Genomic DNA, 144,179 nt, shown 5'->3' on the forward strand with positions numbered 1-144,179 from the left:
GCGGCACTGCGAGGGGAAACAGGTAGGAGCCAAAATGTGACTTCTGGTGGGGTGGGGGAAAGTGTTCGCTTGAAGGGCACGGAGGAGTCGCTCCAGCTCTCTCGGGAGTGAGTGAAAGAACGAAGACATCCCATTGTTGTTAGGAGATGTGTGCTTGGTGTACCCTTCGTGACACCCATGATGTAAAGTTGGCTTTCGTGGAGTGCGTTTTCGCTCAACATCGCCATCAGTGAAGCATAGAAAGATCCGATTTAAAAGAGTCTCTCGCAGCAGAGCACGCGCGCAGCGAGCTACTGCACTGCACTGCACGGCACTGCACTGCAACAATCTTCACCGAGTGCATGGGCGGGTTTCCTCGTCTTATGTAATATTGTTACAGCGAAGCTGTAGATGGCTAACTCTGTCCGGCCCCCTTCCCGTTTTCATTCAGGTGCAGACGCTTTACTCTGCACTGCTACGCTACTCCTTCTGGCTATACATAAGGAGACGGGCATAGACGTGCAATGTGCCCCAGGGGGTGGCAACTGAAACGAGCGTCTTCGGTTTGTACTCGTATACTTTGACCGGTTCCATATAATACCGTACTATTCTAGCTCGAGTCGCACCTCCGAATATCAATATGGCGCGGTCGGGTTTACCAATCTTCTGGACTTTCAGAATGACGGCCTGCTCACAGCGAAGCCAGCTGAATATCTTCACGGGCGAGTCATTACGACCAATATGTATTACACCCCTGATTGTTTTTAGATTCACCTCCATGCGGTCAATGAAGATCTCTGTGGTGCGTTGCCTGTCCTCTTGCCCGAACGCAAGGCTACCGGTCTTAACCATTTTGAAACGTGAGTCTCATCGGAGAGCCTTAAGCGGGAATTGTTCGCAGCGTCGTATCAAACGACAGATGCCGTTTCGGGGAGCTCCGCGCTGAGAAAGATAAGTCCAGTAATATTAGCTGCTGTTGCCTGTTTACGGACCGTTCTTATGTGGATTTATGTCAGAGGCCGCTGTGGGACGGACACGTGTCGTTCGCTCGGAGGAAGAAGAGCGGGAACTGAAGGAGGTTTGGCGAGCACACAAGTGCGAATGGGCGCAAAAAACATCTGAAAACCTTAGGTGCAGAACGTACAGCCGCGCTGCCACCTAAAGTTGCACCTCGTCGAGTAGCTCCGAATATCTCCCAGGTGAATTTTAGCTTGCCCGCTGGTAACGCCAACGTGAGCATATTACTCTTGTTCCGCTCGAAGGGCTTTCAGGCCGACATTTTGCCCGGTGGCTTTCACGCCTCAGCATGCGCACATCACCGGTTGCCAGTTTAAGCGTGCACGGGTAGGGGCGAAGGGAGTGGGCGGCGAATGCACGCGCCGTTGGGCTTCATGGCCTCAACATTGTGCTGGTGGGAGAAGTCGTCTCACGGTCTAACTGGGGGAACCTGACTGCTGTCCCCTGTGGTCGAGCAGTTTGAGAAGGTGTGTCACATAGACAGTAAAGTACTTACGGCACGGTAGAGAAACAGACAGCCATAAAATTTGTCCATTGGAATAAACGCAAGTCCTACGTTTCATTCAGCTGATTGGCTAGCAAGTATGCTCAATAGCAACTACAAACAAACCTATTTTGTTTTGTGCACTCCGTGGTACTGGGACCAGCTTCGCTGATCCCCCTTCTTCACAGAGTGTAAGGGCACATAATTTTGGTGATTTGCTTAAAGATTTTGCTGTAAAAAAGTCTGAGTTTTTACACCAAAAAATATTGCCACAGGCAAAGTTAGCGGTAAAGAGAACGACCAGATGATGTCAGTTTTATTAAAACGTCAGCATAGAGTATTCACGGAGCCACTTGCACAGAAATATGTACAGGAAAATGACGTGCGAATAATAACACAACCGCACAGAAGATGCACATTAACACAATGGGCACACGAGACGGCGCAGTTTAGGTTGGCAAATGCATCGGCTTGCAACACATTAACAACAAAGTTCTGCAGACCTGGACAAACCGCTTAGGGGTTACGTTGTCTGCAACTATTCTCAAAGAGTTGCAGCATAAAAGAGGTACAAGCACCCGGCCTCCTCCGGAACTGCCGGTTGTTTTCCTAGCTTCATGTGCAGGCAGTTAGCACGTTTAAAGCACCATTCATTCATGCAAGTGACACCAACACTGTGCGAATTCATCCCCAGAAATCAATCAAGAGTATGCAGCTTGAAAAGAAAACGAAATCAGTAGTCGTCTTGTCTACTCCATGACGATTACTTTATGGCTCTTCCTGTCGCCCTATACAGAACCTTCATGCAATAAATTAATATGCCTCACATTTTGTGCGTCCTATCTGCCCATTGAGTTGAACAATAAAGAATAGTTTGGAGCAAGGGCAGTTTGTACGACGCATATATAATTTATACGTTGCCCTAAATGCCCAGTCTGCAAGGTCATTTCAACAAGGGGATGATATGCAAAAAGTTGCAGTTACTCATCTCTTGTTTTGTGTGACAATTTAGTAAGGCATATTGTTCGCGAGCGAATGTAACGGGGAAGTGGTTAACGTTACCGTGTAATACGCAATAATACTTATCATAGTTGCCAGCATACTATGACCTATGTGTGAAAAAAGTGCTTACAAGGTGACGAGGTGAATGACAAAAATGTAACATAATGAATGTACCATCGCCGACAAAGTTTTGGCGCCTGGAAATGAAAATCACTTGCAGAGTTCCTTAAAATTCACTGAATAAAACAACAATGCAGTGACTTAGAGTTCATAGCGTCGGTTCAAATTAGAGTGGAGCTTTGAAAAATGATGTCGAAACAAAGAAAGGGCTGATGAAAATGTAATGAGTACAGCTAAACATAATCGAGTTCTTGAATAGTAACAACTAATCTTGTGTAATAAAAAAATCATTTGTAAACCTTTCCAGCCGATAGAAATAATTAAGCTCAGATCCCCTGGCTTACGATGCATATAATCCTAAGATTTGGTCTCGACCGATGGCGATCGAGGCTTTGTTATGAGATTTGTATGCGGTTTAAGTATTAGGCCACAAGCTATTTACGATCCCATACGAGAAAAGAACACAAGTAACTGAATGTGCCAACCATAACCAAAATATCTTGTCTTCTTCAACTGTACTTATTTCGCTATAATGACGGTCAAAGATAAAAATGAGCATTCTTGTCAGATTTTGTTAATTGAGTGATGGTGCAGCGAGTAGGCATGAACATATAAGTTAGTTCTCGCATGAGAAAAACAGTACAAAAATTGGCAACATTTTTACAGAATACTGACGAAGATTACCAGCACAAGTCAGCATGAACGTTTCAATAAACTAGATTTGTACAGAAATTGCATCCACACCAGTTTCTGAAACTGCACAGTCGACAACATGCTATTTGACGTCTCTAGCCATTCTACGCAGCCGTTTCTAGGTTAAACTTCGCTTTCCACTTTGCAAATCACTTGCAACAAAAAAAAAATGTATTATCGTCAAATTTATAGACACCGCATGATGAATACAAAACAGCATCGTGTTTTATGGAAGCCTATCATGGGGGGTTTCTTGTTGTCACATGTCAGGTAACTTTTGTGTCTGGAGAAACAATGATAGCCTGTTTGTGAATCACGTACAAATGCACACGAACACTCGACATGTGCGAATATGAATATTATGGTAAAGAACACCTTTTTTTTTTTAATTTGGCGCATTTTCCAAACAATATTGATATCAGTTCCCGTAGATGTGTCAGTGCCAGTAAAAATTGTAGGATCACTTTGAATGCAGCCAACACTAATTCAGAACTGTGACACTGCGCATACATCCTTGCCAATTTATTTGAAGATGTGTTGAGTCCCGCTATACAATTGGCTATACCGGGAGACCCGCGTATTTTACCTACTTCAAACTCAACGTGCTAGTAGTAGAGAACAATAGCTCTTTTACGTTTAATAACGAATATCCAAAGCGAATAAATCTGGGAGTATGTATTGTTCTCGGAAATGCCCTCAAGTACAGCGGGCATGGCCATACTTATAGTAAACAGACAATTAAGGATGGAATAAGAACACGCCCAGCAGCATGGCCAATAGGTCCACTTTAAGAATGCACAAGATTTAGTGGTCCATCTAAGCACATTTCTAAATAATTGTTTTGCCCAGAAGTGTAGCTGCGCTCATCCCTACCACTAAAAGGTGGGAGATTTTCCTATCGTGAGTCGCACAATTTTCTCTGGTTTCGTGTACAACAACAAAAACACATTCACTAAATGCACACTTTAAAAAGAAATAGGGGTCACTTATCCCGATGAAGAGTTGGCTTTGTAGACTGCGAGGAAGACCTTTTCCATCTTAACGCGCGTAAATCATTACACTACAGAAAATCAACAAAAACACTTCTTTCGTAACGGAGCCTTTGCTAAACCTTCATTAGTGAAGTCACCTTTCCGCTTGCAGTTATAACGTATGCTATTTTACAGGTTCTGCATGGCAGTACATGTCTTCGCTCAAAAAAAGCCTCCTTTCCGCTCCCTGTGGCCTTCAAGCAAAACACAACACTGTTAGAGAGAAACAAGAAGCACCTAAAATCACTGTACAGGAGGCGCACAGCACAGTCTTTGTCCGACACACTGCGTTGCACCGTTTCCTGTTTATACGGTCGAGCCAGCACGTCGACGTGAGCGGTGTCTCACTAAAAGTCTTTGGCAACTTGGTGCCCGGCCTGCACTGCAGTCACTACAGCATGGCTGCTAGGGAGCGGCGGTGGTCACCTCCGGCGCTTGGCAGCATTGTGCAAGTGGTTGTGAAGGAGGCTTTGGTGGCTCCACGCCGCCTTCACTATGTCAGCGCCTTTCTCGCCGATCATGATTGACGGAGCGTTGGTGTTGCCTGACACGATGGTCGGCATGATGGAGGCGTCGATGACCCGAAGCCGTGACACGCCTTTCACCCTGCGACAGGAGAGAAGAAATGAAATAATTAGGCACTATTCTACATTTTTTACTCATTATTGTTGCCACGCAGCATATGAAAGGATGTTTAAAGAAGGGGAGAGGGAAGAAAGTAGAAAAGGAAGAGGAAGAGGGGGTACGATAATCGCAGATAGCGAGGACAGCGACAAGAGAGGTTGAGTCTGTAGGAAGGCATGTGGTCCAGTTTCGGGCTGAAAACTCGTTTATCACGCTCATCGTAATGTTTTGGCCGCGTATAGGCATTTCCTAGTCAGCACAGCCAAGCGACGCATGGCGCCATCTAGGGGCATGTTTGAAGCTATGTCCACGTGCTTGTGGCCCTCAATTTAACCGCTCAGAACCGCTTGCTCTCGTAGTGCAGTGGTTCCGCTCCTGCGAGGCAAACGTCCTAACCCGGGTTCAAAACCCATTACCGCTTCTTCTTTTTCGTTTTCAAGGGTTTGTCACATTTGAATATTAACATTTGTTATCACACATATAATTTATTTATGATATGTTTATACATTATAAATAGGATTTCGGGTATTTTCGTTGCCTTTTGGTCAGTTTCAGCTACTGCTTCTTGTACGTTTTTGTGGGTTTGCCCCTTTTAGGTCGGTTTCGCCTATTTCTGGTGACTATTTTTCAACACCGTGGTTTTTAACCATTGTAAGTCCGTTTTTCCTCTTATTTATTTCTGTTATGGTGATTTTGCATGCTTTAGGTATGTTTATGCTGTGATACAACCCCCATAGCAAGCTCGGGTGACGGCTGCCTGTACTGACTAGGCAACTCATACACGCGTTGTGGCCACCTGTGGGCATTAAGCGTATGCGCTTGGGGGTCTGGGAATGTCGATGAGCAAGCAGCAGCGTAACGGCCTAGTGCTTATGATAAAATTGACAAACTGGCTCGGTGTGCGCGAACGTCAGCACGAAAATGCCCTAATGGTGGCCCGCTAACGGACAATAAGCTACCAGCCATAGCAGACCATGTTGTGGCTCATGAGATGTGCAGATCAGACGGCCAAGAAAGCACTGCGCGCCATCAGAGAAGCAAAATTAACAGCAAAAGAGAACAGAACTTCATGGGAGCCACTCGTAAATATCTACCCCTACTAAGAAAACGAACAGTGAAAAAAAGTTCAACATACAAAGGAAGTCTCGGTGACCCATATACATTGTTACCGCTGCTTTAGCCCTTACTATTTGCGGTTATAGACGTTATTATGAACCTAGAAAAGGCGACAACATTTTAGAGCGCAGATCTGAAGCGCCGGCTCCTGTAGTTTCACGGCGTCCCCCGCCGTCAGCCTAGTAACCGCGAGAACTAGCGTCACTAAATAAAGGCTTTTAGAGTATCGGCACTCTTTTCCCTCATTGTTATGTGCCGCCAAGATTTTCATTGGCCGGTCGGCACCACGTGATATTTGTTTACATATGGGCGCAGCCTATTTGTTTCTGGGCCCCTCTCCTCTCTCTCTCTCTCTCTCTCTCTGCTGCGCGGACGCCAGAGCGGCCGGTCGCACTCTGCCCGTCACAACCGGTGGCGGTTTCATTGGGAGAGATGGCAACACTGCAGGCCAGAAACAAAATGGCCCCCAGACGATTCCGGGTGCACGAAGTGGCGGTAATCTGTGACGCTAGCGAGAACGAGGAAGAAAGCGGAGGAGGAGAGTATAGCGGAAGCATAAGAGGGAGGGTGGTATGCCGAGGGTGCCGCGCGACACCTTCTCCGTGGCGGTGACGCCGTACGAGACAACGCCAAAGTAGTCGGCGCAGTCATGCGTTCGCTAATGGCGCCATCACTTCTTCAGACGAAGAAAGGGCTGCAAGAGCGGAGAAACAGCGCCGCCAACGGCAGTAGCTAGAGGTGCGCGGCACCGAATCAGCAGCTATGCGCCGTCACCGAGAAAACTGTTTAGTTCGCGCTGCGCTCAAATTTTGTAGCGTAAGCTACACTGGCCGAGGTTGAGCAGTTTCGCCTGGACCTTGAAGGACCGTGATCCGCAAGCGCGAGGAGCATTGGAATTGATTGGATTGGATAGGATTAAATTGGATTGGATAGAATTGATTCAATCCAATTGGAGTACGGGTGTGCAGAGAATTGGGTCTGCACGTTCGCTGGTCTGCGCATTCCAGGGGAGTGACGTCATAGCCGTGGCAGACGCACTGGCTCTGGCGAGTGCCCAGCTGTGCGCCTCCGTTGCGCAGTAGCCAAATCTAACGCCGCACCGGAGCCGCTTGATAGCAGTTTCGCGTGGCCCCTGGAGAGTCGTGCTGCGCATGCGCGAGGAGCATTAACTGGACTGTACTGGATTGGATTGGATAGGATTCGATTGGATTGGAAATCGTTTTAGCAGCAGTAAGCATGATAATCAGCTAATCCTAGACAACAAGCAAACCTAAGAATAACCAGCTGAACGTTAGCTCACGCTACGTATTTTCTGGCTTAGCCGAGCTAAGCCACTGCTATTTTTTTTTTGGATTGTGGAGTATCGTAATCGTCAGCCAATTTTTGTTCCCCTCTCGTATCCCATTTTGGATTGACGGTATGTCAGTCAGTAAACGTTTTCCGCCTTGTTTCAAGTTCTGCCCTTTTGATCTCGATATTAATGATTACTTTCTTGCGTGTTTTAAAGAATAACTACCTTCTACGTGGAATGCGAATTTAACCCGATACAAAAAATCGCTTGTAGCACGCGTAAGGCGTGCTTCAGCTCAGACTAACCTGAGTTTAGGGTCGACCACGGTCGTCGGGTCCCAAACTGGTCCCATCTTGGCGGTCCCGACTGGATGGTAAATGGTGTTGGTAAACGAGCGGGCCACGCAGGCCAGGTACTCATCTCCCAAGTGCTTGTAGTGCTCGCATCCAGGGAAGGGCGTGTCCATCATGCGGATGCCGTACTTCTTGAAAGCTGGCGCCTGAGCGACGGCGATGCAGAACCGCATCGCTGCATTCAAATGAGAAAAAAAAAACTGTAGTTCATTCCTCTGTCATAAGAATTGGTACAACACGAAAGTGAAATGTGCAGCGAAATTTGCAGCTGAGCATGATTGGCGGGCCGGCGGCTGTCTTGTGGGTGTGCTTGGCGAGCGACGTCCTGCTGGCGGGTCGCTTCGGCAAAGGTGTACTGGCGTCATTCCGTGACGGATATGACGTCAGCGAAATCTTGGTGTACCCAGGCCTAAAACAATTTCGTGTTAAAATATAAGACCCGAAAACGAACAACCCTAAGTATAACGTACTCTTTCGCACTAAAGGTTCTTCCCCGTAAGAAGACTGTGTGTGCAGGGGAGCACCCTTTACAGGCTGCTTGCTTCATTTAATGGCGTCATTTCTGTGGCGGATATGACGTAAGTGAAGTCTTCCTGAATCTTGGAATACAACACTTTCGTGTAAAAAGGTAAGTTAGCACAACTTTGCTGGTAACGTGTGTATCCGATGTGACATTAGTCCTATTTAGACGACGTTTTTCGTCTCCGTGTAGAAAACGATTAAAGACGCAAACGAACAACATAGAATGCACTTATAAGGCACCAAATATACTACAAAACTCGAAAGGTTGAGGAGTATGGACGCCCAAACATCCCATTACATACACCTTCAGGTCGTGAACAAAAACAGAGACTTTTTGGCGGAATATGCGGTTTAGTGAATAATTTAAGTACTGTTTTTATATAAACAACATCTTTCGAGATGGGCATAAAAATAGCCGCGTATCTGCTCCTTTCGTTGCAAATGTCGACAAAAGACGAGAGTCTTTGTCGAAATTTGCCAAGTAAATGCGTCCCTTCGCTTTCCCGCTCACCTCTCATGTTGGGCGTCTTGTGTCGCGCTCCTCCCAAGGTAAACATGCTAAAGGTTTGCTGAAGTCGATTTAAATTTAGCGCGTTCCACTCTTCCAGGCCCGGTGCATCGATGCCAGCGCTGCTGTACGGAGGAGGCGCGCGTGAATCGAGGCACCCTACTTCAACGTTTGTAGAACCGCGTTGCCCTGCTCCGCGTCGTTCCAAACAGAACGTGGAACCTATCTAGTGGCACCTTTAGTAACTGTTGCCGCTTGATTTTTTAAAATGCCGCCAGAAGCTATAGTGGCGCGGGCGACAGGCGGTGACAGTGTGATTTTTTTCCGCAGTGGATGTAGTATTTCATTTCGCAAAGATCAAGCATCTATGAATTGTTTTATAATGGAACACTGTAAATATCCCTTGTGTATTAATTTTCTATCTTATATTTGCGTAATGTCTTGTTCTTGTTCAACAATATTGACAAGTACGAACATATAAACCGGACTTGGACGTTTAGATTTGGCTGTGAGTATGTAAGACTATTGCACAGACTTTGTTCCACTTTGGCCTGGTGGCTGCATTGAGTCACAGACAGACAGACATGCAGAGAGACAAAAATTTCTGGGTTTAAGTAGCCCAAGAAAGACTATCGTCTTTAAAAAGACTGGGCATCGTGAAGGTAATAAGGCTAGTAAGATGGAGTATATTGTGTAATAAGACGCGCTAACGCTCACCTTGTGGCCTGGCGATCGCGTATGCCCTCTGGGCCTCCCCAGTCCTGTTCCCTGAATCAGTGGTCGAAATAAAGTTTCCTCCGTCTCTCTCTCTCTCTCTCTCTACAAACATTTCTGTCAATACTTCTTGCTGTCTTTAAAGTGCATTTTGGCAACGTTTGAAATATTCACAGTGACTGCCAGTAGCATAATTACTACCACGCTGCGGTTGCTTTACAGTGGCGATTGGGGCATTGTTGGCAACAAAATATACGCTTCATGCAAAACACACAGCGACACTGTGTAACCTGTTTTATGCGTTTTTCAATTGCCTTTCGCGTGTTTGTTGCTTGCGTACCATCGACAAGCGTCATGATGTCTTCGGGGTGGCTCAGGTACATAGGGTCCAGGATAGGTGGGTCATGGATATTCCGGGAGCGAAGCTTGATGTAACCTCTGGACTTTGGCCTCAGCAGCACAGGATACACGGACATGCTGTCTTGGAACACGTGTTCGGCGTAGACTTTTTCCCAGAGCTGCAAGAAAGTGCGAAATCAAAGGTGTCGTGGCACTGGCGTGAACGCCGCTTGGAAGAGCGGCAACCGATGGGGGGCAATAGGTAGAAACCTCGGTCGAGGATAGGTTGTTCTGCATTCTGTTTAAGGGCTGGGCTTTGGCAAACATTCTCAATTAAACAGTCCCTTTTTGGTGATTTCGAAGCAGTTCCAGCGAGGGCGTGATGGCTCACAGCCGTTTTAGATTGAGAGGCAGCGTCCACTTCCTTTTAGGGGAAGTGGAGTGGTGCAGCAATTGCTCTGCTCCATTATTCAAACCTGATACAAACCTTAAATTATTTATATATAGACAGATGATCGGGCTCGTACCCATTCGGACAGAAACTGCATTTGGCTGATGAAAATTAAAGAACTTTAGAGCGATAACGGGGCATCTCTTACTGATTGTAACAAGCGAATGTGGAATGGAATTCAAGCCATCTCGCACACAGAATTTCGCTAGTTTTGACTCTCACGTAGGAATTGTGCATTGTTGATATCACAGCTTGCGCAATCGCCGAAGAATGGGGCCCATTTCCGGCCCCCATAAAAAATTTCTTGTTTGTAATGTTTTTTCAGCGAATTCAAGCTAAAAAAAAGAAAGGCTCTATTACGGAGTGGCTTTGCGTATTTCAGCGTATGGTGTCACCTATCGACGTTTCTTGAAATCAGTTTATATCAATTATTTAATGACCCAAACATAAATGAGTAAATATGAATGACTGATCTGACTGCTATTTTATCAATGAATGACCAGCTGCCTCCGTAAGCGCGTGACACTCTGGTACATTTTCCTCGCAAACTTGAACGGTGCCAAACATCACCAACAAAAACTCTCAACAGAAAAGCTCGTAAAAGGGTAGTAACGGCTGTACTTACTAACTCCTTACGAACTTTACTACCCCCCAGAGCGGTACGTAGGTCCTGCCACTAAGTGTGGAACCATAACTATATTGTAGACCATGCACTCACTTAGCAACTGCTGCTTGTTTGATACTAACACACTGACAGTAACAATATTCTATCAATTATTGAACGTAATAACTACAGCACTTTTCCCACTCCAAATCACGATCAAAAAGTTTTTGCAAATCCGCATGCTGACTTGTATATGCTCACATTAAAATGCATATTCATAAAATTATCACTAAAATATTTGATTTTTGAGGCAAGAAAACTAACTCGATCAAATGACTTTCCGCTGCTGGCTATAAAAGCAAGAAAAACAGATGTATTTTTGAGGTAACTATAGTTATACTCGCTCTCCTTGTGCATCCCGTTGGTTTTCTTGCTGAATTTATTTGTTGGTTGTCTAAGTGTGGTATGTGCGTGTTGAATGTGTTCATGTCGATGTGTCTCAGCCGATCCACATTGTCACGCGTAGATTTTTACTAGGTTATGCATGGCCAGTTAGTAAAATCCACTAAGTACCTAGTTTATACTGGGACAAGTAACTGGCTATTGTCTGTTAGTAAGTGCACCGACGTGGGAATGGTGCACCATTCCCAGCATGTGAGAACTCACATTTATAGTAACTAGCAAACGCATCAAAAGCGATACTCTCTAAAACAACCATACTACGGCTCGGCACCGCCGAAAAATTTTAATCCGATTAATCGACAGACATTAATCGATTATTTTATTGGTTAATCAGTCACAAACGTCATCAGGTCAACAGCAGGTCATCAACACGGAGGAGTCGAACTCAAGTGATACATTCTCACAGTTTAAGGCAATATCGTGTGTGTCCAGCTGGGCTGTCCAGACTCCACGTAGACTAAACAGATCAGAACAGATAACTGTGAAATAAACAGACCTTCGCGTGGTACTGACGTGGCGTGAATGCACGTTTAAGGGACGTTATTTCTTGAAGGAGCAAGACCGGCGCGTCTCGTCTTCGTTGCCACTACATCCGGTTGTGGCTCTAGCTTTGGAGTTGCCATGTAAGGCGACACCCTCAAAAAGGCTTACCCACGTTTTTTTTTTTTTGGGGGGGGGGGGTTGGTATATGATCTACTCGCCTCACTTGAGTTGAACCGATTACCTTGTTAAAACTTTAATCGCAAACACTGCATCAATTGACTAATCAGCATATTAATTGATAAATTGGCCACTCTTGCTCTGAACTAGCGGTATACGTACCTCGTCACTGATGCCCTGAGTGCGTCTGAATACTTGTCCTCCATCAGAAATAGGGGACCCAGACAGGTAGTGTATTTCGATGTCCGGCCAGTCCATGCTTTTGTTGGCATACTTGGTGTTGATGAAAGCCAGACCCTCCACACCGCCGAGTACGGTCAATGGGCCTGGAATAAACGGCTCGTGAATACTCGTTCCTGTGCACGTTTACGGCATTGTCGAACCCCGCACTTACAGGGAACCAACATGACCACATTAAAACTGCATGAAAATATTTCAATGTTTCTTAGCTAGCGTTCTATCGCGATACACTGGAATACGAACGATGGACTACGTGGTTTTCAGTGCATGCCGCGCATTCTGGCGACGAGCCGCGTATGCGCAGCTGCCATAAGTTACGAGAGTTCGTGACTAACCTTGATATAGAAGGAACATCGTCTTTACATCACAGAGTTTCATACTATACACACTAGAGAGGAATCTGGCGCTAGCATCTATGCGGCTCATATCAAGACCGTCTGTGTCGTCATGGGCCGTCATTATATCATGCGCTCGCCTTCGTTTCATCATTGGCTGGGATCGAAATGCCTTAGTTGCCGTATATTCGAACACAGTGCCACAAAAAACGCGAAGAATGGGCTGTTATTATATAAGCGGAAAATAGAACAGAATGTTTTAAAGTTAAGAAAAAAAGGAAGTAAAGCGTATTTTTGCCGAAACAGTTGTGCCTACTATTCTGCAGGCCAAGCTGGTACTTAACAACAATGTTAATATTTTGGGAGAAACTCATTAGTGACTTTAATTCTATTAATTTTACAATATTTCAAATATTAAGTTGTTTGAAAAGCTTAGAGATGTTTTTGAGCGTGCCTATGAAAACATCGCTTTCTTGGTGTACCGGTGCACCGACCGCCAGCTAGAGTTTAACAAAACTTGTTGCTGAGCGAGTTGGCTCATACTTTAAGAAAAAGGAAAATGTGGCGTTAAACAGTCATTATCGAAGAGAAGATATGGGCGGCCGCAGGCGCCCGTGTCTGTCGTATCTGGTCTTCGTCGAAGTACATTTGGTTTCTTTTTTTTTTCGTAAACTACAACTTTCCTCAGTTATACGTTCCTTCGACTCCGGCATGAACAACGCTAGGTACGATAACTCACTGCCTGCTCTTTCACCATGCACGCCGTTGCACGGCTCACGGCTTCCACAGAACAGGGAGCATTTCGGCTACCTCGTAGCTCGTGGATGTGTTAATGCATAGTAAAGAAAGCAAATCCGAAAAACCGCTGAATAATCCAGTCGTCATGCCAAGCCCAAGCCAGAAAGGGGGGTCTTACCATAGCCCCCCATGACGACGTGGATTCCCACGTGCAGTTTCCTTTCTAGTATACTAAGAAACTCTATGCTTTACATGGTATGTTGGGCGCTCAAAAAGAAATAAAAAATAAAAGTATATAACTGCGTGCGCCGTTTTCCCTCAACGCAGCGACAAAGTTAGACAACGCTCATGTGAGCGGGTGCCGAACGAGTCGGGAAGACAAACGAAAATGCGCACACGTCGAACGACGGTGTTTCCATACCAAGGTTGAACACGAACTCTTGCAACTCCTTCCTACCGCACGTTAGGGGCCCTTCGCCAGGATGCGTGGCAAGTACGGAAAGCCACAGGCCGCCCCGCTGTTTGTATTTTAACGTTTCACCAGAAGCATTGAAGGACTCTGGTATCACAATAGTACATAGAATGCAATGCGAGAGGTTTTTTGATTGATTGATTGATTGTAGTGTTTAACGCGCCGACGCAACGCAGGCGATGAGGCGCGCCGTAGTGGTGGGCTCCGGAATAATTTTGACCACCTGAGGATCTTTAACGTGCGCCAAAATCTCGTACACACGAGCGTTTTTTGCTTTTCGCCTCCATCAGAAAAGCGGGCGCCGCGGCCGGGACCTCGTGCTCAGCAGCGCAACGCCTGAGCCACTGAGCCACCGCGGCGGGTGAGACCTTTTTCGGGGCTCACTTACATCTGAGCTATTCGATTTCCATGTGATATAGCTCTATACGTATGTCCACTGATGCCAAAAGGAGATGTCAGAGCAACGTTGTTTCGGGGCAGTACTGTGTAGATAATAACAGCAGTGCAGACCATTTTTACCACTCTTCTAGACGTTAAAGATCCCAATGTGGAAAAAATTATTCCGGAGCCCTCCACTATGGCGTGCCTCATCGCCTGCGTTGTATCGACGCGTTAAACCTTACTATAAATCAATCAATCAATCAATCAATCAATCAATCAATCAATCAATCAATCAATCAATCAATCAATCAATCAATCAATCAATCAATCAATCAATCAATCAATCAATCAATCAATCACTTCCTGTGTTAGATTACAATAAACATTGACAATCAGGCAATACTTTGATGTACGCTATATGTAAATCACACTTATCACCCCTGAAAATTTCGCACATTTTCTCATGTCTTCTTCTTGTGAAGCTTTGTTTTTTAAACCCATTACTGAAGCTCCTCAACTTCACATTTTGCTTGGCATGTCAAGTACATAGTGGTAAGATTGTTACAAGCCAGGAAGTACTTCTTGAATACATGCGTAGTTTAGCTTCAGTACCTCACCTTTTCCAATGGTGAGGTAGCGGATGATGTTTTTGAGGTTGAACACCCGAGGTTGTATCATAGACACCGGCTCATCGACCAAGAAGTTCATGCCCCCTGGGTAAATGTGGTCTTGCAAGTTGTAACCCACAGGCAAATCTGCAAGACATGGAATCTGGAACGAAAGAAATACGATTGGTAAGGAACGCACCGCGCCTCAACCGCGTCACACGCAGTGTGCGCATAAAAAAATTCAGAGAGTAATATTTACTTCGAACAATTGAATTTTCAGGACTCCGAACGAGACCTGTCTTGCAGCGTCCAAAGCGGCTAAAAATGGTAAAGTAATTTATTTCTGTTTTGTTTTGTTTTCTTTGAAAGCTCGGTAACACTAAGCAAGGAAGCTCAGAAGCTTCTATGAAGAAAATATCGCTACTTCCTAGGGTGAAACAGCTAATTTGTGCAAATAAATGTCCATAAATATTTCACGTAACGCAATTGAGTGAATTCGAACTGCTTGAAACAATAAAAAAATCTACTCAAACTCTGGTAAATCCCAGTTCTGTTCACTAAAGTATCCTGTTGCGGAAATGGCAAACATTTAGTTGCACTCGTGGTAATGAGGTTAAAAGAGAATTTTCTGAAGTTCTTTGTGATCAGCATATAAGAATGTGACGGATTGTGTGAAATGGCCATACAGCGTTTATTTCGCAATAGCAGTCATGATGCGTGGCGCACCGTTTCGCTGTTACGGTTGGTCTAATGAGTTCATCATAATAGCACCCCAACCGAACGCAATGAATAAGGCGCAATAGAGGAGTGGACGAGTCACGGTATTTGTTATTGTTGGGCTAATGGCCTTGACATTGGCTATTTTAACTTAAATTTAATAATAACTTATGGTACATTTTGTTGCCGGGCGAGTAAGTCAACAAAACAATCTTTGGCGCCCAGCTGGGTGTGTCTTTTCCTTGAACCAATATTCTTTCTGCGCTTACGCATCAGAATAGTTCACGCCCGAAGTCCTGCAAAACACATTCATCTCCAAGTGAACAAGAGCAGTTCCGAAGTCTTACGCCCAGTTTCTGGAGGTCATGCTTGGGTCCGATGCCGGAAAGCAGCAGCAGTTGGGTGCTGCCGATGGAGCCCGCCGACAGGATGATCTCTCGCCGGGCAAACACCATGTGCGGCACCTTAAAGCGTTCGAACTGCACAGCTCGGGCGTTGTTCCATTCGTCGAAGTGAATCTACGCGCGCCCATGAACAGGGAGAAGATGTTTTTAGTGATACTACCAGTGCGTGCCCATCAGAACGCTTCACGTGATAACCAGCCCAGAAATAGAATCTAGAGAGCGATGTCACTGACTATTATAACTACCCACGGAACAAAAGTAGTGGTTTGTGTCATCTTAAGGCATAGCGTAATTTCAGTTGAAGCCATTTGAAGATCTAATCGCATGCAAACTTCACCTCACTGTCATTCCTGAATTATTGAGGCACTGTGACCGGACCGGATAAATTGCGGGACACGTTTACATTGCTTAGTTTACATACGACATATACTAGTGTACAATCACATGACATTAAACATGTAGTGACACATTTAGCACTGTGAGTCCTTTGAGAAAAAACTAACACCAAATACACTTTCACTCCTCACAAACGTGAGCTTGTGCATGGAGACCTGCAAGGAACACTGGCATTCTTAACAGTTGCTTACCTTAGAGGCTATGGAGTACAGCGTTATGTGCAGGTTCTTTCGATGTCGAATGGGCTTCACGAACGCTTTGCTGGTGCTACACCGGGCGCTCCTCCGGATAGTACCTTGTGGAATGGCAAATCCTAGAAGAATTGTTGAAATAACAGAACGCTCCCGTTATTTCTATTTATTTCAATAAAAAGCGAGTGCTGTGAGAAATCTTGAGGTGTGTCATTATACAATTACTGCAATTATGCTTCATTAACTCGCTTAGTCAAGCTGCGAGTGCAAACGTAGGAAGCTGGAAATGGCGGCAACCTCTTGCAGTGTTTACTCGGCAGCGGAACTGTCCGCACTACCCGGTGAAACAGCCAGGATTTGCATGTTTAGTTCCCACCTGTGCACATTTCTGGACGTGTACCACCTTTACCGGATTGAGGTACTGTCACTGAGATGGATGAGACTGCCAGAGGTACTTCCGTGCTGTTTAGAGACGTTATACCACTGAATTTGTCTCAACGCAGCGCTGACGAAATCATACCTTTTTCGACTTGGTGTCACCACAAACCCTTACTGCGAAAACTGCGGGTCGCGGGAAACCGTGAAGCATTTGCTGGTGGAATGCTCCGCATACAAACATGCAAGGTGCAGTCTTATGGAGAAACTAGAGCGCCTCAACCCAGGACCAGTGACCTTAAAAGTACTTCTTGGTCCATGGCCATCTCCACCAGCTGAACGCAAAGTGCTGGAGGCGTTGTTCGACTATCTGGACATGATTGTCGTGATTTCAGTGATTTAGAGTTTAGAAGACAGACTTTTGAATCCCACTACTCGCAAACTGAACGTCATTGTTATTTATTTTTCTGTCTTATTTTATTTCTTCTCTTCCTTCTTCTTTCTTCTGCCCTGTAAATCTATGGGCTCTTTTCTTTCCCCCTCACTCTTTCCCCGCCGAGTAGCATGCCGGTGTTGCAATTCCGGCAATCATCTCGGCTTTCTCTTCTAATAAAGCGCCTTCTCTCTCTCTCTCTTTCTCTCTCTCTCTCTCTCTCTCTGAGGAGTGGCGCACGCCCGGTACTACCACTTGGAGTTTTAGTCCAACTTTTCCGCCATGCTGCCTTGAGCAATGCACGCTGACACACAGTGCATGCTCTCATTCGGGATGGCGATGGGGAGCGCCTCACTTTCGAGGGCCTCGGAGTGGATTGTCCTGCAGTTTACATAGGCTGATGATGTTGATGGCTATGAAGACGGCCAATTTTATTTTACTGGCGCTCTTTAGTTCACTCTTTCAAGCCTTCTTAAGGAATTGACTTCCAATGAAATGTTATGAGATAGCAACTTTTGCTCCCCACGTGGTGTTTTTTCAAGGGAAGTTATACTGCAGATATAGATTTTCTATGGCCTGGAATAAACATTGGCACGTTCTCACAAACCCTGCCTTAACTCTTTTCAGTTTTGCACAGCCGTTCTGCGGAGATTCATGCACGGGCCTGCTAATGTTTTCTGAACAGCATTCTATAGGCGGGCGAACGATTTCTAGTACTTCCTTCGTTCACTTTTGTAGGGTAAAAAAAGGCGGTTCGTGATCTGAACAGTTCTTTCACCCCTTCACGATGACGCAACTTTATTTCACGTTATAATAAATTTATCAGGGCCCTTTAAAGAAACGAATGGGCAAGTCACAGTGGGTTTGCAGCCAATGCCCATGTGTGGCTGCGGTGTTTTAACATATCTCCTGCTATCTTAACAGTCATACACAGTCACAGGTGAGTGCAATATACATGGAAATCCTCTTAACCTACACACATTCCTTTTCACATTCACAGGTTTTGGCATTAGGAAAATTTACTAAGCAATTTAATCATTTAAAAAAGCGAAGCACATGTCATCAGACCATGCTTTCACATGCGACACATCTATCGTACACTTTTCAAGATCAGGAACTCTGCCGTTATGGTGCGGGTCGAAGTGGGTTGTGGTTGAAATTTCCCTTTTATAAAGCTTTCTAACTTCATAGTGGCCACTGCAAAGGTGAGAGGCATGTGTCACCTGTTTGCTGAGGTCCATTTAGGTCAACATTGGGATAGCCAAGTTGGAGGCCAGCTTGAATGAATGCATGGGCAAGAAGCGTTGAGTAGGCAGGCGTGGAGACTGTCAGGTAGCCGCCATGGTTGTGGTAGCCTGTGTAGGGAAAACGCTCAGCTGATGAATGAGTGATAGAAACGCTTTAAAATTTTATTTCCAAGAAATATGCCACCTTGTTTCAGAAATGTGAGGAAATAAAGTAGGCCTAATAAAAAATAACTTTAAAGAAAAGTCAGCATTCCTTGCGGGTTTTGGGTATGCAAGCATTAATGTCGGATTGAACGGCGCATGGGGGTTCCATCTAGTTCTGCTCTGCGAGTAAGTGAGTAATTGCGGACGGCACTTGCTTGACACGGCACGTTGCTGTCACCGACTGCACTCTCTGCTTTCAACGTGACTTTGCAGTGCTCTAGTCATTGAATAGCGGTGCGATCTTTTAATCGTGGTTTTAATACTGTGTAGCTCGTACAATAAGCATGCTTCTCAGTCGCGTAGAAGCCGTTTCTTGCCATTTGACGCTGACGGTTTTTCGCTATACGAGCCATATGATGTTTTTGCATTAAAAGAACAGCATCGTTTCTTGCCATTTGACGCCGACGTCGGTTTTTCGCTATACGAGCCATATGATGTTTTCCCATTAAAAGAGCAGCAGCAGAAACAATCTGGTTTCCAAGCATTAGAAATTTGTTGCAAAAGTGAGTGAAAGTCTGTGTCACGTTATGTCTTCTGTAGCCGTATAAAAAGAAATTTCGAACAAATTCAGACTGAGATGTTTCGCTAACCGCTCTGCAGCACTTCGTGAATCAAAGAAAATATGGCGGCCGTTAGGTCTTGTTGAATTTAAGTCAGCGTAACTTATCATGATCAACGCAAAGTATAAAACCGAAGCTGTAGCGATTCAAAATAGTCCGAATAAAGGGCTATCTTAATTAACAGTGCACGTTCTGATGAAGAGTAGTTGTGAAGTTTCAATTTTATTTGAAGTTTTTCTGTGTTTCTTACACCGGTGGCTTCTTACCGGAATGTGTTTTGTAGTGTTTCTTTTGTAGTTTCTGCGTCGGTGTCACATATATGTAAGCATTTCTGGAGGAAATAGCTTATTTGTAAGTCAGCGCTCTCGTAGTCCTTCCTGCTGTCCTCATCTCGGTTGTTAGCGCTGTGGTTCGATATGCATTTTAACGTTCACACATTTTTACAATGTTAGCAGTTGAGTCATCGCGCACGTTTTTGCCTTACAGTTTGGCCATTAAATGTATTTAATGAAGAGCCATAACTTGTCGAAATGCTCGATGTGAGGCAACTACTGCCTTACAAACCAATCCTACAGAAATCACGTGGGTAGTATGCACTAAAATGCCGGTTATATATATCTCTGGTTAGAAGGTGAAGTTTTTCCCACAGTAAATATAGGTACGACACTCACCGCACCTGTATTAACCCTATATTCCGGCGGCTTCTGTTCGCTTCCAGCTCCCTGGAGCGGTTTTTGGTGGCTGATTAAGGTGCGCGGGGTTAGTTTGCAGACAATTGGGCTGGTGATAGTTAGCGATCATTTCAAGACCCATACCATTCTCCAGAATGGATGGATCTCGGTTATCTTCGGACTTTAGGAAATAGGGGAACACTTCTTTCCATGACCACCCCTCGCAGCCCTGCTCAGCCCAGTGGTCGTAATCGTGAGCGTTGCCACGGATGTAGATCATGTAGTTGATGACGCTCGATCCGCCCAGAGCCTTGCCTCGCGGCCAAGGACTCCTCTGCAGAAGAAAGGAAAGAGAAAAGGCTGTAACGCTTGTCATTGCGAAAAAATCGCCATAAGCACAGATTTTTCTCTGGTGCTTTAAACATACTTAAACATACATATATACTTCGGCCTACATACACGTAAGCATACATACATACATACATACATACATACATACATACATACATACATACATACATACATACATACATACATACATACGTACATACATACACCGAATCAGAATACGAAATGAGGGGCTCATTAAAATAAGACAGAAATAAGGGTTTGCAGTCAAGAAAACGTCGGAAAGCTAAGGGGAGGATCTGGTAGGTCATTGAGACCGATAAAGCATTTGGAAAGAAAGAAAGAAATTGGCGAAAAAATGTCCGCCCGGCGGGCATTTTTTCGTCACTATCTTTTTTTCTTTCCAAATTCTTTATCTGTTTCAATGACCTATCACATCCTCCCCTTTGCTATCCTTATTTCTGTGTTACATACATACATACATACATACATACATACATACATACATACGTACATACATACATACATACATACATGCATACATGCATGCATACATACATACGCACATACATACATACATACACACATACGCAGAGCATACCGTCAATAAATGGAAAAACACTTTTGTAGGCCGGCTATCTTTAGAGCGTCTTGAGCCCAGCAATTATAATCAATATCTGCTTGCATTTTGGTTCTCACAGTACCTTTTCCTTTGTAGCATTTTGCTGGATGTCTTGTGCCATTTTGTCACTGTTCCGTTACATTGTTGTGCCTCATTTTTTTTGCCTTTTGTTTAAAGTGATCGATGTTTTGGCTTATCATGTATATTTTACTGCATGTACGCAAGATGTTTTTGTAACAACTGTGCCCCTCCTACTCGGGCCCGCAGTATTTCTTAAATAAAGAAATAAACAGCCTTTACAAAGACGGAATAAGTGGTGGTAATTTATGGTTGAGTTCTACTCATGCTAGATTGAATACGACTTCTCAGTTCTTGGAATATCGAAGAAAAAGTTGGAAGGACCATGGGGATGACATGAAACTAATGTATTCCATGAGGTAAGCGTAAATCGCCTAAAACATTTGAAGTATTATATTCCTGCGTAAGCAATGAAAACCATACAACTATCCATGTCAGGCACTGAAAAGCTTTTACGTTCCGTGTCTCAAATTGTATTTGTAGTATGTGTCTCTAATCGTATATATGCCCTTTTGCATGATAGAAATGTATGCACTGACTACAAAATGGCTTGTCGCATGACATGTTCCTGTAGTAATTCAAGAGTGCTGTGTCGTACGAGATATTTTGGAGTGTGCATGATTGACAGTTTGTTGTGCGAAGGAAATTTGTGTTTTGCGAGAGAAATTTTCGTAGAGCCTACAGAGTGATGTTTCTCAACGCAAATTTCTCTTGTACAACAAACACGTCTGTCGTGCGACAGGCATTCTGTAGATGTACAGGATAGACTTCTGTCACACAACAAGCCATCCTGTAGTCCCAACAGAGATCCCTGTCGTACGACAAAAATTTCTGCCGGGCGACAGAAATTTCTGTTGTGCTTTTCCACTGGGTGTTTGTCACTTTCTTTTCAAAAAGGTACATTCGGCTATTTTCACAGTTTTCCACCGATTTTAAACAATGTTACTAACTTTCATTCGCGTTGCCATTCGGCTCCTGAATGGCCAGTTTCCTGAGCAGCCTGTGCAGAATCAGCATAGTTAATTGGCCTGGCAGGTCTCGTGCCGCAGGAATAAATCCACACGTTTTGCATTGCTACACTGGGCCCCAGCTATTTGAGAGCATACAACGTTGGCCCAATCGTGTGTTATGGACTGTGCCTTTTTTTTGCTGGCCAACTTCTTTACGCCCATTTGCTAAGCTTTGAAAAGAGAAGGTGGGTGGGGCGAGATGTTCGGAGAGGGATTAAAAGCACGATTTTATTTTTTTCAACGAACCAATCAACAACTAGCTGTTGTGTTGACATCGCACTCAGTTTTAGGCGTGTCTTGTGAAAATACCGTTTCCCACACAGCTCTGAACTGATGCATACATGTCAACACACACACACAGACGCCTACATACTTGTACTTAGACATAAGGGTGTACAACCATGCCAGCACACATATGTGAATAGTAACATGCATGGTCGGTCGGCAACAAAACATGAACAGCGGAGCACGAGGATTTTTGTTTAACTAACGGCCTCATCCCCCACACTAAATTGATCGATTGGTTATGCGGTTTAAAGCTGCGATGCTACAGAGGCGATGAGGTGCGCCGTAGTGGAGGGCTCCAGATCAATTTTGACCACCAGGGCACCCGCCATACTTCATCAATAGTCTGTGGGAACGCCGGCAGATATGGTATTATCGGGCGCATAACCTAAGTTTGGTGCGTGGTGGCGTTACTTGAAAAAAATTCTCGCGGTCACCTGTTCCCTTTCATTGCTGGCTGGCTGACTGCACGCACGCACACACGCACACGTGCACGCACACACACACGCACGCACGCATGCGCACACGCACAAACACACATACGCACACACATTTATGTAATGCAAGCACCCATGCAAGCATACATACATATACGCATGCATGCATGCATATTGAAATGCATACGTGCATGCATATACACAAGCATGCATGCACGCATACATACATACATACATACATACATACATGCATACATACACACACACATACATACACACATACATACATACATGCATACATACATACACACATACATACATACATACATACATACATACATACATACATACATACATACATACATACATGCATACATACATACATACATACGTGCCAACATATGTACATAAATGCATACATACATGATTCGTTGGAATGATGCTTAATATTTCGCCGCCACACGCTTTTTACTTTTAATCATGCCTTGTGGGTCATATTATACTCTTTATCGGTCCCACGCACTCGCATAGCTCTCGGGAACACACAGAACTCTATCAGGTTTACGCACCCTTCCTTCAAGGCCGAAGCAGGACGTCTTCTGCGGCTCCGTTCGGTACGCCCAGTCGAGCGGCGACATCTGCATGGTTGCGGCGACGACTGGTATGTCCGAAACCTCGTTCTCTATCCCTCCGGCCTCTATTAGTAACACTGTGGCGCTGATGTCCTCCGACAGTCGGTTGGCCAGCACCGCACCCGCCGATCCGCCGCCCACTGCGTGCGACAAGGAGAGAAATACACACAGCTTGGGGTCAGTGGAAAAGAGCCGCCGCAAATCGGTTCGACGAAAAAAAAAGACAACAATTGCATGGAGGACGTGCGCAATCGTCCACAAATGTAAGCTTCACCTCTGTATGACCGAAGGGACAAAAAAAAACACGTCGTGTTTTGAACAAGCAACAAGCGCACAGCAAATTAGTATGCAGCCGTTTTTAGATGGAAAACGCCCCCACGACGCAGTCTTTGCAAATTACCACTCAAGTCTTTAAACAACCATGGCCGCAAAATACAAGTTTGGTTTATTCGACCCATTATCGCGTCAGAGCAACAATCACACGAAATTTCTGGTAACCTCTAATTATTAGGCTAGATCGGAAGGAAAAAAGAATAAGAACCGGTGACCACCAAGTCAATTCGTTCGTGGCCGTTGGGAGGTCACCAGCGTTAGCAGCAGCCGGTAAGTCATTTCTAGTAAACACGACGTGTCAAATGTATTATAATGTGTCTCACCTTACCTTTCACGGCACCGGTTAAACAGCAGCATAAGTGAGCTGGTTTCTCGGCTCTGGTTCCCCGTTTATGACACCTCTGCTTGATTTGCGTTGATAAAAAATTTAAAACTCGTCATTTCCGGAAACGACGCCATTAGAGGCTAGAATAAAGTATACGGAGTTATGAAAGGCTATGGAGTTATTCCATATTTCCATAACTATTAAGTTATGAAATTATGAAAATTAGTTCACGCTACGTTGTGCGTAGTTTCAGCGCAACATTAGACCACTGGAAGGAGCCATGAAGAGAAAATACAACTTGGTTTAATTTGAAAGAACTAGAATTCAGTATCTCACTCAGCGTCATTACAGCCACAAAAGGTGTTTTTTTAACGAAAAAAAAGCAAGGAGTATTTAAAAACTTTCAAATTTTGCGCCACAGTGACGTGTTATGAGCAAGAATGACGTCATACGGGCCAACATTAAAACAATTTTCAGTGCGTTAACTGCACGTTAGCATTCAAGTTATGCGGTCAAATGGAACTAGAGGCACCATTACAGACGTCCAGTCATATGTCGTCGCGACAGGTCAGTTAGGCGGCCGCCAATCGCACAAATAAGGTTCTGTGACGTCATAGAAAAGTTGCGGGAAATTGGGTAGGGGGTCGCGACTGCTTCACACGTTTTCTTTAATATCACCGTTATTTGTTGGAAGATTGCGATGATATTGGTATCATTGTTATCGGGACTAAGCAGTATTTCTAATAAACCCAACTTGTATTTTGTCTTCATGGCCTGCGAGCACGAGGTCGCGGGTTCGATTCCCGGCCGCGGCGGCTGCTTTTCTGATGGAGGCGAAAAGCAAAAACGCCCGTGTGTACGAGATTTCGGCGCACGTTAAATATCCTCAGGTGGTCAAAATTAATCCGGAGCCCTCCACTACGGCGCGCCTCATCGCCTGCGTTGCGTGGGCGCGTTAAACCCCTATAATCAATCAATCTTCATGGCTCCTTTAAGGATCTCTCTTACATCACTGGTATACAAGCAGGGGCATTTCATTATCGGATATTATGTGTGCATACCCTGAAATAAAAATATTCTTGGTACGTCTATACGTGTGTACGTACATACGTCACAGCACATCTTCGTCGCTATCACACGGCCTGCTCCACTCAACTGTCGGATAACGTAGTGTCCACTTACGTAAGAGGGATCAACATTTACTTCACATTATTATACCAGGGATCAAGTGCCCCTCCTAAGAAGAAGCAAAACTTCCCTCCATAACTCCCAAACATGAAAGAAATGGGCCGAGGACGTGTCATCATTCCCCTGATGACGAGCAGTGAGCGATGAGCAAAAGGCAACAAACACCATCCACCCCACTGAAGATCGGGATTTTAACACCTCCCTTGTGTCTATGCGCTTAAGTTTGAAATCAATACCTCTGCCATTTGTTCTGCGTTCTAACCAACTTGCACGGAGTTGTAAGATGTTGCAGTTTTTCTGGAATCTTGCATGTTGTAAAGATCCCGTAGATGTCGTTGAGCATCAACGGAATGCGATGCATGTGATTTTTTCTGTATCTCGGAAATAGAGTGCACTAGGTAGAACTGGCGATGTAGTGAGGCGAGCCGACAACCGCTGGACAAATAGGATAACAGAGTGGATACCAAGAAAAGAGTCTAGAAAAAGGGGAAGGCTAATAACACGATGGAGGGATGGAATAAGGAACCTCGATGGCCAACAGTGGAGTGGAATGATGAAGACAGCAGCGGTTTGAAGTCCGTGCGACACTGCTTCACCCTGTCGTTGGCCTGAGAAAGCTGTGGATGATGATGGTGGTTTTTGGGGATAGTTGAACTATGGCAGTATTTCGCTTGCAAAAGATAGAGAGCTACCGCACTCAACAGTAAGGCGGCGTCATTGAATACTGTCAGTGCACCATGACGTCCACCAGGCCAAAAGCATTTTTTAAGCAAGGTTACGCAGTTAATCTAGGGGATATTAAAAAAACTCCCAAGCATTTCCCCGAGGGTGAACATGGTTAAGTGCGAATGCACGGGGTGATGCTATGAGGGGGAGTAAAGTTAAAATCCGTTGGCATTCGCCCGTGAGCGCGCGCGAGCCGACCCACGGAGGTCTGGCAGCTTATCGCTGCATATATAGGGGGGTACGCCGCGCCGAGCGCGCCGAGCCAGGTGGCTGAGAGAGGAGGCGAGCGCAAGGGGAGAGGGACAGCGGCGCACGGCAGCTGCAGCCGAGCGAGGGGGAGATGAGAGAGTGTGACGTCACGGTGGAGAGAGAGGTGCGCGGCAGCTGCTGGGGAGAGGAGGCGCGCTGTGACGTCATACCATGACGTCACGGCGCGAGGAGCGGTGCGGGGAGCGGCGCGCACCCGCGCAGCCACGGCGAGGAGGCGGAGTGAGCGCGGTCACGTGGTGAAGTGACGTCACTGCGCCGTTGCTACCGACGCTCCTCTCCGTTCCACGCCGTTGCTAGGGAGAGGAGGACTGCGGACGCCGCCGCCGCCGCCGGCGGTGGAAGGTTTGGGGTCGCTTATAAAGTGCATTCGCACTTAAAAGCGCACAACGGTGCGTGAATGTCACTTGACGTGCACTGCGTTCTCAAGACAATATTGCAGCTTGCTCTGTAATGTAATTTCATCTCGAGAAATAGTACAGCTTTAAGCATGATGGTTCAGTATATAGGCGCGAAGCTTATGACAATGTTTGACGAGAGTAATAGGGTACCCTTTTTTTCTGGTGAGCGCTGCGGCCACCTATCACATGTTACATGGTGAAAAAGAACTTCAGCGCCCAACCAACATATATGCGTGGTAGTTATCAAGGCCAGTCGTTCGCAGGATTTAGCGCTGAACTACCTCAAACATGTACGCCCTTCATTAAAATTTTCTAGGCCAATCCTAAGCCTTCTCAACCAGAAATAATTCAAAGAATAAGCTTTACCTAGAAATGTGACAAACTTATTTTATTACAGTAAGAAAAAAAGGTGTTTCCTCTAGATTACCGGGATAAAACGCTTCAACCTCGCTCGGGACGTAAGCTTGTACACTAAATTTTTGGCGGCCTGCGCACTTTCTGCTTTGCATAGAAAATTTTGACAAAGACTGTGCTACCACAAGCTACCAAAAAAAAATAACTACCTCAAAGATGTAGGCCGACCGGGAGAACTGCGCATGTGGGGGGCTCGAAAAAAACCCGTTACTTCAGGAAAGCCAGGTGATGACCACGAACTCCGGGTATGACCGTAAACACGCTGACAGAACTGACTGTTATGTAGACCCCTCAATTTCAGGTGCAGCTGCGTATGTGAAGGGGCCAGGAGCTACGTTTCGGCGCGTAGGCCAGGAGGGAATCGACGATGGATTTCGGCCGTACCCTCAATGCGGCGCGCCCGATAACGGCTGCGGGAGCCGACCCCGAAAATGCCGCTGAATATTGCGGGCCGCTAAAGCGCGCGTTTCTCACGTGGCGCGGCTTCGGCACTCGGTGGAAGCCGAGTCGTCGGGATTCGCCTTAGCTCGAGGCGGCAGCGGCGCACGCCTCTTTTTAACCGGTCCTGCCGGGAGTGCCGAGTGCTGGAGAAGGCAGGTGCATAGCGGCAGATGCACTGCCTTTGGTTGCCCATTTATACGTGCACGTCTTTGTTGTTTTTATCAAAGGTTCTTATCTTTTCTCGGTCGCCTTTCCGCTCATCCCTCCCCTGGCCATCTCTCTTCTCTTAGGAGGCCACGCGGGCTATTTTGCTGCCTTAGGTGGCCGTTGTTATTTCCCTTGTTGTGGAGCGTGGTATCATTTGTACTTACTATGCGTGCATGCTTCCCACTCCTTGTGGAGGGGCTTTTTTGTCTGTCTGCTAGTCCGCGTATTCTATTTTTTTTTCTTTCGCCCGCAATATTTTTCCGCACCGACTTGCAGATGCTCCACATCTGGGTGGCTAGTACGTGCATTGGGCATGAGCGTTTGTAACGCCCAGTGAGGCTGCCTTCGAAAGGCGAAATTCCACAAAGCCGTCGAATTAGGCTGAGACGGTGATGACGCTTAAGTGGGCCGCAATGGATGGCGGATGGGGAGAGAGAGAGAGATGAAGGTTTAATGTTTAAGATCGCCCTATCAGGCTTTTTAAAGCAAATATTTTTACCTCTACATGTCAAGGGTTCTTTCGCGACCGTTGGTGTCAACAGAAAACTCCCGCGAATAAATAAAGAAGTCACTGTCACCGCCAGGAATCGAACCTTGAACGAATAGAGTAATGGAGCAAGAGTTCATTGTCTTATCGATTGAGCTACGTGCCTACGCGAAAACGGGGAAGACAGGCAATAAGCTCACCAAGCACATCTGCTGGCTTACCCCCTGCGTTCGCGCTGAATGCCACGTGATAGCGTCACGCGACTTCTCGCGCCGCTGTGCGCTCCACCCTCGAAACGTGTAGTGGCCGTGTGCGCACCTTGCGCATGCGCTAAGAGTTACAAAAATTAAAAGAAGCTCACACCAATGCATGGCTCACTTCACCTCCGTCTCTATACCGCTAATCTCGTCGCCTTTGTCGGCAGCGGCCGAGACGGAGAAGTGAGATCGTCTAACACCTGGTTTGAGCTGTCTTTAATTTTATAAAAAAATGTGTTTCCGCTCATGCGCTTCACCAATACGACTCAACCAACCACCGTTCATGAGTCATGCATTCAATTAATCTCAGCAAAGAATATCTCTTTGAAGCAATAAAGGGTGCGGTTAAGTGCATTTCGCTTGTATCTGGTTTCACTATTTGTAGAGCCACGTGAGTGACTTTAAGTGACGTCGCCTGGGTAATATAGTGGTGGGTGTCGTTTAGAGCTGTGATGATGATGGTATCGGTTGAATGGCGCAAGGCCAACAAGGTCAAAGAGCGCCAAAGACAAAGTTATTTGATGCTGATACAGATGTACAACTAAGTACTAAATTATCTCAGTAAAAAACAAAAATGAAGCGACTCAACATCTCTAAAGAAGGCTGGTGTATAGGGCCAGGATGACTATGCACGATATTAAAGAAACTAAGAACTTGACATCTGATAAAAACTGAAAAACACGCCTAATAGAAAACATTGGGTTGTCGGTCAAGAAGTGTGATGGGTGCAGCGGGATGTATTGTTTGTATAGTTCGGGAAAATGTTTGTGTCATATGATGTCGAGTGCCTTGCATTGAATGAATATGTGAACTAGGGGCAGGGCCTCTCCGCAGCTGCTGCATTGGGGTCTAGAAGATCCTGTGAGCAGATACGAGTGAGTTGCGTGGGCGTAGCCTAGCCAAGGCGACTTCTGAGTATCTGTCGCGTTTGTCGGAGGGGTATGGTCCCAGGAGTGGTTTTATTATGTGTAATTTGTTGTCTGTCTGTTCACTCTACTCCTTTTGCTATGTCTCGCGAAGGTGTTGTCTTATGTGTGACTTTCAGTGTAGGGTACTGTTAAGTGTACTGTATTCAGGAGTGTAGCAGCAGCGGCCATTTGATCAGCGGTTTCATTTCCGGCAATCCCAGAATGGCCTGAAACCCAGCAGAAAGTTATTTCCAGGTTTTATGCATATGGAGGCAGAACAGCCTTTAAAAGAAGATTGATGAGGCAGTTTTTAGAATGCTACCCACATGCAAGCACGCGTACAACGCTAACGAAGTTCGTGTACACGATGGACTTTAATAAAATTCGAACTTTCGAACTTTAATAAAATTCGAACTTTCGAAAATTCGAATATTCGAAAATTCGAATATACTGTTACAAAGGTTCATTGTTTTACTGACATGGAAGTTTGGTCCATGCGCATCACAAGACACAGCAGTTGCAGTCGTGGATGCATCCCTGTAAAACTCAGCCCACCCGTACTTGTCCTGGATTAAAACAAATGCGCGCCAATCCACGCTGTGAGTGGGGTTGGAAAGCAAAGCTCTAAGCAATTCAGACATCCACAAAACACTAATCATGGATTTTATTCCACCATGGCATCTCCCCCTTATGTCGTGTGACCTGTCTCTCCCCCAACAGGACACAAACAGGACACCAAGAATTGAGATTCTGCAGCATTTCTTTTTACTCAAGGACAAGTGCGGGTGTGCTGGTATAATTAGTGCCTTGTGGATGTCTGAATCGTTTAGATCTTTGCTTTCCCACCACATTCACAGCGCGGATTGGCGGGCATTTTTTTTGTGGAGAACTGATTTAAAAAAAATTATTATTGTTGCTGTTAAGGGCTGGGCTTGCATCGTGCCAGCAGTTGCCACGCCTTAGTCCGTTAACACAGCGGCAGGTGGCGCACGTTCATTTAGAGAGAGAGAGAGAGAGAGAGAGAGAGAGAGAGAGAGAGAGAGAGAGAGAGAGAGAGAGAGAGAGAGAGAGAGAGAGATAGATAGATAGATAGATAGATAGATAGATAGATAGATAGAGAGAGAGAGAGAGAGAGAGAGAGAGAAACATCTTTAATTGGCTAGTGAGGCCAGCCAGGCTACGCGCCCGACTTGCTACACCAAATGGGGGTGAAGGTGGGATGAAAGTGTGTGAAAAGAACTCTCACTTAAACATGAGTGCTCAAACACAGAGACGCACCCGAAAAGCGCACACACAACCAGGTGATCGCTACCACGGCTACTGCGGCCACCTTGCGTTTGCATCTTTTAACCTGTGACCCAGTGCTTAGAGGTTAGAGGCATGCAGCGTAAGGCACGAGAAATGTCAGCGTTCAGAAAATTGTAGATTACGCAGTGATCATAGTCTGCTGCACGTTCTTAGCCGAAAGCTTTCCTGAAAACAATTCCTGTAGCAAAGCTGTCAGCTATAAAATAACAGGCACCCTGATGAACGACTGCTAGAGTGACGGCGCATAATAATTAATGTGTTACCCGACAGTCAACACGTGTTCAGTATTTGCCTATGAACATCTTCCCGTGAAGAACCGTCCTAAACACGCATTGACGCCTGCCGCGATGAGGCGTTGAATAAGATCACGGTAGCTGCTGATACAGCACCAATACAGGGGTCGGCAAACCATAAATCGGCACAGTTTGAGTGAAAAATATGCCACAAAAAAGCGCCTGCATGGCATTTATTATTTGCTACAATTAGTACTACCATACCCTAACGACTACTTTATTTCAGGTGTTGCATTGATTTTTGCTTCTTGTGCTGCTGCAAACGTCTGTCCCTACTGAATGAAAAAATTGAATGAGCAAGCAAAGGTTTAAATAAGGCTTGCTGATAAATAAACGGAATCCAGATTCGGATGGAACTCGATGACGCTTGTCATCGTAAGTAATCCTTAAAATCATTGTGACTCCGTCTTAAATAATTGGGGCGTCAAGGCGGTTACGAGAACTTTCAAAGCTATCTCCCTTTCGATGATCATGTGATGCTTACAACACTTCGTTGTGGAACCATGCAGAACTTCAGAAAGGCCAAAACAAAAACACGCCCTGGTTAACACCCTTTCTCATCTATATGCGTGAAAACTTGTCCTCTGTGTGGAGTAACGAAGGCGGCAGAGACTACAGCGTTCTGCGCCATGCCCACACAGACAATTTCAGCGAAGGCACACACACAGTGGATATGGCAACAGAATTTGCCACTACCAGAAGATTAGGTCACTACGAATAATAACAGTTCCGAGCGTGTTCCTGTCGCCCTCCATACAATTCCGACGTAGTAGTACCAACCCTTGATTACGAGGGTTGTACTTATCCCAACTCTCACCCCACACTATTGCACCCAGCCTCAATTTACCGGCACCACTGCGCAGAGCGCATTGTTATTCTGTTGTTGCCGGGTCACTTCGTAAATAGAGCGACAAAGTCGACAAACGATATGATTTTCACTGATTTCAACATTGGCCATTGTTTATCTTTATGCGCATTGACCTATTGCACCGTGTTTTTGTATTATGTATCAGTGCTGAGCATAATGTGCTTTCGTTTATGTCGGTGCTGTTAGGAATCGACTGTGGTGTGTGTGTGTGTGTTGGCCTGGCACCAATTTTTAACAGCACTCAATGGGACTGGCCGTCGGACTTTTCTGCGGAGGCTCAGTGATCTCCGGCGAAGGCCCCTTGCCGAAGTAACCCTGCAGGTCAGTACATGCCCCGCCGTGCAGTCTAGATTGCGGCGTGATTCAAGAACCTTTTTAAGCGAAGCTTTAATGTTCTCACTGATGGCATCTGTAACTCGAAAACGCATAAGTGAAAGCAAAAAATGCTCCCCGTGGCCGAAATCGAACCTGGCTACCTCGCATTATGATCCCGGCGTCTATCCGACTGCTCCATTTCGACATAGTTAAAGTGGTTTGGAAAACTTAGACGACAACCAAATAATTTGTCACGAGAAATCTTCGCGTTTAACCATCATCATCGTTTGACGGAAGGGTGCATGGTTTCTGCGCGCATGCCCGGGTTGTCGCGGCGTCTGTTCGCGGTGTCTCACTTTTCGCCTGTCTGACACGGAAAGATTGCTTTTGATTGTGTACGCTCGGCTCTTTTCTCCGTGTTGAAACTTGTCGAAGCTTGCTTGATTATTGGAGGGAGGGATATAAAAAGCTGGCCCACCGACAATCCGGGCAGCTGTGTTTGGGAGATAGCTTGAAGGCGCTACCCTGCCAATTTGAGTTGTGTTTTGGCACGCCAATGTGCTACGGTACCGTCGTTTTTTTTTTCTATAGCACTGTATTAAACAGTAAGGTTAAACAGTTTGAGTCCGCCTTTGGCTCTACGTCGTCTGAACGGAGGCAACTCTCTTGCAAGCTGCTTGCCAGCCTCGTTACCTCCACGGAACGTTCACACTTGAACGTGTTGTGCCGTAAGATTGCTTATCCGAGATGTTCGTGCGTGTGCATCTTGCACATTTATTTCATATGTGTATTCATCAACTCCGTTTGCCCTCTATATGAAGTCGCAAGCGCTGCTGTTAGCAGTCTGTTATAGTCAATTTTATTCGAAGCTTTCCTTGCTTTATCAGGTTTGTGTATGCCTTGTAAGATTTTAGAGTTCCCTCAAACCATCGGTTACAGAATGATTGATTGATTGATTGGTTGATTGATTGATTGAGTGTAGGGTTTAACGCGCCGAGGAAACGCAGGCGATGCGTGCCGTAGTGGAGGGCTCCGAATTGATTTTGACCACAAACCAACGGTTACAATTATTTGGTAGGTGCACAAACATGTCGTTTATCGCGGGAAATAAACCAGTGACCTGTAGCAAATATCAAAGCCTGTTCCAAATAAGTTTCCTTATGTATTCTTTGCGCGTACTAGTCGTCTGCATTACAGCTTCTTTACACAAGCTCGATTGCCCTATTTGAACTAATTAGAAAGTTTAAACAAGAAGTGCCGACAGTGGCATAAGGGGTCGATACCATTTTCGCACGTCTATCACCTGGTCCAGTGTGCGACACAGTTGTCTGTAGTTGTTGGGTATTGTTAATCCGGCTATGTCTTAAAAACTGTGCCATGGACTCCTCACGCGAATGTGGGACCGAAGCAGTTTGTTTCAACTCCGGGATTGCGCAACGGTGTTCTCAAAATATTGCCACGAGAAGTGAACACTGTCGCGTAGCGCTGTGCTCACACATCAGCTAGAAAGAAGACGCTTTGTGCGAGGGCGCAGCCACACAAATAATCATCATCATCATCATCATCATCGCCAGCCTACTCATGCCCACTGCAGGAGGAAGGCCTCTGCCCTTTGACCTCCAACCGCGCCTGTCCTGCGCTGCTCAAGTTTACACTTTACCCCTGAAGTTCTGTATTTCATCCCTCCATCATGTTATTGGCCTTTCCATTCTTCTAGACCCATTTCTTGGTATCCACTCGGTTACCTTTAATTGTCCACCTGTTGTCGGTTCGTGTCACCACATGTACATCCAATCCCATTTCTTTTTCTTTATTTGAACTATGATATCGTCCACTCTAGTTTGTTCTCTTATCAAGGTAGCTCTTTTCCGGTCCCTGAGTGTTACTCCTAACATTGTTCGTTCCGTGGCCCGTTCAGTCGACCTCAGTTTGCTCTCTTTAGTAAGGCGCCAAGCTTCAGCACCGTATGTCATCACGAACAGTATGCACTGGTGATGGCATAAAGGTAATCGGCAACCAGTGCATACAGCCAGCCGCACAAAGGTCGCTTGTAAATCGATCGTCTCACCCTGTAAATACATCGCTTCACCCTTAACCATGGTTCGTCTCATCTGTTCTGCCGCCACGTGACAACAGAGATTTAGAGCAGTGCGGAGAAACGGTTCCGGTACGGTACCCGGTAGCCGACCGGAGCCACTGCGCATGCGCAGAGGCGACAAACTGGTTATGCGCAGGCGCAGGAGTACCGGGTACCATACCAGGACCGGTTCTCCGCTCTCCTATAACTCTCTAATATCTTTAGGCGAAGACCGTAAAAGAGCAGATTTGAAAGAAGCCGTGTTGTATAAAACAGTTTTCTGCAGTGTACTTGAAGTGAGACTCCGAGTGGGGCCTACTTGTACGCAAGTTTGTGTTCCGATACTGACCGAGCTGAGAACCATGCAGGCTCTATGGTGCAGTTCACGAAAAAAACTTGGAATGATAATAATAGAAGATACTTGCAAATACTACGGCACAGCAGTCAACTGTTTCCTGATCGTATTTTTCGTCTGACTCTGTTGGCCGTTTGCTGAACCATCCATGACCGAGATGATGAGACCTAAGGATACGTTAATGGAGTATTTAATTCAGTTTGTCATGGATGGTACGTATGTGCAAGAAGCAGTAAATACACTCTTAGGGAAGGTTAGGATAGGTTGCGAGATATTTTAGTCGAGCTGGTCTTTGATCAGCCACTTTCTGTGCTATCTTACCTGCGTCTGTTGCAGCCCTTTCCTACGAGTTTCTTCTGGCTAATCTGTTTCTTTCCTCTGATTTTGGTTTTGTGGCACAAAAGGTAAACAAATTTTCGCCTATCATCTCCAATCTCAAAACCGCAGGAATATACGAAGCCATGAGCCCGGGCCTAACACTAATGCTGCGCAAGATGGTAAAAATCGTTCAAAGACATGCATCGTCACTAGGTTTCTGCCCTTAAAATTACTGCCTGAATGTTAATCGTATTTAGTGTGGTTGTGTAATACTCAAATGGCCAAATTGCTGCCTGGTGAAAGAAAGTGACAGCGTCGGCTTTCTTTAGTTCTAAAGGCGCTCTTTCTCATTTGCCTACTGGGTATTGAGCTAAGACGTCTAAAGCATGTCATACAGCTTGACGGATAGCGTCAGCGAGAGAAAATCGCGAACGAAAACGACACGCCGGCATCAGTAAGGAAGCTCGAGAAGCAGAAAGCGAACACAAACGCCACACCCGTGACGCGATCTCCTCTCTGTTTTGAAGGTTCTCTGCGGACTGTGCGGCTCTAATGGAGGGTCGTAACGCTCCAGTGAACAGTGGCGGACGACGGAGACGACGACTGGTTTCGCGTTTTTCCCACAGGAACTTTCTCGGCTCGCAGAGTTTTGGCGTCTTCTTTCGAGCGTACATTTTTTTCCTGTTTTTGTTCTCCTTCAGAATGTCCCTTGGAAGGAAGACCTAACAAGTTTAATTTAGTCATGTTGCCAAAGAGAACTCAGCAGCAACGTTCATCGGTTCTATACGCCATTTCAGGTTTCCCGCCATGAAAGCAGCCGTGTTATGATTGAACGGTGCAAACAACATAATGGGCCCCCGCGGTCATCAGCCCCAGTACTTCCTCGGACTATTCAGGACTGGTAAACCGACGAACACACAATGATTAGGGCAGCCAGGCTCATCTGGCTGCGGATATGCAACGCACTACAGAATGTTCCCGGATGTTATCAAAAGGAAATAATGCTGTTTACAGCCGATTCATGTGCGAATGTAGTTGTGGCCGGGAATTCATTGTCGTTAAATTGAGGAAAAAATTAGGAACTCGTACTATACGGCATAGATGGGATTACTTACACGCATAAACAAGAATCTGCGGGACAGTTTAGAAAGCTCCACAAGTTAACCTACAAGGCTCTTCCACTGGGCTTACGGATGTGAACGGTAGTCTTCCAGAGTAAAGCGAGAAAGAGAAAAGTGAAGGAGGGCAGGCTCTTCCTGTTGGGGAAATTGCGTTAAATGATATTAATTGATGGGGGTACGATGGATTGAGAGCTCTTGACTATAGGGAAAGTGTTGGACTTGTCTTGGGCCCTCAGGCACAAGACTTCGTGTGGAGATTGCGATAGGCAGAGGGTAGGAGACCCGTCATTCTAAACTGTTCGCGCAAGGCTGCTTGCGAGTTTGAGTAGGCCAATTCCGAAATATCTAAGTGTTATATGCGTGACACAGCAAGCGTGAAGCGGGCCACCCGAACACAAGAAAACTTCTGTTCTCATACATTTCAGTTAAGGCAACAAAAACGTTTTTCTCCTTTGTATTAAGCATGCTGTTACAGCGCAGCGTTTAAATTTTTTCTGCTGTAAAACCTTGCTATGTTTTGTGCAAAACTAGCATGTCGTATAAAAACACATGGTGTAACGAAGAACTTTGAAGGGCTTAATAGTTGTTTCCATTGTGAAACTTCAACAGCTGGAGTGTGTGTACAGAAGTTTTTTGTAAGTCCAAGCTAACTGATTTTGTTTTACAATAAAATAAGCTCTAAACACAGAGGGTCAGAGAAAAAATAAAACACCAGACCCTACTATAGTTAGCCCTCTTTTGTTCTGAACAGTTTTGAAGTATCAGATTTTGTCATGCCATTATTTCTTTAAAAATGCGAAAAAGTATGTGAGGTGATAAGAAGGCGCATATAGTACGAAATGTTATGTCACGTTCGTTTTATTTTCCTTCAGTTCTGTTTTTTGATGCTCTTCTCCAAAAATATTAAAATTTTAATCTCGTATTTTTGTTTAACGTTAGCACGTCGTAGTTACTCTGTTTTTTTTTCTGGCTTTTCTTAGCTTATATGCGTGTAATCAATGAATTTCTAAGCGTCACTTAAGCGCAATTTTGTCATTATTTTGGGCTATGACCACTACGATCATGAAGAACAAGCATAAGACGCCTATCCGCTGCTCCAGTTAAAAAGATAAACTGTCTCTTCGACATCAAGCGCAGTCTCGTGTACCAGTTTTCCTCGAAACAAGGTAAAACATGGTTAGAGGAAGTGCTACTATCTCGTTGTAAACAGGGTTACTGTATGTCTAACGTAACTCTTTGAACGACGTTAGCCTTAAAGCACTTCCGTAGCCGTATTACAGCGGTGGTTTTGGGCCATCGCAACGCGAAGCCTACCGCCCATGTAACCTCTTTGGCATGTGACCTCGCATTGGGGGCAAAGCAGAGTCGAACAAGTGTGTCACTCGAGTAAGTTGCAAACCGCAGAACCCGCTGATTTCGGGCAACCAAAGCCGTCGATTTCTTGCGAGCAACGGCACAAATGCACCGATCGGCACTCTCATGTTGTGTATTACTTTTTCGGTTCCTAACTGCACACACACGTTGCATGGTTGGTTGAGCATGCACGACAGCACATGCAGCTTTATCAAGTGATTCAGCCGTACGAATACACTGTGTGCTTCCATGAGATTTTTATCGTGAGAACAGGCCCATGCGCGAATAAAGAAAAGCATCACGGACCTCCGTCTCGGAAGAAAAAGATTCGGGTCGTTCACTCTCCAAAGGTAACTGACTTGTGGCGCGTGGTACGGGACCTTTTCTGATATTGCAGAAGGTAACAAAAAGACAATAAATACACAAAAGCTATAGGGCAGGGCTTCTTTTAGCTTTTCAAGATTGGTTCGTGCATCTTTTTTATTTTTTGTTTGCACTGAAAATCGCATATACGATCTTCAAATGTGCTTGATGCAAAAAAAAAAAACAATAAATACGCAAAAGCTCTAGTGCAGGGCTTCTTTTAGTTTTTCAAGATTGGTTCGTGCATCTTTTGTATTTGTTGTTCGCACGGGGGAATCGCATATGCAATCTGCGAACGTGCTTGATAAAAATCACTCATTACTTGCGATGTTTTGCGCCTTCCTGGAAACGTTCTCTTACTTCACATGCAAGACATATACAGACGGGTCGAGGACATAGGTGAACTCTCTTCTGGTCCTGGTGGAGATTGCAGATTACGACGACACAAACTAAAACAAATGAAATAAATGAAGTCAGCAGGTCGGCTCCTAAAAACTGATAAGATGGCAGGCAGGTAAGAGACGTGGTACGTGTCTGAAGTCACACTCTGAAGCCGTCACCGATAATGGCGCTCGAACCAAGCTGTCAGACGAAGCGCGAATACATTCTTACTTTTGTAACGCGTGTTTTTATATATCGGGCTGATGAATTTGGGCTGTAATGGGCATGTGGAGCTGTTGTATTTTTAACTTTTTTGGCATCCGTTTTGTTGTCGCCAAACGGTGCTTGCGACCGAAGCATGAATAGCCGAAAACAAATCAAGGTTGGAAATCAACACGTGGCAGAAGTTATTCTGACACCAGCCCGTCAAAGTGATCAGTATTATAGACATTTTTGGGAATGCCTGTCAAAATCTTCAAAGGTGACCTCATTTTTCCAACTTTATTCAATCCCTTCGCCATCATGTCGCCTCACAGACTCACCTGGACGTCCCGAGCTCAAAATTTTTGTTTGTCATTTTTGCTGCGCCTGTCTCTCAGTTTCTGTCTCATCAGTTACAACGCGTGCAACGGGACATCCAGAATTACTAGTCGAAATGCATCACTGCTTCGGCAAGCTGCCCGTCTGATTACGGCAACCTCCATTTCTAGGTGAAGACGAAGCAAACTCGGTCAACCTTTAACACGTTCCGAGTCGCCAAAGGCCGTCAGAAATAACAACAGCTGTAACGAAGCGATGTCGCTGACGATCAGTTGTGCAAGCGTGAAGGCGACTCACGCAGTCAGCTCTTTTGCGGTCTTCGCACCACAGAGCCGTTGTCGAAAGTGAGGTTACGAGCGACAGACAACGTTACGCATAGAAAATAATCACAAAAGTGCCACGTTGAGGGGACAAGCGCCTGATGATCGAAAGCGTCTGGTGAGCGCGCCTGTCCTACATATTTTACATTCGATTGACACGCTCCCTGACAGCTCCGGTGCCCTTCAAAATCAGCTGCGATGAACGCGTGGCCTTTTGAGGTCACCGCGGCGTCCCTTCTTAGACTTTCATGTCCGCTCGGTTTCGCGCAGGAGGTTTCGAAAAAATCAGGTCTCGGACACGTTGTCGGCTTCTGTGCACAACGCCGCGCACAATTTGAGCGGCTAAACTGCACACTACTGTCATAGGTGTGCAGTCGCCGTGGACGGGCCGTGTCCTTCTGGAATTCCGTCGCCTGCCAGAGGCGGGTGCAAGGTCTAGCAGTGGACAGCGTCAACCGAGCAAAACATACATCGCTGAGCGATGGTAGACGGGTCGGTACACTCGGCCGCCTCGCAGAAAATGGGATTGGTTCCAGAGGCCGCTTCTACGCGTGGTCAAAGCGAGGATTCCGGATTCGTTATGCCGGGGCTAGGTGCGTCGCCCGGGTGTGCTACCATGACGAACTAACCTCGCAAGGCGGCTGTCCCCACAGGGGTTGCGAGGTCGGTCTGCGGACGTCTCCCCGTGAACGTACAGGGAGGCCGTCCAAGGCTGTAGATCTCGTGGTACAGAAAAACACGCTGATAAATGTAGGAAGTCCAAAGTGGTAATTGTCAGATAGTGTTCAAGCATTTATAGTGTTCATGCAAAATATTGCAGATGATAGTCTGCAAACCTACACGCCTGCGCAAATTTGGTTAATGGCATCGCCCAGATTGTCGAAGTCTTTCTAGCACATCGTGCCACGCTTTGAAGACGGGCGGAGGGATTGGTGAGTGGAGTCACCATGAAATGGTTAGAGGTTTAAAAAGGCGCCCCCTCAAAGAACGCCTCGCAGACTATGTATGTTGAAATGAACTTTCCGAACATACTGGTAATGGAGTCTGCTCTTGAAATATGCTTTCTATTTTACCCGCACCATTGCAGTTCTTATAAAACTGCTTTTTTAGGAACATTTCGCGTCTCCCTGGTATTGGCAAACATGATGGCACTTTCGTTGGGGCTGTTCACAACAGCGCTGTATAAAGACGTTAATTAGCTGAATGCTCAAACTTCACGGACGTATTTGCTTTATGTTACTTAGATACTTTCCTACAAACTTACGGCACTGTCAAAATCGATACCAATGTAAAACTGGTGCCGTCTGTATTGTAGGGAAGACGTTGAGGATAGGTATTGCGACACGTGAGAAAGGACAAGTGAAACAGCATCATCAATTAGATGACAAAATCCCCCAAAGAATGATGTGGGTATTGGGACGGTAGCTCTATCCGAACTCTTCTCAACATTTCACTACTTCTATTTCCCGGATCTTTTATTGCGTGTTCGGGCTGCCTAATTCATTTAAATATTATCAGAGTTTCTCACAATAATCGAGCGCGTGGCGCATACTTTTGTAAATGCATGGTGGGTCTGTTATCAGATACCCTATCAACCTGGAAGAAAATATTTTATCAGCTCTGCTCACACATTTACTGTGTTCCTTTGAATACATTTTTATGCTAACCCATTGTGTCACAACTCCACGTTGTGACATCAGCTATCACAACTCCACGTACACGCTAAGAACATGGACGTTGAAAAGCGCCAATGGCCGGATTGCACAAATTTCTCTTTGCGTTGTCAGAATATAGAAGGGCTCAGAGTCAAAGTGACAGCAGTCTAGATGGTATGAATGACCCGAAACAAAATTAGGACCCGGGGTTACTTGTGCTGAAAAGAAAAATCAGGGGCAGCTTTGCCTCAAAATAGTTACAGCGACCACCGCATCCAATGCTTACTGGGCTACGATGAAAACGCACAAAATGAAAAAAGACATCCCCGAATCCTGTGCTTAACATTCAGCAATGTCACCATGTTTGTACGCGATCTAGTAGTGACCAACTTCCCAGGAAAAATCTGAATACGCCCCCCTGTTGGAGTCGAAGTTCGCTGCTGTGCGATCCCACGGCCTCCCAGCCGTCGATATACGAAGAAGGGAACAGACGAAAGAAACGCGACGCTAAAATCCGGTTTCGGGCCGCCAAATTCCGCAATATTGAATATCAGTTGTCATTGGCCTGATAGCTACACAGGTTTTGTCTCGATGGAGTTTATTAAGTAACTTTATTTTTATTAACTGATTAGCGCAGTGATCTCTTCCACGATGCCTTTCTACACTGCGTACCAATAGTTAAAGTTTTGCACTTCATCCAAAAAGCTTGCAAGTGGGCTCGCGCCACTTCAGGGGCTCGCAAAAAACAACAACCACAAAACAAAAACACTAAGGAAGCTGACACTGACGCGTAAGACTTGAAGATAGCGAAGCTGTACGCAACCTTCACGACCATGACGGGCAAGTCCACGATTGCAGCCTATTTGCTTCTTCTTCGCTGCGGCGACAATCTTTACTTTTAAATGCAGAGCATTTCTTAGCCTCGCCTGTTCCTGCGTCGGACGGTGTCAACAGTTCCGCGTCCGCAGCAGGTGCGCCTCTCCTTCCCTCCTCTCTCTCAACAGCAGCTGGCGCGCGCATGCGTCGTAGTCAGCCCGTTCGCTCCGTCGCGCTCTCGGCGTAACAGGTACGTGATAGCAGCGCGGTGGGGCCTGGAAGGGCGCGCGCTGCTCGCGCGCTGCTCGCGCGCGCGCAAGCAGCGCGCTTACTTTTACTTTTCCATATTACTTCCATATTACTTTTAACATAGTGGGATGCTCACGTGGAATATGTTACTAATAACGCTAACAGAATGCTGGGCTACTTGCGTAGGAACTTCCATAACGCACCATCTTCATTAAAACTACTACTGTATAAAACATTAGTGCACTCTAAATTAGAATATGCTTCATCAGTATGGGACCCCAGTCACGATAAACTAACCTACCGTCTTGAAATGGTCCAGAATAACTCTGCACGCTTCATTCTTTCTAATTATAACCGTACAGCCAGCATAACTACTATGAAGTCCAGTCTTGACCTGCCGTTACTACAGACTCGTCGTAAAATTTCTCGCCTCAGCTTATTTCACAAACTATACCATCATAATGAGCTACGCCATAAATTAATTGCCTCTCCGTAAAACCTTTCCAATCGCATTGATCACGCTCACAAAGTAGGTCTCAATTCATGTCTTACGAGAACGTTCGCGCAATCATTTATACCCCGTACATCACGAGACTGAAACCGCCTTCCTGCAGAAGTTGTATCGATTACTGATAACCATTTTTTTCACGATGCCCTTCCTTGCATTGTATAATAAGGTGAATTAATCTTTACATAACAAACTGATTGCTTTATTTGCGTTTGTATTATATCTGACTGATTTTGTTATTTACCTGAATTGCTTATTTACTTGAACTGAATGTATATTTATATAACAAACTGATTGCTTTATTTGCGTTTGTATTGTAACTGACTGCTTTTTTTATTGTTTTTGTATTGTAGATTGTAACCACTCCCCTCTGTAATGCCTTCCGGCCCTGAGGGTAAATAAATAAATAAATACATAAAATAAAATAAATCATTGTTGTTGTAAGTGAGAGCTTCCTTCGTGTTTTCGGATGTGATGATTATTGGACATGACCTCGCAAAGGCGTACGCTATGATGGGCCCTTCTCGTTCCGAGCAGGTGTTGCCGCGATTACGGCTAACGCTGGAGCTTGTTTTTTTGTTTGTGGCCAATCTTGGCTAATCTTCCTAAGCGGGTATGCTCGGCTTACAAACGTGTGCCGGAGACGCTGGGTGGTTGCCACGAGGCACCCATACACGGGTGCTCGGCATGTTATTTGTTATTGCAAAGGTGCACTGGCACGAATATTTTATGTTGCACTTTTATTGCTCTTATCGATGCTTAATGGTCCAGCGAACCTGAAACAGCACCTCAAATACTTCAGCGCGCGATAGTTAATTGCATTGAACGGCCAGAAAATCGTTTGTTTCAAATTCCCGTGCTTTCATCCTGAACGGCGCATATGACAGAATCCCGGCCTCACCTCACCGCTTTGTGCGGACGTCACCGGCGCCCGCTTGAGAGGGTGTTGCGCCCGCTCGCCGCTCGTGGGGCCACGCGCATGAAGTGACGTCACGAGTTTTTGATGAGCGCTGTGTCGTCACTTCTTTTGGCTTCACGGGGTGATGTCACGCTGATGTCCATTTGCTGAGTGCCGCTCCGCGCGCTGCTCCGTCGGCGCGATATATGAGATCTGATTGAACTATGTTTTTCGCGTCGCAGGCCGCTCATATTTCAGCCAGGGTATTCTGTTGAGTGAAGGAAGCGAACTGTGCAATAATATTAACGCCGAAAATTGGTGTCAGTGCTTTTTTAACTGGCAGTCGGTCGCTGCAATTTTACTCAATCTCCCAAAGAGGCGGGACAAACATGCGCAGGGGACGCTGGGCGGTCGTCGCGGGGCACGCACAATCGAGTGCTGGGCAACTTTTTGGTATTTTTATCTGCGGACACGAAAAATTACGATTTGCTAAACAGCTTCGTTGTTAAATACCTTGTAAAAATACCGAGCGTACGTGAGTGTACGCCCTGTGAGGAGCGGCCAGCGTCGGCCAGCTCAATCTTCCAGAACACTCTGCCCAGCGTTCATGGCGAGATCTCTCGCTTGCTGTTTTTCTCGCCAGTTCACGTGCGTTCGCGCCCGAAGTGGGGAGCTGCTGACGCCGAGTTCGCGAAGCTGGTTTCCGCAAGTTATAGCACGTGCTAACGCGGTCCACTTTGGGAGAGATGTGAAAGCGTGCGGTCGAAACAATCCGGGCGTGCCAGTCATGCACAACTTTCAACGGCAAGTTCGGAAATCCGTGTGAAGTGCAACAGCCGGGTCTCCGGAAAAAGGGAGAAGGTTCGCAGCTGTGCTGTTTCTCCAGCCTTGCACCCCTAGTGCAAGCGGCGCCAATTTCTTTTCTCCCCTAGTAGGCATTCAAGCGGGCCTCGAAATTCAAACAAAGAAACAGCAATTACAATCATTATCAGCGATATTTCCCGGGTTACTGGTTTATATTTTAGGTTCAGAAGCAAAGTCCTTTTGGTTTTATCTCGTGAGCACTTGAACTGACGAATGAGTTTTCTTTTGGTATTTGTGCGTGGTTGTGTTTGCGCGGCGGTATGGGTGGCGCACGCACGGCGACACACCATACATACCTATTCGTACGCAGGGCGACGTACGTACATAAAAAAATGAAGGAGGCTCACACTAACGCGTAAGACTTGAATGTAGCGAAGCTGTACGCAACCTTCACGACTATCACGAAGGTCTAAGTCCAGGATTGTAGCGGATTTGCATCTTCTTCGCTGCCGCAGCTACCTTTACTCCATCATTGTACCTTTAAGTGTGACCTCCTTACTTTGCTCCTTACTTTTTTTTGGAAGTGATAATAATTCGAAATCCCCTTGGAGGGGCGTACGCAATGACGTGTCTTTCTCGTTCCGAGTAAGGGTTTCCACGAATATGGCGAATGCTGCAGACTTTTTAGATGCGACCGCATCTCATTCACTCGCCTTGTCCCTCCATACGGCGTTGTCGCTGTCCGTCCACACCCCTCCCCCACTCTCCTCGCCGCGCGAGCTGCGCTCTCCGCCGCTCACCCCCTCTCCTCTCCGATAGCGAACACTCTCTCGCGAGGGACATTGGATTGGATTCGATTGGATTGGCTTGGCTTGGCTTGGCTTGCATTGGATTGGATTAAAGTGGATTGTGTTGCGTCATAGCCGCGCCACGTTGCGTCATAGCCGCGGCAGGGGGTTCACGGCACGTTTCACGCGATGGGAGAATCAACCTAACGGAAACAACAACGGAACCCCTTATGCGTCGCATCTACACAGGGGTTCCCGCGAGGGGAGGTGGGAGTAATTTTTGTTTTTTGTTTTTGACCAATCTTGGCCAATCTCCCTGAGTGGGTATCCTTGGCTTGATAAACGTGCGTCGGGGTCGCTGGGTGGTCGTCGCGAGGCACGCACACAAGAGCGCTCGGAATTTTTTTGGTTTTCTTAATTGCCGGGCGGTCGCCGCGAGGCCCATGCTGTCATGCGCGCACACGGCATTTTCTTGGTATTTTTGACTGCGGACGCGAAAAATTACGATTTACTAAACAGCTTCGCCGTTAAACATTGCAGATTGAGTTACGTGTACGCTCCGCAAATGCTTGATGAGTAGCCTTGCAATCTTTTCTGGATTCAGGGGCGCTTCCGCGGTATTCACGGCACGTCTAAATTTAGTTCAAATCGGCTTGAGTAGTTGCTAATACCGCCCTTCGCATTTTTCACCAGCCATGGAGTCCCTAACGGACACGATGCATCATATTCTCACATCCATTGTTACCATAACGTGACTGTTCCCCCATGAGGCCGTACATCCAGCAGTGCCGTTCTTATTCACTCAAGGCGCTAAGTACATCGGCGTTGCGTGTGGCTGGAGCATTACGTAACACGGCCTGTCCGGCACGCCGCACGCCTCAAATAACGAGAGGAGGAGAGACGCATGTCTTCGCGTGCCATTGGCGTCTGGCGCGGACGCGCTTCCTTCCCGGATTGTAAGCCGGCCACCGTGCGTATCTCGAACGGCAAGAACCGCTGCGGACGAAATAAAAGAGGGCGGACACCCTCTCTCCCCTGACCGCGCCGCACCACTCCCGGGCTACAGTTTCCTTCTAGCTGTTGGCCCTATGGACCGGCCGAGACCTACTATCTACCAAGGGCCGGCGGATGGGCCGAAAGGAAGACACAAGATGGCACCCGACAGAACGGGGCGCCTTCGGCGTTCATTTATGGGCCAGCTTCGCAGGTAGCCAAAGCTGCTCGCGCCTAAATAAACAAGGATCACAGTAGGATGCGCATGCCCCGACTGTCGGTGCAACTCAATTGGGCAATTCCGGGAAGAGGCCGGGGAGCGGGAAAAACTACGCGTAATTCAAAAACCATTGCAACCGGGTTGTTGAAAAAAATGTTGTTTATTTGTGCGAAAAAAGGAAATGGCGATGGCACATAATACACTAAGCCGATTCGGAAATAATTGTACGTTTTTGTAGAGTCCAGAGGGGTGCCTGCTCTGAGGACATGCTGGGAGAAACCTTTGCCATGCTGTGGACATAAATGTGCTGATGAATAAAATGAAATGAATCAGTGAAATGAAATGTTTTGTAGTGCATCTATGGGCATGATCAGTGTGTGGGGAATCCACTCTTCTGATGTACTCAACTAAATTCCCGGGTGGGGCCACCATGTTACTCGTAGAGTCTTATAAAGAAAAAAAAAAGACCACGAATCAAATTTCGCCTCCCCCATTCCTATCATGCGCCTTTTAGTACGGCCTCATTATAGCTCATCGTCTGAGCTGTAAAGCACTCTTCGAAATGATGAGCGATACTTATATAAATACGGAAAGCAGAAATATACAAAAACTGGGAAAATTCAAGGGCCCTTCATTTACTTCCAAATCAAACAAACAAAAAAAAACGACGAAAAGACACTCCGGGATCAAAAAGTGCAGCTTGTCTCCAAGGTTGAAACACATCCCCGCCATCATATGCCAGCATTACGTCCTTGAAGCGGGAAAATATTTTCCCGTTATGCCGTTCAATAGCAGCGGCATATAGGGGTCACAGACCGCTCACAAAAGGAGGCCCCTTCGCGATGCCGGGCATACGGCATCTTTCACTTTATAGCGCGGCATCTTATTTTTCCCGCTTAGCAGTAGTAAAAAGGTACGTTGACTCTCTCGGTGAAAGTGTGTTTAAGTGGAAAGTATGAAATCCCGCGCAGTATTACTCGGCTCGCGTAACCCATTTCGCTAATGGTTGCGCGCCCGACGTCCAGACTGGGCCTCTCACGCTGGGCGGCATTTCTACCAGCACACAGTCTAGCCCAAACACACTATAAAGCAACGCAGGCACACAGCCAAGGTGCACAAATATATAGAGTAGAAGCGTGAGGACCGGCTTGGGTCCTATGGCTTTACGAAGGAACGCGCGTGCAGGTGCCTCGCACGAGAAAACGGGAGCGTATACGTATGGCCCGTTTGGAGCTTCTCCGTGGCTGCAGTCTGCCGCGGCCGGCGTGGTTGATGTTGCTTTTGCATAGGGCCCGCACTGTGTAACGCGGAGCTTTCTTCAGTTATAAAGGGGATGTGTTGCCATAGGCAGCGTCCGTCTGCGTGCATTACTCGGAGAGCGGCGCGTCCTGTTGGTCTATGCTTTTTTCCTAGTTCCTATGTGTTATCATTTCCCATTGACGATGCTATGCCACTTCCTTTGTCCCATTCTATTCCGCGTTCAAAACAATTGGGAACGAAATGGGGAATCGGTGGGAAGTGGTACTTAGACCTAGTCCGACTACCCTGGGTTTGTTGGTGTCCACTGTAAATTATTGATGGGGTCTTTCATCGGTGCATTTGGCACTATCAGCGAGGGAGAAGCCTTGCAACAGGTACGGCACCGAACTCACAATTTGTTCGTTGCCGCGGTTTTGTTATGACGATCAATAGATGCTCCCTCTCTTCTAAAGTTTCAATTGAGTGCCCTCTACTAGTATTCACCGCTACGTGTCCTTTCCGGTGTGGGTTCCGTAAGTTCCGTAGCCACCACTATGTCATTTTTCTGCACCGAGTTGTTACCCAATATATCACGAAGGATTGCAGCACTGAAAAAAAAAAAAACTTGAGAAAGGGGTAAACGAACTGTTTCTATATGGTGAACTGAACAGATTTCGAAACAGCGTACTCCGCTGATTGCAAATTTTTCTTGACTATGGTTGAGAGCATAAACACTGCTCGACTATTTAGCGGGACTTTACACCTCGTTATTTTAATTTGTAGGCTGACTGCTTAAGTTGCTATGGTCAGGTCTATGCATTTTTGAGAGTCTTTACTGCAACAGTTTATTACCAGAAAGTGTTGAACAGAGACGAAGTTGCATAATTAATTCTGACTTGCATCTGCACAAGCGGCCCACTGCCCAATAATGCCTTTTGTGGGTGTCGCCTTTCCTTGCGTACACCGCTCTCATTGAAAATATGTAACATTTTTAAGGACAACGTCCTATACACGCACTTTCTCCAAGAGGTGCTGTCTGTGAAATTACCGTGTAATTGCTTGATGTTTGTCTTTTTTCCGCAGATTGTAATAATGTACAACTCTCAGCCGGATTTAATTTTGACTACACAAAGATGAAACGCCGCGCAAGACTATAGCATACAAATAAGAGACACGAGAATGGTAGTCATTTAAGAAACTGTTTCTCTCCGGTGTGCATCGCCGCGGTTACAGTTCTCTGGCGACAGCATACATCAAAGCAAGGGCCGCCAATTATAGAACACCATTTTTTCTTATTACGGCACGTGATCTAGCTGCGTATCTATATCACATTGGTTGGAAGCTGTCACCTGGCTTTATTTTGCACAGCTAGTACATGAAGTAACTACGGCCATATGAGCCGGGAAAAACTACGGCTGCCATTAGACAATCAGGCTTCCTGGAATACAGCCAGTTCTGTTGGCTGCGCGGTTGCCAGAAATGTTTTCCGTGTCAATAGTATTTCTCGCCATAAACATGAATTCCGCATCCCCCTTTTTTCTTAATCCCTATGAAACCGTCGTGCTGTTTTCCGGAAGAAAGTGTGTGGTTACCCGTAGTAAGCAACGTAGTAAAGTATGCACTCCGAGTTACGGTTCTTCGCATTTTGTCTGAAAGGGTTGTTTGTACAATCGGAGGAACTTAGTGTTATCTCTATCGAGGAGCGCATGAAGCCATTGGCCTCGGTGAGAGGACATTGGTAGTGCTGCGTCGCTTCAGCGACGATGACCGGGGGAGCAACAGTCTCTGAACCATGAATGCGGTAATAGAACAATCGCGCAATTGTAGTGGCGGCTTGCGACATCCCGGAAAGTTATGGCTGCAAAGAGGCCGCGGCTCTCAAGAGATGACCAGCACAGGTGAACGACCTCCCGGTGACTCACGGGTGTGTCCCCGTAATAACCGCACTTCACGCGTCCTTCCAGGGGTGCAGGAATGTATTTTTTGCATTGTGGCAAAGCTGTGAAGTCCAACACATTGTGCATCGAAGTGTATTTTAAGGGGACTAATCAAGGAGATCTTTTCATAATTGAAAACTTTAAGTTGCATTAAGGATCAGAAGTCTTGTTTCACTAAATAGTCAAACGTATCAAATTTAAAACTGGTCGTTGGGCTAGTTGGGAACACATGACCTCTACACAAGCAACGTGGAAGCTAGGCTCAAAGTAGTGAGGAACACGAGTGCTCTGTTTGTCGAGGAAAAATGACAAGCACGTAAGTATTGTAAACTCCTATTAAGGAGAACTCGAAGGAATGACGAACCTTTTTTCGTATGAGAAATTCGCCTGAAGTGGGCGTTTTTGCCTTGTGCGCGTCCCAAGAGATCGAAAGTGTTGTTCGCCGTAACCACAAAAATTCGGCATAACCGACTTCGTCTTAATACAATCTACTGTGTAATGCAGTCTACTCTACAATCCTCGTGCTCTTCTCAAAACCGGCTAATCATCCTCCACAAAGGTATTTTCACCAAAGCATACATTACAAGCAAGTTTCTGAGATTTTAAACCTTACGGAGCAAGATTCGCGCCTTGTACTGTTGCCTTCGATTGACGGCAAGTTTCAAGGCGGGAAAAATCGTACGCATTGATTGGCGCAGTTATTCACCAGGAGCTGATAATACTATTTGGGACCTAACAGGACCTGCAGCTGCTGTGCAAACGTACATTTACAGCACACAAAATAGTTATTCGCCCACAGGAACACGACAAAAACACAATAACGAGTAAACCACACACACACACACAGAGAGGGAGAGAGAACGCTCTTTATTGAAAAGCAGAGGTATGCAGGCGTTTACAATCGCCTCACATGCTTCTCTGCTTAGGTTTGTGGATGGGGGAAGGAAAGGCTAAAAAAAAAAAAGCTGAAAACAAAAAAAAAGAAAGAAAAAAGAACTGGTGTGATTTTTGCGCGCGATGCCGGGCTTACGCGCATTTTTTGTTGTTTCGAGCTGGGGCCACATTATTTGCAATTGTGAAATAAGGTCGATTTTATCAACATAACAGAGTATTAAGAACTTGTAACTTCTGCGAGGGATCCGTCACCGGTCCTAAAATAATCTTAAGAGTTATTAGTTCTTGTTTTGGGTGTTTGATGACTTCGAGGAAGGGTGGTGATCTCGATGCCGTGTAGGCCTCACAATCTAACAAAATTCGTTCAACTGTTTCAACAAAACGACAATTATCACACCAACATGGCCATGAACAAGCTGCTCTACTTTAAACAGGGGCGTGTACACCTCTCCTTTACTTCGGGGTCAATCTACAAATTTGAGCGAACGTAAAGTTGGCGCCCAACGTGGTACCCTTTCGTCTCCCCAGGCACTGTGCCGAGGCCGGGCGGCCGTGAACTTCCCTCGCTATCAAGGCGCCGCTCCCACCCAAAGGCAAACACTTGCCATTTCGAAAGAGGGTCACGACCGGGCCACTAACCGCACGCGTTCCGCGGGGCCGACTCTGTACTTAGCCATGCGCAAACACCGTGTCTCCGCCCATATTTTTTTTCATGCGAGTTCCAAGTGCGCTGGCGGGAAACACTGCGCGTGTGCTTTAATAAAAGGCTTGAGTCTACTCCCACGACCGTTATGCCTTGTTGGCACTGCGGTCGCCGAATCCGCATATCTGGCCAAGAGTTGTTAAAGGCAAGGTTTTTCGTAAATGGCAATGGCCCGCGTCGACAATCGACATTGCAATCATTCATAGCCCGACGCAATAATGCAGGCCTGAAACAAAAGTCGCCATATGTCTTTTATGTTGTACCTTTGTTTTCTTGCTGTTACCATGCAATTAAATATACAATTAGCAAATATTCATGCTCTATAATGTTCATATTTTAGGGAGACCATGAAGCACACATTCCTTTCTGCAATCATTGCTTTACTATTTCAAACATAACAAGTATACCTTGCTTCAGGAATTTTCTCCTTGGAGCAGCTAGTCAGAACCCTTACTTTGGGTTCATCATTCAACTACGGTCTTTTCCGTTGCGTGTAAAGCAGCCGCACCAGCGGACGTTGTTCCGCCATTCTTTTTCGCTTTAAAAACGTGAGCCTGTTTACGCCATGGCTTTTAAGTTGACATTAGGCCAGGGTATAATCACTTGCTGCCACATTTTACAATCCTTTTTCATGTAAGTACTCGATCACAATGCGAATATGAAGTGTTTTGGGAATTTTCCCTAATAAATGGAGCAATCGAGACATCATCGGCTACTTTTATTCCGTAGGGGTTTTCAGGGCCTGCGATTTCCCGCAGTTTGAAGAAATAAGAAATACGACTTTAAGAGTTTGCCGCACAATTTTCTTTAGAAACGTTACACAAGATGAAATGCCAGAATTTGGGTTCGCCGCGCTTGCGCAATTCACAATACTCGGATATTCGTGCTATATAAGCACCACAATGGCTCTGGCAATTGCTACCGTGCCCCCACAGGCTGAAAGGACGGCCGACTTTCTTCACGGAGACACGCTGTTGAAAGCATCCCTTGGAGTACGCCGCCCACAACTCTCATAAAACTAGATACGATGCGTGCACGCATGTCTTCCCAAAATCGTCGTTTTTGGATGGACGCCACAGAGCAGAGTTCTTGTACTTCAAATGAAAGAGGGTGTTGCCCGCTCCGAGATGCAGTTTTGTTTAGAACAGACTTTAGGGGCTATCTTGTTCCAGTTGATACACGCACTGGGCATCGAGCGCAGTGCGAAGACCAAACGAGCAGTTGTCAACCAAGAATGGGAACAGCATTTCCAGCCTGCCACACCCCCCTAACAACACGAGGCGTGTAGTGTCACTCAGCTTTCACCGCCGTCTTGGACAAAAACCGTCGTTCGCACTTACACTGCACCCCCTTGTTAGCGAAAACAGATCGGCTAAACGAGCGACTTTCGCGTACACGTCGCCGACTCGTTTTCTGGCTCGCACAGCCGTGTCAACGACGCGAGCGCCACCCCAGGCTTCCTGGGTTGCCCGGCGGTCTCGAAAAGGCGTTGACGCGCGGACAAAAGACGCCCCGACGTTGCCTGAAACGCTTCACTGAGCACACCTCGTAGACGTGTAGCGGCTGGTGTGTAACAGCAGACGCGGCTTCGCTGAGAGTGTATCGTCTGCCACAGACGAGCACCGAAGAATGTCGCCGCTATTTATGTTTTTAGTTTCTTGTGCCACTTTTTTTACGAGTGTACCGCGCTGCTCTTGGGCTGGCGGTGGAAGAAGCGAGGAAAATGTTTGAAACCATCATAAAGCCGTTTGTTTACAAAAGCGCTTTTTCACGGTCATTTCGTCGAAAGCGGCAGCTGAAAATCGGGGTCTTCGAATTCGGAACAGACAGAATCGAGGCCGGTGGGCCACTTTACTGCCATCGCAAATACATCGCTGGAACGAGGAGGCGTGTTACTTTTATTCTTTTTGCAATAATAATGTCGAACGCAGTCTTCAAACTGCTGCACTTCCCCCTTAAGGTGACTTTGGGTTGCTTAAAATGCACGCGTTATCAGGAAGCAATTGCCTAATTGGTTGCCATTATTTGCGCTGGTCACATGCACATGCTGTTTCATTGTCTTTCGCTCGAACCTTAAAAGTATTATGCGTGTAGAAAAAATACAAACACAATCCTCCAAAGGTAACGCAAGCAATTACCACCAGCTAGACTCCTAACTGATCATTTTCTTTTTAAATCAGTTGGAGGTGCAATATCGTGAAACATTCAAATGACTAAGGCCCCTATGATTCTTGTTTTATTTTTAAATTCCTCAACGGCGCAATGTCGCAAAACTATTTAAATGAACCGTGCAAGACTGTCGATAAACGCTTTCACGTTCTCTTCCTGCCCGGAAGCTCTGCGAAAGCTGTTCCTATCGCGGCAGAGATCAGCACAGGTGCATTCACTTGCGCAGCAGATACGCGTTAAAGTTTCTGCTTTATTTTTGTTGCAGCTTAATTTCAAGATTAATTGTTGTACTTTTTAAGGGTGGCGCTAATTCTAGAAAATCTGACTGAAATTGCCAGGCTTAAAGGGGCACTGACACAAAATTTTGAAGGCGAGATAACTTCGGAGATAGATTGGTGGGAACACATATACATCATCTGCAAAATATCAGCGGTGAATACAGCCTAGAACATATTTAAAATCAATTTTGAAGTGTGCGAAACGCAACCGAGCGGCCAGCAGAGGACCACGCGCAAGTGTAAATAAACAACATCCAAACACGTCACGAGTTTGTGTTTGCCGCTTCCGCACTGCCGGCTCACCGCTCCAATCGGAGGGCCGGAGGGCGGAGCTTCTGCTCTCGAGAACGAACGACCCGATCGTTGGCGGCGGAGGCGCCGTGATTTCATCAGCTCATCGGGCAGCTGGCCGCGACCAAAGTTCTACAGCGATTCCAGGCACTCTGTTTCTATTACTGTTTATTACCATTGGTTGCGGAAACGCGCCGGAGGCACGAAAAGCCCACTGAGCAAGCCGCACGGTCGTTGTGCAGGCGGCGGCCACGGCCGCGATAGTGGCCCACGCCGGCGCAGGTAGCTCGATTGATAGCTGATAGCTTGTTACCGCTGCACGAAATTGTCCCCAAGTCCCGACCATGGTGGCTTACATGAGAAAGGAGTTAATGATGCCATGGCGGGTTGCATTAAAAATTGTCATCTGCACCGCTTACGAGAGCGGCACTCGAATATCCGCCGCAGTGCTAAGCCGAACACATCTGTAGGCGGACCTGTAGGCAGACCGGCCGGCTGCTCCCAGCGCGCGTCTTGCCATCCACCGTCTCGATCGTCGCGCGTCGTTCGTTAGCCGCGAGCGGTAGCATTTGCACTCGCAGCGCCTGCGCCACATCCACGGTCGCTTTTTAATTACGCGCCTCACGAGATCAGTACGGGGGGGGGGGGCATTCGCAGAAACTGCCGTCGATGCGGATTCGACAGTGCTACGGCGGCTCTGCTCTGTAACTGTGATATCCCTCCGACGGTCACGTGGTCAGCTTTGTTCACACAAAATCCACAAAATCCATCGTTTCGCGGCACTCGCTGAAACCGAAACTGCGACTGGCCGCATTGAAAATGCCTCTAATTAAACAACCGTCGCACGCTGAAGCAAATGAGGTTTCTACAGGTTATAAGTAGGTCACTAGCTACTTATCGCAACAAAAAAAACAAGATGCAAAATTTTTGTGTCAGTGCCCCTTTAAGGCATCTCCGGACTAGTGGAGCAGCCCCGGGCATGATGCTTTGGAGTGGCGATGTCGATTAAAAGACGAAACGGAATCAGTAGTGTAACACAAGCCAGGATTTTTCAATAGTTGTTACAGTAAATTCAATAGGTCAGAAATGAAAAGAAACAGCACTCCGAGTTCGAAAACACTACTAAAATATTGGAAAGAAGGCAAACAAAGTTGAAGGGAGAAATTCTTCCAAAGTTTCTCCACGAACTGGAATACTCAGAGGCCATGAAGACAAAATACGTTTCGTTCATTAAAAACGGAATTGTCCTAATATCAGTGATACCAATTTTATCGCAAACGTAAAGCGAGTAATGTAGATTTCAAGGAAACAGATGAAGCCATGGTGACTACCCAGTCGCTTTCTGGGAATTTCTCTGAAGTCCCAGAATCTTGTTCGTGCGAGTGGTGACTGTCGACCTAGGCCACCGCCAAAAAACACGACTACGCGATTGTAATGGCCCACTAGTTCTGTTAGGGTATGTCTATTGAATGCCAACATGCAGTTAACGTATTCATAGCAGTGGTTTCAATGAGCCTCCTCGATTTACTACCAGTCCTGGATAGTCCACGGGAAGTCCGAGGACTGCTTAAGTTCGGACCAGAAATACCGTACAAATACACTGGAAAAGCGAGCGCCGGGTCATGACCCTGGCGGTCCGCAGACAATCCGGGACGGATAATCGCGGAGTCCTAATGTTGTTTCTTCTGGCGACGCTTTGACGTCGAGTAGCGCGAAACTTGAAAGCTCTTGAGTACTTCTTGTTTTGTTTAGTTAAAAGGAAACTCCTTTCGTGGCTGGAACAAAGCTGATTTCGTTGCCCTAAACTAGTTATTTCAATTCGAACTAAGTAATGTTTTGTGTTCATGGCCCCTTTAAAAAGAATTATGCATTAATTTACTATTAAAAGGACAGGCAGCCGCTTTTTGAGGAGTGCGTGTTCTCTAGCTCATATGAAAGACAGCGTTTTATATAGACAGTGCGGCAACAAAATAATTGTAAATTAATTTGTGGAAACAATTTTAATTGGCCACTAAAACTTCTGAAATGAAAAGTTGGCGCCATGTAGCGTCTAAACACGACAATACCGTTCTTTCACAAACAGATAACTTTTGCTTCAACGCGTGATTAGAAAACAGCATGAATAATAAAAAAATACTGCACTTTATTATTGTTTTAGCTAGAAACAAGCCTTTAAATATATCTTTATCTCACGTACAGTTCAAAGTATGTTGCCGCGAGGCTGCCTGTGATGATGTGTCATGTCATTCGTTTTGGTAGAATGCTCAAGGGTAGTAAACGTAAAAATTTCTCTCTCAACCGTTCTAGGGCCCTATCAGGGAAGAAGATTCGGTTTAAGACGTTTTGATGCCCTTTTATTTAGAATAGAGAGCATGTACTGCACAAAAATCACTCGACTCTTTAAAAAAAAAAAAAAACTCATTTGATCCATTTGTATATAATTCAGGATTTAAATCATCCTATTTTTGTTCTGGGTTATTTTTAAGGATGCAGGGCACGTGAAAAAGCATTACACAACGTCCATAAGTTTAAAGGGATCCTGAAACACTTCTTTCAACGTCTTTTGAAATCCTAAATGTTTGCAGAACGTTTGCGACACACCCAGTACTTGTATTGGGGGTCGCAAAGTACCTTAGCGAAATTTTGCTGATCTATAGCCATCAGATAACTTGAAAACTCGTTCAACAGATTTTTCTCTTTTTCCCGGTCTTGACGTTCTTCGACAGCCCGAATTACATCACTAAGGCCATGTAGAGGTTGTTGGCCGGTTTTCCTTCAGTCACAGGAATGAACGCTTTTCGATAGCAACTTTAAAAATAAAGCCTCAAAAACAAAACAGAAACGGAAGGCGTATCTGGTTCGACGAGCAAATCACGCAGTGCCGCTCCGTGCTGGCGATAACTCTAGCTTTCACAGTGCTTCCAGACGCGAAGAGTAAAGCGTTCATCGAAAGTGTTGAAGGGTCCCTTTAAAAAAGCAGCTCTGTAGAGAAGTCCATGCTGTGAATTTCCTTTCCACAATTGACGAATGTTTGGCCTCCAAAGTCAGCCGAAAGGGGTATTCACCGTCGCGACTGGTTCGAGGTTCTTGACCCGCCGTAACATCACGGACAAGCGTGATCCGCTCTCTTTTGAGAGCGAAGCAACATAGTTTTCCATTTGGCTTCCCGCGGGCGTTTCATGGGCGTTTGCCCGTGAACAATAGATCGTTCCAAAAGGATTTTCTCGCTCGTTCTACTCCCCTCCTTCGACGCGTACGTCGAGTGAACTCGCCGCGAAGAAAGTAACAGACTGAAAACTCGGAGTGGGTAATAAAAGTGGAGATGGTGGTTTGCCATGAGTCACTGCGCTGGAGAAGGCAAATCAGTGTGCTGGAGTCTGCAGCGACTTTTCCGCCCAGAAGACGACGGGTCGCTTTACGTGAACCCAATACCTTTGCGGACCCGTTTTAAGACAAGTGCTTTGCTCTTTAAATCACTTCACTGCACTTTCGGGCAATATACTAAAGTGATAAAGAGCGTGTTTACACCAACGCTCATGGTGCTCCTATCGACACAAAAGAGAGCAATATCATCCGCATACGCCAAAACACGCGCTTCTAGCTCATGGCTCTAGTTTAAAACCATTGAATCTTTGACTTAATAATACTCAAACAAAAGGCTTCAATGTAGACACCAAAAAGCAACGGGGATAGCGGGCAACCCTTGCGCACAGACCGTTGAAACGGGATAGGCTTGATGTTTTGTTGACAATGACCTTAGTCATATACCCGGCGTACGCCATGCGCACATCGTCAAGAATAACATACACTACATTTAATTGTTCTAACATGTTTAAAAGAAGTTTGTGCGATACCTGATTAAAGGCCTTTGCCTGGTCAATCTGGAGCATAGCTAAATTACTCTAAACGCTTTCGCAGCATTCCAAAACACTCCACGCGGTGTGAACATTTGTTACAATCGACCTTCATTTCATTTCAAATGTTTGGTGCAGTGCAACAATGTCTTTGATCCCAGTCCGCAGGCGGGAAGCCAACACTCGTTTAAACCTTGTAGTCGACATTCGTCTGGCTACAGGGGCGACACCATGGGATGTCTCAGAGTTAAGCATTTTCCTCAGATTTTGGCATAACAATGTTATGTGACTCTACAAGTGAAGGCGGAAGCACACTATTCTGATATGACACCAAATACACTCTACATAACTCAGTACTAACAGTCTTTAAACTTTTTATAAAGGGCTGCGGATAAACCATCGGGGCCTAACGTCTTTACGGGGTTCAGCTCGGATGCCGAATTTTTACAACTTTTCAGCTGTTGCATGTACTTTCTTTTTCAGCTATTCGGGAATACACAATATCTTTTTTAGTAAACCCAATTATAGACCAAAACTTTCTTGTATCCGCACATTTTTCTATTCGCGTTCGGAGCACTAGGCAAGCATCCAATGCCTACTTCAACTTGCCAATCTGTCATAACATCTATGGCGAAAGGCTTATTGAATTCTACGGTGCCAAAATGTGGAACGATGTACCTATTCAAGTAAAAACTGCGAGAAACTTCAAATTGTCTTGGAAGATGTTTTACTTGTATAAACAGAATGTAGTTTAATGATGCGATTGTAATTATAGTGGATGCTCATGCTGATTTATGTGTTTTATTTTTGTTTCCTTTGCCTTTTTTCTGTTCCTTTTCATTATTTTCGACCCTTGGTGGATACCTGCTACTCATTTGTATGTGTATTTTTGTGTTGGACCGGAAACTAACCTCCTAGCTATCCGTCCAAATAGTCTGTAAACATTTTTCCTGTCTTCTGATAATAAAGCTCTTGGTTGATTGATTGATTGATTGATTGACCGATTGACTGATTGATTGATTGATTGATTAATTGATTGATTGATTGATTGATTGATTGATTGATTGATTGATTGATTGATTGATTGATTGATTGATTGATTGATTGATTGATTGATTGATTGATTGATTGATTGATTGAAAAGTGGGACTCTTTTAGCAGTCGCTAGGCCAATAGAACAACTGTTTGAAGTGAACCAGTAGGTGTCACTGGGCGCGCTCAGAAAGTGACGGGCTTGTACCGTCAAGGAAACGGAATCTCGCAGAACGGGAGATGGGGGTATAAAACTAGTCGCTCTGCACCTTACAAAAAGTCTTGTCGTCACTGCCGACGTCTGTCGTGCCGGGTAACCTTAAAGGACGTGTGCAACCTGGCTTTAACGCTGAGTTTCAAAAACTCATTCCTGCGTTCTGTTTAACGTTGTTAATCTGTACATGTTATTCCCAATGGCTTCGATGTCTGTCCACCCCTGTTCGACAGGATGGTTTCTCACTTTCGTCAGAGAAGACAAAGATGTGTGCGCCATCAATCAGCTCAGCATTAATTTTGTAGCGCGAACTGTCTTCGGATCAGACGGCTGTCTATCCGATGTTGAGACAGGAAAAAAAAAACAGCAAAAAAGAGGCGACGACTGTTTGCCTCAAACAGGCCGAGCGGAGTCCCGCTGGCCGAGCAGCCTCAGCGAATACAGGGGCGGGCGCGATAGCGATCGAACTGGGGCAGGAATGATCGGCGGTGCAGCCGCTATCAGGCTAAATGGATCTAATTCAGGGCGGGAGGAGGCCGCCTCCGGGCGCCGATAACCGAAGTCACCTAGACGGCAAGTGGCGGCTCGCGACCGGACCAGTTTGTGTATACACACACACACACGTACGTCGGAACGGGCGAGCCGCATTCTTTGCGGACGGATGTCTGCCCCCTGCGTAGACCCAGAAAAACGTAGCCACTTGCACGCACAGGCACCGTCCTGTTTTGCAAGGTTGTTACGGCCAAGGGTTCGAGCGTACCGGTGTGAATGAAATGCCCGAAGCACCAGTGGAGAGGGGTCGAGGTGGTAATCGATGAGAGCTGGATACGCTCGTGTGTGTTTGTGTGTGTCAGCGGCACGCCTTTTACCTTAGTAGGACAGGCATGCATGCTACATATGAGAGTGGCAAACAACAGGAAAATAAGACTGTCCTGCTCGGGTACGATACATTTGTGGTGCAGGCGGGAAGTCTTTTTCCCTCTCATACTGTCCTACTCGGGTGACACGTCTTGTGTAATAGGCAGAAGTCTCGTTCCATGGGCAAGCAGAGGTCTCGTTCTGTGCTTGTGTTTGTATGCTTGCATTGTATGTGCGACTGAGTGTCTATTAATTGATCAGGTAGCCAACCTATTCCTCTTGTGTCTGTAGAGGTTAGGGAATCGTAAGAACTGCAACATTAACCTCAGCTATAGAACGGACGAGTGTTAACGTGGGTGAACGAACTTTTTGCTTGGCCGAGCCGGCCAAGCAAAATGAAGGCTATACGCCTTCAAAAATACTATAGCAAGAAAAATGTTTAACCTCAGTGAGAATAACGTAAGGAACACAACCTCTATGATGCGTTGACTGTCCTTTCTGTGACAAAAACGAATTTACGAGAGCGCTCCCAGCCATTTCGTCCCGAACGTTTTTTGGGACAAAACATGACAAAACAACAAAATATCAGTTACTGAGTGCGCATCAATACGGGCTTATCTCCGGTGGGGCACGCAGGTGCTACTTGAAAAGTTGTCTGATACCCTCAATAACAGCATAGGTTAGAACGAGGTTTCGTTTTGATATTTCTTGATGCTAAGAAAGCGTTTAATACAGGGAACCATGATATACTCTGTAATAAATTATACCGTTATGGCTACCGCGGACCATTTCTACCTCTGCTTCAAAGTTACCTTCGGGATCATTGTGAAGTGGTGTCACTTTGATTAGAACTGAGTGATAGCATCAGCCTTATAAGAGAAGGGTCCCACAAGGGTCCATCTTGTCGCCTCTTCTTTTGAATTTGTATATTAATGATTTAGCTAATGTTTCTAAAACTTCAAAATTTTATCAATACGCTAATAACACACTGCGGGTATCTGGCAGCTCAGATTATTCACTCGTTCTTTGAAATCTTCAGGCTGATGCTAGAAATGTTGCGGATTTGTTAGAGGCAAATTTAATAACAATCGATCCTGTAAAAAGTCGCTTAGTTTGTTTCGAAAATCTACAAGAAATAGGGCCAATGACAGCATCCAATTTTGCAGCTTGTTCTTGCACCCGTATTTTCTGTGTCGACTCTCTTAAATACCTAGGTGTATATTTTCACGGGGATCTTTCGTGGAACACACACATCACTCACATATGTAAAAAGCTGTACTGCCTGTATTTATTTATAACTTAAAGGTATTTCTGCCCGTCTTTGTTCGATAAATACCTGTTGAAACTTTGGGTTATAGTATTCTTCGTTATGACATGTGCTGTTTTCTCAACTCATCCACTACCTGCAAAAAAAGTGTTAACAGTATTTTAAAAAAAACATAGCCAAGAGTGTTTTTTATAAATCCCACGTGCCGGATTTGGACAGTGTATTTAAGGCAAGCAGTTTGCCGTCAGTTGACACTTTTTTTAAGCAATGGTCATGCTAAAATATTTCTGGTGCACGGATCACCGAACTCTCCATGTTAAGCATATACCTCTGCGGCACATATCTCACTATATGACGCCAAAGGTCCGTACATATTGCGCAATTGCTGCAAAGTCGCATTTATACCGGCAATTTTCGATCAATGGCCTGACGAAACGTTCTCTTCAACTATGCGGAAACATTTGCGTGCTGCCATTCTAGAAAAATAATGTTGCTAAAATATGTATGCGTGCGCGGTGACCGATTGGCTAGTTTTTTTTATCTCAGTTGCTTCCTGGTGATGAGAAAAATGCTAACAGTGTAGTTATAGCCAATGTTGATTTATTGTATTTTTGTTTGTGTCTGTTTGCCTTCATTTTTTTCTGTTTGTCTTTTCTTGATTGTCCTTCCTTCTCCTTTTTTTCTGTGCTTTTAGCTTTTTCTCTGTAGTTAGTAATCGCTATCTATGAGTACTTTTTTTTTCAGAAGTGATGGCCGCTGCAGCCGGGTGATGCCGCACAAGGCTTTGGCGGGCCCATTTTGCCTCTGTATGTGCTCCTTGGTAATAAACAAATTATTATTATTGTTGTATCTCATTTCGGAACAACTTTTTCGATGAACACTTCTATGTTATGTATGTCGCCCTATAGGGCTTCGGTATTCAAGTCACTTGATGGATTAGGTGAAGCCGCCTGATGTATGCTTTTGATGACCTTTTAATAAATGGTATTGTATTGTATTACTTTTGTCTTCTTCTGTCATTTTGTGACAATCTATTGCTGCTATTGATTCAATAAATAAGAATGTTTTTTTTTATGCTATCGAAATCTGCCGCATACATTTTCGAATCTTAGAATGGGACATACCCGGTCCCAAACACAATTATGTCCGTACGCTCATCATCGTCGTCGTCATCATCATCTCAATCGTCATCACCATCGTGATTATCCCAATTACCGTCACCCCGACCTCCTCCTGAGGAGCAAAATGATGAGTGGGATCACTGTCCTTAACTACCAATTTACAATTCACGCATGCACACACAAGCAGGCAGGCAGTGAACAATCTTGCACTAGTCCTCCAATAATGTTCTCCGCTTTAAAGGGACAGACAACCTATTTTGGCCGTGTATATTTTTTTATGCCGAATGAAGGGGCAGCACTTAAAAAAGTTTAGCCTGAAACAGTTTTGCTGATAGCGCCCTACAGCTTTTGAAATCGGAATTCTTAGATCTACCAGCCATACGAACCTCGCGAAGAGGAATGCTGACAACCGTAACAGTGGCCGTGCGGCAACATACTTTTGACTGAACGTGAGATTCAACGAGGTATTTAAAAACTTGTCCCAGACTAAAACAACAATAATGCGCAACTTTTCCTATCCCTTCATGCGGTTTTTGACTCACGCGTTCAAATCGACGGAGTTTTTTGGACACGTAACCTTAGTGTCACGTTTAAACACTACGTGTCGCCACCTTCCAGACTTCAGAAATTTTAGTACAGAACTAAAAATATTTCCGCTTGTTCATTTAAATATTTCTTGCGTTCACCCCAGTGGATAAAACGCCGGCTTAGATGAATTGCACCCTACAGAAATTGGTTGCTGTCCCTTTAAAACACCCAGCAACACCTTCTGAGCTGCACCCAATCCTGTAAAAAAAAAGAATAAGTTATTTTCCTTCGCTCCTTCCTGCTCTCTTCCTTCGCTCTCGAGACCTTTCCTTAGTGTGCAGGTACATTGAAAACTGATTAATGCGGAATTTTGGCCTAGTTGGTACTGCATGATGGACAAGTAAAGCGCGAAAATTACACGAAGGACGAAGGGAGACAACAGATACAAGCGCTACTTCCAACTGACATCTGTACATGAGCTGCGATCACGCGAGAAATGGTTACACGCGCTGCACACTATTTCGTGCTGATATGTGCGCACGTTTGGTGTATATATGTGGGTGCGGAATTATAGTCAGTTGGAAGTAGCACTTGTATCTGTTGTCTCCCTTCGTCCTCTGTGTAATTTTCGCGCTTTGCTCGTCAGACAATAAAAACGCCGCTTTTCTTACTGCGAACAGAGTGGTCTTCGATAGCACGCGGCAGACTCGTTGCATCGAGACTGAATTCCGCCATTTTGTTTTGGTATTTATTAGTTGTTTTCCGGCCTCTGTTTTTGTCCGGTAGCGACGATTTCGATCTGAACTTCAACCGAAGACGGGTTCTGGTGGTTGCGCAAGCCGAACGCGCCGCCCAGACGCGTTCGGCTTCCGCGAGGGTTTCGAATGGCCGCGCCTTAGAATACTGGCCCAGAATCCTGGCCGCCGGGCGTGCCGTTGCCCTAAAAAAAGATGGGAAGACAACCGGCCTGATGATGCTCGCCTCTCTGTTGGTGCTTCGGGCTACTTATTCCCACAAAAAAAAAAGAAAAGAAAAACAACCTACAGTAAGGAAGCAGAGGTGAGGAAAACAGAAGAAAAGAAAACGTGAGCACAGATAACAATGTTACAAGCCACCGTCCTGAATAATCGGTCCTGGCGGCTGGCCGCATCCATCACAGTTAATTCGAGCGGCGCTTGCGGTTGGCCATCACTTTGGGAACTCGATTGGAAGCCATGTCTGGCTAATTTGTTAGGATGGTTTTGTGCTTACGAATTCTCGTTAACGGTTGATATATGTTTATTAAATCATAGCAGTAAGAAGCCGTGAATAACGATACTTTCACAAAATCGGAAGTCCGGCATAATCGGGTTTAAGCAATTATTACAAGGTTACCCGCGCTGGTAACAACCGGCTTATTTTGCCTTTAATGGCCGCATGTCTCCTTGGCTTGCTTGTCTTCCATCCTTTGTTTCAGCGTTTGAAGCAGTTGTTCCCCCGCAGTTCAAAGCTATGAACGAAGTGACACCGTGCTGAGCTATAAGTAGCGCGTTAGTGGTGCTTAATAATACACTAAAGAGAGTTGTGAAAGAGGAAGTGGAGGAGAAAGCGTAAGTGTCTTTTGGAACAAATTTAGCAATTTTCAGGGACCATGAAGAGGGGGGCTCATTTAAGTCCAAAAGTTCTTCTTGGTCACTGCCTGGCGGATTCTAAAAAAAATTGAATAATTTATCAGAATAAGTTATTTCTGCATATTTCAGACATGTTTTCCAGGTGAAACGCAGTTTCACCAGGAAGAAGTTTCCTTCGCTGTTGATACCGCTACGACTACGGCAATACACTATAATATGTCTGCAGGGTCTAATTTAGCGGATTAGCGGATTGGGGGCGTTTTAAACTTGTAGGGGGGGGGGGGGGAACGAAGTGGATTAAACATGGTTAAATTTAAAATTTTCATGACTGGGATAGCATAAAACGACGTTAGAAACTAGTGTTACGTAATTTTTGACGTTCTTAAAATGGCCGCAGTAGGCGCCTGCTGTCATCGCTTCTCCTTGGTTCCCGATGAACAAATGTACAAAAATACAACTTCAAGGTTCAATTTGAGAGATGGTCAAGCATAGTTGCGTTAAATGGAATTTTATATTACTCGATATTAAAGGAATTTAACTGAAGGCTTTGTCACGTGACAGAATTTTGATCGCGCCGTTTATACTCTTTGCTCTCGTTTTGAGCACGGAACTCCCACTAATTGAACGACACCGACCACGGACAAGCCGCATCCTATCCTTCATACATCCTATCCTTGACACACCAACACCTTCCGATGAGCTGCATGTCATATTTGCAGCTGCCACGAAACCCCGAAATACAGTAGCCGACCGCTTATCCGACTTAAAAAAAATTCGGACTTGCTGCATATTCCCGACTTACCCGTGGAACCACCAGTTGTCCCATAGAAAAATGCACATGAACATAGGATATTTTGGGAAAAATAGAGCCAAATGTTCCAGTTTTCGGACAAAATTTTCCGCGACAGAGCCACGGTGCGACTCCAAGACGACGCCATTTTGAATCCTAACCACTTGGCTAGCTTCGGATCGGATGGGGATTGGCTTGAATCCCGCCGGGGGTAACCAACATTGATCTTTCCGACATTTCGAGAGTTTGCTGAAGAGGGGACAGCAGCTGTCTCTCTGAAGGATGAGGACATCGTTCTCAAAGTGACCACGCTACCGCAAGGCGACACTGACTCCGTCGAAGATACTCCAGACCCCCCGTAACCGTCAACGCAAGACATCGCCAACGTTTTGGCGTTGTTTCCCAACGTTTACGAAGAAAACGTGACGCTTGCATAGATGCAAGCAGACGTTCTCGTACCCAGGGGGAATTTAAGGCAAGGAACTGTGCTCAACGTTTCCAGTCCTGATTAAATGAAATAAAATTCGTTTTTGTGACTCGCGGATTTTTCGGACTGCTCTTTTATTCGGGCTATTTTAGGTGCGAAGCACCTTAGGACCTCGCAATGTGCATCCGTTGGCGTCCATGCGCACATCGGTATAAACCGAGTATGTGTATGTCAAACCACCGCTTAAAAGGTTGCAAAACGCGGCAAAAAAGCGAAATCCATAACTATCAATGCTAATTCTCGGAAAAAAAGGTTAGAGAGAGAGAGAGAGGGAGGGAGAGAGAGAGAGACGCACACCACCGTGTAAATCGAAACATCTGTGAACAAAAGGTTCACAAAAGGTTAGCAAGAACAAAATAAAAGGTTCACAAATGGTGAGAGAGAGAGATTCACAAAAGGTTAGAAAGAGAGAGAAAGAGGGAGAGAGAGAGGTTGAGCAGTTTCACGTGGCTCCTGGAGAGCCGTGCTGCGCGTGCGCGAGGAGCATTGGATTAGATTGGATTAAATAAGAGTTGGATTGGACTGGATTGGAGTGAAATCGAATAGATTAGATTGAAATGAATTGAATTGGATTAAATGGAACTGTGTCAGATTGGAATGGATTGGAAGTGTATATGCTGTACACACGCGTTGTCACTCATTTACATGCGTGGGTGGGCAGTGCCTGCAAGGGTTAAGGCTTGGGCGAGTTGGTGCATGATTATAAAAGGGGAACAGCGCAAACTCAGACAAGACACAAGAAGAAGGAGGTGACAAACACGAGCGCTGACTTACAACTCAGCGCTCAGGGTTGTAAGTCAGTGTTGTACTCAGGGTTGTAAGTCAGCGCTCGTGTTTGTCACCTCCTTCTTCTTGTGTCTTGTCTGAGTTTGCGCTGTTCCCCTTTTATAATGGGCAGTGCCACGGGTGATTTACGGTAAGAACGATCCTCAGTGCTTCGCCCACTCGTCATGATTCAATTCGTAGAGATGCGTGAATTTTTTTCGTTCCCCTCCAGGTCAGAAAAATATGTCCGCTACGTATACAGTTACGAAGCTATCACCGGCCCTCGCACTCACCAACCGCACTCACTCCACTTTCCCCTATTACGCCTTCGATTACTGCAGTTACCCTCCTCGTCTTCAATACCGGAGCAAGCACACGACTATCATCCGTTGTCCAGTCCACTCGTCCCACCACTGACTGCGTGGGCACGCGCGCCCCGCTACTACGACAGCGGGATGGCCCAGATACGGTACTCGAGCCGCCGCCGTCACGAATAGCAGCAAGAGTAATGCGACCGGCGTGATGGTGTCGAGGGCAATTAGAGGCTCCAGAAGACCGTTCGTTATGCAAACGCCCTCGCCTCATCTCGGCCTGGGCACTTTACCGAGCGCGTGCCGTGGCCACCTTAGGGCTTCATGCTGCACCGGTGTTGTAACACGCCCAGGCAGGAGGGCCCCATTAAGGAATAAGGGGGCGGCTGTTATTGGGGGACAGAGCGATACGATCTGGAGGCAGTCGCGGACGAAGGAAGACGCTACGGGGAGATTGCGATCGCTTTGGAAAGCCTGTGTAGCAGCCGTAGCTGGGCCGTGGACACCGCCTATAGACAAGGCCTTAACGCTACGCCATCGACAAGATTCAACGCATGCACTTGGGCGAACAGATGACATTCCAGCATATGCTGTGTGGCTAATAGCTAGAAGGGGATGACATGGCAGAGGAGGAAAGTGCTGAGGCCATGTGCTTTCCCCGGTGGCTTTGAAATTGGAGGGACGGACGTGCAGTTGAACAGGGTCGGTGGTGCTCGTGAAAGAACTCTGCTTCTCGGAAGGGCAAAATTAGGTCACCGCCGCCATCGGCACTCGTAATGCTTGCGAGGCACTGTGTTGGTTTTTCCGGCTCGAAGACAGGCGATTATGGCTATCCGCGTACCAATTAAAGCTGTGCCTCTCCCCCTACGCGCTGGAGAGTTGGTCGTAATAGATGGGGGCATGATCTGTGAACCTGTGGGCATAGAGTGGCCGTAAAAGAGGAGGCGGGGAAGACATTGTACCTGTGTTTGGTTACGTAATGCTCGTGACTGGCGTATAATGCAAGAAGGGCATCTCACTGCGTCCGTATGCCCGCATGCATACTTGCAGTGAGCGTGAAATAGAACATCGTCACGACTGGATTGAGTTGTCTGCGGGACTCGATGGAGAAATGTGGCAGGGTGTGACTGTGAGTGATGGTCATTCGTGTATCCCGCAGGTAAATGTGTGCGCAGATTACAGTTGGCTGGGCTTGCGGGAAGTTCGACGCCATACGGAGAAGGGTAACAGGGGGACTACGAAACACTACATTACGTGAAATGTCCCAAGTAGTGTTACTACGGACCACTGAATGTGAAAATACATGACGCTTTTGCTGCATCTTGAATAACAAACTTCCATGCAAACGCAAGTAAGCCAGAGTGGATAAAGTGTGGTTTGTATAAAAGACGGTTTTGATAAAAATGTTTGGCAAAATGGTTTGCATATCTGTGCCACTTCAGTAACTGAAGACTACACGCCAAGGATGAAGCGGATCGCCTTTTTTTGTGCAAACGGATGTATTAAAGTTGCTCTTGGCTGGTTAGTAACTCCTTCATGGTCGTGTTACGAGCCCTTCATTAGTTTTTGAGATAAGAGCAATCAGTTTAACTTGTTGCGCTCCACTACACTAACTGTTCGGTTTTGAGTAAATTTATCAGCAACCGCATGTAGACACAAGACAATGCGAATACCGCAGGAATGCTTAAAACGCACTTGATACCGCCTCGTAAATTATAAAGCAGCTGAATCGAAATCACTACTTAACCATATTTATTAACACGAATTTTGATTGATTGATTGATTGATTGATTGATTGATTGATTGATTGATTGATTGATTGATTGATTGATTGATTGATTGTAGGGTTTAACGCGCCGACACAACGCAGGCGATGAGACGCGCCGTAGTGGAGGGCTCCGGATTAATTTTGACCACCTGGGGATCTTTAACGTGCGGCGAAATATCGTCCACACGGGCGTTTTTGCTTTTCGCCTCCATCACAAAAGCGGCCGCCGCGGCATGGAATCGAACCCGCGACCTCGTGCTCAGCAGCGCAACACCCTAGTCACTGAGCCACCGCGGCGGGTTAACACGAATTTTAGAATGTAATAATAAATAAAAGGAATTATGAAAACTATATAATAATAAGGGAATGCGCTATTGTGTTTCTTTAGTTCAGCAGACTAATCTGCTATTTTGAAATATTGCGTTGTGCTGGTAAAGACTATATAATTAAATTTGCCCGAAATGCTATGTATTTGTCTTTACACTCCTGCTTGGGCCTAATTCTGCCCTGCAGTATTGTCTAAATAAATAAAAAAATAATGAAGAATTGTCACTGCTGATTTTCAACAAATGGGCTAAAGCTGTATGGGTTAGGTGCGTACAGATACAACACAACGCGCAAGGGTGTTTTGTCAGTGGGTCAAGAAGCGCATTTGAGTTGCGCTTGATTACTATCTTTGACACAACAGCTTTGTGTGGGACTTGAAGTGAGGGCTGTTTTGACACCTTGGTCAGGTCTCAGTCAGGCTGCACGTGGAATCAAAGCTCTCTTGGAGTTCCTTGAAAGCACAGAACTGGACAGAGTTTTGTGATTGAAAATTTTGGGCGCATCAAAAGGCACCTTTTTATTTTATAATTTTTTTGCTTCACGCTTTCTCTTTTTTTGTTTATTTTTATTTTTTATTTTTTTTCCTATCATCTAGCGTAGCAAGCAAGCGCGACGGCTCGACTAACCTCGTTGGTCTTCAATAAAGTTTGTTTCTCTCTCTCGCTCTCTTGAAATGCCTTCATATACGCATGCATATACAAAACTCGTCGTCTTCCAAGTCCTCATCTTGATGTGCTAAGCGATGTTATCTTACTTGGAAATAAAAGCTTGCATTCTTTTTAACTTCCAAGGCTGCTTTCACTAAAATGTCGGTAAGACTGCAGGTCTTACTGCAGGTCTCCATATTTATCGTCGCTAGTTGCATTGTCTGCTGTGCGGGTGAAGGGAACCGTGTTAAGTCGCCCCCTTCGACCATTAGAAAGCTTTGAAAATGCTTTAAAACTCATTACGCACTGCCCCGACCAGCCATGAGTACTGGTACAATGAATTATCTGCTGCTGTGGCTATTCCGTGAATGTAAGTGATATTTAATTTTGAAGTCCTGAAAGAAGCTGCACTTAACCATGAAAGTCATCACAGGACTGGGCATTTTGCATGCACAAGCAGTGTTTTATTTCAGATAGAAGTTTATTTTTATCGTTACTGCTAGATAAAAACAAATTGGAGTGGAAACAGCCAGACCATGACAAATCAATGTCAATATTTTCCCTTTTTTTGCAGCATTTTGGAGTTCACTTTGCTCCACTAGATCCTTAATCCTACGTTTCAACCGAGATGCTTGGTAGCTTTGTAGTAGCATATGCACCACCATGATCTGCTTAGTGCTCCTGATTGCTCATCGAAGAGAAAGACCCGTTCTTCTTGCCACGGTGAGACCTCTGTTTATTTTTTTTATCGTAAAGGGGCCTTCTGGAGCAAAAAAGTCGTAGTCATATCTTACGGGGCCCCAACGTCAACCTCGCAATTGATTGAGCGCTCGTCACTAAAGCCGGCAGAAGGCCCTGTGCAGTGACGGCGAACAAAATTGGGCCGCAGTTATGCATGAAAACGTTCCACGAAAAAAAATTCTGCTTGCCAAAACTGCCCAAGGTACAAGGTCGCGGGAAGCTCCTCTCTCCGAGTTCGTTCTGTTCCGATGCCCACTATGCAGCATTTGGATTGCAAATTCCGGCAGTCGTTGCGGTTCGTTGTGCATACGGGCGCGAAGCCGCGTGCACACATGGAGATGGACGTGTCATTTGCATTCCTTCGACGATGCTTCAGGAGGAGCTCTTACGCAAGCTCACTTAGGCGTACAAGCATCCTGGCCGGAGACCGCGAGTGCCATCTGCGAAGGACCTTGACCTAGATGATATCAACGTTGCTCGGCGTGCTCTGTGGTTCCGTTTTTGACATTTTCTATTCGTTTCTCTTGTCTTACATCGATACAAAGACATCCATTTGTAAGAGCAGCTTATCTAGATGGCGAGCTATTTTGAAATACCTGAGAAAACAGGCGCAAATTAAGCACAAAATTTGTTGCCGTTCGTTCGCTATCATGCAGACTAAGAGGTTTTTTGGTTGTTTACTATACTATTGATCTACTGATTACGGACTGGCATTCCAATACATACATACAAGCCTGGTTGCACCCTGCACTCCAATCAGTGCATACCGCTTATTAAAAGAATTTAAAAAGTAAAACACTGCTGACTCCACAGGGCTTGTCTGCGCTGTGACTGTTGGCCTGCGTTTGTTTCAGTTTATTCCGAATGCTTTCAGACACAAATAGCCTTATTATGCTGTTTCCTCATGAATCGCCCAGTTGTAGGCTGTGTTGTAGAATTACAAGCCATGCCATCAAACAAATAACAATCCGGTGGCACTATGCATACTCTAATAAAAAAAAAGCTCATGCCGATGTCTTGTGTCACAATTTCGGCTAGAAGAACTTTACACTTCATTATTTAAGTGCACCCTCGAATTCAAAAGATCATTTACCATATCTTAATGCGAACAACGGCACAGTACCGTGGCTACGCCGCTTTGCACTCCATTTTAAAGCGAAAGGTTTCTTAGGTCTACCAATGACGTCCGGAAAAAGCTAATGCATTACTCCATACACCGGTTGGTTGACCGAAAAGCTCTGAAGATATCTGGATACACGGGGCGTGCCTGCAACCGGTCTTCCATTGTTTCAAAACGTTTACTTGAAAATTGCGGAAAGGGAACCGTTTTAGATCAGATAATGCCCACATCCATCATGAAGGACTTCAATAGTCTACCTTTACCTCATAAACCACGTATCGGTAAACATTTAGATCGTTCGTCGATGCGTTTACTCACAGCGCAAAAAATATTCGCATGGGTTCGTTCTTCGTATGTGATTTGGGTCGTTGAAAGTTTGCTGATTTATTGTACGCACTTTCAGCGAAGGTTGAGCGCACCTTTAGCTTTGACGTTTCTCTCAACTTTTTTTAGGAAGGGGTGGCAAATTTTGTGCAGGGGTTCTCAGTATTTTTTTCCTTGCTGCGCTCTCAGGGAGTAAGGCTCCGCTCATCATAAACCTCCGTGCAGCTTTTGCCGGCTGTGGTGCTTGCAGACGACATTTGCTATGAACTGACACATATCAACAGGACAGCACATCTAACGCACATGGGTACACTGAACGGCTTAGCTCGTGCGAGCCCGCAGAAACCACACTACAGTATGGCCGGCCTCACACACATTTATGAAAATACATCCAGCACACAACAAAATATTTCTTGGGAACCCAGTCAATTCCAAAACAAATAAAACAATAGGGGAAAACAAACGTTTAAAGCTGCAAAGGAAGAGCGTGAGCCATTCGAAACCCCGTGAAGCAACGTTACAAAACTCATAACGCGACAATGTGAGCCAGATGAGCGCAAGGGTAATGCGAAAGAGCAGAGCAGCAGAAGGTGCAGATAAACGAGGCATCAGAGCACTGCAGTCGACGCCTGCGGCATGTCCCCATTTTTACCGTCGCGTCGGCAGCTACAGCAAGAGGAGGTTACAGGTAGTCCGGTAGGACTGGCCGCCGCTTTCCGACCAGAGCTCTTCCTTGACTATCCTCTTCTCAGTACCCTTCTTTCTCTCGGAACACCTCCTCGCCATCTTCATCCATCCTTCTCAGTGAAGGAGGGGGTGACGGAGACAGGGTGAGAGAGGTGTTGTCTCTTTCACCGTAAAGGGCATTCCCCGTGAGAGCTGCACCCTCTGCTACGTTCACCTCCCAGATGCACGCAGCCAAAACCGGGCCGGGCGAGAGGTGCGGTACCGCTCTTGCCGTCGGCGTGAAGTCACGTACGCACGCTCAAACCGGTGGATACCGTGTTTCTACGCGTAGGGCTCGGCCTCGCCCATAAGCGGACATTAAACTTGAGACGCGTGCTTCGCGAGCTGTAAGGCTGACATATATTCAGAGGAGAACATGTTCGTTCCAGTTGCAAAATTACGCGGACGCGTTTGGCGGCGTTGGAAACCTTGGGGTTGCCGCCTTAGGGAAGATGGAGAAGGCGCCTTGGTCTTCTTACCAGAGGCTTCCAGGTGGAAATAACTGCATCATGCACACAGGTTTTATCCGCGCCGCACAGGCTGACCATACATGGTAGTGCTTGATACACATGGCAATACTTGACATGCACTGATAGTGAGTGATTGTAGGTTGATCGATTGTAGGGTTTAACGAGCCGACGCAACGCAGGCGATGAGGCGCGCCGTAGTGGAGGGCTCCGGATTAACTTTGACCACCTGGGGATCTTTAACGTGCACCGAAATCTCGTACACACGCGTTTTTGCTTTTCGCCTCCATCAGAAAAGCGGCCGCCGCGGCCCGGAATGGAACCCGCGTCCTCGTGCTCAGCAGCAGAACGCCTTAGCCGCTGAACCACCGCGGCGGGTCAGTGCTGCTGGTAGTACTTGACATGCTTTAAATGCCATACATGGCAGCAGTGGACATCAAATATACTCTCATTTACCCTCAATAAGGCAAAAATACATTTTTTGTTTTCTGTAAATAATTTATTCTTTGAACACAATGATTTAACATGTACCCCACCAGACGGGTTTCCTTCATTCCCTCGACTTCATGGTTGATATTATCACGTGTGTAACTGCGACCCTCCAGAGCATAATGTCCGCAAAGACCATGGGGCATGCTGCCCTCTGTGTGGGTACGTGGTATATGCGGCACAAAATACGACGATGAAGCTCGTTGGCTTGCGGCTCGTGGTTTGGATTATACGCCACCTTGCCAGCCACCACTGTCGTGTCTCGCCCGAGCTCTCATCTTCAGTTAGGAACATGGTTTAATAAATGACGCTCTTCCTGCTTGCAGCTAACCTGCGTCTGGCGCGACAATATTGTCTTAACTGCGGTTGTTGTGGCGATAACTCTTTCTCAATTTTTGGCGCTTTTTTTTTTGTAAAACTGGCTCCGTAAAGAACCGCTTTGCGGAATCCGCACAGGAGGCTCAGTTCCAAAAAAAAAAAAAAGCTATGAGGCGTCGTGAGTGACCATTTCATATAGAATTGCTAGAGAAGGATTGTAACAACGGAGGAGCCCCATCTCGTACTTCATAGCGGTAAATGCTTTAATTCTGTACATAAGAAGCCATCGCATTTTAAATACCTCGGACGTAGCGTTCTGACTAGTTTTTGTTCATTCAAAATAAAACCCGTCTTTCGCTTGGGTGCAGTTATCAACTACACATATTATCGCTTTCATGGCAGCGCGTCACCTCAAACCGCACGCATCGGGTACATACTAACTAACTAGCTTGCTAACTAACTAAAAAAAATCACCATCGAAACAAGTGCTCAGGCACTTTGCCGCACCTTGTGATCGGGCTTTGAGTTTTACAGGTGAAAACTCGCTGCCATGCCATTTCACTTGTCTTCAGCGGCATCCGCAGGAGGTGGTGTAAATGAATGGAAGATGTTTCATCATTTCAAAGATATGAAGTTTTTTATGCATGAGCAACTGCAATAAATTAGGGAGAGCGGTGCGCCACATATAATTACCCTTTAGGGGGCGAAGCCACTTAGGGGCTCGGGCTGTTGGCGTCTCCTGTCGTCGTCGTTTCATGTAGTCACGGTACTAAAACATCGGAACACTCGTTTTGATTGCTCGCTTCTGCGCTCCTGACACTTGACGCCAAATGCTAAGGTGGCAGTCTCACTTGTCCGCGCGCGCAGCCAGTTTTGGACGATTTCTGGGTAGTCGCTGTTTATAAGTTTGTACAACACACGTGAATAATGTAGCATTGCAAATAACTTGACCACTTTTTAGAGATTTACACAATTTTTCCAATTGTGTGGTGCATGTGCATCAAAACTCTGAAGTTTCAGCATGATAAGTTGAATTTTGATTGTCTTAGAATAGAATAGAATAGAATAGAATAGAATAGAATAGAATAGAATAGAATTTTATTTCATGTTATTTATAAGACATGACGGGGCGAGAGAAAAAGATGCTGTGGCCAGCTTGACGAGCTCTCGCCCCACCTGCATTTGCGAAGAATGTCATAAAAATATTTGATGTAAATAGATCAAGATGCTACTACTTACAAGGCATCTCTGTAGGCTGCGTGATGAAAATTTTTTGTTGTATTCTAGTAGATTCCTTCATCACCAAAGAAAGGCAAAAAAAGAAAAAAGAAATATTCTATGGGCAGTAACATGTATGGTTAAACGCAGAGGAATAACGCATTTGCGTTGATAGTGACGTAGTTGGCTGGGTTTTGCGAGATAGTTTTTAGTTACTATAGTCTAAATAAGGCAGTAAACACACGTGCATAGGAACGAGTTAAACTTTAATATGTGACCCCATGTGCGTGTGTATCTTGCCGTATTTAGGCACCGAAATACAAGAAGTTTGCAAAGAAGTGTACGGAGGTTTTTAATGGCATAGGGGGCTTTGACGAAGAAAGGTATTTGTTTGGAACCAATGTACTTGAGTCATGCTACGAAAAATCATGCCTTCTAAGCGCTCGGCAAACCTCATCGATTTGCATTTAAGAGTTCTTGCATCTTTTTAATTAAAACGGTTTTATCTAATATATTTCCGTCTATTTTAACCTTTGCTTTTCGGTTGAGCGTTTTTCTGCACTCTTTTATCACCACCACTTCGTAATAAGAAGCGCTGACACAGCTGCAGCGATATGCGATTTTTGATGTTCAATGTTCCGAAATTTTTTGGGATGGTACAAACACCCGCCGCGGTGGCTCAGTGGCTAAGGCGTTGCGCTGCTGAGCACGAGGTCGCGGGTTCGATTCCCGGCCGCGGCGGCCGCTTTTCTGATGGAGGCGAAAAGCAAAAACGCCCGTGTGTACGAGATTTCGGTGCACGTTAAAGATCCCCAGGTGGTCAAAATTAATCCGGAGCCCTCCACTACGGCGCGCCTCATCGCCTGCGTTGCGTCGGCGCGTTAAACCCTACAATCAGGGATGGTACAAACTACAAAAAAGCGTTTTATCTCCCTCAAAGCTACATGAACGTTACTTTGTAATAATAGACTAGCCACGCATATAAGGCACACAGACGCCAACGGCACCCCACCCGCGCGAAAAAGGGCAACAACCACTCCGATATGCGTGGAGGCGTGTGTCTATCCACACTTCTTTCCAAGTGCGTTGCCACGAGAAGAATACCCGGACTACCTCGCAAGCCCCACTGTGTTTAAGCTATTACACGGGTGCAGCACGTGCGTTGGCAAACAAGCAACGCCGTTATGCTGCCTCTCTAAAGGGCCCCAGCACGTTCGCGGCACGAACGTGACTCGCCTTGTTTGCCGCCGTGCAGACAAAGCCCGTAGCTTCATCGCCCCTCACAACGCGGGTCTCCCACGCGATGCCTGTATATCCTACTTTCGCACGAAGAACGACCGCGGCACTTTTGCATTCTCTTCCTCTCTCTCTCCCCCCTCTCTCTCTCTCTCTCTCTCTCTCTCTCTGTGTATTTGGTATCTCCTCTTTTCCTAGTATCCTCGTTTACAGTTAAGCTTTTTATGGCTATGATGGCAGGATCGCTTTTGCCAATCACCCCGGGCACCTAACCCGACTTTTGAAATAAAGAAAGATACTTAACTTGCATCCCTCTTCTTCCACGGGCCTGAAAAGTGCTTCTCAACAAGCTCATCGCCTATGCACCCTTCACACTGCACATTATCCGAAAATGGCGCTCACCCAATCTTCTTCTTAAAGGTTCGTTGTGCAATACACTCACAAATGCGGACATCAAGCACATCCTTTGGGATTGCTCCTTCTTCTCATAACGTTGCTCCGTCACCATAGGTGACCGGTAAAAAGCGCAAAGCCTCATGGGTACATTATCTGCTCCCACGGAGCCCCACCACTTCCGGTTCGAGAGCTCTCCTAGCCTCCCATACGCCGCCGGCTTTCACGCGCGTGTTTGCGTGTTTTTTATCGGTTTCCACCGAAAAAAAAACGCTCATGCATTGCGCATTCAATGAATAACAACGATCAATCATCCTAGGGGCTTCTCTGAAAGGTAGGCGCTCTGTGACAAATAAACGACACGTACACACGCGCGTGAAAGCCGCCGGCGTACGGGAGGCCAGGTGAGATCTCGAACCGGAAGTGGCGGTAGCAGACGAAGTACCCATGAGCCTTTGCGCTTTTTACCGGTCACCTATTACGCCTTCTCATGCACCCACAAGCACTCCAGTAGGTTATCATTTTATGGAGAAATCTATACTGCGTGTGATAGGGCTATTTTTTATCAAAAGTCGCCTCTCACCGGCAATATGGGGTCTACTCTGGTCCCTGCAAAGCTGCCACGTCCCCTTAAAAGACGCTGCATTCCGCTCCCGCACTCCCCTTTCCCTTCCCCAAACTGGAATTTGGCCTCCCTAACCAATAAAAATACTACTACTACTACTACTACTACTACTCTCTCTCTCTCTCTCTCTCTCTCTCTTATCCGCGAACCATCTGTATTCGAGTGACGCTGTGAACCCACGTGCATGGGGTGCTCTATTATTGTTCTATTGACGTTATGGGAAGGCAACCCATATATTAGGACTCCCGAAGAGTTGCGTGCCTCCGAAGAGTAACGGAAGGAACACAGAATGAAATGTGACCGACAGGATACTGCGCACAACGCGACCAGAAAATCGAGCAGCACTTGAGTACAGTACGGGTGTTTACAAGCCAAACAGTGGCTAATACAATTTGCCTTGAAAGAGTTTGGCCTGCAGTAATGTATTGATTCAGCTCAACCACCCACTTTGCATAGGTAATGTATAGACACAACTTTCGTAAAAATTATAGCTCTTTAAAATTGTAATCTCATTGTCTCCTAATTAGACAAGAGCCGGTTCTTCCAGTTGATGTTGGAAGCGTTTAGAAGGCATTACTGTATTTGTCCACACCAACCGACCACTGTACGTTGGTCGTGTAGACTCGCATTTCCACAAAAATCACACACCATTTACTCTCAAGGGGGCAATGATGCCAACTGCGGGGTTGTCTGTGCTGTACAAACAAAACACAGAATTGTGGTTTTCCCTCTCTGTAAACCTTCAGGCCCACCCAAGTGCGATATCGAGAAGTTCATGACTGCGCACGTTACATGGTTTAGCCGTGATGACAATAAACCTGTAATCATGGTTGGAGACTTAAATGTGGACATTTCAAAACCGACCAACAAATGGTTCACTTGGTCTGCTCAAGAGGTGACGTGTTTTTGTGATGTGCTTCACCGGTCCAAATTCCTCAACTACTCAACAGCGGTTGTGTGTAAGTTTGTATAGGTTGTGCATAACTTTGGCCAAGAATCTGTCCAAGGATGCAACCGAAGCAATAAGTGTATATAGCCGCAATCACAAAGCTGTCGTCACGAAAATTACCAAATTAGGAAACTATATAGATGTACGCTTGCCTAAAAATACGTGATGTGCTTCAGCTTCACTGCACATCCACCTCCACAGAGTGGAATGGCTCCTGATTTTCCAACATAAACCGTACGGAAAACTTCTTTACTTGTTTGAAGACTTTCCCATCGCCGCCACCAAGGACTGTCACCAGAACGTATTAAGCACGTTCTACAAGGTACGAATTTCGCCTGCGAGTTCTCATCTGCGGCGCCGCTCGTGCGGCACAACGATCTATTTTCCTATTTTCACTGTTGCGACAAATTGCCAAAGGCCAAGTGGCGTTCACACGATGATTTTGACTGTTCAACATATTTGTCAATTTGCCACAGCAACGAGAATAGATCGTTGTGCCGCACGAGCGGCGGCGCAGCTGCGAATTCGCAGGCGAAATTCGCACATGTAGAACGGGCTTCACACCTGTTGTTCAATTATCCCATCGCTTTTCCGATCTATCACGTTGCCTTCCCTGTTACCTTCATTGGTTTTCGTAGGCACGCTGCTCTACGGTAGTCATAACGATGCGTGCGCTTAAGAAAAAGGCCTCACTAGAACGCAAATAAACACCCCTTGCGTGTACCAGTTTTTCTGGCGGAGTCAAAAAAACCTAGCCATTTTCGCTGCAGAAGAAGAACAATGTTTGCGACATTGTCCGGTTACTTTCCAAAATAAAGATTTGCATTTAGAACTCATTCTATGTGTAGTTATTACCAACTCGATAACTCGAGATTTCGATAATTCTGACGTTTTATCCGGTTACTCAAAATCCGATACAAAAAGCGCAACTATATTTTCAATATTTCATTTTTTCATTTTTTTATTTTCTGTTTCGACTCTTTCTTCCTTCATTTCGTCTTGCATTCGTTATTTGACGCCTTCTCCACCGCGCGTGCATGCGTGCATGCGTGTTAGCTGGCTATATATGTAGATATGAACACGGCGACGTGCCTCAAAGAAGCGTCACCGACGCTTCTTTGGAGGAAAGAGTCTAAAGTTCGCTCTGCTACGTATGCGGACCACGTCTACGCTTGAGTGCCCGGAGCGAGTCTTCCACGAGCTCCGTGGGAGATAATATTCACGCGTATGCAGCCCAAAAGCGATGCGCGTGCACATGCGACGCAGGCGCGAGATGCGGTTCACATTTTTTGGCCCCGGCGAGTGGCGACGCTCGAATCTGCCCATTACAGCGTCCTGGTGTAAAAAGTAAACTACTGTTTACTCACTGTATAACTAAAAGGAATCAAGAGTCACAATAACGTGCGACTGCTTGAATAACGCCATATTTTGTCTTTACGTAGGCTGTGTAGTTTAAAGACGATGCAGTGCCTACACCCTTATTCTACTCTTTTAGGGCAAAAGCACTACTACCCTACATCTTTTAAGCTCATTTATCGCGTCGCAATTAGCTTAAGGCACCGGCGGGAACGCTACATTCTTCTTTGTTATCACTTCGCTTGCTTGGAACCTCTCCGCTGCGGTACCACGAGGCTGGATTTGTTCAAGCACGAGACACCTAAAGTCCTCAAAATTCGCTCCTCGTGCAGTGGATGACAAGCCATGATATACCTCATGACGATAGGGATCATAATACCGCTCTCTGTTCTCATGCAGTGAATTTGACCTATTGTCCTACAACCAAAGCGACACAGCGGCGGAACTGGCGTCTTTCGCAACAAGTTTACACGCCATGTCAAACAACCGACACATACTTGGCACGATAGTGCCCTCGAGGGGTGCAGCTACAGGTAAGACCCATGTCACGCGACATGAATGTCTCGCACCTCAGTAAGCAGCGCACGTCTGAACCAAAGAAATATTTGTTAGATTGTAACCAAAAAGCCACGAGCGCGTTGTTTTATACTAGGAAGTGGTCAACGTTGTTTCACTCTCTGCAGATCCGTCATGCCACCTTGTAAGCAAAATAAAGCTGTACATGTTACAGATGTGACATGAGAACACGCATCCGCACCGAAACGGTGACTCGTAACGGTGGCAAACTCCGCGAGGTAAATATTCTTTACTGGTGGCCGCCAGCCATTTTGCATCCGACCGCAATTGGATGCAACGAAAGCGTGCAGTTCCTGGAAAACGAGTAATTGGTATTCTCCTCTAGCCCTGCCTGTTGCAGACGTCCGGAACGGAACGGACTTGATTGATGAACGGTCGTCACGGCCGGACCACACACGCCCGCTGCTCCGGTCGATGAATAAAACAGCGTGGGTTGCCGTAAACCTTAATATAAGACCTCACATTTTCTGCCATCTGAGTCTCTGCGTCACAAGAGGCCCCGGATAACCGAAGTTTTGACATTCTTAGTCGCTTGTTTTTTTTTTGTCTTTTTTTTTTTGGGGGGGGGGGGGCTATACTGCGATAAAAGTGGTTCCCCGTACTTTACGACCAGACATAATTTTACAGCTGTAAGAATTTTTACCGCTCCCACGTGAACTTTTTGAAAGCGGCTTGAGAAGGTTGACGTTGGAGGTTTTTCGATAGTTCGACTGACTTCAATGGGTGCAGCTTTCATGTGGGTGGTCCGTCTAGCGAAGCTTATGATCCCTATAACCATGTGTGTGTGCGTGGGTGTGTGCGTGCGTATGTACTAGCGGATATTTCTCGAAGGATGAAGAATTACGCTAGCATTGGTATTGTGATCTACGTAAGACTGCTTTGGATAAGTAATATTAGACGGCAATTTTATGTGCTCGGCTGCACTAGTCCCTCGAATATCCTTGGTGAAAGAAGAATACATAAATACATCGACGGAGGAGGGTAGCAAGAAGTTAAGTCTGCACGTACTCCATTAAGTCTACACATACTCAATAAGTCTGTGGAAGGTCAGCTTCGAAGCCATTAACGGTATCGTGCATGGACTTGTGGATAGCGCACTTGTACTCAATTTCATCAGTGGTTTTCCACTCGATGTTGTCCTACAAAGCACCGCTAGCTGTGGGACTCTGCAGGGCGACTGAAGGAGGCGGCAACCAGGACAGACCTATCGCCGTGGATCCAAGAAGCAGTGCGCAGTTATAACAAGGACACCCAACTGTCAGCCGTCCAGCAGCTCCTGGCGGCCCTCGAAAAGCAGCACCGGAGCGAAATCTGCGGGGCGACGCCCTCCCTTACGGGGCAGCGGCGTCCAACCCTGTAGCGAGTAGTGAAGGGGTGGTCGGAGTATGGGTGACGTCGGGATCGACAAGTGGCTACGTCCATGCGCAGTGTACGCACTGTGCCTGTTGCAGGCACTTAATAAAGTCTTTATTCCATTCCATTTGTAAGTGGGATGGAAACAGGCCTGAACAAATCATGCCTCAAAACGGAAGGGAGTGGTCACTACGAGTTCTTTTCTTCACACCAACCGCAACTTCTGTAGAAGTTGCGGTTGGTGTGAGGAACGCACGAGCAGGGTCTTTGCGTGTCTGTGAGGGAAATAGAAAGAGCAAAAGAAAAAACAAAGATTTCTGGCCCCCTCCGTCAGTGAAACATGTTCAAAGGGCCAATTACAAGCTTTAACATCACCATCGGCATCCATTGTCATTAGAAGCCGTTGGCATAGTGGCTGCTTCCACGAGCCGCATGATCTTCCAGCTTCGCAAACACGCGAAAAAGCACTCGCAGCGCCACACCACCTGTCTCTCCTGCCCTCTCGCCCGGCGTCTCGGCAATGCGGGAGGGAAATTAATAACCCGGAGTCAAGTCCGGGTGCGCCTAAATCATTCTGCCTAAAGACCGCTCAACGACCCGCGACCCTCCGGTAAGAAATAGCCCCGCACGACCCCCGCGTCCTTGCCGCGCCCACTTTTGTGCTCCTGCTCCGTGCTCCGATGCTTCCACTCGTGACCACGCTGTATTTTAGGCGTGACTCTCAGAGTTCCACCGTCACAGACGCGTGATGGCCGGTCGGGGGCGACTTTGTAGGACGTGCTGATAACGAAGAAAAACGACCAGGCTCGTGGAACACTGGAATGCACTTCCAAGATATCTGCTGGGCGAAGATTGAGTGCGCTTTTCTTCTAATTGTGGATTTTTACCGAACTGTGGTGCTTTTCAGGTCAGTAGTGCCGGGCAGCATGTTTGTCAAATGTTGGTGACACAGCGCACGGCGCTGCCTGGAAGGCAAGTTAATGCAGCAACCAAGACGGACGAAACGCATTAGGTAGCCTTGACCGTACGGGCGTTTTAACATTTGAAGTGAAAATGCGAAGGGTATTTGTTGCTGTTATAGTCATTTTTGTTATCAACTTCATGTTACCGATTAGAACCGCTACCGGTTTAACGATAAAAGACCACAGAAAAAAAGTTGCAGCACGATCGCAGAAGGCTTGCAGTGGCTACACCGCACTCGTGGGTGACTTCGGTTCCTTGTGAAATTGAGTGCCAAACTCATCTCAACAGGCAGCTTGTGTGATGTGACATTGCTTCAACTCTCTCAAGTGGAGACGGTGGTACTGTAAAGGTGGTTTTCAGCTAGCTTCTACTGTGAGGTAATGCGCCGACTAACATGACGATAAAATTGTCGTAATTGTTTCGTGCACACCAACCAACCGAGCCGTCGAGCCAGAATCCACAATATCCTGGCAACACGAAATGAACATCTACGATGCGAGAACTGGGCATGTGTGAGTCAGTGCAGAGCGAAACCTTCTTTGGCCACGGAAGACCACGGACGAGCCGCTAACGTGAAATAACAGAGCTACACGCGACCGCGAGTTCGAGGCGCGAACGCACAGACTTATCATCGGCCTTTGTTTCGGTGTGCAATCCCGTGCTTGCGTGGGGATATGGAAATGTGCGGGTTCGTTTGCGTGTATACGGAAGAGCACCGTCATTTTGCTGCACACAGTCCGGCCACGAGCACGCTTCGATGACTACGGATTACGGAACCGTGCCCTCGTGATGCTTGGATTCGCGTCTAATGCCCCCTTGGGATCTCGAGGAGTGGGTTGTTTTTTTCCCGGAACGGAAAAAGAAGTACAGGGCCGCAGCAATCGCTCAAAGGTAAAGAATTCGAGTGTTTAGTTTTTATTGTTTAGGAAGGGTGCACATTATATTTCAGTCAAATCAGGAGACTCTCGTACTTCATGTATGCCTTTCGGGAAAATAAACGCTCAGTAAATACTTGATAGACGGCAAGTCTGCACGGCAACACGAGGAAAAAGCACCGATTAGTTATGAATGGGAATATAATATGACTCCTCAAATCAGTGGTTAATAACCATGAGTATGCCGGGGACCGCATTTGAGCTTGCAAAAGTGATTGAAGACCCCATGATGACCTATATTGAACTTTGTCATACCACCAAACAACTTACACATGCACTAAAGTCTCCCACACATATTCAATGTCCCCCTTTTGAGGCTGATGTTTAAGCTGATGCGTGTCATATTGTCAAATGAAGTTCTCTTGCCGAAAAGCGTCGCCTGAACACTTATACGCTGCTTATGGCGTGTCTAGATTTTTGCATAGCTGATGTGTTGTGCAAAAACCCGACGTTATATTTATTTATTTATTTATTTAATGATACTGCGGGCAAGTATTTTGGCCTGACAGGAGGGGCTACACAATATACATACAATATATTAATACTGTATGATTATTATATTATATTATATGTGCTACATGGAGAAAAAAGTACATGTCATGCAGGGATGCCACATTTTTGCATTGGCAGCAAGGTTTGGCAGAACGGGGAAATTTAGGAAGCCTTCGCGCACCACTGAGATGTCCTCGCGTACTCCTTGGGGTCCGCGGATCCCCATCTGATAACCACTGACTCAAACCATTCGTTTCACAAACACTTGAAGGGAAGCTGGTTATTCCGCTTAGACACAGTTTCTGGGCAATAATAAATGTATTTTTACACATCAAAAATTTGGTCACATGATTTCGTAGAAGACAGGGAAAAATGCGAGATGGCTCGCCTCTGAGAGTCAAGAGCTGGAGGTATTGTTGTTTCATAAAAAGGCAGCGAATTTAGTCTGCATTTTTTTACATCCAACGTTGAAGCATTCACTCGTCCATGCTGCAGCAATTCCTTATTTTTTTGCGTAGATTTTCCCTTGTCTTTATTTGTCCAGCGTAATTTTAAGAAAGTCTATTCAACCAATACATTGTTATTTTTTATTCGTGCGAGCACAGACAGTATAGGCTCATTCTTCATGCTCCAAACATTAACGCTTCTTTTCTAGATTCATTCCATGGTTCACTTGATAAATACGCTTGCGTTTCGGAAGTCAGTCTTTTAATGTATGGCGTTTCATCTTCTGCTTGTCGTCCTCTGAAACCTCGGGTAAATTGGGGTCGCGATTTATGTTTCTATCGCTTCATAGTGAGCATAAAAACTGGCGTAAGTAAGGACTCGAAATCTTTTGTGAGCTCTCACCTTGGAGGCCCACCCTCTACTCACCTACAACTGTATTCTCACACATTGCAAGCTCTCTAGTCGCACCTTTCTACCACCCAACCCCTCTCCACCGAATGATTAAGAAATCACTCGCCGGCAACTTGAAACTGACAACTTCCCTCATAACACAGTTTGGCACTTGGTCTTCCGTATCTCTTGCTCACCACAATGCACGTTTTGCCCGAACAGGGCCACTATATCAAACTTTATGGCCATGATGTATACCGTAGTACGTGCCCCCGACCTTCCTCCCAATTTCCACCCCTTTCCTTTTCAGTGGCCGGCGCACCTGTACAGCTTTGATCTCGGCTACCAGCTGGACCGGGTCAGCCAACCACAGCCAGTGATTGCTGGGCCAAGGACTCCCCCACTGATCCGCCTCCAGACACAGAGTCGAATTGGGCTCCAATAAAAGTTTATTTAAGTCGTGAAATATAGCTAGTCTATATATTTGACTACCTGTGTGTTTGATTTGACTAAATGTAATTTGTGATTGACTTGACTGTGATTGACTGTGATTTACTTGACTATGATTTCACTAACTGCTCCCTAGAGAAGGCAAACGTGGAAGGGGGCGCCAGAATATTAGATGGGCAGATGAGATCAAAAACGTTTTCGGGAATAGATTGATCGCAGTTCGCACAGGATCGGGATAATTGGAGATTAATGTGATGATGATGATGATGATGGCCTGTGTGTTAGGCTCAACGCTTCATCACAGTTTTTTTTCGCTAATGGTTGGCCACAAATACGTCTTGCACTCCTATCATGAACTGAGGTTTTTGTCTCATCTCTGTATAGGCCTTTCTGCTCTCAATATGGAAACTGCAGGCATACCACATTATAACACCATATGCTTTGCGCAGGTGAGTATGACCTTCCTCCCTAAGCATATTGTCGAAGCAGTAATATACCCAGGGCATATCTACACTGTGATAGATTTTTTATGACGCTGTCGTTACATTTAACGGGAAGCCTATAAACGTCATCAACAGCCATATCAAAAAAGAAGTGTTTCAGGCGCTGTTATGACAGAGGCATGACTGGCGAACGCTGAAGCTGCGGTGTGTCTGATTAAATGGAGAACGATTGAGAACGATGGAGAACTACAGTGAGAAATTATTTGCTCATTTATCTCTCTGTTCGGGCGCAGGGGCCAATATTTTCATACTCCAGTTCAGTATCATTAAGTTTCATGCATTGACGTCATGTTTGTTGACGCCATCAGGATTTGTTATAACGTCGTAACGAGGAGTGCCGTTGCATCCGTTATTGGTATCGCCGATGCTTCCTGCTTCCTCTCGGGAGTCCCAACTGTTTGAATATTTGTACTGAACCATAATATACAGTAACTTTGAGATAGCGTGGATGTGCCCTCCCTTATCGGCCTAACTCCACGGGTTCAACGATGGAGAGGGACATATGTCAGTGATTAGCGCATATCGGCTGTGGAAGCATACTCATGTCGGCAATGAACTTGTGGGTGCATAATTTGGAGCAGCGGATATTGCTGTATTGTCAACAACATTAGCTCTCCGGGTAATGTTGCTTTTCTGCCATGGGCGCAGCCGTTTTGGTTTGTTTTTCAACAAAGCGTCCTGTAGTGGCATCTGTGCGGCGCCACATAACTTGGTGCAAGAGACTCTGTGAGAGATTTGTTACAAAAAAGTTTGGAATCGATATTTTAGCGTCCAGCTTTTAGGGCATTTGGCCACGTCCCCTGGATTGAAATAAGCCGTGCTCTCTAGCGACCGCAATTCGGCAGTCACGAAATTCGATCGCATAGATATCTTGGCATAACGCGCTATCATTACGGTCGTAATGCCGCAGCCCCCTTTACAGCTCCCACCCGTAACCAGCAGTATCGCGCGTTCGTTCGTGTCCCGTTCTCCGGTATCCCGCAGCTCCAGAGCACGTTGAAAAACCTGTTCAGCGCAGCGGCGTTACAGGGCGTCCAGCGTCGGCTTCTAGGCAAACAGTCCTCGCTGCGGGAACCGGGCCACTTGACACGCCGCGTGATGGACAGCCGCGCTATACCCGCGCTTGACCTGACAAAGGCTCAACGCAGGGGGGGCTGCCGCTTCCAACTGCGTTATGCGGCGTGCGAGAGGTAAGCGGCCTTGAGGGCAATTTTGTCGGCTATTAAATGCGACAGCATTCACTTACTGGCCCGTAGCGTGAAACCGAATTACGACCATCATACGCTCTGAAGGTTAGGCCCAATTGATGGTCTTCAGTGTGCCACCCTGGGGACACCCTTATCTTGCCAAATGTTTAACGTCTTTGTGAAGCAACATAAATCTAGGGAATACACATTGCATTGCTTATTTTAACGAAAAGATTGAAACTGTCCCATTTTATTTGAGGTCTATAATCGTGAGAGGAACCAAAGTGTAGTCTTAACAGGAACAGCGAGTCACACGGTCGCATTTTGAAAGGGTGGCACTTCGATCGCGGGCGATTTTGCAGGAATGGATATCTATAGGTTGTATTCACTGATGAAGCACGCATGCAGGTAGCCATGTGAGTGCGCTGTCACTCGTAACGTCGGGCTCCGCGGGATGGCGGTCCTTGTCCGTGCTAAGCACATGATGTGTGTTGGACGTTCCAAACTCTACCCCCCCCCCCCCCCCCGAACGCAAAGTAATGCCTCTACTCCAATATAAATGCGATAATAACATCTCTGTTGGTATTCGAGAGTACCGTCTTATGAGAGGGGGTGGAAACCTATCTCGGCTGGAAACATGTGAAGAGCACAATTTTTTTAATTGTTTCCAAGTGCGGGAAGTGTCGGGAATCAAAGAAAACAGAAGAGAAATGAAAAGCTGGGTTAATGTGGCGCTGTAAATACAGAAGAGGCCAGAGCAGCACTACCTGAAGCAGTTATGGAGTGCAGACAAATGGAAAATGTCAATTCCTGTACAAGTAACTGAACATTAAACGCTTGAAACAGTCATGAACTGCTTTGAGAATAAAATATGAAGAGAATGGGTCACAAGAAGCGAAGCATGGTTTAGAGTAATCATCAAGGGGCAGGAAGATTGCTTGCAAATAGTGTCTTCGTTGTGTATAGTCTGATTCCTAATGAGCTGGTCAGTGTTATCATGCATCCGATCACTCATGGTTAGATTCACTAAGCAGTAATGTAATCAGCAGTGAATTTCATTTCGGAGAACAGATTTGCGCAATGTTTGAAACCAATAGTAGCTCCGCTGGGGCACTAGATATAACGGAAAAATTTTAAAAATTTTAAAATTGATAGACCACACACTTCTAAAATTAAAAGGGGTAAAACACATCACCAAAATGTTTAAACCGGCAGCAGGGTGGTCAGTGTACAAATGAAACGAGTTTTATTCTACTTACGATTCATTGTAATAAATGAGTGCAAAAATGAAATTCGGGGTGGTCTCTGCCATTTTCTTTGCAAGTAAACCTTGTTTTGAAAATAAAAGAACATTCCAACCATACGGCTAGAAAAAACTGAAGTGTTATCCTTTAAGACCCGTTCCCAATATCTCATGGCTCCTCCACGTGCGACGTTTTTCAAGTTGCCCCCGAAGCGACGTCATATAGGGTCGTAGCCTCACGTCCTTTCCATTCCAACTTCTTTTTGTGCTAGAGTTTGCGGTGAAATCGCTTCATTTGGTTTATGGCCCTGTCACGAGTCTAGGCTTCGGTGACACTTTCTCGGTCACTGCACCCGCTTCTGGAGTAGGCAGCGGCGCCTGCCTATGCACACGGCAGGTTGTGTGGCCTCTAAATTTTTCACGTGCGTCATCTACGGGATTCAGGTGCACGCGGTAGGCTGAGAGAGAAAGCGGTTGCCTTCGTAGAGACATGAATACGGCTTGTCTAGGGAGCATGCCACAAGGTGTCAACGCCTCTGCACGTGCCTAGGAACGTGTGGAAAGAGGACAGAAAAAAAACGTGGTTGACCTTTCTATGAGAGTTTCGTCGAGTTCACGAAGAGCGAAAGTAAACTATCCATGAAAACAAGCAAGGCAACATTCACGGCACGCGGCAGGCAGGCTTTATACATTATTGGTAAAGCTCCGCAGTGGCCTATTTGGTGGAGGTAGGTGTGACGCTTTGTCAGTTCGTTAAGAAACTTGATGCAGATGCATCATTATCACCGCAAACTCTCGTAAGGTCGTACTACCCCTCATGAACCCAAAATTCTTTTCAACAAACAACCAAAACTTATATACACCTTTTGATCTAGATATGCACCAAATCTGATACTGCACATTCACTTCCCCGCACCCAGAATACTCCACCTCATTCGACCACTCCATTTTGAACGAAGAGGCTACCACTTTGATTTAAAATGACGGCGGCGTTATAACTGCAGACATACTTACAGAAAATGCTTGCAGTTCCCTTGCCCCCGCTTTTTAAACACACACATGGAGCGTAGGTCTACGCATCGATGGTCTATGATGCAGTCATCTAAGGTCGGTGCTCGCCTGGATGGCGACGACTTGACTGCTAACCACGTTTTCTAAGGAGAGGAGGGAGGGGGTGGTAAAGGCGAGTGGGATAGGTGTACGTGTGTGTGTACAACGCTGACGCGGCGAGGCCCGCGGACGCCGCGGAGGGCGGATGTACCAACAGGTAACTGTGGTCACACCAGGATGCCCATGAGGAGCATCGCGGTCGCCGGAGCGCGGAGCTGACATGTGCCCAGAGACGAAGAGGAAGGGTAGCAAAGCACTTGGCCCTCTCCGCAGCGATCTCCTCCTCCTACTCTGATGGTCTCGCCCCACTGGCATCATCTCCCACGCCTCCTGCAGGGAGCAGCAGTGTCCCCTTTTCTCTTTCATTCACGTAACACTGAGCTCTTATTCGAAGCAACAGCTCCAGGGTTCAAGGAACTCTTGTACTTGTGAGAGTGATTTCATCTATTAGCCGACCATTTCATGAAGGGTAGAATCTCCCTTTGGCACTCTTCAATCGCGCCCAAAGAAAGAGTGAATAAACACAGATAGAAGCCACTGCCACAGAAAGAAGGTCAAATGTCTCTCTGTTCTATTTCTCAAGCTCCCAAAAAACAAAAGAGGCAAGATATAAAGGAACTGCCCCGAGCACATTTTTTGTGGGTTTATGACGACGAATTGTTTTCACCTACTGTTTATTAACTACCAGTTCATCTTCAAAGCGCAAAAAAAAAACGGGACAAAGAATGGAGCAAAACACAGGACAAGTGCTGAACCGAAACTAAAGATTTTTATTCAAGAGACACAAGTATAAGGCTAGCGAAGGTAAAAAAAAAACAACAAAAATATTACTAATAAATCTACAAAAAGCATATTCTCAGGTGCGTTCTCATCCACCGCTCTCATCAAGATACACCCGTTATTTTTGCTCTGTGATGATGAATTGGTACCAACTATCCCCGTTTTCTGCATTAATTCATTTCTTGAGTACCTGATCACACGGTTTCCTAGCCCAACGACAGCGCCGTAAATTGCCTCTTTTGGGGACGGTAGTCTCTCGTGGGCTGTTTAAACACTAAAGGTCTGGTCTGTCTGTCTGTCTGTCTGTCTGTCTGTCTGTCTGTCTGTCTGTCTGTCTGTACCTCGGATCAGGCACCCAGTCTTATAATAAAGAATTGTTAAACCAGAAGTTTAGGCTAAACCTTTCAAAATTACTAAATGTAGTAAGATACTTCATGCTTGTAAACCTTATTATGCAAAACGAATACATTAGGCATATTTCAGGCAAGATATCAATATGTAACTGGCACTAGACAGTGTTCTTTTATTTAAAAGTATATGTGTGTTTGATGTTCGCGTTAACAAATAAAAGGTACCTGTTGGAGACAATTTTTTCTCCAAAAAAATACAAAAAGGCTCGCGCCCGAACCTTGTCCACATGGCGGCATTCCAAGTCCAAGGTTAACGAGAGGTCCTAATAGATGGCGCGCGAGCCGTGAAACGCGGGAAAATTTAATTGACTTGAGCGAACCTCCATGCTATTGCGCTCGCTGAAGGAGGAGCGAGATGGAATGAAGGGAAGAGCATGAGAGGTGGGCGGTGGAGAAAAGAGAGGCATTTACGTGGCAGGGGCAGGTACAAGACTCTCGTCTTTCGACATTTGCAGCGAAGTGAGCAGGTACGGAGCCATTTTGCGCACGCGGTTTTTCTATATTAGGGGCGAAGCACCTTAAGGCCGAGTTTTGTCCGTCCGGCGTCCGTGCTCACGCCACAGCACCATGCAAACCGAAACATCTGCGAACAAAAGGTTCAGAAAAGGTTCACAAGAACAAAATAAAAGGTTCACGAAAGGTTAGAGAGGCAGAGAGAGGGAGAGAGAGAGAGAGCGAGAGCTCCTGGAGAGTCGTGCTGTGCATGCGCGAGGAGCATTGGATTGGATTAGATTGAATTGGATTTGGATTCGATTGAAGTGGATTAGATTGGATTAAAATGAATTGTATTGGATTGGAAATCGTTTTAGCAGCAGTAAGCACTCTCATGGGGGATTTACGGTAAGAACGATACCCAGTGCTTCACCCACTCATCATGACTCACTCGGTGGAGATGCGTGAATTTTTTCTCTCTGATATTACCAGACTAGAAGGAGGGAGAGTAAACTCTTATTCAGCAAGCGATAGGTCATTGAGTCGCGGCTCTGTTATATTAGCAGGACCTCCGTCAGGCCCTCTGTGCCTTTAGTCCCAGTCTCCTCTCGCTCACACGAGAAATAAAGGTTTTCCAATTCAATATGACCAGTGAAAAGAAAGCAGCAGCAGCACCAGCAGCCGCCGCAAAATCGGGAGGAGATCCAAACACACTACGGCCTAAAATGATCGGCCTTGTGACTACCTTCCGCTCAGAACTTCTGGAGGTTAGACCTTGCGGCATTGCAAACACTTTATTTCCAAACCGAGTGAACCCCGTGCGCCCACTGAAAATGCACCGCCTCCCCCAAGAAAAAAAGGACGTGCTATCACCCTGGTACTCTTTTACCTGAAAGTTACTTCGTAGCTAAGCCTGACACAGCGCTGGAGAGCTCCAAGCTCCACAGATACCAAAACTGCATTTCAAATCGTCGAGAAGGTTTCGACGTCGCTTTGGTCCAAGTTCTTACGGTTAACACAAGTGGGTGGGTAAATCCTAAAAACCTTGCGTACCACCCGACACGATTGCGCCTTGCGCCTCCATCTTCCACATCGAAAGGTCGTTAGGTAAACAAAGCGCGGCCCCAGCAACAGCCGCTTAGCCCGGCGAACGAGTGCGTATACGATCGAAATGCCACGGGCCGCTGCCGGAGACCAGGAAACGCAAACAGTTCTGCTCCAAGCGGCCGCCCCCGATGACCTCTCTTCTATCATGCGGCATGCCTCCCGAGCCGAAAGGGTTACTCCGAAGGGCGGTGATCGCTTAGGCGGGGCAAGGCTGCCGGGTCACCCGCTACTCCAAGCGCTAGGTGGCGCCCCGTTCTTTGCTTTTTTGAATCAAACACAGGAAAGGTAACCAAAAAAGAAGCAACGCACATAGAAACAAAATGCAAGCTAAAACGCCATTGGAGATGTACAGGGCTGAGAAATTGGACATCAAAAAGGAACACTTCTACGATAATTCCAAGGGCAGTGCTTTGCTTTTTGAGGCAAGAGCAGGTTGCTTGGAAGTATACACAAAATGATGGGGTAAGCGTGGTCTGCGGAAAAGAAACAGCAACTATGCGGTGCGTAGTGTTCGGGGAGCGATTGTGTGCAGCCAAATCTACATGAGAGAAATATTCGTCTTCCAGAATCACAAGGATTTAAGGGTGGCACAGAGGGGGTTAACTTCATGACTCTCGAGGAAAATAAAAGAAGACTATAATGCAGGTGGACGAAAAGCAGAGAGGGCAATATTGCCTACGGATACCACTTGTAACAGAAAAAAGATTCTTTCTATCCTGCCCTAACAACAGCGCCAGAAGTAAACCAAGCGTACAACATAGATTTATTAGATTCTTTGGTGAGATGACACGTCATTACCCCGTTACAAAGTGACGGCAATTAAAATAATCATCATCATCGTTATTACGTTCCCGGTGTAGACGGAACACCTGGTGCAGGAACTGCCGCGGAATTTATTGCTTGGACAGGACACGTAACAGTTTTCAGCCGCATCAATGGTGGCACGCGATACGCTTCCTAAATGCTGGAAGCACAACTGGCGCACTTGGAAAATGCTTTGGTCGATGTGCTCGAGTACTTCTGCGCATGTGCGTTCGTCCTTGTCCAAGATGAAGAGCAACAGCAGTGTGCCAATCGTCACACTTGCGTGCGGCGGTATTGAACGTTAGTGTCCCTGAAGGGCACGGTGCCCATTTAGAGCCCGCTTTTCGTGTCAGTGAAGAAACAGATCAAACCCCATGGTCCCTTATTAGGACAGGATCCCTGGTCCACTCCATGCTCCACTCAATAGTTTACTCCCAGTTCCCCTCCGCTGTCCGCTTATAGAGCGAAACTTAATCAGACCATGGAAAGCTTCCTTCCTGTGCACAAAAGACACCGTCGACCCATCAGCTTACGATGAAAGCCGGAGTGCGAAAACCGTTCAAATAAGAGAGAAAAAATAAATGTATTTTCCTAAGTATACGATATGGGGCGGCTATTTTGACATGGGCGTGCTGCACGGACAATTTTTAATTGTACATCCAAGAAAAGGCGGTAACCCAAAAACCACTACACTTTATAGTCTTAGCATAATGAGTGCCCCCACCTTTCACTTTGTCGTGATATGCTGAAATTCTTGGGCAGCATACCAGTCTCTAGACAAGGGTCCTGGCATCTCCTGATCGCGCACCCTTATCTTGTTCGTAGCGATCACTCGTAAAGACACATCGAACAGACCGGCGTACTAGGCCATTGGAGAACATGTACTACAAGTGATTTCCACAAAACACTATCCAGTCAGCCTTCCAGTCGACAGCGAGGGTTCCAACTAATACATACTCTGTGGAGCAATGCCATAAAAACCACACGGTGTCAGCGCATAACTTCGAGAAGACCCGCTCTTCGACAAGAGCAAAATTAAACTCAGCATCGAACCGCAACCACTACAATTACCTGGAGCACGCCGCGGAATGTAGAACGGCCCCACCGGCGCAGCGCCTGAAAGTTGGTCTCCCCCCCATCAAAGAAAGGCAGGAGGACCAGCGTGGAAGATGCGCCTTTTCGACCTTCAAAATTCGCGCGTTCGTGGTTTGCGGCATATCCGGTGACTCCCAAACACACGTCAAGGAAATCGGCGGACTAGGTCATCGCAAAACAAATGAAATGCTACAAGGTATTTCCACAAAACGTTGTCCTGTCGGCCTTCCAGCGAAAAGCGAAGGCTCCAATGAATTCTGGACCACGAACGCCATAAAAGCCACACGCAGTCAGCGCAAAGCGTCGGAACAGGCACACGCCCCATACAAGAGCAGAATTAAACTCGGTATTCAACCTCGACCACTACAATTACCTCGGACACGCTGCGGATTATAGAAAAGGGACCACCGGGGTGGTATCTGGAATTTGGTCTCCACCCCTTCAATGGAACGCAGGAGGAGGACCAGAGCACAAAATTCACCTTTCCATCGGAGAATGCGCGCTCTCAGCGAGCGAGAATAAGCGACCGCGCCGCATGCGGCGAACCGTACGGCAATGATCCATCCCTCAGTCGCTCTCCCGCGCCAGGACGGCGTCGCGGACGACGACGACATACTTTTCATTTCTGGCGCGTGCCTCCATCGACCCGTCGTGATGACTTGGGCGACTCGCGGACGAGGGGAAAGCCTGGGAGTGCGGCCGCTGCCGTCTTCTTGTCGACACTGCTTCGAGAGACCGATCGCGATTCGTGACTGGGGGCGGGAAGGTGAAACGGAGTGGAGGGGGAAAGGAGGGGGAAAGGAGGAGGGCGCGCTTTCGTCTCTTTTGTTCCCGCCACCGCCAGCACGGCGTGCGAGCGTTCTTTGCCCTGGAACGCATTCCTTTTCGGGCGCGCCGATTTTGACGGTGGTAGTTGCGCACTTTCAGCGGGGATTGTTTTCCTTCGGCTTCGAGGTTCGGTTGTGTGTGGTGTACGCATTTATTTATTTATTTATTTATTTATTTATTTATTTACTTATTTATTTGTTAATGTATTTATTTATTTATTTATTTATTTATTTATTTATTTATTTATTTATTTTTATTTTGTAGTGCGGAAGAGATACAGGTACACCAAAGTCGCCAGACCAGTCATCCGTTCATAGTTACATTCGTGGCAACAGTGGTCAACAGTTCTTTATTAACTATCTCCCACCCTTTCAAGGAAATTGGCCATCGTACGATAACAACAAAGGAAAACGAAGAACCAGTGAACCGGACAGGGATCACCATCAGCGTGGACCGCGAGAAGAGCGCGTGAAAGCCAGCCGTGTCTACCATAGAGTTTCGCAATATTACCTAGTGAGAAACTCTATGGTGTCTACCGCTTGCTTCGGACTGCCTTCGCTGAGCTATACTTACTAAGAAACTCTATGCGCTGAGCATCCTGCTGCATTTTCTTCGGACATAAACCTATATTACAGTTTATTTATTAAATAATGATTGCTTAATAATTACCTGAATAATGAATAAAAAAATTATTAATTTATACATTCATTTATGTGTTTTTTATTGAGAAGGACGAATAAAATTTTTTTTCAGCGAAAACAGGTAGGGCAAAGAAGAGTTGGTGGTGGCCTCAGTACAAACCACCTCCATGTTCTACAGCAGACCGCGCCCGTGAGACCACGTGCTCCTGATCCTTGAACTTGGAGCCGGTCAGCCTATGCTCCCACTGCTACAATGTGGGTGGTAGGATTGGGTTTGGATGCTTGACGCACTACCACACGAGCTGATAGGTGGTATCTGGTGTGTTGCACGTTGTGCAGTTGGAGGGAAATGCAGTTGGTGAATTGTAACGTAGAATTGTCATGTGGTAGTAAGTATGTGTTTGAATCTGGCGCCAGATTCGTCAGTCCGGTGTGTGGAGTGGTGGGTGAGGGCGTCAGTTAATGAGGTGTTTTAGCGGTCCTCCTAATGTAAATGTGCTCTCCTAAGTGGTACATGTCAAGGGTATAACTAGAAAACTGAGCTTGATCACAGTAAATATTTTTGTATATTTAATGATACAAATTATTTACTCGGGTCAAATGCCGTTTACTACTTACACCCGTGACATGTACCACTCTAGGTGATCCCATTTACGTTAGGAGGACAGTTGATGTTGTTCGACGTTTATTTATTGACATGAAATGCCCTGTTCTATTTCACCCGCGATATGTGCCACGCTACGACGGCGCAGTTTTTGTGAGAGCGGCAGGTATGCCATGTTAAGAGCAAGTTGGTAGAAGACGGCAGATGTGCGATTTGCATTATCTCTCAACTTATAATTAAAGATCTCTACACGAGTGTGTATTTGGGAGCCTGGCTTTAATCCCTGGGTAATTTGCATGGCAGCGGGAAAAGCTGTCATCCGCATCCAATCGAAAAGTTCTTATGGATTCACTCCGCGATATTGCACCGAAACGTTTCCGAGTCGAATAAGGATCTGCAAACACATTATATGCACTATCCCTGCTCGCGCCGAGCCGACGGCAGCCTGAACCGACGACAGAAAGTCGGCAACGCCTGCCTGACTACAATATTTCTGGAATCTTGATAGGGACAAAGCCATCCTGACCTTGCGTTTCAAACGCATTGTAGCTGATGCCGGCCTTGCGGGAGGAAAATGCTATTCTACTCACCGCCGCGGGGCTTTTTTTTTTTTAATCCCAATCCAAGATTATCTAGTTCAGCATGCTGGAACTCGGATGTCTGTAATCCTACATGTACCCATATTTCCTCCACATGGTCGCATTCCGTCTTCGCTCGGTCGTCATGAACAACCGCTGCCAGCGACGGGTTGTTCTTTAATTTGATTTAAATCTTTAATTTGATTTCCCATACTTAAAAACAAGCACATATGATTAGCTTCAATTGTCGTTTCTGTGAGGTCAGAAACGTTACTAGCACAACCTGACGTTTTGCAAACCGTATACGCAGTTGAGCCACCCGCCGCGGTGGCTCAGTGGCTAAGGCGTTGCGCTGCTGAGCACGAGGTCGCGGGTTCGTTTCCCGGCCGCGGCGGCCGCTTTTCTGATGGAGGCGAAAAGCAAAAACGCCCGTGTGTGCGAGATTTCGGCGCACGTTAATGATCCCCAGGTGGTCTAAATTAATCCGGAGCCCTCCACTACGGCACGCCTCATCGCCTGCGTTGCGTCGGCGCGTTAAACCCATCAATCAATCAATCAATCAATCAATCAATCAATCAATCAATCAATCAATCAATCAATCAATCAATCAATCAATCAATCAATCAATCAATCAATCAATCAATCAATCAGTTGAGAATCTGGGACGTGCCAGTGATTATTGCTGAAGATTGAAATTAGGCATGGACAATAATGAACTAAAGTTGCCTGCTTATGCTTAGGTGAAGAATACAGCAGAAGGATGGTAAGTTGGGCTAGTTGGTTCATAGTTACCATAATGAAATGCAGCGCGAAAAAGGACGGGACAAAAGAAGAATTAAGCCAGCGCCGTGTCGTCGTTAATTCTTCTTTTGTCCCGTCCTTTTCCGCGCTGCATTTCATTATGGAAGAATACAGCTACGGGCAGAAGGTCTACAACTTAAATGTAAGTTAACACATGCGGCCGTATTAGGCTGTATAAACGCTCTAACCTATTCTACTACCCCACAAGATATTTTACTACGCGGAAAAGAAGACTAACATTCTGCAGAAAAATGTTAGTTGCTACATATTTAATATGTGTACAGTCGAACCTCGTTACAACGAAGAAGTATCGGGGCAGTAAATTATGCTATATCCGATATTCGTTATAACAGTATAGGTAAAAATCGCCAATATGGCTGGTGCAAAAACACTAGATACTAAAGCGCATTATTCTGAGCTTCGAGCTCCTCTGTAAATGAGGTAATCCTTAGCTATCTCCTTGTGGCATTCCAAACTAAATGGATTGGAACTTGGCAACGTAAGATTACAGCACGACGAAGTTCTTTTGACAAAAGAGGCCTTTTTTCTTATTTATTTGAAGAAGGACGGGATCTTCGTCCTGAGGCTTTTAACAGCACTGAAGGATGAAGTTTTCCACAATGTACATGCACAAAAGGGCCTTTTCTAGTGTTGAAGTTACCTTCTAATATTTTTATGTGACTTTTTAAGTTTTTTCGAGCCTCGCACGTAAAACATATTTCTTCGTTATAGCCGATGTAGTTCGGCTCTCGTGGTGTAAGTTTCGTTATAAAAGAATAAGCATTCCTGAAATAAAGCGTGATCAACCAAAGTTCGTATTTAGTTCGCAATAGCCGATAATTCGCTATATCAGTGCAGTGTTCGTTATAACGAGAGAGAGAGAGAGAGAGAGAGAGAGAGAGAGAGAGAGAGAGAGAGAGAGAGAGAGAGAGAGAGAAACTTTATTTTGAAACCTGTGTCCAATGGACTGCTCGGCTTCTTGGTTGGGTTAGAGGGACTATAGTCCAGGCTATACTCCTGGCTGTCTATAGTCCTGGCGTGTTTTTAATGCGGTTCACAAGCGTGGTCCAATAGAGCTCTTCAAGCTCCTTAGGGGGTGTGACCCATGCCTCCCAGAAAGTAGGGCACTTTGTGGCAGGAATTGGTTGCAGGGAAGATCTCAGGCTGCTTTGTATGTTTGGGCATGTCCACGAGGTTCGAATGCACTGGATTACATGTGACAAGTTTTCAAGTGTGACAACTCAGAGACAAGTTTCCGATTACTGATGTTGGGCAGATTTCGCCTGTTATGGGAGGTAAGGCAGCGACGGTGGCGGAAGCTATGAAGAAAGGCAAAGCTGCGGGAGATGATGACATTACGGCCAATATATTGTGCCTTGGTAGCGCTAACAAAGCTTGCACACCTATCGCAGTTCCTGATGACTTTATTGGTGTCAAAGGCGTGGAAAAACGCGGATTTAGTTCTTGTGTATAAGAAAAGGTGATGCCAAACAGCTAAAAATTACTGGCCCGTCAGCCTGCTCTCAAAAGTAATTCTCCGCCGCGTAAATGCTACTTTGCACCATCTATACCCACGAGAGCAGGCCCCCTTTAGGAAAAAAATTACCCCACCTTCCCGCGAGGGGAACCCTGTGGAGATGCGACGCATCTTGGAAGTTCACTTGGTGTTTCCGTTGGGTTGATTCTCTAATTGCGTGACACGTGTGAGGAACGCGTATGATGTATTCTTTATTTCTTTGGCCGGTGCTGGAACGACCGCGGCTATGACGCAACGTGGGGCGGCTATGACGAAACACAATCCAACACAATCCACTTTAATCCAATCCAATCCAATTCAAGCCAGGCCAAGCCAATCCAATCCAATCGAATCCAATCCAATGCCCCTCGCGAGAGAGTGTTCGCTATCGGAGAGGAGAGGGGGTGAGCGGCGGAGAGCGCAGCTCGCGCGGCGAGGAGAATGGGGGAGGGGTGTGGACGGACAACAACGCCGTATGGAGGAACAAGACGAGTGAATGAGATGCAGTCGCATCTAATATTGTCAACTTTAGACCCTATTCACGCTGTCAACTAGGTTATTGAAAAATGTGCAGAGTATAATACACCGTCATACATGGCATTCATAGACTATGAAAAAGCATTCGACTTGGGTACCTATTTCAGCAGTAATTAAGGCGTTTTGGAATCACGGATTCGACAAGCCGTGCATTTCACTCTTCAATGATATATGCGATAGATGCACGGGAACTATATGGCTTCATAAAATAACTCGCTAGTTTCCTATAAAAAATGGATTCCGCTAGGGGATACAATATCTCCGCAATTATTTACAGCCTCGGTGTGCTCACAAAGCTTAAGTGGAGAAACAGGGATGCGAATAAAGCCACCTAAGAATGATTACATGAACTGACCAGAAAAATTCGCAAACGAAACATTGAAACAAAGACACAATCTTCAACGTCAATGAAGACCCCTGTTACAAGCCAGCATTGACATTTTTATTACATAAAAAATGTTATGCCGCAAAGTACTAGGGGGCGCTGGCGACTCAACAACCGTTGAATGTTATGAATGAACCGGTTCAACGATACTAAAAATCAATAAATATGGGCCATATACTTGAAGTCAGTCAATACATTCATCGTTGGCAGAGCAAGCGGAGTGAAAAAAAAACAACAATAATGTCAAAGCAGACCGGTTATATCGGAGACGAAAAACGAAAACGCCCACGTGTCTTTCGACCGGTGGCCTAAATGAATCGCTATTCCCTATTCCCCGGTGGTTATTCTGTGCGGTGTGCATCATAATCCAAGTGTAGCATCCGGTCGTAAAATGCTCATTCCGGCATTATTATTTTTTTTTTTTTTTGCTTTTAGTAAATGTGTAGCTCCCCGCGGCAAGAATTGCATCACAACCATGCGGATACCCTCCACGTTCAAGCTTAAATTTTAATTTTAGCATCTTTGCAGGTGGCGATAAAACACGGCCTTTTACCGCCGGAGTAAAAGACGGGTGACCCGGCAGCTTGACCCCCCGTTGGAGGCGGGAATAGTAGAGGGCGCAAAGAAACTCCCTGCGGGGCTCCCCTCACTTTCCTCCTGACACGTTCTGTCGCGCATGGTAGGATTAGGGGGCTGAGAAGGCGCAGATGATTGCCGGAGGTATTACTAAGCCGGTACCGCGAGAGAGCGAGAAAGAGAGACGGACAGCTTCTCAGTGAGTGACGGGAGGAATCTGGCCAGCCTACGTGACGGCAAACAAGCAGGAAAAAAAAGTGTGGAGGGTGACAAAAGAGCCCTAATCGGTGCAAGGTATGTTGGGAGCGTCTTTGCGGCTCGCCGCAAACAAGTTGTACTGAGACGAGTTCAGAAAAAGGGAGGCGAAGTGCCGTCATGTCTGCGGGAGCCCGCTAGAAAAGTTCCGTGCAGCGTTAGAAGGTATGGCACCGGTCTGTCCGGCAAGGAAAAGGCCTGCCCAAGCGTTGCTGACCGCCGTTCGCGGGGCTGTACTTGTTTGAACCTTATCGCGTCGCAGGCAAACCACCAACCACAACCATGCTGATAACAAGCTTGCTGGCAGCTGCCTTAAAATCATGCACGTTATGAAGGCCCTGAAACAAATGGCGGGCAGTCGTTGCATCAAAATAAAGAAGGGCGTCGCAGTTTCAGTTCAGTCTCTTTGGAGCTGCACAGAACGTAGGCAAGTGGGTGAGTGCTTAGCGCGAGAAGGCGTTAAAGCCGCTCAAGGGTTGCCTACAAGATTCTAAGAAACACAACCATTGGGTCAGTGTTCTGAGGGCGGAAAGGTGACGAGTGTGCTCCTCATGTAGCCACGTCAGGCGCGTGGCCGCACATTGCACTGGCGATGGCTGGCCCCAAGCGAATTCAAGCCTTGGGCTTCGTTTTGGGCAGCTTTTTAAACCGCTTACGTCATTGCCCGCAGGATAGTTCCGTTGCTTGTAATGTATATGTGGTGCTTGTGAAAAGGCGTGATCTTCTGCTCGGTTTTATTTCAAGGAGAGAGAGGATTACGTTACGGATGCTGCAACACACTACAACTAGAAAGCAGTGAGCGGCAGCGTCAGTTATGCTGCATCTAACACACAGAGGTGAAATGGCTTAAAGAGAATGAAATGGCCAGAATTCAGAAGCCGTATCAATGTTTATAGTATTTAGAATGTGAGAAGTAGCTAGTAGACGGTTGTAAACTTGAACGTGCTAAATAAAAGCGCAGAAAAACGCAGGAGAAGGAGAATAACTACACAAGACGAGTGCTTCTTTTTCTGCGCTTTTATTTAGCATGTCTACATACCAACTTGCCCACTTGCCCACTCCTAAGTAAACTTGAACGCCATATTTGAATAGATATCGCAATTTAACTGATTCAAATAGGCAGTTCCATATTGCGTAAGACTTTTTTGGCATTTATAGTTGAAAAGGAGGAAAGCAGGGCCTGTTGGTTCATGTATTATAAAAAATTAAAAAAAAATGGCTGAAAAAGCTGCACACGAAGAGAAAGAAAGCACACGAACAGCCGCAGTGGCTGTCCCAGGAAGCCAGTGAAGAAGGGGGGGGGGGGGGTGCAGACATTTGTTGAAATGGCTTCGTCCGATTACACCCCCCCCCCTTCCCCTTCTCCGGTGTACGCCCTCCAGGGGGCCTAGCTATTTTCATCCGCGAAAGAATGCAAAGCAAGCCTAAAACGCAGAAGCACTTCTCGCTGCCCAGCAGTGTTCTTGCATTAAACAACGATTAGGAATACTAATAGCGGAGCGGTTCAAGCGCCTTTAAGATGCAAGGGTTCCGCTTAAGAGCTTATGCAGCGGTTCCGCTTACGCTTGACCACAGCATCGTAAGAAACGCATGAAGAATCCCAATGTAGGGAGGGCCAGAAAATGATTAATCGAATTCTACGCATATGGTTCTGAATGCTCGTCCACCCGCGAGATGAAAAAAAAAGAAAGACAACGAGATCCCATCTCGGCGTAGACAAGACCGTTAGGCGGAACACGTGACGTTAGCGGCCCGATTGTGCAGACGCGAAGAATGCCGGGAGGTCAGCATGCGCGTAAGTGGAAGAGGAAACGACCTTTCCTGCTTCCTCGAGGAAGCAAGCCTCCGGCATCATCTTCGATTGCTCCGTATTACCTATCGGGCCATCGGCGGCTTCTTGCCTCGTTGCGGCTGACCTCGACCTCAACGCAATGCCCCAAGCCATGCTTGTGCGCATCGATACGGGGATAAAAAATTTGGCCCACATACGTGAGATCCGGAAAATAGGAGATATGCGTTTGTTTACGCCTTGTAACATGAAATATGAGTAAACAAGCGCATTTGTTTTTACCTTACGGATGTGCACCACAATGCGCCAGGCCTCGAGCGCATCGATAGCGGGCAAAAAGTTTGCCCACACACGGAAAAAAAGAAGAAAAAGCGGTTGTGTACTCCCTGAAAACAAGGACTAGTATTTATGAGTAAATATACGCACCTTCTTTTGTTTTTATCTCACGAATATGTGCACCAATACTTTTTGATGGTTGAAGTATCTTTGTAGGTATTTGTTCGCGCAGTGCGCCGTTAATTATTTGTTACATTGATTGTGCTACTGCTGTAGTACGGCTACTACTGGCGTCGTAAAGTAATTTTATGAAAAAAGATCAACTATCCCTGACATCGAAATAAAAACTTAAATTTAGAATGGCTAACTTACGTATTGTGGCGGTAAATGTTTATTAGATTACTCATAGTTCTCATTCTGAAACAATAGTACGAGTTTCTCACATGCGAGCACACACAGAGAGGAGTCTTGTTGAAGTGTGTTGTGTTATACACGTGCAAGCCACCCCAAAAAAATGACATTTTGCGGGTTTCCTGCGGGGCAAAACAGAGATGTTCGCGTCACCCACATGCAAAAAAGTTAAAAAAAAACGATATCTAATTAAAGCGGAGTACGCCGAAACATCAGTGCTTTATGGTTTTTTTTTTTTTTCGTTTTCAGTGAAACCGTTTTCTGGTCGCGAAAGGCGCTTTGAAAGGTGTCGCTCGTGTTTGAGGTAAAATAACCGCACTATTATGCGACAATCAAGGTGCTTGCAAGAAATTTGTTAAAGCTGGTAAGGCTGGGCCGGGAAGCTCAGAACGCATCTAGGGAAAAAATATGCGGCCTTCGCTGATAAGTCTCGCGTGAAGACAATTCTCGCTTGTGAAATTTTCACACCAAATTAACCGAACTGAAATTATGATCTGGTTAAGAGGGGAAATAGTTCCTCTTATTCGTTAACGAAAAGAAAATGAAGGAAGTTCGCACTAACGCGTAAGACTTGGAACTAGCGAAGCTGTACGCACCCTTCACGACCATAGCGAAGGTTTGAGTCCACTATTGCAGCCCATGTGCTTATTCTTCGCTGCCGCAACGATTTTGACTCCATTAATTGTTGCTGTATACGTGTGAGCTTCATTTATTTTTTTTTTTGAAGTGTTAATCACTTTACAACACTTTGAAGGGGCGTATGCTATGACGCGTCATGACGATGGTGATGGTGGCTGTGTCCTTTGAAACGGGATGTTGCTGCTCAAGGCGCAACAAAGCCAAAGAAACAAAACACTAAAAACTAAAGAAAAGAATATTTTTCTGTCCGTGCAAGTGTTGCCAGGATTACGGCGAACGCAGGAGTTTTTTTTTTTTTTTTTTTGCCAGTCTCGGCGGAATATTTTTAAGTGGGTATGCTTGGCTTAACAAATGTCCGCCGAGGACGCTGGGCGGTCTTCGCGAGGCACGCACCCACGAGCACTAGGCATTTTCTTGGTTTGGTTAACTGCAGGGCGGCTGCCGCGAGGCCGGCCGCGATCACATGCGGGCGGTCGGCAATTTTTTGCCATTTTTAACTGCGGACACCAAACATTACGACCTGCCTAACAGCTTCGTTGTTAAAAAAGCCTCAGCAGGCGAAAGTCGAGTACAAGTCCCGAGAGATTGGGCTGCAAAAATCACTTATTTTAAAAATAGTCAAGCTAGGGAGACTTTGCATGTTACCGTTTTCTCTAAGTAGGCAAACCAAATTAGACTTGTCTCTCACTTAACCTGGCCTGAGCACTCTATATACTCGAACGTTGTTTTTGCTAAAAACTTCGGCATGGACGGACCGGGTGTTCCGGGGATTAATATGCGCAAAAATAGTATTGCAACATGTAGGTCGATATTCAGACTGGAATTTCTAAACCGTACGCTATCGCAATAAGACTTTTGTTTCATTAGATGCTAGTTCAAAAAAGTTATGACCAATAGATAATTGCGCTAAGTAAAATGATTAAAAATCACGAGCCTGCACGATGTGTGCACTGTTAAGTAATGCAAACAAAATGACGAAAATAAGTCCAAGCACCTCGTTATGTTAAGGAATTCATAGCACTAGCGAATATATCCACAAGGACAAAGCTAAGACGAAACACACGTGCGTTTCGTCTCCTCTTTAGCTTTGTCCCTGTTTTACTGTTCCAGTACGATCAATAACCAACTCGCCCAACTTAGCGCTTTAGACCTCGTTAGGTACTTGTGATCGGCGAGAATTGACAAGAATTCCAAGCGTTCCTTCCCCAGTGACCTGGCAAAATGACCTCTCTACACGACATGTAGTTTGGACATCAACAGCAACAACGAAGAGGCGATGACTGTGTAGCACGTCTGCTACTTCGAGAAGCCGGGTGGCGCACAAAATAAAAAAAAAAAGGGGGGGGGGGGAGGAAGTTGTACGGCACGAATTCGACACCTTTCGTGAGGACGTCATTAGGCCCTCGTGAAAAACACAATAGACTACCGGCCGCATAGAGAGCAATTATCACCCAGCAAAGTAAAAAAGACGGATGTAAATGCAGTATGGAAGCATGCAGTAAACACTTCCGCATGTTACAGTTGCAGGGAATAATAGGCGTTTTTTTAGAGACTCGGTCACGGTCATGGTCAGAATCATGACGCCTAAATAGGCATGTCATGCCCTTCCTGGAAACGCAAGGGGAGAGACCTCCATTGCCAGTCTTGCTTCCGGGGCAATTCAATAGTTCCGGGCAGTTCCACGGCAATTCACCTTACGTACTGTGTAGAATCTTGGGGATTCACATATGCGTCATATAGTGACATTATTGCGAAACTCCAAAAAATAGGGAGTAGAATATTGACATACGGCCCCACCACTGCACCAACATCCCCGATTTTTTCAGAACTTAAAATCATGCCATTTATTGTAGCAAGAGACTTCAAGACAACGTTACTAGCCCAAAAATTGCTAAAAACACCTAACCGGTCATTCAATTTCATACACCCAAAACTAGATGCCAGAAACGCCCACCAATGGGACTTAAATTTACCAAAAAATACACAGTGTATATGGTCGCCGCGCCATTTACTTCTTGGGAGCCAAACTATTAAATAATATACCAGTCGAATTAAAACAAAACAGACATAGCACTCATTCGTTAAAAAAATACTTCATGTCTGAGCTTCTTGCTTCATCGTGTTAAATTTGCACAATATATTTTTCTCGTGTACATTGTATTTTATCTTTGTATTATTGTGTTGGGTTGTTTATTGGAAATATTATGTTATGGATCCACTACTAGCCATGTCGGCTATGGATCCAGATGACTTTCCCCCTATTTTTGTATCTGGGTTTCTTCATGAAATAAATATTTCTGATTTCTCAATAGTACAGATAATCGCTTATCAGGGCCCCGTAATGCGTAGGTACGTTATGGGTTAAAGTTAGCGATATTTAACAGCGCAACGAACAGGGTACTCGGAAGGAGAGACCCACAAGGATCACTAACACTAATCAACTCGCGCAATTTTCGCAGTTTTAAACGTTACGAAGCAAACCTAAGAGATTACTTCAGTCTTGCAGCAAGTAACGCAGTCAACGGAAGTTGGTATAGAGGAACATGAATGTGAACTGTTTTCCCCCCTCTCTAGTCCGAAGTGTCCGCACTCACCACAGATAGGATAAATAAAGCTACTCCTGTTCCTCGCATAATAATAAGCGCGCTCTGTGGTGAGAGGGTCACTAGGTCGTGTGTAATTGCAGCTTTTGGTGACAGCCTCAAGCTTTAATCTGTTTTGCTTTTTTTTTGCATTCATGAGCACGGTAATGGGTTTTCACAAAAAAACTCTCAAAAGTTTGTTGCAATACCTCTGGAGGTATTTTTTTCATTTTATTACCTAAGGACACTTTCGAAGGACACTTACAAGGATCTAAAGGAGAAAAAAACGTCAGTAATGTCATGCACTTTAGAGGCACGTCTGTTCTTTCCAGCAATATAAATATAGAAGCAAAATCATTACTCACCGATGATGTAGTCGTACTCCTTCTGAATGTGTTCCGTCTGAAACGGCACTACCCGCTCGCCGAAACGAACGAACAGGAAGGCCGCAAAGGGGACGATCGCGGGTATGATTGGTATATCCAAGGCGACCATGATGTTGGTTGAAGATTGGGTGTAGAAATCACACACAAACACAAAGGTCACTCCCAACGACGTTTCCAAACAGATGCTCGTGAAGTTTCTTCTAAGTCAATTTGTATCACTTTGTTCCTATCCACACCAAGTCGTCTGCGCGGTTTCAACGAACTTGCAAGAAAACACGATCAGCGAGCCGGTGCTTAGTGAATGCTGCTTATGAACCTGCCACTGTGAAGAGAGATCACACTTCCAGTAAAAATATTATGTAATAATTAGTTGGGGTACGCAGAAAGAATAATGGTAATACGAACTGGTTTTGGCACGCTTAACTTTGTCGCGTCTTGTCCCTGAGTAGTTTTCAAAGGCTTCGGTGTCGACAGTGCGACCAAAGACAACACTGGCTGTCAACAAGATACCAGTCACAGCAGCGACCTCCCTGAAAGTGAAACTGATAAACTCATCTCTATTTTGTGACGCCGCTGTTCAAGACTGAAATGCTTTTCAAAAGTAGCGTAATTGACAGAATCCAGGACCAATTGTAAGATAACGACTATGTTCGGGCACAACTTGGTGAACGTCTCTGCACTTAACACGATTGAGTAAAGCTTTGAATGACGTCATAACATCACCGACACAGCTGCACCCACAAGTAGTCCTTTCGCCTCCCTTTTTTCCAGCTGGCGGCAAATTTGAAGAACGCGCTGTCATCTAACAGTCCCGCTCGGAATTCAAGGGGAACGAGGAGGCAATGCCACTTTCTCCGGCATCTTTCCCCCTTCGCCTAAAGATGCAACAACAATGGCTTCGCGGCCGGGGGATTTGAAGGGTGGAGTTGACTTTCGAACAAACAGGCAACAGACGCAGCTCAACTCGGGACCGATGACCTTCTCCAAAGCGGGCACGTAAAAGCCCGGCGGAAGGCCGCGCCGCGGCACTAATCCGTTCAGTGCGCCCCTTGGCTTCCCTCAGGGTCTTGTGTTGGGCCTGCTGCTTTTCTTTTTCTCGCAGACGAAACGGAGCTGACAGCCGCGAGGATGCAGACGACAGTGGCCAAGCAGCAGACGACCGGCAAAGGCGGACTCTTCGTGCGCTCTGCTGCAGCAATGACAACCTCCAACACGGCGCCAAATTTAAAATCGGCGGCGGGGATCCGGTGATAGCTGGTTCTGAAAGCGTTGATCGGATGTCAGGTGAGGTCGATTTCACGATTCAGGTGGCGATCTTGCGCACGCCGAGTGAGTCCAGCTTCACAAAGGGTGCCGAGACGGATTCGCCGACGTCGAGTCGTGAGTAGGCCCCGCGCCGCGAACGAGCGAGCTGCCGGCGCGTGGTCGTCTTGAACTTGGCCGAGAAACGGTCGTCCCTGACTCGCTCACCCGCTTCTGACGGCAGGCTGCCGTACTCTGGAGGCGAAGCGAAAACGGAACGCTTGCCGCGGCCGCCCGGGCAGCGTTCGGTTGGTTGGCCCCGCCGAGTGCGGAGAGGGCGAACAAAAGCAAGAAAAGCAAAGCGCGTACAACTCCTGAGACACGCTTCAAGGGAGAGATAAACGTCGCGAAGGAGACGGGGAGGCTGGCGGGGGCTTCTTTCTTTGCCTGGTTGGGAAGCCAGTGCTTTGCCCGCCGCCAGCAATGTTCACCTCCTTTTCTCTTATTACCCTTCCCTCATCTCCCCCCCCCCCCTTCCACCGCGCAGCTGTTTTTCTTACCAACCTCTCCTGCACGTTCATTTGCATCTCGATGTTCGCACGATTGCTCTCGCCTTTCTAATCATAACTGTACTGCGTAATTTTCCAGCTTGGGTTAAGACCACTTTAAATGCTTACATCCATTTTAACTGATTCATTTCGAAACAGTTTATTGCATTCAGGTTTTTGCACGCATATACAAAAAACAGGCATCGTAAAATCTTAGAGCTGAACTACTTGAGCGTATAGGCCATTTGTAAAACCCGTTGGTTTTTATGCCCTCGGTATTCTACTTCGTTAATCTAGTATGCAGTGGCGTAGGTAGGATTAGTTCGGGGGAAGGGGGGGGGGGTGGCAGGCACAAGAGAAAGCTGTGAGAGAACATGCAGGAGGAAAGAGTTTATAAGCCACAAACACAGAGTACACCAGGAAATAAAACATACCTGACCAATAAATTCAAAATTACAAGAAAACAAGTCATTAGACATTTTATTCGGTGAAGGTGGATGACTGGGAAAATCTTTTTAGCGCACGACATGGTGATTACAAAGAATTTAGGTGGGAAGTGTGATTTAAGGTAAGAGCAAATTGTATTTCTCGTCAATGTTTGCCGTATTCACTTTAACTGGCCGAAAATATGTTTTCGAAGGTCGCCATTTCCACAGCGCAATCGCTAGAGTACGCCTTCCCGACAACGTATACCGAATATTACACTTCTGAGTAAAGCAGGGGCCACAGAAACGCGCAAGAAAAATCTTTCTTTCTTTAATTGTTTACCTACGGATCCCCGTCGCCACACTATTGTGCCTAGAATAAATTCTAGGCACTATAGCCCCACTACCACGCTCTGACGTGTGGCCGAATGCTCTGACGACGCACGAAGCGCTGAACAGTACGGCGTCGTTATTGGTGGGCCCCTTTAAATGCTATAGCCAATCAGCTTTCCGGGCTCTGGGGGAAACGCGGGTGCACATTTCAGCGAGCGGCGCTCCTTCATCGGCGTCTTGGCGTATCTTCGTAGGGACGAATGTCTATCGTCGCCACCCGTCACAGGAGCTTATTTGAGTTCGTAGATATAGCGCTTCGTTTACAAGGTATGAATAAAACTGAAAAACACGGAGAGTCTCGGCAGACGGAAACGCCGCTTCACGCGCGACCGTGGCAAGCATCTGCCTGCATTGTCGACAACGAACCCACGGTGCGGTGCACGCACGAAACGGCTTACACCGTAGCAGCTAAAACTTGTCACCGCCCTCCAGAGCGGGACTATTGCAGAAAATCGGTTCATAAATGCGTGAGAGGGGTAATAGTGCAGTGAAAGATTGCGCTTGTGATGGTCGTCGGCGCGGCTTCATAAAGCGGTGACTGAATAACTGCGGCGATACTAAGCCTTTTCTGCCGACCTCGGAAAGACCTGTTCGCCGCTAGAGCGCCGCATGGAGAAATGCTAGCGGGCCGCTAGTCGTCGGTGGCAATCTTCAGTTATTGTCGTGAGCGAGCATGTTGTGTTTGCAACCCCACCTGGCCTTCAACCGCTCGCTTGCCGACGCGAGCACGGCCGGCGCGAGGAGCACGGCCGCACGTGGGTTCGATACGGCCCGACTGCCGACAGGCCTGCGGCCCCGATGTAGGCGGGACATTGCCGTCGACTGCTAAAAAAAGCGTGACGTACCGCAAAGCGAAGCCAAAGGCTGCGCGCATCTCGAACCTTGCCCTGTTTCTCCAGGTGGTCTTGCGCCTGGGTCGGTGACGTCACAGCTTCCACAGTACTTTGGAGGTGCAACGAGAGGGAAAAAGCTTCAGGCGGTTTTTAATGAACAATAAGCCCTCATTCACACAGCCGTGAACTTCCCCGTCACGGCACTGTCACGCCAAGAAACCCCAACCGAGACGTAAACGGAGTAGCGTTCGAACTGTAGCTCTCCGTCAGAGTACAGGGTCGTCTGCCTAGTGATCAGTTTAGCCGAGAATTGAGCGTGCTTAATCGGAAAATTAAAGAAAATGGCTTAGATTTTTACGTGTGCTCTTTTCGCCCAATTTAGCCGTAAAAAATTGTTTTCTGATTGGCTGGTTTACCACGGGGCGTGGTCCCGTCGCGTTGACGGAACGGAAACGTAGAGCTCGGCCTCCCGCCACACGCGTCGGACCGTTTTCGGTGAGAAATCGTCCGAGAAACCGTCGCCCATGACGGAAGACGGTGATGTGACGGTGACGTGACGGGGTGAAAAACGGCTGTGTGAATGAGGGCTAACTGGGCTAATACTCAACGCTTTTAAGCCATTTTTGTTGCAGGACGTTCCTTGGATAGTATTCCAGCGATTGTGCACGTAAAATTGCAACTTTTGAAACCCTGTTTAGGGCCCCTTTGAGAAAGAGACATAGATACTCGCACACTTTTTTTATTACGACGAGAGCCTGAGTGCCCCATTCTGCGAGAAAGGGCCGTTGTTGTTGCCTGGTCAAGAAAATGGCCGTCGCTTTAAGTAGTAGATAAATCACGCGTGATTCAGTGGGATTTGAACTCTGGTCTCCTCAGTAGCAGCTCGAAGGTCTACCGTATCTGATATTCCAGAAATATTGCCTGGAAGAACACGCTCAACCATAATGTCAGTACATGCAAATTGCTATCCCAGCACGGTGGGAGCTATAGAACAAAAGATGTTGTCGTTGTTCCTTTATTCGTAACACACCACTTCGGGGATTGGTCAGCAATCTGAATGTGCCCACTTCACAACATTAAAACAAACTACGACTTTAAACAATAAAAGTTTAGGAAACATTAAAAAGAACTACGCTTTGAACATTGAGGAATGGGAGTGCCGCGAGAAACCTGAACGTGAGTGCACGTGAATATAACAGGCGCACACTAGCCGCGCAGAACCATATAGCCCTTTCGGCCCTAGCGTCTTCATTTGACGACACCACATAAAATACCCTCTAGCGCCTTGAGAACAGAACCATAATTGGCAGTTTTCTGGGACAGAGTTTATCAATGATGCCTATTGCGATAGTCATTACCAGTGTTACGTTTCCCAGGAGCTGGACGCCATGAAAAAAAAAAAAAAACTTTAGAGGAAATAGGTATAACGACGTGGCGCTTACAACTGACACGAAATTTCAAAGCTGAGATAAATATGTAAAATGCTTCCTTTTTATCAGGAGATATCTCCCAGCAAGTTTCAACAGCAACCGTTCGGCGTAACATATTTTGAATCCATTTTAATCTTCGCCCGCACGAGAAAGCCGAGAGTGGACCGACATGACATCATCTGCTATACTTGCCCCAAACTGCCGACGTTGGGGCTTCCGTAAGAAGCCGATGAACTGGCTGTGGTTGGCGCGCGCTGCTCCGGCGTGTGTGGAAGTCATGGTTTTGGAACTGACGTCATTCTGCCCGGGTGCGTGGGGACGGTGAAGACCTCAGCCGGTCTGGGCGCGCGCGTCCAGAGCGGCAGCGGTGCGGCAAGAATGGTGACGTCACGTGATACTTCCTGTCATGGCGGCCGCTCGGCGTTCGTTTTGTCGAAACCGAAACTGACACGAATAAACGACGTCGTAAATGGTTGTTTACACTGCGCTCGACAGTCCAATGTGTCATTCTATGATTAGTGGGCTGGTATCCTTTAGGTTAGTTTGGGTTTCCGAAGCAGCATGTGACGACGTTTAATTAACGTTCTTCATCGCCACACATGTAACGTGGAGGGGTGGGTGCATTGGGCAGTGGAGCCTTTGGCAACGCGCTGCTGTGGTGTTATGAGCCCTGGCCATCTCGACCAGCCAAAGTCAAATCTAGAAGAAGGGACGGTGTTACAGTGTGGATGTCAGGTGCTCACAAAGACAAAAATATGCGGCAGGGTAAAGGTCTCACGGTTGAATCATTGCTTCCGCGTAAACTTTGAAAGTATAAAGTGAAGTAATAATTGACTTTCTCCCAAACCTTAGGAATCATAATTGTCACTGCCCCAATTACATCACCATCCTCGATACCGGTGATCCAGTGGGCGACTCTCGCTCGAGCTCCTTCATCTTCCACTCAGGCGCCAATAATTAATTAGGCGCCATTACCCCGACAGGTCTTTGGACAGTGAGCCGGTCTTGGCGGAGCGAGCCTCCCTTGTTCTTTCTCCCCGGAGTTCCTCCTGGTTTCTCAAGCCTGGTCGTCACCGCTGAGCTCGTGCCAACCGCACGGCTTGACGATTGGCGCCAAGCTTGTTCCACTGGGTGCTCTTTGGTGGTGTACTTGCAGTGCGTTCTTTTTGTTACTGCAGGGAAGCTGGATTTAATATCGACGCTTTTCAGCTGGAACGCATTGCTCCGGTTTCCGTGGGCTGGCCAAGAGCAGGACACACGGAAGCGATACAACGAAGAACGGCGGAATGATCTTCTGGACGCCCCCTCCGCCACCTCCCCCCTCCCCCCCACTTCAAAGGTTGCTGCTCCTGCTGGTCCTCCCAGTGGTGCGTCGCAGCATACTTTGGTTCTACCTTTGCTGCTTTTATGCTCGTAGTTCCGTATAGGACCACCGATTGGACCCCTGCTTCGGCAGTGAGAGCGCGTGTTTCGTGCCTCCGGACCGCTGCGACGTGGTGGTGTACGAGACGCCCAGCGAGGCTGGCCACATGAGTCTGTGTCTGGAGCGACCAGCCGCTCACATGTTCATTAAGATTATCGTCAGAGAGCGCGACATGGAGTTTAGGCAGCCCGTGTTTGGCCGTACCAGGGTGGCCGGGAACTTCGAACCACCCGAGTGGTGGCTCATGTGCGAAGAGCTCGAAAAACGATTCAACCTGTATGACAATGCAGTCCCTAAGAGGCACAGCGACGTTCACGCGGATGCCTTTGCTCTCGGCTGCTCCCTCGGGTACAAAACATTTATCGCCCACTTCGACAGCACCCCCACTGTGACTCCGCCAACCGCAACCGAAAGATGCTCAGAAAGCGGTACTTGAACTCCGGATGATGATAGGTGTAACCTTAAGGGACAAGAAGAGGGTGGTGTGGGTCTGGGAACATCCACATACGACTCACAACTCCGGGCCGTCCAGCAAGTGGAGGCAGCCCTCGAACGCCAGATGCCTTTGATCGTGCCTGCGGGATCCGGGCACACCCCGGGACCTGCGGTGCGTGGTCTGGCAGCGGCTAGTAGAGCACGCCGACACGACGTCGTGGCCGCGTCTTAGAGGCTCGCCCCTTCGGGGCTCGCTCCTAATTGCAGGCATTAAAAAAGGTTGTTCTCTCTCTCTCTGGGAACAAACGCGTGTTAAGGACATATTAGTAGAAATTAAGAAGAAGAAATGGACGTGGGCAGGGCATGTAATGCGAAGGCAAGATAACTGTTTGTCCTTAAGGGTGACAGAGTGGATTCCTAGAAAAGGCAAGCGTGGCAGGGGGCGGCAGAAAGTTAGATGGGCAGATGAGATCAAGAAGTTTGCGGGGATAAATCGGTCGTAGTTAGCACAGGTCCGGGATAATTGGCGATGAATGGGAGAGGCCTTTGCCTTGCAGTGTGCGTAGATGGGCTAATGATGATGATGATGGTGATGATGATGATAATGAAACTGTGGAATGGCGGTGCCCTCTCCTTATCGCTCACAGACTGAACAATAGTTGCTGTCCGATGTGGAAGTGATACCCAGTGTTTCGTTAATTTCTTGCTTGAAATGTCGAAATAAAGCTCTACATGAAAAGATGGTAGGTGCTCAGAATTGGAGCAGTATTTGCTAGCGAAACAATCCGTCGCTGTCACATCGGGTTTTGTTTTCGATATTCCCACAAGCAATTTTATGGTAATGCTTGGACACAAGTAATTCTTTTCCGCTCTGTCCCGGTGAAGACAGTGGTAATACAGTTTGTCATTGCTAAATACGCAAGTTGGTTTGCAGCTAATATTGAGAGGATTTTTGTATCATTTATTTAAAATTGAGCCTCAGCCAAATCCACCCACTCTGTATAAAAAGATCGAAAGGGGATCCTACACAGGAATTAGATCCTACACAGGTACAACTATGGCAGAGGATTCGACTTACTTTTTCAGGATTCGCTACATGAACGTGTAATATTAGCGACTTGCCCGGTGATCAGCATGACACCGTTCAAACTCATATACTCGGAGCGAAGCTTAAAATTTATTGGTAAATGTTCTGCGGTAAGCCTCTCGGAATCCTCATAGTAAGCTTCGAAAAAGTGTCTGTATTACACACGACAGGCGACTAATTTTTTGCCCAAAATAGCCACTTATTTTAAGCCTACTGAAGGAAGGGCTGATGGGGCTTGGCGGCTATTACATCATTCTCAAATAAGCAAGCAAGTTTAAGAAGAAAAGCAGCTGATGCTTCTAATTTTTCCAGCAAAATATATGGGAGAAGTATATGCCGTATGCTCGTCACACCAATCGGTACACGTTATTTTGAGTTTGAAGATTTTAGTGGAGCACTTCTCAATTTTGGCCACTCTACGTCGACGTTATTACATCTTATGGGGCATACCTTCTATTTTGTAGCAACAGTTGCGTACATATGAATTATCTCATACCCGCAGTAGTGCAATACATCATCCTTTATTAGCTTCATAAATATTGGATCATGAACGAAGAAATCAAAGACTTGTTAAAATAATGACTTTGAGTAGAATCGACGAATTGTCCCCGTATTCTGAAGAGTGAGTTCTGCTCACCTCCACACCGCAGCCACAACTCACAACAGTACGGATGGTGGAAGCCGCCGCAAGGACACAAAACTTGTGGCTGACGGCTAAGGGAGGGAGATCATGCAAAAGCCATCCTGGGCATCAATAAAGTCGTCTCCGTTTCTCATTCCTTCTCTCACGCCTACCAAAGTGCTACTTTCTCACAGAGAAGCAAATACATCAAATGAGGTTTTAAACAAGTATTCACAAAATAGAATTTATGTAGCTTTCGCCGATAGTTAATTGATGGCGCAGCCAAACAATACGTCACATCTAACTCAAGGGCCAAAGGGACCACGTATACGTTAAGCGAAGACAAGATCTAACCAATGCATCTGTTTGCTGGGTTTCCATTGTCGAAATATTCTTTACGTGCTTTAATTAAACTATGCTGTTATTTAATAAATAACAAAGGCTTTTGTCGAGTTCTTATGAATCGTAATCGTCGCTGCACCGATGGCATGATCATCAGCATCGTAGGTGGTCATCCAGGGGGGGCTGTGGCTCGCGCAGCTTCATCTTTCTCTCAGTCACCATTGAAGCCGGCATCATTCGAAGGTGCTCGGGACGGTAAGCCTGTCAGGGTGGCCCAACGCTCCCTGTTTCTCCGGCGTTCCTCCTTGGAATCTCTAGCGTGGTCGTCGTCGCTGGGCTCACGCCCACCGCGCGGATTTACAGGTGGCGCCGAGCTCGTTCCACGGCGATTTTCTGGCCTATCTTCCAGGCGGTCCAATTGTCAGCGTGGAAGTGGGGATGGACATAAACGCCCTTCAGCGGGAGCAGTTTGCTCCGGAGTGCTATGGATTGGCGCCGGTGCCAGAGCCCACGAAGAGCAGCGGAACCGTCACCGGAATGGCCTCCCCGTCCCAAAGACTGCTGCCCCATGATCCCGTCTTTCCCTGGTGCGGCGCAGCATGATCCCGTCTTTCTCTGGTGCGGCGCAGCAGGCTTTGGTTCTATTTCTGCCAATTGTTTAGTCGGTGTCCCGCAGAGAAGCACCGACTGGACGCCACCTTCGGCAGTTGCTGGGCTTCCCGACCGTCGCCAACCCGGTCGCTCCTTCGGATCGCTGCGACGTGGCGGTGTACGAGAACTCCAGCGAGGTTGCCCACGTGGGGCTGTTCCTGTTGCGACCAGCCACAGACTCCTTCGTGGAGACCGTCGTTAAGTGGTGTGACATGGAGATGTTGCAGCCTCCAGAGTGCATGCTGGCTTCTGAGGAGCCTGAAGAACGGCCCAACAGGTGCGACGACGACGTGCCTATGGAGCCCAAAAATGCTCACGTGCAAGCCTTCGCTCTCGACGGGTGCTTCCACCGGTACAACACATTCAGCGCCCACTTCGACAGCACCCTCACTGTGCCTCTGCCAACCGCATGCAAAAGAAGCTACGAGAGCGAAACCCTCGAAGGGCGGTGCCCCCTTCTTTGTCCGTGTTGCCATCCCAGGAAATTATCAACAGGACTTTTGCTGTTCGACCTTCGATCAGACTACTACCATAATTTATCTTAGCAGCTTTGGCTGAGAATGTCAAAATAAACGTAAGAATGGTGCATGCACACGGATGCTGCACCATTTTATAAAGACAATTGGTAGATGTCCCCGCACTTTTTATTTGTAGTATTCTCACATTTTCAATACAATTTTTAAACCAAAGTTTCACCCGCTTGAGACAGCGTTAAAAGTTTTTTGTGTGTAGTACTGAGGTTTTCCGTCCCGTGAAATAAACGTCAACCTACTGCAGATCTGAATTGGAGCGAGGCGTCCTCCTTTCTTCGGGCCATTCGGGGCAGTCCTTGTGTACAGCCACCTTTTTAGTTGGTGATATCGTGCAGTTTTGGCACGAACGATTTGCAATCAGACAGGAGCAAAGTTCCCGCACACTGCAAAGAAAAAATAATATTACACCCATCTCCCCGAAGGGAACCATGAGTAGGATGCGGAGCGTCATGGGGGTTCCGTTTGCGTTTCCGTTATGTTGGTTAGCCAAATTTGGTGGAAATGTAATGAACCCCGTAATGCTCATATATCCTACCCGTGGTTCCCTTCGGGGAGATGGGTGTAATTTTACTTATTGCAGGCGTATATACGCGAGTGAGACGAGATTGAAGTGGTATCTAAAGGTCTGTTGGTGTTTGCGCTGATGCTCTCACTTAATTGCGTCAGCACACTCACTGACGGGGCTGTTGCTTCCATCTTACTTCATCTGAAGACTCACGGAGTCAAGCGCAAGCACAGCCGGAGTCAAGCATGTGGCCAATCCCTAGGCCAATCCCTAGGGGCATTCTGCCAAAATCATCATCAAACGTGCTGCGGACGGGGCGACAGCAACGTACACGCCCTCCTCTTCGCAGCTTTGTCTTCTTCTCCTTCTTCGTCTTCAGTGGTTCCCCTATGGGAAGATGACGACGGTGGCGCATGCGCAGGTGGTGTGCGGACGCCGGACCACCGCCGACTCCGCGGGACATACCCCCGAGCATATGAAAAAGGTCGGACACAGGTATACGGCGCTGAAACTTCAGCCTACACGGGCAGAATTATAGCTGGGGAATGCAGAATTCATGCAATTCACTCCATTACCTTGAAATATTGGTGTCCTGGCGAGTATAAAGCAGAAAGTGGCCAAACGCAGCATGACCAGCCGCTAAAGTGAACATTTATTGATATATAGAGAGGTTGGCAATGCTGATTCCCATTACGAAAAAGAAACCCCGCGCATGTCAGGAAAGGCATGCGGGCTCTTAGGGAGCACTCTCGAGCAACCAATAGTAAGCCACCTCATCATTGAAAAGAATAGTATAGAGCCAGTGCAAATTGCCTGCCAGAATATAAGGGACAGAAACTTGGAGCTTCATAAAACATTTGGAAACTTCGGTCAGCCCAACGAGTCATGCCACTAAGGATGGTAACACTCAGGAAAAAACACAAGCACCCTATTTCGTGTGACAAAGCCGAAATGGATTTGGGCTGGCCACATAGCGAGAGGGACTAACAACTTCTGGACGACCCGTCTAACAGAACGGCGACCGAGAGACGGGAAGTCTGTGGTTTATTCCTCTTTCATTGGAATCGGTAAAACACTAACGGGAAATGTGCAGCAAAATCTGCAGCTGAGCATGATTTGCGGGTCGGCGGCTGTCTTGTGGGTGTGCTTGGCGAGCAACGTCCTGCTGGTGGACGCTTCGGCAAAGGTGTACTATCGTCATTTCCGTGACGAATATGACGTCAGTGAAATCTTGGTGTATCTCGGCATAAAACACTTTCGTGTTAAAATGCAGAACCCGAAAACGAACAACCCTAAGTATAACATACTGTTTAGTACTAAAGAATGCTTCCGCGCAAGAGGACGCTTTTGGCAGGAGTGCACCCTTTAGAGGCCGCTTGCTTCGTTGTACTGGCCTCATTTCCGTGACGGATATGACGTCAATAAAATCTTGTGTGTCCAGGAATAAAACGCTTTCGTTTTAAAAAATTATTGGCACAGCTTAACTCGTGGATGGACGAGATTGGGATGTTTGGTGGCATACCATGAACTTCGGCAGTACAGGACAGGCACCGGTGAATATCAATGCAGGAGACCTTCGTCCCGTACTCTATTTGACGTGGCAGACGCTGATGTTTTTGCGGTAAGCCCCTAATAATTAGAGTGGTTAGCTTATCAAAAGCGTCTGTTTGACATAGAGCAGCCGACGGATTTTCCAAACGCTACTGCCTTCGTGCTTACTGAGCGGAAGTTCTGATAGGGACAATATATAAATTGTGATTTTGGGGGGAATTTTAAGAAATTTTAAGAAAAAAGGTAGACGCGATGCTCCTCCCCGTTATTAAAGCGCAAGCCCTATGCCATTTCTCTCACTAAAACCACTTTTAGCAGTTCTGAATCGGAACGTTTGTTTTAGGTTACCACTTTTCAATTAGGGGCAACTTTACCTCGATAATTTGTTTAATATATAACCTCTCATCTCCATCCACGATTGAAAGCCCCCTGCTGCAGGAAAAACTTAGTGAAAGCGCCGGAAAAAGTAACGCGGTAGCGTCTTGTAACCGCATCGAATCGCATATTTTCACGATAAGTAACCCTATTCTTCTGGGCGACGTTCAAGGTGAAGCTCAAAAGGAAGCCAGCGTGCAATATTATGCAACAAACAACGCAAATGGGTCGTCTTGCATAAACCGATGTGACAGATAACTGAAGACTGCGCATGGACGCGCGCGAATCGTTGCAACTACGCTTCAAATAACAGCCCTACCATCGTCTTCTCCTTCCCTTTCCTCTCTAGCTTGACCAGTCGGGTGGAACTGGGTCACCGCTGAATCAAACATTTCTGCGACATCTGCTCAGCGGCCGAGACGATGTGCTGTTCAGGGAAAAGCGTCACTGAATTATTGGCATCATGCCGTATACAGTGCGTGGCAGACGGCATGTTGTGATTTACAAAGTGTCTGCTACATGTTGTCTGCTATGTGCAAGCTCATTCAATTTTTTTGTCTGCAACTTTTTTCAAGAGTCGCCTATAAGTCGTTCCAAGACGCCGTATGCAAAATCCTCAGGTTGAACCCCGGTATTACCTGTGAACGTGCTGCGTGTCCCTCGCATTTATTCAAGCAACTGGAGAACTGAGAGGGGAACGCCTGACGCGATGACCCTGAAAAACAAATGTACTATATATATAGAAAGCAAATAAGAATTCCAGAAGGCAAACGATCTAGCTTGAAGGCGCATCTTGACGGGCATCTGGTGGATGCCGAGAGGCGGGAGGGTATGGAATGACGGAGAGACGCCAAAAAGTGTGTCATTCAATGAAAGCGGCGCAAGCGCTCTTCGCTTTGGGCCCATTTGAGATAGTTTTATTTTTCGTCGGTTGTTTTTTGATTCCCGCCCTCCTGCTCACATCTGGCTCCCGACATGCCGCCAGTCACGTAGGCTCGTCCATCCCCGCGCATAAGACGCATTCGTAAAATTTCTGTAAAAAAAGAAGTGATCGCCTATCAGGCACCAATAAACTGTGTTCAATCTTCACTGGAAGGGAGAAACGGCGCAGGGCTTTTAAAGGCGATAGCCTCTCTTTGGCTACAAACCCGAAAAATTTTGGTCTGTCTGCATGTCTGTTTGTCCGTCGATTCAGCCGCCCCCAAGGGTTAAAATGAGTTCTTGAACAAGAAGCATATGTAGGCAAAACATTTCTAATCTACTAAATCCGATGAGAATTCCCATACTGGATTTGATTGTAGGGTTTAATGCGCCGACGCAACGCAGGTGATGAGGCGCGCCGTATGGCTCCGGATTAATTTTGACCACCTTGGGAACTTTACCGTGCGCCGAAATCTCGGCCCACACAGGCGTTTTTGCTTTTCGCCTCCATCAGAAAAGCGGCCACCGTGGCTGGGAATCGAACCTGTGACCTCGTGCTCAGCAGCGGAACGCCTTAGCCTCTGAACCACCGCGGCGAGCGAATTCTTATACTTGTCAACATTCTTACGCAAAAGAAACCGTTAGGTATGTTTGAGGCAGAACATCGATACATAACACACATAACAGATCGCATGCCTAACATCGATACATTGTAATTTGAACTGAATATACACAGCTGAAGCACTTTTAGCTATAGCAATTAAAAATATGGGTTGAAAGCATTGTTTTCACTCTCTTGACTCAAAAATACAAAAAGCGCTTGCGCTCCCTCGTCTGAAGAAGTCCAGCAGTAACGAAGGGTTTGAGTAGATCGCACGCGAGCATGCAACGCGGCAATATTCAATAGCCGTCAGCGAACCTCCACCGTGTTTATCGTGGGAGGAGGAAGATGGTAGGGGAATAGTGTAAGAGGTGGGCGGGAAAGAGAAAAGAGGCATTCACGTGGCAGGGGCCGTGGGAGACTTGTTGGGCCTCTATGTTGGCGTAACGTTAGGAAGCCGTAACGTTAAGCCTTGCAAATTTCCGAGCACCTTCACACAGAGAGAGAGATACAAACAGAGAGATAAAGAGAGAGCTTTTAGGACTCATGCGGAAGTAGGATGTGTCAGTAATTCTCTTGAGAATTCGCGAGTAGCTATGGCACTGCACCGCGCAGTAAGGAGTCCTTGTCCGTCCCGCACAGTATGTACGTTGTCACGTCAGCCTTTTCCGGAAAGGTATGCAGCAACGCGTCCACTGCACCTTTCCACTTCGCAACATCTCGAACATAACCAAAAAATTATTAAATCGTCTTCAGACCACAGTGCCGTTGCCCGCCGCACAACTCAATAGTGAATACTGGTATGGAGAGTATCTCTGAAATTTCGCATATGCACCATTGTACTCATCGAGTTCATTGGCGTTCTACCTGCGTCCCTTCGGCGCCTTCTCCGCTTCGAGGCACCAGGGTCCTCCTGTTGAGTCCGCCGCTTACAGGCGGACTTATTGGCGGACTCTCAGGCATAACCTTCGCTACTACTCGCCGCTCGTTCTCTGAGACAGCCGAATCCAGGACCCTAATGTCACTAGGTAAGGTTACAGAATATCGGCACTCTTTTCTCTCATTGTTTCGCGCGGCTGCCGTGATAAGTGGTCACTTCGCATCACGTGACATTTTTGGACGCTACGACGGTTCATGGCTTCCGTCATGATGTTTTTTATGCGTTTTCTGTCAGTCAACTGTGGTAGTCTCAGCTTGTCCTCCGTGCGCTGCGGCTGCCAGCTACCGGCGTCGTTCGGAACGCGAATCAAATATAAAGCGTGTAACAGCCTTTCAGCTGCAGAAGTGTACCCGAAGATGCTGTGTTGCTGCGTCTTCGACAGTGTTGTTTACAAATGACCCCCTCAAAATTAGCGGTGAGGCAGCAAAAGCGGTTATCAGGCAACACTGATGAACACCAAAACTGCCGCTGTTGCTCACTTGCGTGCCTCAGAGACGGTACTCCGTATGTTATCTAGAATATGAACTAGAATACTTAGTATTCTAGTTCACTTTAGTGACACTACAGGACCCCACGGAGCACAAAACGCTATTTGGTATTAGTGGTTTCTTAACTTTTCTGTAGCTACACCAGGCGTCAGCAGCCAGACACATGTTCGGGGAGTGACTGGTTTCCGCACGCGTTTTTTCCCTTTCCGACACCGGTCTGGCAGCCTTTATGCGGGTCCCATTGGGCTCCGGACCGGTTTCCCGAGAGGTAAACGCATTAGGCAATGCAACGCTTCCTGCTCATGTGTTCGGACCTTTACTTGATTGCTCTGCCTGATAGTATTACGTGGTTTCTTAACTTTGCTCTTGGTACGCCAGGCGTCGGCACCATGCCTTACTGGTTTGCTTTGCGTCCTCGTAGAGGAGGCTTAGAAGTTTTACGCATGGACATCGCAAGCTCTATGGGATGGTTAACACATACAGCTCCGCTGTAAAAAGGAATACGGAGCACGGAGCGCAGACTAGCAGCCTCCTGGCGTCACGTGCCAAGCCCAAAAAACAATTCTTCAAACAAGGATGCCACCTACACATTGCCACCCCCTATTCAGAAGTGAGATTTTTTGCAAGATAAAGCAATATAAGCAACTCTTATCTACTTATCACCGTCGCGGACAATTTCGTTAGCTGTCCGCTTTGATTATTTCCCAAGTGAGCCGGCCACAGCCTAATCCCAAAGAAAAAATTCCCCCGCATTTCCCCGAGCGGGAGAATGTGAAAGTGCGAATGCACGGTTGTCGGCCCGCTTGCGGCGCTTGCGCTCGGCCCCCGCAGCCCACCGCCTCGCCGCCTTCTCTTCCATCTCTTCCATCGGGTTTGTAGTATCACGTGCACACCACGCAGTTATCAAGCCGCTATAACGCCGCTGAGTCGCCAACGCACGCCGCTGACGACGTAGTTTGAATGCGTTAAAGATATAAGGCGCGTCTAACACTGATATCACCGTCGCGTCCGTGCTACCAAGATAGTAACAAGCATTGGCAGGAAGAAGCAGTAAGATTGCGTGAAAAAGCAACGAGGTGGGGAGGCCGCAACCTATCAATGTTCGCTCGTGCCACTGTCTGCAACATGTTCTTCCTGGCAAAGCTATGGTATGTGATGCAAGTAATACACTGTTCGCGAGTAAATGTGCAGAAAATGCACCGTATTTTTGCTGTATTCATCTGGGGTTCCCAATGGGAAAGAACCAGCCGTACGAATCTCTTTCGTAAAGTTCGAACGGGAGGGGTGGGCTTATCACACCTGTTTTTGCGACAACTTGTCAGCAGATTTATGTTTCTTCGCGATGCGAGTGATGCCTTTCTGCGCACATTTCTACAAAGTGTCTTGGTGGGTTCACTCCCGCAGTTTGTTGTTTCCAGTGTTGATGAACGTTACACATTGAAAGGTTACCTGAAGGAAACCGTTGAATCTTTAAGATTCCTCTGTGTAAGGTTTTCCCTTGAATACCTTTCAAGTGTTTCAAGAAAACGTCTGTTAGAAGATCTTAGAGATGTTCTTTTTCCAGTACCGCTGTACAGAACTATGTACCGCATTGGGCCAGGGCAAGATGTATTGTGTCGCGTCAAAAAGATGGCAGTCCCAGCATGTATGAAAACATTCTTTTTTAAGCTTCATTCGGGAACTCTTCTAGTCAAAACATGGATGGCTGAAAAAGGGTTGTTTGTGCCATGGACAACAGTATGTCTTTTGTGTAAAAAACCCGAAACAATAGACCACGTTTTCCTAGACTGCTGGGATGCCGTCTTTTTTTGGGACGTTCTTCAGCGTACCCTGAAAAAAGACTTGCCTGTGACACCACATGGAATCCGTTTCCTTCCCGTAGACAAACATGACAGTGTGCCGTACGACCTGATAATGCTTTTGGGCCTACACGCCATCTGGCTGAGTCGGATGGCGGTGCGCCACTCTGATGCTGCCGCGAAGACTGTCAGCAAGTACTTTGCTCAGAATGTCAGTATGCTGAAGGAAGTTATTAATATGCAGTGCCCGGAGCTTACGTGGCTACCCATTTTGGAGGAATTGTCTTCTTTCGATGTTTATAATAGTTTTCGCCAACCGAAGTTCGGTGAGCGGGTTTTAAACCGACACTGATGCGTTTTAGAACAGCATTGTAGACATTGTAGGGACTGTTTGTTCAATGTGCAATAAAGAAAAAAAAAGCGTCCGTAGCTTGGTCGGTAGAGCGTCGCGCTGCGGCCGCAAAGTCCTCGGATCGAAACCTGGCGCCGGATGCTGTTTCTTTTTTAAATATAGAGGAGCACTGCGGACGCCGCCGACGCCGCCGCCGCCGCCGCCGCCGGCGGTGGATGGTTTGGGGTCGCTTATAAAGTGCATTCGCACTTAAAAATGGCACAGACACAAGATACCCAGTGGAGCGAAGAGAGCATTCCTGGTGCCGTTTTCCTATACAAGAATGCAGTCTTAAGCACTGCTTTATTGTTCTTCCAGCCTATAGAAGGCAGGTTAAGTGTCCATGATGCGCGCATGATGGCGGCGCGGTTAATTTTTTTCTCTCTTAGAATCGTATCACTCAACTCGCATTTAATACTGTACGACTGAGCACTTCCCTAGGATATGCAAGATCGCTTTCATGATTTCTTTGAGTTCTAGGCCCGCATTTTGTTAACCAAGAAAGCTTTCTTCCAGCTTACTTATCACGTACGTCATTCAACTACGACAGCTGAAGCAGATGCGGCGTGAAAAGAATTGCAGTGCCGTTACCAACTTTTATTAGCGAGTGAGAACAATAACCAACGTTCAAAAATTGCTGCAGATTGGAGATAAAACACCAGAACCAAGTTCCTAAGATTGCAAATAAAGTGTACAGGTATATTGTATGGTATTTTGACCAGTGCTTTCTTTTTCGTGTATATGAAAGTTAATGAAACTAGGCTACAATTCATATACAGCTCATTTGAATTCATTCCCTGTGTGTAAATCTGTATACTGCATATTTTGTAAACACAGATTCATGGGACTCATTGCCCATTCGAATGTTTTGTGGCGTTTCCTTTGGTATGATTTGTACAACTGCCTGCAAAACCGTTTGTATAACATGTATAACATTTGTGTTTTGTTACCTGAAAGTGCTATTTTGTCAATACTGTTGTAAATACTATGTAACACGTCTCTGCATCATTTGCTGTAATGTGCAACGGCTCCCGGGCCATGTCAAGCTGTTCGCAGTTTTTAGCCCAGGAGTCCGACCCTTGTTCTGAAAAAAAATATATATACATGTAAATGAAAAACTTAGAGTTTTTAGCGTGGTAACTTCTTGGCCACAACCTTTTTTTTTCTTCCGTCTGAGAACGTGCGTACGTGCGCCCAAGCTCATAGAGCTCGCTCCGGCGAGGAAGTCGCGGGTGCGCCCGATTTGCATGGCTGCCATCAAGACTGGGGGCGCGTCTCCTGAACGCGACACTGGGTATAAACACGCTCCTTTTCGCGTTGTTTGTTTGAATCGCTGCTTGTCGTCGTCTGCGCAGTATAGCTGGGCGTGTGATTTATCGCTGGTTCACGGCCCAGCGATGATGTCCCGCTTCTCTTTTTCTGGGCGCAGAATGTAGAGCGATGAAGAGGGAAGCGAAATCGCGCGACCGTGGCCTCGGCACCTGTACGCAAGAAGAGACAGCGAATCTTCCCGACAGGTTGGGATACTTGAAACGAAAACCGAAACAAGGAAGAAACAGTGTTTTAAAGAAGATACTCTTTCGTGGTCTACTTAAACGCAGAAAGTTTGGCCTGTCTGTCTGTCTGTCTGTCTGTCTGTCTGTCTGTCTGTCTGTCTGTCTGTCTGTCTGTCTGTCTGTCTGTGACTCGATTGAGCCTCCCGGCCAAATTGAAACGAAGACTGCGCAATAGTCATATATGATCACAGTCAAATCTAAAGCCTGCTTTCCTTTCTCCCTGTAGCGCTCCATAACCAACTGACGACCCTTCCGACGTCCAAGTCCGGTGTTAGTGTTCATACTTGTCAACATTGTTGAGCAATAAGAAGGCATTACGCATATATAAGGCGAAAAATCAATACACAATTGGTAATTGCAGTTTAATTTATTCAAAATTTCATGAATGCTTGGTTTTTGACGGCAGAAAACTGTCGCCTGCTGTTGCCAGCGCTACCTCCTGGTGGCATTCAAGAAATCAAACGGCAATACCAACGAAAGGTTCCACAAGACGGGATCCGCGTTCCGCTTGGAACGCTTGTGGAGTAGAGCAACGTGGTTCTATAAACGCTGTAGTAAGGTGCCTCAATTCACGCGCGTCTCCGCCGTATGGCAGCGCTGGCATCGAGACACCCAACTTGGAGCAGTGGAACGCGGTAAATTTAAATTGACTTCAGCAAACCTCAAGCGTGTTATCTTGGGAGAAAGGAGACGGGGGAGGAACAGCATGAGAGGTGAGCGGGAAAGAGAAGGGAGGCTTTTACTTGCGACAAAATGAGCAGATACGCGGCAATTTTGTTTTGGGGGGTTTTACGCGTCCGATCTGAACTCGGAAATGAGGCGCACGGTATAAAATGGACCACGGATCAATTTAAACAACCTGCGAGTCTTTAACCTACGCCAAATCCCGGCAAATGGATGTTTACCGGTTTCGGCTTCATTTGAAAAAAAAAAAAAAAGAACAGCCGACGGGACCGGGTTTGAACCTTCGTTCTCGTATCCTTCGACCCACTGGGTCGGTTCAGGATATTCGGCACTAAAACTTATACGTTACTGAACAAAAGTGGGGTAGGAGTGCTGCTTTTATGAGAAGATTGACTGGATTTGGCCAAGGTATTTAGACTCAAATGGAAACTTTGAGGCTCAGAGTGTAATTGGGAAATTGAAATGACTCGGAGTGCGCACTTAGTATCTGCAAGTATTCTTTTTTACGAAAACAATTCTTTACAGGAATGTCCTGTAATTTATACAAGTGGACAACACAAGTGAATAAAATTCACAACGAATTCTCAACACGGACATAAAGGGTAACGTCAGATGAACTGACAAAGTAAAGCTGTATTTTCTTTCAAAGTGGAATTGACCGCAGTCGAGGCTCTTTAGGGAGCTAGCTGCCTACATACGCAATCGCGCTGCCGCAATGAAGAACGAATTATGTTTGTATGTTAAGATACATTCTGTGTAACTTTTTGGAACACTCGCCGTGGTCATGATTTGTGCCCAATGTCTACTTCTATGCCCCCCCAGTAATTTTACTAAACTCTTGTGGCGTTGTCATACAACCGGATTCAAATGTGTGTGTGCTTTTTTTCCTTCATAACGCTGTTAACTGTTCGTGCTATACTCGAGGCTTGTCTGTTTGTATTGAGACCCTTTCGACAAGAGGGAGTGGGAAGGCCTGTCAAGTGGTGCTAAACATTTCCGTTTTCTCGTAGCCCTAAGTTTTTCGACGTGCCTACAGAAAAAAAACGAACAAACAAACACACAAACAAATAAACAAACAAATAAAAAAATAAAAGCAGAAAGAAACTAACTACGTTATCAAACATGGGAACCTTCGTATAGAATTTTTTTGGCATTTTCCAAAATAAAGTTGTGGCTTCCTCAGCGTCTTAGGAAATGCCTAAAAAGCTCCTCTACGGCACAAGACCCTCGTGTATCTCCTCCACTGGAAATCGTTGCTCACGGAACCCGTGAACGGAGCTTAAAACCTCACGCATTGTCGTACCGGTGATGCGTCAGAGCGTGTATCGTCAGTTAACCAAAAAAAAAAAGTGGTTTGTGTAATTCAGCCATTTATCGGTTCGCCTTTTACAGTTGCGAACGTGGCGTGCAAACTATGCCACAGACGTCACATGCAAATCCAGGAATGACCGGAAGTTCGTTCGGATAGCCACTTGCTTTTGCTTCGTTGGAGCTAACGTACAGGCCGCGCGTCCCACGAGACCAGCCTGCACTCAGTGCGTCCTGATGACCGAGCGGTTCCGATGAGAACGCACGGATATGTGTTTCCAACGTCTGCGCAGCGCTCTAGACCCCAAGGAAGCCACCCGTGCTCTGTATATTAAGGAGCCGCAGCTACAAAAACAGGTACACAGAAGTGATAATGGCCCCTTCGTTTTGTCACGATTAAACAAATGGAATAAATTTAACTGGAATTAACTTTGGTCTGTTGTGTCGGCTTGCTATCAAAAACCACGCACACTAACAATGCACATATCCATCAGTAGTTATGAGCAATGGGATGCCGTTTTGCGCAGAAACCAAGCACGACTAAAAAAACTTAAAGCCGTTGCACTCAATGTGAAAGCTGTCGGAAGTGCACTGCAGTGATTCGCCATAATGGGTTGTAGCGCCGTTATCCGCTCACTGCTAATACCCAATGCAATTCAAATTTCCCGCCATCGCAGTGCTCACGCGCGGCCCCTGCCGGAAACTGCGCCAGTGGGAGTTCTGTTCTTTTAGTGCTTGCTTTTCCTCCCACCAACAGCAGCGGCTACCCGGAGCGCTCCCTTGCAATCAAGCTGCGCACTGTGGCCTCCCGAGGCTGCGACCTGCGGCTCCACTGGCTGCCGGGCCACAGTGGCATCCGGGGCAACGAAGACGCCGACGCCCGCGCCAGGGAGGCCCACCAGGAGGGCACCCCAGTCTCCGAAGACGTCACCGCGTTCGACGAGGCCCGCACTGCCCTGGCCCGCATGGTGCAGACGATGCACCCCGACCCTCGGGTCGTGAGCGGCCCGGCGCCCAGACCGTTGCCCGCACGCATCAGCAGGGACGCCCGCTGCCTGCTTCTCCGCATGCGGCTGAACTGCTGCAATGTGGCGGAGCGTCTGCACCGACACGGCCGCAAGGACTCCCCTACATGTGCGGACTGTTCCGAACTGGAGACGCTCGAGCACCTACTCTGCTTCTGCCCCCACCACGCAGGCCCGAGAGCAGAGCTCCACCGAGCGCTCCAGCGTCGAGGCCTTCCCAGCGCCGACATGGAGGACCTTCTGTTCCCGAAGGGACCTGCGGCAACCCAACGGGAAGTGTTCACTTATCTGCTTCACTTCCTGGAGACGACCGGCCTCACGCAGCGGCTGTAGCCCGGAGTGCAGTGATTGACTGGTGTGCCCGGACTGACAGCGTTCTAGGACTGACAGCTCTCTTTATACCTTTCTCTCTCTCTCTTTCTACTTTATCCTATCACTCCCCCTCTACTTCCCTTCCCCTGCACTGGGTTGTATGCAGGTGAGCTCCCTGCCGAGCTCAAAATATCCCCAGTGAATTTCCTTTCATTTTCCCGTCGCGAACCACAACCACCCACCACCTCCCACACGTGCCGGCGTTGCACTGCCACTTTTTTAAAGACGATAGTCTTTCTTGGGCTACTTAAACCCAGAAATTTTGGTCTGTCTGTATGTCTGTCTGTCCGTCTGTCTGTCTGTGACTCGATTCAGCCACCCGGCCAAAGCAGAACAACACCTGCGCGATAGTCTTATATAGTCACAGCTAAATCTACCCATCTATGTCCGGTGTAATGTTCATACTTGTCAACATTGCTGAAGAAGAACAAGACATTACGCAAATATGAGACAACAAATCAATACAGAAGTGATATTTGCAGTGTTCCTTTATAAAAAAAGCAAACATTCTTGACTTTTGCGAAATTAAATACTTCATCAACTGAAGAAAAAGAATTCACTCCGCCGTCGCCTGCTGTCGCCCGCGCCACTATAGCTTCTGGCGCCATTTTAAGAAATCAACCGGCAACAGTTACGCAAGGTTCCACTAGATAGGTTCCACGTTCTTCTTGCAACGCACGTGGAGTAGGGAAACGCGGTTCTATATACGTTTAAGTAGGGTGCCTAGATTAACGCGCGTCTTCGCCGTACGGCAGCGTTCGCATCGAGACACCCGGTTCGGAGCAGAGGAACGCGGGAAGTTTAAAATGATTTAAGCGAACCTTTGGCGTCTTTACCTTGGGAGGAGCGCGACGCAAGAGGGACAACATGAGAGGTGAGCGGGAAAGCGAAGGGAGGCATTTACTTCGCAAAAGCCGATAAAGACTGTCGTCTTTTGACGGCATTTGCAACGAAAGGAGCAGATACGCGGCCAATTTTTTTCGCTTACTATCGTAAAAACCAACCGAACCAGCGTTCCTAACTAAATGAACGCGGGCGCTGCCGGTCAGTTACTTATATTTTGCCTCAAATGTAGCTGCAGTTTTTTTTTTTTTGCCCTAAACAACGGGGAGATGCATGACAAGCGTTAGCGGTTCACGAGTTTCGAACACTTATGACTATAGAAACAGCTCGGCTTTCGAAGCCTCTGTGGGACGCCACGACGACAGCCCCTACGACGGAACGCCGTGTGGCTATACTGGGGTCCAGCGAGCGAGCTACGACGACAAGGCGAGCCCCTAAAGTACTCTGCACTCAAAAGTACAGTGGACTAGAATTCTAGTTCACTGTACTTAAAAGCAAGTCTTCAAGCTGGCGGAGGATGCCGCCAGGGCCAACGGACTCATGACTGCCGTCTGACGGGAAGGGGTTGACACCACTCTCTCCGGAATCAAGCCTTTTTAGTCCGCAACTGACAATAAAATGTACCTGACTTCGGGCTTGTCAAAAAAACTGCTGAGGAAGTGTCTCGAAAATGGATTGACTAATGGTTGGTTGGAGAGTACGCGCTGCGTTTGCTTTGATCGTTCGCTACATCTCCGAGCTTCCTAACTGCCGCCTACAGAAGTTCCTTGTGTAAATGAACAGATGCAGTTTGCCGGTCCACCGATAACAGGGAGATAGTCGTTCTTCCGGCCTGTCTAAGCGAAGGTAGTCATCGTTGCTGACAGCTGTCGATGAAAATTTAGCGCACGGTAACTTGAGAAACGACAGCCGCAGGCAGTGGCGTTGATAAAAATCCGCAGTGAAATAGAAGGAAGTTGTAACGGCGGAGCTGTTTTACAAGCCCTAAGTTCGGCGTTTCAGGGAAAAAAAAAAAAAACCAAGAAAATGCGGAGTGCTCGTGAGTGCGTGACGCAGCGACCGCCGAACGTTCCGGGTACGCGCAGTGGCTTTAGCAAAAAAAAAAAAAATACTGGGAAAAAGTACGAGGAGGGAGAAGATGCCGAGCGCTCATAAGCGCGTGCCTCGCGGCGACCGCCGAGTCCTCGGCTCGCGCCGTGGTTTTAGCAAAAAGAAAAACGCTCCAGCGCTGTCGTCAAGCGTTATCGCGTATGTAAAGCTTGGCATGAGAAACACGACGATATCGATGCATATAACGATGACTGCTACTAGCACAGGGCAAAGCAATGACCGAACATGTAAACAAACAATTTCAAACTTGTACGAATTCGTGGTTATGTGTCCTTCAGTGCTCATGTATAAAGACACCCGGCCGCTTCGCTATGGTTCAAGCCTTGTGCTACTTAGTGCAAGCTTCTCAAGTTGAGCTGGTAGAAGTCTATAATGCTGAGGATGACTTTGCATCGACCACTTGCCGCGAATAAGACGACGACCTCATCGATGCACATGACGATTACTAGCACAGCAAATTAAACAATGGTACTGAAACTTCAGAGGCACTGAAGACAAAACCGAAGTTGATTTAAATCGATAGATTGGCACCCGTAGAAAACATACCAGTCTCTGGGGCAGTACCTTGAAAATAATCGCGTAAATAATTTAAAAATGAAGCTATCAGTCGTCCAGCGGAGATGACGTAACCGGCGACTGAGCGGATGTGCCGAGTCACGTGACGAACGAGAGAACGAGAACCGCGCTACAAGCGCTCAAAGAAGCCCGTAAAATGTTTATTTGACCGTTAACTTTCATAAGTCATTAACAATTAAACCTTCTTGGCTTGAGCCGGAGTTGGCCCCCGTAAATCGTAAGCAGCGGGTGCTACTCTTACGACGAACGGGAGGCAAACGATCGCCTGTTCATTTCGCGCCTTGGCTTCAAAGCGCATTCCGACGTTGTGCTTGTTCTAAACTAACTGTTGATTGTCTTGAAGTTGAATAAGATGTGTGCGCCAAACCAGATCATTTTGTTCAGGGCGTTGTGTGCTGCTATGCTTCCGCTATGGTGCTTACTGAGGTAAAATTATATTTGTATCACGTTATGCGCGTGTTTAATTCCATACTGGTGACAAGGAGTTTGTTACTGCATCGTGTTTTTATCGATTGTTAAAGGTCTAGGCAGACTTCTGGCAGATGGGATAATAGGCAACTCGCTTCGCAAAACATTTAAAAGATGGCACAACGAGCGTCATCATATCGCGTCGGAAAAAAATTAGCGTTGCACGCTGCTAGAAGCTAAACAAACAGATGGCGCCACGTTGTTAAGCCGAGTGCATCGAAGCGACTAAAACCCGAATATGCATAACGAAAATGCAAATCAAAAGAACGTCCCTGTCGTCGTTCTCGCTTCGATTGCAGTGTCCGCTAGACGTTTCGCAGGTAAAGTGAAAGGCCGCGCGGCACATCCACGTTTTTATATATAGACTATAGTCTTTCTTGGGCTACTTAAACGCAGGGATTTTGGTCTGTCTGTGGAGAGAATTTATTAGAACTCACATGTCTGCCTGTATGTCTGTCGGCGACTCGATTCAGCCACCCGGCATAAGTGAACAGAAGCTGCGCAACTGTCTTATATACCCACAGCCAAATCTAAACGTCTAAGCCCGGTGTCAATGTTCATAGTTGTCAACATTGTTGAACAAGAAGAAGACATTACGCAAATATAAGGCAGAACACAATCAATACATAAGCGATATTTGCAGTGTTCCTTTATTAAAAAAATTATGGATGCTTGATTTTTGCGATAACAAATGAAATACTACATCAGCTGCAGAAAACCGCCACCTGCTGTTGCCAGCGCTACGATAGTTCCTGGCGGTGTTTAAGAAATCAAACGGCAACAGCAACGAGAGGTTCCACTAGTTAGGTTTCACGTTCCTCTTGGAGCACACGTGGAGTAGCGCAACGTGGTTCTATAAACGTTGCAGTGGGGTGCCCCGTTCCACGCTCGCCTCCGACGTACGGCAACGCGGGCATCGAGGACCCAACTTGGACGAGTGGAACGCGGTAAAGTTAAACTGACCTGAGCAAACCTCTACAGTTTTATGTCACGAGGAATGGGACGGGAAAGGAACAGCATTTGAGGTGGTGAGCGGGAAAGAGAAGGGAGGCATGTACTTGGCAGGGGCGACAGTGGACTACATTTCGTCGACATTTGCTACGAAAGGAGCCCATACGCGGCCATTTTTTAACCACCATGTCAGTGTCACGTCCTGTGCGACACCAAGATTGACGCTGAGAGAGTGGCAGGTAACGGGAATGTGGGGCGGTCAAATTGTTTTTTTTTTTATGCACCGAGTGCGCGACCAGTGGCTCCTGCAGCGAGGATGGTTCTTCGGTATGTTTTAGTTTTCCTGCTAGACCACACCCCTGTCTCACTTGCTTCCGGCCACCGTTTACGTCATGTGAAACTTCATGAAATGGTTAGAGGAAAGAAAGGCTTTTTTTTAAGTTGGTAATTTTTCGGTAATTCAAGCATCTTTCGTCGCCGAATAAGCGCTGAGAGGGCTTCGGAGCCCATGAGCTTTCGTCTGAGCCCAACTTGCTATTTGCCTTCCGTGTGCATTTAACTAAGCGGCCGGCAATGTTCCCTCACAACAGATCCGCTATTCAAGGTAGTAATAAATGGAAATGCACCGCAATTGGAAGTAGCGTGTCAAATTTATCCATTCAGACACATCGTGCATCTTCACTAGATTTAGGTATCGATTGAAAGAATACAAAAAGGAGTGTGTGATCAACGGAATCGCATCTGGTAAAGACCACGCCTTTTGGAGTTCATTTGACTGCGTGGAAGTAACTGCACTGGCCAAGTGTTGCTCGATTAATGGTAAGCGCCTGTATGATCAAAAGAGCCGAGAATTGGGCCAGTTAGTAAAGGATCACAGAGTTGAAACAGCGCGAAGAAAAAATCAGTCATGGTTACTATACTTCTTAATGATAAACTTGTGCGCAGAACGAAAGGCAGTCTTCTCGGTCAACCCCGTATCTGATGCGTCTCATGACCGCGTGATCACAGAACGCATGGTGGCGCGCGGTACTCTGCAGTTATCTCTGAGGGCGTCACCGCTGCCGATCGGCTTGTTTCAAATCGTGTTTGAACTTTCCGCGCAAATGTAACGGGGTTCGGATGCGCTTCGAACGGTGGAGTAGACTGGCGAAAGTGCGAGCGCGAGGGCGCTCCTCGGTGCCGGCACATGAGGAAAGTGTGAGGGGGAGGTAGCGCGAAATATCGATTTATTTATTTACAGAGTACCCTGCAGTGCCCAGACATTATTGCAGGGGAGTGAGTTACAAAATACCAATGGCAATAAAGTCAATTACAGAGACACTGTTTTATAAATACATAATAACTAAAAGGGAGCACGCAAATAAATGGCACACAGACAACGACACCACTGACTAAGCAGGCGAGTGAAGGTCACAATACTAGTAGAAACGAGGCTGGCTGCCAATGCATTCCACAGCGATATAGTCAATGGGAAAAAAGAAAACTTCTTATGGGAAGAAGGAAAGAAAAAGGAAAATTCTTGATCCTGCCCTTTATCTCTCGTATTTTTTTTACTACGATCCCGCCTTTGTGATACATAATGGGCGTTTGCAAATATTTGTCCTTGCTAATTCCTGTTAAGTTGCTATACAGGGTGATCAAAGTGAAGTCGACAGGTTTTTTTTAAAAATTAGTCGCTTAGACGTACGTGAAGACCACCGCTACAGTGAGGTTATGCGCGCAGGGGGACAAAGAATTAGGTGATAATTATTGACGTTGGTGGCCTAATTAACTAAAATTTCATAATTAACTTTTTAGCGGCTGTAGTAAGCATGCATGTTTGTATTGAAAAGTTAGACACAATCGTCTTTCTACGCAGTTCCATTTGGCCGAATTCTTCTAGCGCATCCTTTCTCCGAGATATCGAACTGCGAAGTTTAATTGCCGTTCGCATGATTACGCATGCGAGATAGTAACAAACGGCGCAAAGCTCCTCCCTTTTGTTCTGTGTTTCGATAGTGGTCCGGCCAACTGCAGATTGCGATAATGCCAGCCAAGACTGAAAGGGTGCCAGTTGTCACTTTTGCCTATGCCTCCACCCGTGGTCAAACTAAACACCGTACACAGCAGGCGCGTCACAAAAGGGAGGAGTTTTGCGCCGGTCTTCACTGTCTAGCATGCGTAATCATGCGAACGGCAATTAAACTTCGTGGTTCGATATCTCGGAGTGCGAGTGCTCTAGAAGAATTTTGTAAAATGAAACTGCGTACTAACATGATTGCGTCCGACTCTTCAATATAAACATGCCTGCTTACTGCAGCCGCTAAAAGTTAATTATGAAATTTTAGTTAATTAAGCCACTGGCATCAACAGTTACCACTTCATTGTGTGTGCCCATTGGCGCATAATATCACTGTAGCGGTGGTCTTCACGTACATCTAAGCGCTTAATTAAAAAAAAAATCTGTCGACCTAACTTTGACCACCCTGCAATATAGAAATTTTAATTAATACTTTTTACGGCGCTCCCTAAGAGGTTCCACGCCTATTGATGGTCTAATTTTTGTGACGCTTGCCCCCCAAGTCTAATTATTGAGGATATACCTTGCTCCACGATACTTTATTGCTTGAAGTTTATCTATATATGCAATCATGGTGAGGATCCCGTGTATACACTCGTATATTATAGGATGGGTGTTTTCTTTATTCATTTACAGATGACGCCATAGCAGGGTGTGTCACCCTCTTCTCACACTTTTTCTGCCTTTTCCGCTGCCGTTTTCTTTCTGTCTTCGCTTGCTGGGTCCCAACGCCGTCACCCTCGCCATCATCGCCACCAAACCACAGCCGCGGTTGCCAAAGCTCTGCGCACTAATACGGGACACATAAAGGAAACAAGAGCACGAACGCTGATCATAGAAAAAGCGCGCAGTACTTGCGTAAACTTCCTGCACAACTTTAACACGTTAAGCAATGCGAGAGAAAAAAAAAGTGCTCTGACGGATGACCTCAACAGCTGTCAACTAATTGCTACAGGTACAACTTAGTTTTGAGCCTTACGCCATTGACTACGGTTAACGAAAAGCAAGTAAAACAGGGTTGAAGCTCGCCCCGCTCAAAATTTTGGAAGGCGAAAAGTTGCACTATGGTTTCGAATCGTCTGTATCGGTAAATTTCGGCGTGAACAATTAAAAAATAAGGCATAGTACCACGGAGCATGGTGAGGAGAAAAGCGAAGGACAGCGTTCACTGTAGGCTTGACAGTGCTAATTCCAGATGTGCTAGGTGTGGAGGACCGCTCTTCCTTTGACCCTTCACCGGATCAGCGTTAGCTTTGGAGCTGTCTCCTGCCTCAAGCCCATGGACACAACTTTTATAGTTGCCTGGACACTCAAATGAAGCTGAAGGTGGTTCATGTTTCGGATACGCCTTTCCATTTTTGTTAATTTTGAAATCTTGCTTTAAACATTTGTCCACGGAGTGATAATTCATTGTATTCTCAATATTTGCTAGACCAGCTAAACCACTAAACTATAGCTAGACCACTAAATTCTCGGCCTTCGTCCTGGGAGCTGCCATTTTATCAGTGGGCTGTGTTGGCGGCACTACAATTGGCGCACTCAGCAGGAAGATGTAACTGCGCATGCGCAACACAGCCCAGAGCATACTCAGATTTTATTAAAGATTGACAGATGAAAAGGTTCATATTCAAACAAGCCTGAAATAATGATGATGGTTGGAGTTTTTTGGCGCAAGGCCAGCTGGGGCAAAGAGCGCCAACAAGCCTGAAATATACTGGCTGGTCGCGCAAATGCCAGCAGAGTGCCCTGTGTATGCATAGGACGTTCATTTTTACATTTTTTATAATTCGTTTGTTTAAACTTCCGTCCAACGAATTATCTTCATTATGTCCTTGACGTAAACCCGTAGTGTTGCTCTCACAAATAGCTTGAGCTCAAAGTTCCAGCTAACCAAGTAAAGTACAACTGCAGAGTCTTCCAAAAAATCCTTTTTTTGTATAAACATGATGGGTTTCGATCTCAAACAGCAAACGTTGTAGGCCTGAGGGACCGTAGGTGCCGATTTTGCTCCTAAAACTGCCCCCCAAACTGAAGGAACCGCCTGGTGACCTCGTCAAAGCCGAGTCTATGAAGACACCGTGGGGCCATCTAGCGCTCTCCGCTGTTAACATAGCGCCCAATGCCGCTTCTCATATTCGAGAGATGGCGGTGTGAGCACTTCACCTGTTACCCGCGGACATAAGTACGACCTGCAGGTAACGTGGGAATGTGCAACAGATAATGCTGCTCCTGCATAGATTGCACTACATTTTAACAAAACACAAACGAACGATTAAACCGAATGACGATAGACGAATACTGAAAAAAAAACAGGTTAGATGGCGTAATATACATATAACCTTAAATTTTGGATGGTGGGTAGCCGCACGGCAGGAAACAACGTCAGCCTATAATCTCCTAAATTACGCCGTATACAGGTAGCGGGTATTACCAGTAACGTCGCAAGAGGAGTTAGGACTTGGCCTGCGAAATTGTGTGATTATGGTGAGCTTACTGGTTTCATGCTACAAGGTATAAGAAAAGCAAGTAATAAAACCGTTGGTGGGGTAAAAAAAAATTAGAGAGCTAGTGAGTTACGAAGTAAAAGTCGCCTTGAATAGCGGCGACATCCGTCAAGGGACATAGACAGCAAACAGTTGGTATCTCAGGAAGGGGAAGAATATTTAGGGTGGAGGCGGTACTAAAATCCATACTTAGCCAAGATAGCTTTACCGAAAATCTGCACCGACATTTTTCTTAGTAATTATGTAATGATGAATTGCCAGAATAATATTGTTACTCTTTATGGGTGTTTTCCCGCTTGTATTTGAGTGTTTTCTGATGTTTTTGTTTCCGCAAAAACCCTGTGCGTTTGTGATAATTGTCTGTTAGAAACGTCTATGAGGTGTTTCATTTACGTCTGTAAGCCGATTACCCAAACTTTATATTGTGTACTTGTCTTTTCTTCTTTTCCCCCACTATTTTTCTTATGTTCTTTCAAAAAATGTAACCCCCCTTACTCAATGCTCTTCAATGGGCCTGTAAGGTATAATAAATAAATTAGGAGAAGGTAGGATAGGACAGTAAAGCTACAGAAAAAGCAGGGAAGTTGACCAAAGAAAAGACCGTTTCTTTACTCTACTCATGGGCAGTGGGAAAGACGGGATTGACAGGGAAATAAACGATATATAAAAAACGGGAAGTGGTTAATGAGGAGCGAGAAAATTAACTACACGGACAGAACAATGGTCGATAAGAATGCCTAAAACCGAAGGTAAACTGGCCAAATGGGCGAATGACAGACGGTAGTAAAATTAGCTGTCCGAAGACTAGTACAAGCGAGAACTAAAATTGTGGATGTAAATCGTCTGTTCACTACGCAGCACGGGAGGTTCTCCTGATCGAAGCCCCTCCTGTCGCCTTTCCTTCTAATTACTCCTTGACTATACATACAGCTAGACCACTAAATTCTCGGCTTGCCCGAAAACGCCGCATTCCAATCGCGACAATGACCCAGGTACCTCTTTAGCGCTACACCTTTCCGGCGTTCCGAGGTGGTCTTTGTAGACAAAGGCGAAACAAATGTTGCGCTTACTCGATAGTTTCTAATTATGTCTTCGTCCGGCCAAGGCAGCAAACTAATTGTATCTATTTGGTCACTGTCACCTTACATGAAACCTGATGCAATTATTTCGGCATTCACAGGCCTTCTGAACATCCGGGACAGCTTACGTCTTGAACCCAACCCCAGTTTAGTCTCCATGAAATCCACTTCACAACGACACGGACATTTTTCTAAGTCAAAAAAGCATGATATCACAAGTTTTTGGCAAGAGTTGTGTGAGGCGGGGCCCGCCCTCTTTATTTCGGTGGCTCCCGTTGCCCAATAAGATCACATTACCGATCACTATCGACTAACAAGACGAAGTACCCTCTACTCAGCGATAAGGCCACGAAACAACAAATTATCGCGAGACAACTCTACATTAAGACTTCCCTCCAAAAAACACTTAACCACACCCAACAGGCCTACACGCCATCCCCTCCCCCTCCCAACCCCCCACCCCCACATCCCTGGCTATCGCCAAGCCTCAGACGCGTTTTACCATATGGTCTGGTAATGCCAGAGAAACCCACATCTTCCCCTGTCCTTAACCCCTCACGCGAGCAGTGGGAGAGTGAGCTCACACGCAGCTATTGTTTGGGGAAACGGCGATAATGACGGGCCGTACCAATGGAGCCTTTGACGAAAGACGCCGACCACGTACATTCACTCATCAGTTCTTATTAAAGTTTTCTTCTCCTACATGTCTTCAGTTGACCTAATCGCAGCGAACTTTTCCCTCTTCCCGTGGCGATGTTCTCTTTTTCTATAAATGCCTAGACGCTTTCGTTTTGCCAATAAAGCCTCACAATCATCATTATCACCATCACCACCATCACCACCCCCGCCATCATAATCGTCACCACCCCACCAACATTATAATTATCATCATCACCATATTTTCTCGGTGTTTCCTTCTTTATCTTTAGTTTTAAAGCTGATGTTTAGACCGAGTAAACCTCGTCCAATCCACGTGATTGCAAACACTCCATATTTCGCAGTATTATCTTTTTCATTGATTAAAACGCTAGCGCAACAAATGACGCACTCCTCGTAGTGGCTCTCTAGGACAAGAGAGTCACAGTGCTTTCGAATCTGTACAAGGCTATCAAGACAGGGCAGGCAATGTTGTAAATTTTTCTTGTCTCTAAGTGTTAAGCTGTTAAATACTTAAGGAGCCCTGTACCGCTAGGTGCCATAGTTCTAGGGGAGGAATCCTAGAGCAGATCTCTGTTCTAGTTGCATTGGACTAGAGAGGAGGAAGATGACTGCAACTTTAGGTCATCGCGATTATTCCCGAGCAATTATGCCTTTTTTTGGTGATAACTATCAGCATCACTCTGAACTTTGAGTGAAGAGGATAAAGTGAACCGGCTGCTGTACGGTGCACCAGCCTTCACCGTCGAGCGAAGAATTTAGCGAAAAGGCCCCAAAGGCTTCTACCACAGTCGAGGCCTCGCCAGCCCTCCAGCCCTCCGTTGCAGGTCCGTGAGACCAGGATGGACGGACACTCCAGCGTCAACAGGCTCCCCGAGGAGTCCACAGGAGAGGAACTCTCGAGCCAGGAAGCTATAGTGCGACCCCCTTCAAGCGACGAATTCATCGGTGCTAGAGCTGCAAGCGACTATTCCACTGGCCTAAGCGACTCTCCTCACGGGGCCGAAAAATCAGCGGAGAGCCAAGTCGGCGTCTGTGGAAGTCAGCTGAAGTCCCAGCAGGAGGAGGACATGAAGTTGTCTGCGCCCCAAACCAGAAGTACGAGTGACTTAAAACCCTGTATGTTCGACACGGAAAGTGCGGCCGCGACGGCTGACATGGGACCGAACCACTCCGTGACTTTTAAAGGTAAGATTTGTCTTCTTAGATTAGGATATCATTATAGCTAGTTACATAGTTTTCGATTGAGAAAAAAGTGCACTTTTCCAAAAAAGGATAACGATTTCATAGGCACTGCGCACATCGCACTTTCGAACGCCAAGTTGGCAGTAGGGACTGTTTTATGTTATACACGTCTTGTCTAATTGCAAGATTCATTGCTGGATTGTAAAAGGATAGCTTGTGGATTGAACAAATAAAGCTTATATCAATTAATATTGTAGCACCCAATGTATGCACCCTCCAGATTAATGCAAAAAATTGTGGTTGATCCCTCTTTCTTAGGAATCGGTGAAACACGAAAATTAAAGGTGCCTTCACAGGAGCAGTTGAATGTTAAAGGCACGAGCTCCTTTATGTGCGAAGGTTTCGTGGGCCTGACCCCGCCACATGAAGTGACGCCAACACACAAGAAACAAAAAAATAACCGGTTTATTCCAGGACAACAAAAGCAAAAAGGACATGCGCAGTAACAGCAGCTTAAAACGAAACGTTAATGAAAAAAACGCCAGAGCAGAGGGTGCCTGAATTCACGCGTCTCCCCCGCACACGAAGGCGCTGGCACCGAGGCGCCAACTGTCGGCGCTCATTTGCGTCATGAAGCGCTACTTCGCTTCGCCTCTCCTAGACGGCAGCGCCATCTGAATGAGTCATACGGAAGGACATAAGGCGCGTTTGTAGAGCTGCTCACGTATCTGCTCATAGTGCAGTCGGTAGAGCGCCACGTACCTACCGTTGCGGCAAGAGGCCTCGTGAGGGCATGGGCTTGAATTCGGGCGCCGAAGCGTCAATCCTAGTTTTTCTGGCGTTGTCACTTCCGTGACAGATATGACGTGAGTGAGATCTTGGTGTACCCGGGCATAAAACAGTTTCGTGTTAAATAGGAACAACAGGATGAAGAGCTAGCAGTCCGTGCCCTTTGTCCGTAAGCTATTTTTCAAACGTTTGGGATGATGTACCAATCAGCCAAAATTTCCACATTGTTGAGGTATTTTCGGTTAAGTGAACATTGCTGACCTTATTTACCACACAGATATGCAAAAAAGGGCAGAATGTTTAGTTTGCACTAAAAACTGTTGACATGCATGAACTTACCATCAAGGCTCGTAGCATGGCAACGTAGATATGCTAAACATCTTGCTAAGACAAAGTCACGTTGCAGGACAGCTGTTTCTAGTGCCCGACCTCCGTTAGTAGCTACCAGCTTAAAAATAATGTATTTTTTAGGCATCATCAGAATGGTGACTTGACGCACGATGCGGATAGCCTTGCAGCCATTCTTTCAAAACTGCGTGCTAGCTGAACAGAATTAAACAACACAAAACTACCTCCCTGGGAACTTTAGGAGTGCCAAGTTGACGATGTGCAAACTTTAACTCTGTCTGCAATTAGCGATTGTCGCGCTCTGTTCTATGAAGGGACTTGAAAAATCGGAAATGGGTATAAAGAGACACTCGTAAAAATATTAATTATTCAAAACACGAGAAAAATTATTGCTTCCTTAAACGAATATTTTATTACATTAAAATCTTGGATGTGATAGCGAAAGTGTGGGATCGGTCTTTAAAGGGATAGACAACCGATTTTGGTCGAGTATATAATCTTTATCCCAAATGGAAGGTCATCACTTAAAGCACATTGACGAGACACGGTTTTGCTGATAACGCCCAAGAACTTTTTAAATCGAAATTTTTAGATCTACGAGCCGTATGCCTTCCTCCCAAAAATAATGCTGACAACCATGACATAGGGTAGCTAGGCAACATACTTCTGTCTGTATGCGAAATGAAAAACGATATTTAAGAACTTGTCCCCAGCTAAAGAAGTTTGAATCACAGGCTCGCTTGTTAATTTAGGTGTTTTTTTTTAATGCAACGGTCTATTTTGCACGAATGCTCCATCTGTTGGGATAGACGATAGGTAGAATCAGGCTTCACATTGTGGAGGTGGGAAGTTCGATTCTCCCCGGCCGCGACGTTTTTTTTTTAAGCTGCCGTTGGTGTATTTGGAAACTGAAATAAAATATTTTGGCAGAATAAACGCCCCTGACTCAGGCAGAATCGTCAAAGCTCCTTCACTGGGTCTGTTTACTGAACGCTGCCGTTGATTCTGGGCATGGAGGCTCAGTTAGCCACACTGAGAGCAACCCAGCGACGGCAGGTGGCGTGTCTTTAAAATTTTCAAAATAATGTTGAGAAAAAATACATATATAATTTAACCTTGTACAAATACTTGTGTTAAAAGGTTTTGACTACGGAAATGCACGTTTCAGCAGTTACAGTAGCTGCTAGGTTTGCAGGTCACGTGAAAGGGACACATATTGTAGTGTCAAGTTTCGACACTACGAAACGCCACCCTGCCGATTTCAGGAAGTTTGCTGCCAAATTAAAATTATTTCCGCCAATTTGTTTAGAAATTGCATGTGGTTACCGGGCTATATAAACTGCTGGCTTTCATATGAGCTAGAGAGCATATACGCGACAAAAATCGGTTGTCCGTCCCTTTAAAGGGGCACTGACACAAAAATTTTGCATCTTGTTTTTTTTTTGTTGCGAGAAGTAGCTAGTGACCTACTTATAACCTGTAGAAACCTCATTTGCTTCAGCGTGCGACGGTTGTTTAATTAGAGGCATTTTCAATGCGGCCAGTCACAGTTTCGGTTTCAGCGAGTGCCGCGAAACGATGGATTTTGTGGATTTTGTGGGAACAAAGCTGACCACGTGACCGTCGGAGGGATATCACAGAGCAGAGCCGCCGTAGCACTGTCGAATCCGCATCGACGGCAGTTTCTGCGAATGCCCCCACGTACTGATCTTGTGAGGCGCTTAATTAAAAAGCGACCGTGGATGTGACGCAGGCGCTGCGAGTGCAAATGCTACCGCGGCTAAAGAACGACGCGCGACGCTCGAGACGGTGGGTGGCAAGACGCGCGCTGGGAGCAGCCGGCCGGTCTGCCTACAGGTCCGCCTACAGATGTGTTCGGCTTAGCACTGCGGCGGATATTCGAGTGCCGCTCTCGTAAGCGGCGCAGATGACAATTTTAAATGCATAGCATTTTAGTAACTCACAATGTCACGCGGCGTTGGCGTGCCTTGTCGTAGTCCGCATGCGCGTCTTGTCGTAGTCCGCAGGCGCGCCTTGTCGTAGTCCGCAGCCAGGCGGACTACGAAATAACAGTTTCCGGCGCCCGGTTTCGAACCCACGACGCCGCGGGCGGAACGCAAGGTGCCCGGCGCACCACCGACCGAGCCACGAAACCGACACAGATTTCGATGCACCGAACGCGCCTTATATCCTTCACTCATTTCTCGTTTGTTTCGAAAGCGCCACAAGTTGTCCCGCGCCTCCAAAAGATGGCGACACGGGTCCCGCGATCGAGAGATACGACTTGCCGGCGCACCCCCTCGGAAATGCTGTGTATTTGATCGTGCCCCTCGCGAGGGGGATGTCTTTTTCTTCTTGTTCTTCAATAAGTCGTTTCTTTGCTGCTGGCCCCTCGTTCGTCTCTGTTATGACCTTGCTGATGCTTGGTTGGTCTGTCAGTTGCTGCCTGTCAGTCAACTCTCTCTTGAGGCTGTTCACGCTTTGGGTGAGTTGCTGAATCATCGCTCTCAGCTCCGCATTTTCTTTGCGGATGTCCTCGTTCTCTTTGCGTAGTATACCTATCATCTCCTCTTCCTTGCTCTGGATTCGCTGTTTCTTGTGTCCCGCGCTCTTCTCTGGGTTTCCCGTCTTGCCGCCGGTGACGCGCACCGTGTCTGCCCAGCTCACTTTTTCTCCGGATGGCGATCGTCCACGTCGAGTACTGTTGTCGCGGCTTTGCCTTCTTTGTTTGCTATTGTCCCGTGATTGCGAACGGCTCCGAGAAGGCGTCCTTGGATTATGCGCAGCTGGAGGGTCGAGCGGTGGAAAATTCCACGCTTGCGTCAGCTGTTCTTCTGCTTTGCGCCTTTCCCACTGCCGCTTACGCACCACGTACGGGGTCTTATATCTTGCTCGGCACTGTTTATCTCCTGTGAGGTGCTTATCCCCACAAAGCTTGCACTTTGGCGTGCACGTATGATCTTCTTTGGGGTTTTTCTCACCGCAGCCTCTGCATGCCCGCTCGTTTGGTGTTGGGCACACATCTTTACGATGTCCTACTCGGCCGCATTGGTGGCACACGTCTACTTGTTTGCGATAAAGCTGACACTTGATGAGGGCGTTTCCATACCTGACATAGTTGGGAACCTTGCCTCCGCTGAAGGCTA

At 46.5% G+C, this 144,179-nt stretch overlaps 1 protein-coding gene across 1 annotated transcript; it reads right to left on the reverse strand.

The window, feature by feature from the left end:
- Nucleotides 1-3,934: 3,934 nt before the first annotated feature.
- On the reverse strand, nucleotides 3,935-106,746 carry LOC144142454 (glucose dehydrogenase [FAD, quinone]-like). Its single transcript, XM_077673988.1, has 11 exons — nucleotides 105,964-106,746; nucleotides 23,292-23,494; nucleotides 20,087-20,276; nucleotides 18,484-18,615; nucleotides 16,453-16,574; nucleotides 15,809-15,979; nucleotides 14,754-14,907; nucleotides 12,133-12,296; nucleotides 9,795-9,972; nucleotides 7,663-7,885; nucleotides 3,935-4,932 (listed from the first exon to the last, which is right to left on the reverse strand). The coding sequence occupies exons 1-11, from the start codon at nucleotides 106,091-106,093 to the stop codon at nucleotides 4,749-4,751; spliced, it is 1,851 nt and encodes a 616-aa protein (XP_077530114.1). The 5' UTR covers nucleotides 106,094-106,746; the 3' UTR covers nucleotides 3,935-4,748.
- Between the last annotated feature and the right edge of the window lie 37,433 nt (nucleotides 106,747-144,179).

This window comes from Haemaphysalis longicornis, unplaced genomic scaffold, assembly GCF_048455015.1.
Source record: "Haemaphysalis longicornis isolate Haplotype H1 unplaced genomic scaffold, Haemaphysalis longicornis Haplotype H1 scaffold_6, whole genome shotgun sequence".
Taxonomy (NCBI): Eukaryota; Metazoa; Arthropoda; class Arachnida; order Ixodida; family Ixodidae; genus Haemaphysalis; species Haemaphysalis longicornis.

Bases quoted from the DNA above. Each gene is read 5' to 3' on its own strand.
- LOC144142454 (XM_077673988.1), bottom strand. From the start codon at position 106,093: ATGGTCGCCTTGGATATACCAATCATACCCGCGATCGTCCCCTTTGCG. The intron at 20,277-23,291 runs GTGCGTAAACCT...TTTCTTCTGCAG, and splicing joins GCTTCGGCCTTGAAGGAAGG to AGGAGTCCTTGGCCGCGAGG. The intron at 16,575-18,483 runs GTGACACATGCC...CAATTCTTCTAG, and splicing joins AAATGGACCTCAGCAAACAG to GATTTGCCATTCCACAAGGT.